The sequence below is a fragment of the Nicotiana tabacum genome, chromosome 15, assembly GCF_000715075.1.
Source record: "Nicotiana tabacum cultivar K326 chromosome 15, ASM71507v2, whole genome shotgun sequence".
NCBI classification, from domain to species: domain Eukaryota; kingdom Viridiplantae; phylum Streptophyta; class Magnoliopsida; order Solanales; family Solanaceae; genus Nicotiana; species Nicotiana tabacum.
Genome location: NC_134094.1, coordinates 51,215,072 through 51,359,250, shown reverse-complemented (window position 1 = coordinate 51,359,250; position 144,179 = coordinate 51,215,072).

Here is a 144,179-nt window from a genome sequence, read left to right as displayed (position 1 = left end):
AAGCTACTAGGGCATTGGTCAGCCCAAAAGACATCACCAGAAACTCATAGTGACCATAGCGGGTCCTGAAAGTCATTTTCGAATATCTGATGCCCGGATCTTCAATTGATGGTACCCTAATCTCAAATCAATCTTCGAGAATACCCTAGCAGCCTGAAGCTGGTCAAACAAATCATCAATACGCGGTAGTGGGTACTTGTTCTTGACAGTAACCTTGTTCAGCTGCCTGTAGTCAATCCACATCCTTATAGAACCATCTTTCTTCTTTACAAATAGTACCGGTGCACCCCAAGGTGACACACCAGGCCCGATGAAACCCTTATCACGCAACTCATGTAATTGTTCCTTCAACTCTACTAGTGCCATGCGATATGGTAGAATAGAGATGGGTTGAGTGCTCGACACCAAATCAATACCAAAATCAATATCTCTGTCATGTGGCATGCCCGGCAGGTTTGCAGGGAACACATCTAGAAACTCCCTCACTACTAGAACTGAATCAACAGTAGGAGTATCAACACTAACATCCCTCACTAAGGCCAAATATGCCAAACACCTCTTCTTAACCATTTGGTTTGGCCTTCATATATGAAATCACTCTACTAGGTGTGTGACCAAGAGAACCTCTCCACTCCAACCTAGGTAACCCCGGCTTCACCAACATCATGATCATAGCGTGACAATAGAGAATAGCATGGTACGGAGATAGCCAATCCATACCAAAAATCACCTCGAAATCAATCATACCGAGCAATAAGAGATCAACCCTAGTCTCATAACCCCCAAAAGTAACCACACATGACCAATATACACGATCACCACAATAGAATCACCCACCGGTATAGATACATGAACAAGCATATCTAAAGAAGCACGAGGCATATCAAAATAACGAGCAAAATAGGATGACATATAAGAGTAAGTGGAACCAGGGTCAAATAACACCGAAGCATCCATGTGGCACACTGAAACAATACCTGTGATCATGGCGTAAGAGGCAATTGCCTCTGGCCTGGGAGGAAATGCATAGCAACCTGCATGGACCACGACGGGGCACAACTAAAACCACCTGAACCACGAGACCTCTTGGCCTCCCGCTCCTCACGCTCAAGCATGCGAACATGCTCCAACCGCCTAGCAATCTCAATGACCTGGTCAACCCTAGCATCTGTCTTTTCCTCTCGAGCCAAACTGTAACATAGACCATAAATGAGGCCATCAATGAACCTTATGATATTCTCCTTCTCAGTGGTAACCAACAATACTTCATGATGTGTCAAATCTACGAATCTCATCTCGTACTGGGTCACAGTCATACCCTCATGGCATAACTGCTCAAACTCCCTACACAACTGCTCTCTGCGAGTCTGTGGGACAAACTTCTTTAAGAAGTTAACCGAGAACCAATGTCATGAAAGTGGTGCTGCGCCAACTGGCCTGCCTGACTCATAGGCCTGCCACCATCTGTAGGCTACCTCTGTCAGCTGAAAAGTAGTAAAGGAAATTCCACTGGTATTCACAATGCACGTTGTGCGAAGAACCAGTGACACCGATCTAGAACACCCTGTGCATCCTCTGACTCTCCCCCACTGAACTTGGGAGGATCAAGACTCTTAAATCACTCCAAAGTCTTCTGCTCCTTATTAGTAATAGGGGACCAACCTCCGCCCGAGCAACAACAATTGGATGAACTGGTAACATTCCTGGTGTCTGATAACCCTGAGCTAGCAGCTCTAGTGTACGGCCGACGGGAGTCTGAGCTCCTCCCCCATCCTGTGAGGTGGTTGTTGCAACTAGTATCGTACCTGCCTGAGCCAAGCTTGTGCACACGCTCAAGATCAAAGCCAAGGCCTCTTGAAGACTGGATATAATAATAGGTACCGCTAGTGTCTTAGTTGGTCTCACCGGCTCAATAGTATCCGGAAGCTGCTCCTTCACTGGAGTGACTAGTGGCCCCACAGGTGCTACTCTAGCTGTAGTATGAGCCCGACCTCGGCCTCAGCCTCTCGAGGCCTGACTGGTGGTACTGGTGCCTGCCCGCCCGATCCGGCTAAACGTGTCCTCACCATCTATGAGAAAATAAAAGAGTAAAGGTTCAAATTCCAGAAATTAATAAATCCGCACAACAAGAATGTAAGAAAGTGAAGCTTTCCTAACAGTTAGGTAGCCTCTCAAAGATAAGTATAGACGTTTCCGTACCGATCCTCAAGATACTACTAAACTTGCTCATGACCCATAGAACCTATGAACCTAAGGCTCTGATACCAACTTGTCACGACCCTAACCTACCAACCGATCATGATGGCGCCTAACACACTTGCTAGGCAAGCCAAACATAATAATAACGAATCATAATAACTGAAATGACGAAAATAATACACGTTTAAAGCCATCAATATAACATAGTCGCGTCGATACATAATAATTCCCCCAGAACTGGTAAATACATAGTTATGAGCTCCAAACGGAAATACAAGACCAAAATACTAAATAACAATATTGTCTTAATGAAAGACAACAATACAAAATGAAAAGAGACGCCAAGACTACAGTCGAGATGCAGCTCTACCTCGTTTCTCGGATGATAATCTCAGCAACAAGCCTCAGCTACTAGTGGCTTAGTCCAACACCTGGATCTGCACAATTAAGTGTAGAGTGTAGTATGAGTACAACCAACCTCATATACTCAGCAAGTATCATAACTAACCTCTGCGAGGAAATAGAAGCAAAAATTATAAATGATACTCGCTAATCACCTGTAAAGTTTATAAATTCAACAAGTAGAGAATAATAATATGATCAAGTCATGAATCACAAAAAGAACCACCTTGGTGCACATAATTACTTAACGTACTCTGCTCAGTCAACAATCCAGCATATAAAGAAGATATGCAAATAAATCAGGTAAACAACCAAGGAAATTGCAGGTAAAGATAAAATGCAATAACCAAATTTAACACTGGCCAGCTTTTCCTCAAAATTTCCATAACCGTACCAAACCACTAATCAATTTTCCTCAAACCACATGTACACCATCAAGAAGAAACATGAGAGGGTGACCCTACGGGGATGGATCCATATCCACGCACTACACGGCATAGTCACGTGCTAATAATCATAATCTGTCAGGCGTGGTTACAGGCTCAATACCAAAATCTGTCGTGCGAGGTCATAGGATCAATATCATGATTCACTCGGTGTGGTCATAGGCTTAATATCACAATTTGTCCGGCATGGTCACATGTTCAATATCACAATCCGCACGTCGTGGACATGTGCTACCAGCTCAATCTATATCACACAGAAAGCAGATATACGGAATACATGTCTGATCAATGAACACCAAATTTCATACTCCTGGACAGGTATAAGTGACATGCTAAGGTATATGCATGTGCAAAATGTGCTATCATAGCTCAAATCAGGCAAATACATCACGAAAGTAGCAATTATCAGGTTTAATCTTGAACCTCTTTGTAACCTCAAGCATGGCTCAAATAGCTCACAATGGGGTATAGATATAAGAAGCATCATAGCATGAAGCTTAGCAACCAATTCAAGGCATATCATAGTATAAGCACTACCCCGAGCATGAATAAATACCCAGGTGCATGCACATGGTCCCAACCCCACACATGTGTGCCACCTATAGCATGTAACTATCACAAATAATTCAGGCAACTAGTGCCTCACCCAAGTTTAGGTAAGATACTTACCTCAAGCAAGATAAATCAGCACTCTAGGAAACCCTTCCCACGTGAATCAACCTCCGGACGGCTCGAATTTAGCTAAAATAATTTAATATCATAAAAAATCCATAAGAAACAATTCCAAATGATAAAGCTAAGATCTTGAATCAATTACATAAATTCAATCCAAAAAGTCAACCCCGGGCCCGCACCCTAGAACCTGACAAAACTCACAAATTTTGAATAATAAAAAGCCCTCCAAATATCGCCACCAACCAAGCTCTACAACTCCAAATAATGAAAAAAATGACCAAACCCTCGAAATATAATAGACTACCCAGCGATTCCGCATTTGCGGTCCAAAATATGGCACCTGCGATATTGCATCTGCAGAAAATCAATCGTAGATAAGAGAATGATTTATTCCCTGACCACCGCATCTACGGTTCACCTACCACTTCTGCGGAACCGCTACTACGATCACTGCCTCGCATCTATGATCAAGCTCCGCACCTGCAAACTCCCCTCCCCTCCAGCCCAGTCCTCTTCTTCATAACACCAGCCACTCTTGCGGCTTCGCATCTGCGACCACAAATCCGCAGATGCAAAAACACTAGACTCAGCAACCTTCAGATGTGCCAACATAACTCAAAATGGCCTAAAATCAATCTGAAACTTACTCGAGGCGCCTGAGACCCCGTCCAATCATACCAACCAATCCCAAAATATAATACGTACCTACTCGAGGCCTCAAATCACTCAAAACAACATCAAAACCATGAATCGCACCTCAATTCAAGCCTAAGAAACTAAGAAACTTTTAACTTCCAATCATGCTGAACCATATCAAATCAACTCGGAATGACTTCAAATTTTTCATGCAAGTCTCAAATGACATAACGGGTCTATTCCAACTCCCGAAACCACAATCCAAATACAATATCATTAAAGTCAACCCTCGGCCAAACCTATCCACCTTCCAAACCTTCGACTTTCCAACTTTTGATAATTCAAGCCAAAACAACCTAGGAAACTCCAAATCCAAATCCAGACATATGTCTAAGTCCAAAATCATCATACAAAACTAATCAAACCATCAAAATACCATTCTGTAGTCGTCTACATAAAAGTTAAATTCCGATTAACTCTTTCAACTTATGCTTCCAATCAAGGGACTAAGTGTCCCGAATCAATCCAAAACCTCCCCGAAACCAAACCAACCATCCTGACAAGTTAGGTAACCACAAATACACACATGTAAATAATCAAATAGGGTAAACATGGCTAAAATACTCAAAACGATCGGCCGAGTTGTTATATTACATAAGTAAACCATCCATGTCTTTCTTGTTCCACTAGCTTGAAGATAATTTGAGAATGTCCCTTTTAGTATTATTTATTTCTTTATATCAAAGACCAGAAGCTAGAAATATCTTTTTTATCATAGAGAGGTATGAAAGTAATAGCCTTATGTTAAGCCCCCCCGACTTACTGTACTTTATGCTACACCTACTGTGATAGGAGCGGTTCAAATTTGCTAGTGCTTTAAGTAGATATAGTTTACGAGGTATAAGAAATATGATAGTTTTATCAAATTCACTAATTTGTCTATGGGCAGCTAGCATTGCTGAAATGGTGTCCTAGATTCCAACTAAACAAAAATTACTTAGGATGCCTGCTAATATCTAAATTTATTATCACCGCAAAATCCGAGTTTTTTCATTCGATTTGTGCCCTTATTTTGAATTATCGCTTATGTGGTCTTTCAATGCTACATATAGTGTTCAACTTCCATTTTACATGATATAGTATACCTTTAATTTAACATATTTTAGGGCGGAGTTACTGAACCGACGGTCTACCAGAAATAGTCTCTCTACCTTCTTAAAGATATGGGTAAGATCAGCGTATACAATATCCTCCCCAGACTCCACTTGTGGGATTAAACTAGGTGTGTTGTTGTTATTGTTGTTATTGTAGGGTGGAGCGATTCCCTTCTAATACCCCTCCCCTCCGCATTGTGCTTTTCGTGTGCTTGTGTATGACAATTGCAAGAGTAATCATAATGCTTTAGACTAACTTTACTAGATTCTAACCACCCGACCAGTCATTTTGAGAATTAGCATTTTGTTCAGTAGTTTGAGGTCTTGATCGTATTCATATAATGTATTACAACTTGCATGTATGGTTGATCTCGATGTTCAAGAGGTTCGGAATAGATTTGGAAGAGAGATTTCATTTTTGGAGGCTTAAAGTTGAAGAGTTGGCCAAGGTTTGACTTGTGTATTTAACCTCAGATCAAAATTTTGATGGTTCCGTTAGATCTGGATGGTGATTCTGGACGTGGGCATATGCCCGAATTCGTATTTCAATGTTTCTAGAAAGTTTTGGCTCTATTTGGCGAAAGTTAAAAATTTAAAGGCTTGGAGATTTGATAGGTTTGAACTATAGTTTCTTTTATGGTATTGATGTCCGTTTGGGATTTCAAACCTTGTAATAGGTTCGTAAGGTGATTTATGACTTGCATGCAAAATTTGGGATCATTCCGAGTTGTTTAGATGTGTTTAGCGTAAGTTTGGAATTTAAAAATTTGAAATAGTTCATTATGCTTGAATTGAGATGCGATTCATGATTTTGATGTTATTTTGTGGGATTTGAGGCCTCGATTAGGTCCATATTATATTGTGAGACTTGTTGGTATGATCGTACGGGGTCCCGGGGACATTGGGTGTGATTTGGGGTGGTTTCAGACCATTTCTATGATGTTTAAAACTGTTGGTTTCTGATGCCTCAGGTGTTCTTCGTGATCGCGAAGGTGTAGCACTGATCGCGTAGTGTATGTTAGGAGTTGGGTCTTCGTGCACCACGTTCGAGACATGGAATCATATTCGCGATGTGTCAGTGCTAGAAGGTCTTCACGTTCGCATGGATGTGGTGTGTTTGCATAGGGTCTGAGTTGAGCAGTAGGTAATTTTGTCTCTGTGTTCGCGTTATTTGTCCGCATTCGCATTGCTATAGCTAATTGTCTTCCGCGATCGTGATATTGTCTTCCGCGATCGTGATAGGTCAGGTGCGATCGTGTAGTTGGTTTTGAGGGCGGCTATGCTTCAGTGCTTCAAGATCGCGATGCTGGTCCCGCAATCTCGAAGGATTTACTTGGAGCAATGGTATGGGTTTCTATTTTCATACTTCGAACCATTTTATCATATTTTAAGACTGGAGCTCGGATTGAGGCGATTACCCCCCACTTGGATTGGATAAGTATTATTTACTCTGATTGATTATTATACATGATTTCATCTTTGATTTTGGCATTTGATTGATGAATCCTTACTCTTCTCGCGGTAATCCTTCGGTACCAAGGATAACGAAATTCCTCACTCGCGAGGGTGACACTTAGTGTAACTGGCACATACAGTCCCTTAAGCTTAACTTTTCTCACCTTGCTTGCTTTAGGGAAGCGTCTTCCCGAATGACCTTTAAATGGTATTCATCTGTCCTCCATTCTATTATCGCCGGGACGCAATCTCTAAAATTCTCATGATGCCGATTATTACTCAGTCCCTAGTTCATGTTTAGTGTATCTTGTTCACCAGCCCATACTGATTTCTATTATTCTCGGGTCTAACGTTTCCTTTTGGTAATCAAGTTAGAGTCACAAACTTATTTCTCGAAATGAGGATATGACTTTATGGCCTATACTCTTTTGTTGTCTCAAGGCATGTCACCTCTCATCTTTTCCTTCACTTGACTATAGACTCTGTAATACTGTCATCTTTTTGATCTACCGTTGTCATCCATGTATCACATCTTACTCATAATGCTTCATTAACTCTCTACTTATTTCCCTGCTAACATCTCTGTCTATCACTTTATTCTGAAAACTCGAACAAAGCATTCTTTTGCTTTTTAGCTCCCCTTGCTCCATCTACTAGCTCTTCGGGTTGCCTAACATTCTTTCTCTACTAGGGATGAGATCTACACTAAGGTAATATTTATCCCTTCAAGGCTTCCAGTGTCTATCTTTGTAGTACTCATATCTAGTTGTACTATTTTAGAGTGCACCCTCTGGGTGTCTTACAAGGAGTTCTATTAGCAGATTTGCAATATCCTTCTGAAATGTCAGCTAACGCTAACAATCCATTCACTATTTTGGGTTACCCTAACCCCAGTTAGATCCTGATATCCTGCCTTCTCTTATACTACTTCTGTTAGTCCCCATAGGGCATAAATGAGATGGGTGTGGCCAATTGTACGTACCTCTGTTATTGTTGAAGGTAACTGAAAATGCTTATATTTCTCTGCCTTAAGGCTCTTTATCAAGAGGCTTACACGTATTAGTACACACATGATCTGCTGAAGACCTCACATTTACTCATCATAAGCATCATGAAAAATCGATTTCCTCTAACTTAACTCTTCCATAGCTATATCTCTTACCATCTTTCTGGATGTATGCATCGTCGTATTATGAATACGATAGAGTTTAGGAAATTGAGTTATTACAACTGAGCTCTACCACACGATCTAGAATAAGAAGAAAGAGTGACAGTCCTAAATTCCCTGTAACCTCTTGCTTATAAGTGTGGTGCATAACACACCCATAAATAAGACTCTACTAGACACGACTTGTAGACTCTCTAGGATAGAACTGCTCTGATACCACTTTTGTCACGACCCAAACCGATGGGACGCGACGGGCACCCGGTAACTTACTCAACCGAGTACCAACGTTACATATCATTCTTATCGTACTGTCATTGGCAAATGGGCCAAACGGGCCGTCATGGGTTAACCAGAATAAACATAAGGGAATACTCAATATAATATGACCCAATCTGATATAAAAACTTATACATGTGACATAGGGCCTATAAGACCAAAATTACACTGAACATAGGCCGATAAGGCCATACAATCTTTCATGTATACGACATATGTCTACAAGCCTCTAAGGATATATAAATGTCATAAAGGTCAGGACAGAGCCCCGCCATACCAGTCAACACATGTCCTAATCATACTGACCAATAGCAACTCCGGAGCAAATGGAGCGCAACAACATCTTCCGCTGAGCTGATAGCCTACTTGGAGGACTCTCGACCTGTTTATCGTGACCTGCAGGCATGAAATGCAACGTCCCCAGGCAAAAGGGACGTCAGTACAAATAATGTACCAAGTATTTAAGGAATGAAAATCAGTAAATAATAGACATGAGAAAAACATGGAGTAAAAGACTCGACATGTATGTCTGAATAACTCTGTGAATCATTAATATTTATAATGTCATGTATATGCGTAGAAATATCATACCATGCTTAGGTATATGCGTTCATAACATCATCAAGCCTCTGAGGGCATCCCATCATATCATCTCGGTCACTGTGGGCAAATCATCAACGTATACCAGCTGATCAGGTGGTGGTGCGTATATAACGTCGTAACCTTTTTTCATATCCCATATACATATAATATACGCGTATATAATGCCATTTGGTCATGGGTCAATGTACATGTATAAATGAATGAAATGCATAAGAAGTACGTTCGTAAGGTCTTCCGGTATGTCATAAAATCAATATGAATTCGATAAACTTTATCAACTACGTATTTTTCTGAGACCCATGAACAGAAGATGTAATAATAATTCACAAGGGGAATCAAGAACGTAGGCATCTCTAATACTTCTATGAATAGAGTCATTTATGAAATTTGTGCATTTGCTCGTTTCGTTTGTATCGTACGGATCATGGCAAAAGAAAGAAGGGATAGCCTTAACATACATAAACCGATTCTCTTGAAAATCCTTCTAACCCACGTCTTTTGTGAAGAACACGTAATGGCGGATTGAATTAGGGAAATATCCGTATGATATTCTTGAGAAAGATTATACCGTATTCCCTTAGAATCGCAAAATCCCGTTGCTATTACCTTATGAAATCTCGTATGAATTTTTGTAGCAATTCTGTATGATCACTTTGTGAATTTGATCACCACCTTGTAAGATACTTACTGAAGCAATCACGTTGAGAGTCTTTATGGCCTTTTGTGAATTCCATATCTTTGTGAATAATCCAAATCTTGAATTTGAGAAATTATTCGTCAATCACTGCTTTAAAGATTGCCACCTTGCAAAGTTATTCAAGAGTCACTTAATGGCTTATGTATGTGGCTGCCACATTGGGGAAATTTCCCACCCAATAGTTATCCACTTAATTAGGAATTATCTCAAATTACTTAAAATACTACTCACTTTTAACATACTTTGTACAACTTACTATCATGGTCATGTGGTACCTTGTTTGGTACTAGTCCTTAAATACTGGGTATTATAGTTCGAACCGTATTTTATCCCAAATTATCAAACTTCGACGAAACTTGTTTTCTTCGATTCACTTACCCTCTCACCTTCGCGAATTTACTTATCACTTGTTTGAAATAGCATAATACTTATAATACCAAAATAATCTTATTTCCTAACTTACGTCGATTAACTTACGATGAAGCTTTAACGTACGAAAATACAGAATTTAACATCTCATTTCCGAGCTTACATTAATTTACTTATGGCATACTTCCACGTACGAAAACATAGGGTGTAGCAATTTATTCATGCTCGGAGTAGTGCTTAGGCTATGATATACTTTGAATTGGTTTCTAAGCTTCATGTTGTGATATTGCTTACATGTGTACCCGGTTGTGAGCTATTTGAGCTAAGTTTGAGGTTATAAAGAGGTTAATCTCCTTATTGAACCTGATAATTGTACTTTTGTGATGTATTTGCCTGATTTGAACTATGATTACACACTTTTCATATGCATACACCTTAGCATGTCACTTATACCAGTCTAGGAGTATGAAATTTGATGTTCTTTGATCATGTACATGTATTCTTGTATATTTTCTTTTTGTGCAATATGGATTGGACATGTGGCATATGACCACGCCATGTGGATTGTGATATTGAGCATATGACCATGCCGAGCAGATTGTGATATTAAGCACGTGACCACGCCAGACGAATTATGATATTGTGTCCGTGACCACGCCGCACAGATCGTGATATTGAGCATGTGACCACACTAGGCTGATTATCATATTGAGCCTGTAACCACACCGGGCGGATCGTGATATTGAGCCTGTGACCACGTCGTACAGATTATAATATTGAGCCTGTGATCACGCCAGGCGGATTGTGATATTAAGCCTATGACCACGCAAGGCGAATTATGATTATTAGTACGTGACTACGCCGTGCAGTGTGTGGATATGGATACATCCCCCTAGGGTCACCCTCTTACGTTTATTCTTGATGGTTTACACGCGGTTTTCAGAAAACTGATAAGTGGTTTGGTAAGGTTATGGAAATACTGAGGAAAAGCTGGCCTGTGTTTGTTTTGTTATTGCATTTCATCTTTACCTGTCATTTCCTTGGTTGTTTACCTGATTTATTTGCATATCTTCTTTATATGCTAGATTGTTGGCTTAGCAAATCACGTTAAGTTATTAAGTGCACCAAGGTGGTTCTTTCAATGATTCATGGCTTGATCATATTATTGTTCTGTACTTGTTGGATTCATGAACTGTACAGGTGATTAGCGAGTATTATTTATAATTCTTGCTTCTATTACCTCACCGAGGTTAGTTAAGATACTTGCTGAGTACATAGGGCCCGGTATACTCATACTCCTCTCTAAACTTAATTGTGCAGATCCAAGTGTTGGACTGAGCCACCAGTAGCTGTGGCTTGTTGCTGAGATTGTTATTTGAGAGATGAGGTAGAGCTGCATCTTCACCGCAGCCTTGGCATTTCTTTTCATTTTGTACTATTGTCTTTCATTTAGTCATTATTTTTATTTGGTATTTTGGACTTGTATTTTCGCTTAGAGCTCATGACTCTGTATTTACCAGTTCTAAGGGATTTTTTATGTATCAATCCTATTATGTTATGTTGATGGCTTTAGACTTGTATTAATTTCATCATTTCTGTTATTATGATTCGTTATTGTTATGTTCGGCTTGCCTAGCAAGTACATTAGGCAGCATCACAACCGGTTGGTGGTTTTGGATTGTGACATGTAACCAATAAAAAATGTAGAATATGTGCGGGATGCGATGCTTAATAGTTCACTATTGGCGGAAGCGGGTCTCGGGGATTCATTCTGACTGAAACAAGTGGCAGGTCTTTATGATCATTTGAATCTCTTTTCATCACTTTTTTTTCATAGGCTTAGATTGCATTCTAACCAGCTTTCTAACTTTAGGGGATCGCGAATTAGTCTTTTGATCTTCCTTGAGCCTACTCTTGTCTTTCAAATCAGTTCCTCAGTCCGGAACCTAATCCAGATGCCTTAGCCTCCTTTCAAAGAGCTCTATCACAATTGACTTTAAAGCAACTACATGGGATTGACTACTACCTAAGGACTCCTCTTTGATATCATCTAAAGAGTCAATGTTGATGGGCCTATCCTTTTTTCGAGTTCCCCAATCTTCTTTCTTCCCCTTACCTAAGACAGAAGGAGAAAGCAGCTCGTCAGTGTCACGACCCCAATTTCCCTCCGTAGGATGTCATTATGCTACCTAGTCCTACGACTAGGTAATCCTAATAGTTAATAACAACTTGACAGAAATAATTAACAAAATACTAGAATAAGGTTGAATAACTGATATAAACTCCTGAAATAGAATCTCAACAAATACTTTCCCAAAACTGGTGGAACTGAGTCATAAGATCTACAGAGTAAAACTAGAGTAACTACTACATCACTGTCTGAAAGAGAATACAACAGTAAATAAGAATAAGGGAAGGTGATTCCGAGTCCTACGAATGCTGAGTAGGCATACCTTGAAGTCTCTCTAAAGCAGCTAACATATGGTCACTATCGACACGCACGAACAGACGTACCTGGATCTACACAAAAATGTCTATAAGCATAGTATGAATACACCACAACGGTACCCAGTAAGTATCAATCCTAACCTCGGTAGAGTAGTGACGAGGCTAGGTCAAGACACCTACTAGGATAGAATAAACAATATGAAAACGTAATAAGGATAAATAATGTAAAGCAGAGAAATAACTGATACGGAATAAGGAAATAACATAAAATAATTTCGAAAATTTCACATGGAAATAACATGAAAGAAGCAACTAAAAAGATCCACAATGATCATATACGGACAACAACTACTAGAACAAGGAAGAACAAAATAACAAGAAATGTTCCCACCAAACTCTTTGCAACATGAGATAAACAACAAGAATCACAATGAGGTACCGCCTCGTGTACAATAAGAATTACCACCGAGGTACCGCCTCGTGTACAATATCAAGAATCACAACCGAGGTACTGTCTTGTATTCACAATTCACAATTTCAATCACAATCTTCTTTATACCGCCATGTGAGCCTTACATTTGAAATAGGTTTTGAAAACAGTTTTCTCGAAATAGCTACATGCACTTTAGCCCAAATTTTGACGCCGCGTGGCTTCACGTAGTTCCCCTACAAGCAACACGCACATAAGTCCCACCTTATTTCACCTCATGCCCATTAACCACAAGCCTTATACCGCCGCATACACTTTAATATCACATCACAATAACAACTTGCATCACAAGTGCCCATACATCACAACTTGCCAACAATCAACAATATCAATGTCTCCACAACAATAGCCCATGGATCCACCACAACGGGTACAAGAATATAAACAACAACAATGAATGTAAAATACTCAAAAAGGAAGATGTTTCAATAATAACAATTTCGCCTCATCGTGATAACGACTTTCACAACTTCAACACCAATAACTCAACAATAAGAGACAATGTATAACCACAATGTTAAATAAGAATAACTCACAACGAAAGAGATAACGTGTAATAATGACTTCAAATAATGGAAATCAACAAGGGAAGGGATAACATGAACAATAACTCCAAATAATGATAATCAACAATGAGACAGATAATATGAACAATAACTTCAAATAATAATAATCAACAATGAGAGAGATAAACATGTAACATTAATAGAGGCAACAAGTTCAACTAGCATGAGAGCAATTTATCAATTAGAATGTGGAACAAGTATTAACAAAATCATTTAAGGCATGTAAGGATAGACTAACACAAGTAAGGATAGATTGGCTATGAGATTTTAGAACATGATACTACAATTTAATTAAAGCATGGAAAGAGTCTAATAGCCTAAACCAGTCAATTATAACATACAACCCGTGTACCCACTCGTCACCTTGCGTATACGGCTTTCACATAGTACAAATGAATCAATCAATACCAATCCTAAGGAGTAGTTTCCCCCACATAAAGTTAGGCAAGACATTTACCTCAACTAGGCCAATTCAACACTCGAAACTAGCTTTTCCCTTAAGATTCGCCTTCTCACGGCTCAACTCTAAACCAAAATCTACTAATATCATCAAACAATGCTGGGAAAATCAATTACAATAGATAAAGCTAAGATATTTACACTTTTTTCCAAAAGTCAACTCGGGGACCGCCCGATCAAAACCCGGGTCCAATCGTAGATTCCGACTACCCATGACCCCACGAGTTCATATATGTGATTAGTTTCAAAATCGAGTCAAATTCGACTCTCAAAACTCAATTTCTTATTTTTCAAAAACTTGACAACGTTTCATAAATTTTCACTTTGATTCACATGATTTTGATGTTAAAATCTAAGATATGTTGATGGAACATTATTAGAAATAGATTAGAACCGATTACCTAAAGTTTGTAGGTGAAAATCCCCTCTCCAAATTGCCTCCTACCGAGTCTAGGGTTCAAAAATGAGAGAATGAGAGATGAAATCCCGACTTTCAGCCCTTATGTTCAGCCGCAGTTATCGCAACTGTGATATGGGTTTGCAATTGCGAACCCTCCGAAACTCATCCGAGCCCTCGGAGCTCCAAACAAAACATCCACACAAGTCTAAAAATATCATACGAACTCGCTCGCGCAATAAAAATATAAAAATAACAACTAAAACTACTAATCGAACCCTAAAACACATGAATATCAAAGTTAAGTTCAAGAATTTTTAAAGTTACAACTAAACGTGCGAATCCTATCAAATCAACTCCAAATGACACCAAATTTTGCAGACAATTTTTAAATACCATAACGGACATATTTCAAGTCTCAAAACCAAATTCTAAACTCGATAGCTAAAAGTCAACCTACTGTTAGACTTTTCAACTTTAAATTTTCAAAGTCCGAAATCACGATACGAAGCTATCGGGGCCATAAAACTACAGTTCTGGGGTCGTTTTCACAAAAGTTAAAGTTTGGTCAACATTTATAATTCAACTTCTAAGTCAAGAATCAAAGGGTCCAAATCAACCCGATAGCTTCCCGGAACGAAAATAAACAACCCCACAAGTTATAAAGTCATAAACACGCATGTGTGAAGCTTAAAAATGGGTAATGGGTCGCAATTACATAAAAAGACTGATCGGGTCATTGCAGTCATGGAGTGATTGACCAAGCACAACAAAGTCTGTTAGACCAAGGTATTTAATTTTCCAAATATATTATTATTGTATACTCTTTCATATATATATATATATATATATATATATATATATATATATATATATATATATATATATAGCACAACCTAATTTTTATTTTTATTTTAAAAAAATAAATAGAAATACCTTACTAACCTAAATAGTAAGAACTTTCCTCTTGATAGTGGTTAGTCGTCCTTCGATGTAAGTCTCTTTGTGGATAATAATAGTTATTCAAATGACGAAGAGTCGCCCAGCCAAACCCCCAAAATGCTCCCCCTAATGCAGTGGAGGCAGTCATTCCAGAACCGGATATGGATTCTATAAGGGGTGTCATACTTTGGACTGCTTCTTTTAAAAAAAACTATCTGAACGCACCCATGATTTGCTGCTCCCCCTCAATCAATAGGTCAAATACAGAAATATAGTACTAGTGACATCTCTAATCTTTGAGAAAATCGGGGTCATTTCCACATAACAACATCAACCAAAGACCGGAGCATCATAGCAGACACTGGAGAGAAATCCCTAGTAACTTCATCACTCAAAAATGAATTGGCGAACTCAAAAACATGCTTTATAAATATAGATACAAATTCATCAGTTAAACCTCGAACAAAATTTGAGTTTACACAATGCTACGGGTCTGCACATACTTATAATTCTAAAGTTGACCAAAAATGCAATCCTGAGTTGTTTAAAATCTTAATTGCCAAAAATGGAAGATGCAAACTAAGATCTAAAAAGTGCAAGCTTAAAACAGCTTATATATATATATAAAATACAAATTCATAAAAAAAACCTTTTAACAAAATCTGAGTTTACACAGTGCAACAGATCGTCACATACTTATAATTAGTTGACCTTGGGATAACATTTTACACTCAACCAGTAATCTACTTAGATTTTAATAGAGGTAAATCAACAATTATTGGAAATGTATTACAACTAGAGTTAGTTAGTTTGTTACATTGCTTACAATGGGTTCCTCTCTTAGCTAATCTCCAGTCAATTCTGACATGGTATTAGAGCGGCGTTCGTGAGGACCAGAGCAAATGATCTGAGTAATTCTCGCTGGAATATTTGATTTTGAGAATCGGAGAAATCGATGAGTGCAGAATCTGAATTGACTCAATTTGTGAAATACAATGGCAGGAAATGAGGTAACGATGCTCGATCACAACCATCCACTATTTCTCCAAGCCAGAGATGCACCAGATTTAGTTCTAATTCCAATTAAACTCACCAGACCTACGAATTATGCTCTATGGAGCAGAGCTATGAAGTTAGCCCTATGAGATAAATGAAAACTAGGGTTTGTGGACGGAAATTGTGTGAAGAGTATATATAGAGGAGAATTAGCTAAACAACGGGAAAAATGTAACGCTATTGTGCTTTCATGGATAGGAAGTACAGTGTCGAGCGAATTGATGCCTAGCATAGTATTTGTATCGGATGCGAAGAAAGTATGGAAAGATTTCCAAGAGAGGTTCGATCGATCGAATCTAACGAGAATCTACCATTTGTGGATAGAGATTGCAATGATGAGGCAGAGTACAGACTGAGTCACCACTTACTTCTCGAAAATGAAAGACTTTTGGGATGAGCTGGATATATTAGCCCCACTGTCCAACTGTGACTGTGAGGAGGCAAGACCTTCCATTGAACACTTAAAGTCTCAACGGTTGCTGTAATTTTTGATGGGATTAAATGAAAGTTATAGCAACATTAGGAGCAATATACTATCAAGGAGACCAGTTGTTACAGTGAATGAGGCGTATGCTATTGTTACACAAGAGAAAACCCAAAAAACTTTGGGTGTAGTTTACATGAACAAGGAGCCCTTAAATCGACTGGCAGGAAAGGCACAAATGGTTAGACATAAAACTCCGGGACTGGTGTGTGAACATTGTGGATATAAAGGGCATCTAAAGGAAAACTGCTATATAATTATTGGATATCCAGCGGATTTTAAAAGCAAGAAAAAGTTGGGGCAACAAGGTGGTGTGTGGCAAAATAACAACAATTTCAAGCAAGGACAGTTCAGAGGAGAAAGTCAGAACAACAATGGGTTCAGATCCTACGCCAACAATACAACAGAATGGGATTGCTGAATAAATCCCCACAAGATGGATGCAGTAGCAACATGGCAGGTACTGTTTCATTACTATCCAATACATATACTTGTGAATGGATAGTAGATTCAGGTGCCTCACACTATATTACACCTTGTATAGAGTTGTTACAAGAACTTAGGCATATAGATAAGCTACAGAATAGTAAAGTGCAAGTGCCAACTGGAGGAAGATCATACATAGCTAATACAGGGAGCATAGAGATACTAGGGAAATACAGTATCACCAATGTGTTACATGTGCCAGACTTTAAATTTAATTTGTTATCCGTCTCGAAATTAACAAGGAAACTTTCATGTTTAGTCGTATTCTTCCCTAGCTTCTGTGTGTTTCAGGTACTACAGTGGGAAAGTAATAGGGATTGATAGAGAGAACAATGGACTTTACATCCTAAGGAGGTGACTAGAATCACCACTAGGAGAAACAGTAACTAAGAATGAAGACATGGCAACATTGTGGCACTTGAGATTGGGACACCCTTCAATAGGAGCAATGAAGCACATCCCTTTGCTGAAGAACAAAGTGACTGACAGGATACAAGAGGAGTGTATGGTCTGTCCTATGGCTAAGCAGAGCAGATTAAAATTCCTTACTGGTGAGCATAAATCTAGTTGTGCTTTCAAGTTAGTCCATGTAGATGTTTGGGGACCCTATAAGAGGGCCACTTATGACATAAAATAATATTTTATTATTATTGTAGATGACTACAGTAGATTTACCTGGTTATGTTTGATAAAATTAAAATGTGAAGTTGTAGTTGTATTGAAAGGAAACACAAGCATATATTAGAAGTGGCCAGGTCTCTAAAGATACAAAGCTCAGTTCTAGTTACTTTTTGGGGAGAGTGTGTCAAGACTGCAGTATATCTCATCAATAGATTGCCTACTACAGTTCTGGATGGGAAGATACCTTATGAGCTGCTATATGGGGAAGCACCCAAACTAGACCATCTAAGGGTGTTTGGTTGGCTGAGCCATGCTAGTAATTTGCCCGGGAGTGACAAATTAGCTCCAAGAGCAAGGAGAGCAGTGTTGCTAGGGTATTATGATACTCAGAAGGGCTACAAATTATTTGACCTTGACACAAAGACATTTTTCATGAGTAGAGATATCAGCTTTTGAGAAACAATTTTTCTTTCAAAACTGGAAAAGCAAATAATGATGATCTGCTATTTGTTCCCATAACATATGCCATAGGGAAAGTCTTGCAATCTGAATTGCCAGATGCCACAAAGCTCCCAACAGAAGCAAATAATCCTGACCTTGATGATGTAGAACCTGAACTTGTAGCTCCTATAAATCCCACAAAAGTTGCTAAAACTAGTGATGATACACTGGATACATAAAAAATGCACCAGGACAAGGGTTGCTACTGAAGAAAGATCCACAAGCCCAATTGACAGTGTTTTGTGATTCAGACTGTGCAGCATGTCCAAATACTCGAAGGTCAGTGATAGGGTACGTGGTAAAGCTGGGAGACTCCTTGATTTCTTGGAAAATAAAGAAGCAGCAGACAGTAAGAAAAAGCTCAGCAGAAGCTGAATACAGAAGCATGGGAGCAGCAATCTCAGAGGTAATCTGGCTAAAAATATTGTTAGCAGAGTTAGGATGCTAGTTTCCAAACCTATACAGCTCTTTCTTGAAAACAAAGCAGCAATTTAGATTGCCTCTAACCCAATCTACCATGAAAGAATCAAGCATATCGAGATAGATAGCCACTTCATCAGAAAAAAATTAAAGAAATTCTTATACAAGCCCAACATGTGAGCACCAAAGATCAGCTGGTAGACATACTGACAAAAGGCTTAGGAACTGTGCAACACCAGTGCTTATTATCCAAGCTTGGAGTATTCAATGTATTTCATCCTCCGGCTTGAGGAGGAGTCTTGAAAATATATTACAACTAGAGTTAGTTAGTTAGTTACAAGTGGAGTCAGAATACAATGCAAGGACACGTGACTAGTAGGTGTCTAGCTGAGAAGCACTACTTCGTATAAAAGGAAGGTCTTCTTCATTGTTTGCATAATAGAAACATTATACAAAAATCCTCTCTAGAATATTCTACTGTTATATTGACTTCAATGGGTTCCTCTCTTAGTTAATCTCCGGCCAATTTTGACAACAATTCAGAGAGAAAATAGTGACTATCACACTGGATGAAAAAAGAGGTGAGTTTTGAGAGTAGCCCAGATCGATCGACATCCAAAAACAAGGAACAAACCCTAAAGGAAATGGATCTATCCAAAGGTGCACATAGAGTTCTCAGAATTTCTGGAACGTAATGAGCCCAACTCTGAGAATCTGGAAAACATCTTTGTACAACACTTTGGTATGAGATTTTGAACAATATGAAAACCAAAACCTTTTGCTTTCAATTAGAAATGTACAAGCACATTTATTACCAAAACAATCATAGAAGTAAAATCATATTCTCTTTTGCTTAGCATATGAAACATGCAACTAACTACGTTTTTTCCAATGATTATAATTTATTGCCAAGTTTCCGCGGATTTTCATTCTCGACACCAATTTCATATTATGATGCATTAATCTTTAGCCATTTGTCCATACATTGGGTATGAAAAAAATGTGAGCAAGGCAATTTCATTATTGTCCTCGTATTTGGCTAGGTAAATACAACATATCTGCATTATTTTAAAAAAAGATTATAGTTCAAAAGATGATTATAAAAAATATTGTTGACGATTATTAAAAGAAAAGAAAGGACTAAGCCACTACAAGACTCCATGCGAAGAGCATATACTTGGCGAGGTTTCTCCTTGATTACCACATTACATAGGTAATGGGCAAATAATATACCTATTTATGCAAGGTTTTACTAAAAGAACTACTCAAATGTCATCTGTTTAATCACCAAATTTACACACAACACATGTTAGCTTTGACCGGTATCAACTACTGAAAAGCTATTGAGTATTCCAACTTTTCAAATCAACTTTGTGTAATGCTCTAATTTGTCATATGTATATAAACATTAATACTCAAATTTATTAGATACATAGCCCTATTTTGTATTGCCAAAATATTTCAAAGAAAACCATTTCTAAAAGAATTTACAGGGATAAATAAGAGAAATATGATACTGGGAAGGATAGGGGTTAGGGCATAGAAGTTCTAGGTGACAATCAGTACTAGGAAAGAATGTAGTATAATTTTTATATGTTCATAGGAGGGGAAGGGAAGTAGAATTTGACTAATGCAATAAAGTGAGTCGTTGCTATCATTTTGTGCAAAATGTATGCCTAAACATTTTACATAATTCAGATAAGCAAACACCAGGTCAAAAGGAAAATGAAATTCAGAAAAATATTGTACGTCTAACATCTCCTTAATAGAGCGATACGTGAAATCGGAGACAGATGAAAAGCGAGACAGGTGGGAATCCAGACCGGGGGCAGCAGTCTCGGTTGGCACCGGGTAGCCCCCGAAGGGAATGTTGATCATAAAGACAAATGGATGTTTGCCATCCGATAGCATTCAATGAAGAATATTCTGCACTATTAAATACATTGTCTGTTATAGAGAATATGGCATTCATAGCCTGTCGTCACACATTCCTCAATGGCCTCAATAATTGTCATTTAAGAGGGGCTTGATCCTAGGATCTTGTTCCCTAGGTGCAACTATAAATAGTGAGTTCAACAGCCAATAGAGAGAGGAATTTCCTGACAAACGTATGCTATATACTATTCAAAAGCTCAATACCATTTCATTTCTTGCTTATTAATATTGCTATTACTGCCTTCGGAAGCTCCGCTCCCGGAATCAGGCTATTCACTGTCTTATCTATACAATGCCTGCCTCAACTCCATCATGACTTGATCATTAATAAAACATGGCTCCCGAGGCCGATGAGATCTGACCCCATTTAGAGGGATCCTAATCTATGGTTCAAGTACCATGGGACCAACGACCACCAGACTGGGGACTGCCGACATCTACGCGAGGAGGTATCAACATTGCTGAAAAATGGCCATCTCAGAGAATTCTAAAATGACCGGGCTAAGAACAGCTACGGTCGCAACTGGGATAACGCAGAACTCTCGAAAGTAGGAGAAGATCCTCCTTATTTGACGATCAATATGATTTTCCATGGGAACGCGATTAATGGTGTAACCTTTTTAGCAGCAAAAAAGACGAAGTTATTGATGACCCATAGCAAGAGACTCCGGGAAGTCGCGGAGGATGACATCACTTTCACGGAGGAGGATGCAGATGGACTCCTACTATCGCACAACGATGATCTGGTAATTTCCCTTAATATTTTAGATTTTAAAATTAAACGTGTTTTTTTGGACCCAGGGAGTTCAGCCAATATTATCTAATGGAGATTACTGGAACAAGCCAAGCTAATCGGAAGCATTATTTTGACCATAAAGCTCCTCGCCGGGTTCAATTTAGCAAGCGTGACAACCTGAGGGGATATTCTCTTGCCCACAAATGCCGAGGGGGTAATGAAGATGACCCTTTTTGAAGTAGTAGACGTCGATATGGGCTACAATATTATTCTTGGAAGACCATGGCTACATGAGATGAAGGTTGTGCCGTCAACATACCATCAACTTCTGAAGTTCCCAACTCCGGAGGGAATTTAACAAATAAGAGGATATCAGCCAGCAGCAAGGGAGATGAACGCGATCTCAGTTTCCAGTAGCAAAGGGAAGGAGCATGCAGCATAACAATTACATGAACCGACGTCTACTCCCGAGCTGAACAAAGTCAACAAGGGGGAGGAATCATCGGAATCCTATCAGGTACCAAGATATTTCCAGGTACCAAAAGAAACAGAGGCAACCAAATCCACAACGGAAGAACTCGAGCAAGTCACATTGTTTGAGAAATTCTTGGAGAGGAAGATCCACTTGGGGACAGGACTAAACCCTGAGCTCAGGTTAGGATTTATAGAATTTTTTAAATTTAACATTGACTATTTTGCGTTGTCGCATATGGATATGACATGTATTCTGCCATAGGTGGCCGTGCACAACTTAAGCCTGGATCCTAACATCCCTTCGGTAAGGCAGAAGAAACGCCCTATTGCCGAGGTCAGAAATAAATTCGTCAAAGAAGAGGTAACTCGTTTGCTTGATATCGATTCATACAGGAGGTAAAGTATCCTGACTGGCTAGCTAACGTAGTAGTAGTTCCAAAACAAATTGATAAATTTCGTATGCGCGTAAACTATAAGGATCTAAATAAGGCATGCCCAAAAGACTCGTTCTCATTGCCAAACATTGATCAAAGGATTGATGCGACGACCGAGCATGAGTTGATGAGTTTCCTCGACACATATTGCTATAATGCGATGCCTTTCAGGCTTAAGAATGCTAGAGCCACTTATCAGAGGCTTGTGAATAAAATGTTAGAGAAATAAATAGGTAAAACCATGGAAGTTTACATAGATGATATGCTGGTTAAGTCTTTGAACGCATGTGATCATTTTAAATACCTGCAAGAAAACTTTACATCCTAAGGAAGCACAACATGAAGCTTAACCCCGAAAAGTGTGCATTCGGAGTCAGCTCTAGAAAATTCTTAGGGTTCCTGGTGTCGCAAAGGGGGATCGAAGTCATTCCCAATAAAATTAAAGCCATCAAGGACATCCACGACTAGCTATCAAACGTGAAAGAGGTTCAAAGGTTAATGGGAAGACTAACCGCTTTAAGCAAATTCATTTCCAGTCTTCGGAAAAATGTCATCACTTTTTTTCATTCTTGAAAAAGAAGAACAACTTTGAATGGACTTCAAAATGCCAACAGGCGCTGAATGATTTGAAAAGGTACTTATCGAGCCCTCTATTATTATCAAAACCGGAGGAAGGCGAGAAGTTGCTGATTTACTTAGCGGTCTCACAGGTAGCAATAAGTGTCATTTTAGTCCGTGAAGACAAAGGTACACAATCTCCTATCTATTATGTTGGTAAAATTTTAACGGGAACAGAAACTCGCTTCCCGCATCTAGAAACATTGACCTTAGCTCTCGTAGTCGCTGCTTGAAAGCTTAGGCCTGATTTTCAATGCCTCCCGATAGCCGTGGTGACAACCTTTCCCCTGCGGAATATCCTTTACAAACCTGAACTTTCAGGCTGACTGGCCAAATGGGCAGTCAAAATGAGTGAATTTGACATAGAGTATAAACCTAGGACTGCGATCTCGTCATAATTTTTGGCCGACTTTGTGGCCGATTTCAGTCCGAGATTGCTACCTTTGGCCACCAAAGAAGCGGTAATGGTGTCAGAATCGACATCGGGAGTCTGGACCTTGTTCACGGACGGAGCTTCCAACATGAAAGGGTCCGGGCTCGGGGTATAAAAAATCACGCCTTCAGGAGAAACCTTGAGGCAGGCCATAAGAACGGTTCCCTTAACTAAGAATGAAGCAGAGTATGAGGCCTTGATTACAGGACTCGAGCTGGCTCGGGGACTAGTCTCTGATGTGTGTGATCAGAAGCACACCTTTTGTAGCCAAACTAAACTATGGCCTTACTGAACTTCTCAAACCACGCCCTCGGGGATTGCTTCAATCCATACAGGGCTTTCTTCAATCTGCATACTTTATGTGACTCCCCTTTCATTCCATATCCGGGTGCTATCTCTATATACACCTCCTCGTGCGAGTCCCCATGCAAGAAGGCATTTTTCACATCTAACTGATACAATGGCCATGATCTCTGTGTAGCCAAGGAAGTCGAGTTTCATGCCATCATGTCTTTCTGCCCAGCAGCGCTGGAAACCGCTTTCATGCGTCTTGGTTGTTGGTATTTCGAATTAATTCTTATTTCTATTTATTTTTTATTGAATTTTATTTTACAGAATAAACCTAAACTAAAACTAAACTGAACTAAATGAAGCGAAGTTTACTGAAATAGTGTACTTGTACTATTACTATAAAGAAAAGAAGAGTTACTTACGGAATCTCAAATCTCTCTCGACGCAAGAGGCACTTTTTGTCTAAAGCCTACTTCCTCTCTATAGGCAATTCCTTTTTTGTGGTTTGTGCTGTAATAAGAAGGATCTTGGCGATTTCATAACCATAAAGAAAGACCTCTCTTTCGGGATCAGTCCCGAATGGAAGAATGAGTGATCTGTTCCCCTGCGGATCATGGCCTTACCACTCGGTCCCCGATGGCCAGCGGGGGATTCGGTATAGCAGCTGCTTTCTCCGGCAAAGCTGGAGCTCGGGTATTGATATATTCCATCAAGAGAAAGGAGGCTTACCCGTAAGCATAAGTAAGATCTATTCATAGTTGGTGTCTTTGATTGGGATTTCGATTGAAAAGATGTTAGGCCGGTCCGTCCCCATTAACCGCTCGGGCATCGACCCAGGAAGAATCAATTTTAGACTTATTGGTAATCCATGGGCCATCCTGGACTTGAACCAGAGACCTCGCCCGTGAAGTAAATCATCGCACCTACGGTCCAACCAATTGGGAGAGAATCAATAGATTCCTTTTCGGGAGCGATTCATCCTTCCCGAACGCAAGAAATCAAATGTGATTCTCAACTAGTCATAAATCAGGTCTACGGGATCTTCGACGCCAAAGAGGAATGCATGTAACAATATGTAGTGAAAGTTCAGACTCTGCTCGCACGGTTTAGGAAATGGTCAATCACCCACATCCCAAGGGAAGAAAACGCGGAAGCGTACGCACTAGCCAATCTGGGCTCATCTACGAAAATAAAGGGAGCAGACTCCGGTATGCTCATGCAGCTTGTGCAATCGGTATTTGATGTGGACGACTATTATAAAGTAAACGTGACCAATTTGGTCTAGGACTAGAGGAATGAGATCATTGACTATCTCGAGCACGGAAAACTACCCGAAGATCCCAAGGCACCCCAGGCACTGCACGCTAAAGTAGCCCAATACTGCTTCAGGGGAGGTCAATTGTATAGAAAATCTTTCCAAGGCCCGTTGACCCGATGTTTAGGAGCCTCCAAAGATAATTACATCATGAGATAAGTTCACGAAAGGATCTGTGGAAATCATTCGGGTGTGGGCTCCTAGGTATTAAAGTTAATTAGGGAAGGATACTACTGGCCCCAAATGGAACAAGATGCTAAGTAATATGTCGAGAAATGCAATAAGTGTCAACGCCATGCGTTGTTGGCACACCACCTAGAAGAACTATTGCACTTACTTTTGTCTCCTTGGCCATTCATGAAATGGGGGATGTACATAGTCGGTGCATTGCCACCGGCCCCCGGTAAGGTAAGATTTCTAAGTGGGTTGAAGCAGGTCCTTACCAAAATATCGGAGAGCGCGAAGTGGTCAATTTCCTATGGGAGAATATAATTTGTAGGTACGGGATACCAAAAGAGATAGCCTGCGACAACGGGCCACAATTTATAGGTGCAAAGGTTACATAATCCCTTGAAGACTTGAAAATCAAAAGAATCACATCATCACCTTACCACCCGAGCGCAAACATTCAAGAAGAATCAACCAACAAGGTGATTATTCAAAATCTCAAAAAGAGATTGGAAGCAGCCAAAGGTAAATGGCCTGAAGAGTTACCAGGAGTGCTGTGGGCATACCGAACGACGGCCAAGTCAAGCACGGGAGAGACACCTTTCTATCTCGTGTAAGGAGCAGAAGCCTTGATCCCGGTGAAAGTGGGAGAACGTACCATGAGATACTTTCGGGCGGAGGAAGAAGCAAACAACGAAGCATTATTAGTCAGATTGGATCTACTCGACGAACGTATGGACTTGGAACATATAAGGATGGTGGCATAGAAGCAAAGAATGGAAATATACTATAATCAAAGGTCCAATCTATGTTATTTCAAAGTAGGAAACTTGGTTTTAAGGAAAGTAACTCAAAACACCTAGGAGCTCAGCGCAGAAAAGCTGTGTCCAACGTGGGAAGGCCACTATCGGGTTTCAGCTGTCACCGAGAAAGGATAATACGAACTGGAAAATCAAAACCGGGTAAAATTGCCAAGCAATTGGAACGTGGCACACCTCAATAGGTACTATTGCTTATGGTGACCGCTTATACTGAAAGTGTGTGCTGCACTCTTTTTCCTTTCGTCCAGGTTTTGTCTCAATTGAGTTTTTCTGGGAAGATTTTTAACGAGCCAGCAACGAAAAGCATACTACGAAGGAAGCATCATCAGCTGAAATAAGACCTTCAAATGACAAGGTACGGAAGCAATGAGCCACTACGTGACGGTTAGATAGTCTTTTGCTCGATAGCAAAGTTCCTACCGGGAAATAAAGTTTGCTATCGGGCCAATGATTACCCGACCGTTCATGAGTGCAAGTCACTGGGGCGTGGTTAGGTAATCTTTGGCTTTATAGCAATGTTCCTAACAGGAAGTGAAGCTTTCTATCGAACCAAAGATTATCCAACCATTCACTAGTGGAATCTTCAAAGGAGCAAGACTTCCAGTATTTAAATTCGCATTCTTCGCATTCGAACACTGGGGAGGGGAATGATATGAGAATACGACAACATGAGTGCTACATAAATTGGGACTACTAAATCCGTGAAAAAAGTTGTATTATCGGGACCGGGGACTGCGCGGCCAACCCCGTAGAAATAAGTTGTACAAATTAGCTACAAGTAATAGCAATTTCTTTTTAGCGCAACGAATACTTATGTAATTTTGAAAATGGAAGGAATAAAGTAAAGTTCTTATATTTTTATCTTGTTTCTTGACCGAACGATGAATTAATTTTATCATTTGAAAGTTAAACAAGTACTTCAAATGCTAGTGCCGGAATGAACATGAGACGCCCTCTTCAAGAGCACCGTAAACATAAGAGGGCCCTCTCTTATGAAACCCTCACATTAAAGGGTTTGTTCCGGAAGAATTCATGCCTGAAATCCAAATACAATCGGGGAATAAACACACTCAAAGCCTTTACATAACTCGACGCAAAGATAAAAATTTGTGCAATACATAAATTAAAAAGCACTTTAATATAACAAACTTGCCAAGTGGCACAAGTACAAAAGTATGAAATGAAAAACAAAAAGGAAAGAAAGCAAAAAGCTAAACTAGTACATCCCTAGAACCCGAGGGAAGAGAATCATCCGCGCCCCGAGGAGAAGTAGGTGGATTTGCCGCCGGCTCGAGATCTTGACCTTCTTCATCATCCCCTTCAAGTTCTTCCTCAGTTCTCGAGAACTCGGAACCAAAACTAGAAGAGTCAGGGATATCAGGTTGGACCTAGAGACCCCTTCGGACAGTTGACTCCAGCTCACGGGCCTTGGCATTCTCAACATCAAAGTCAATGACGCCCGCTTTGGCCTCTTCCAAGTTTTTTCTCCTCATGTTATACATGGAATATATTTTTTCAACAATGAGGGAAGCCGCTCGGCATTGGAGTTCTTTCTTAAGCTGGTCAACCTTGGTCGAACGGTTATTACGCTCGGATATAGCGGCCTGAAGGCTAACATCAAGGTCATGGATAGTGGAGTTATAAGCTTTATTGTGCTCCATGACCTTCCTATACTTCTCTTCCATTCGGGCATGCTTCTCCTTAACAGTAGCAGCCTCTTCAACTTTGGAGTTCAAGGCTACCTCCAAATTATTTAATCTTTCAGTAGAGGCAGCCTCGCGATCAGCAGTAGCAAGAACATCATTTTGGACCTCAGACCACTTTGCATTGGCCTCTTGAAATTGTACCCTTAACAGGACGGCCTCTTGGCTAAGGGTCACTACTTCTTGCTCGCTCTATTGCAACCGAGCCTTTAACTCAACGGCCTCGACATCTTGTGCTTCTAGTGCTGGGAGTCAAGCTGCAATTTGCTCCCGCTCGGCCAACAGTTGATCCCGCTCAGATGTGAGTTTATATTTATCAAGGATCAACCTCTGAAGGCCCTCAGAAGCAAGGAAGTTAGCTTGCAAAGAAAAAGTTCAAATCAAAAATCCTATCATAGCGAAGGTAGGATAAATAGTAGAGGGAATAAATATCGTACCGATGTTGCATTGTGCATGTCATTGTTTACCATACACTCGCCCAAGAGAGAATGTATTTTATTCCTATCTTTCTCTGAAGCTAGAGGCTTTAGATAATTGGCAAGTTCCACTGAACGGGATAGTAGATGGCATTCGGTAGAGACCGAGATGGAGACGCTCTTCCTCCTTTGAGGATCTGCGGATGGGGGCAAATAGTTATGCCCAAAATTCCCATGGACTAGGGACTGGGGAGGAGGGACATCCTCCTCTTGGGTGTCTGCGGCCAGCGGAGATGATGTAGCAGTTGCTAATGGCGAAGGCATGGTTGGTGAAGAAGGCGATGAAGCTGATGGCATTGTGGGTTGAGAAGCAACTGCGGTAAAAGCAGTGCTAGTTATTGGTTGCTCAACGAAGATGGAAGGGGCCTGGTACCCAGCCTCGCAGTACCGGGAGCAACGACTGGGACTCGAAAGCGAGAGTTGGCATCTTCCACTATATCACACTCCCCCAAAGCGCCTGGACGTCATCCTCGGTTGGTGTACCTAGCTCAACAGATTGAGCATTTTGTTGAGCTGATGAAGGTCGTGAGCGCTGGCTCGGGCATGGCGCTTTTCACCTTTTTATTTTACTTTCGACCGTAGAGGAACGTCGCCTTTTTTCTTGCTTGTTCTCCGGCTGAGGACTCTGAGAGGAAGAACTTGCACCGGAAGCAGGCCCGACGACACCTGTTCGGGCAAAGGCCTCCTGCAGCAACCTTGCCGCATCTGCGGGATCAGCAAAAACATCCTCCTCGGGGATGATAATAGAGCCCTATGGAAGACCTTAATTCAACAAAAAGAAAAGTTAGCCAGTTTTCTTATATGCGAGATGAAAACAAAATAAGTTCGAGAATTAACTTACCATGATTTTTGGCCTTCCACCCGTATTTAAGGGCTAGTTCTTTCCACCAGCAGGTCTCATGCATTGTGATGTCCAAAATCTTCTGGACCCACTGGTCCAAGCCTTCAACCCTTGGTGGTATCCACCGAGTTGCTGAAATAATGAAAAGAGAAGGATCAGTAATAGAATGGAAGAACCTTTAACCAGAAAAAAGACGGATGTTGAACTTACGTGTACAATTCTATGACTCAGGAAAAGATGGAGTTGTGGCCGGGATGATTCCCTGGTAGCAATTACTATGAACCGCTTCATCCATCCATGGTCATTGTCATCATCCATGCTAGTGAGCAAAGCATGGTGACCACGTTTGCTGAAGTTTCTCATTCCCCCACGGAAAATCTTGGGGGAATAAAGGTTCATCAGTCGTGCCAGGGAGAGCTCTTCCCCTGTCTTCTGGCATAGCCGCCAAAAACATGCTACCGTCCGCTACACAAAAGGGCTCACCTGTGCCAAGCAGACTTGATAGCAGAAGAAAAACTCCAAGATTATGGAGTCACATCCCCCGCTCAATGACAATGGGCCCAAAGTGAAGGGATACATGTAAACATATGTAAAACCCTTCTTGGAGAAAGTTACTCGCTCCGCTAAATCGGGAGTAATGATGTTCAAATCATGGAATCCACAGTCTTCCTTCACAACATGAATGCTAGAAGGACATATGGAAGAAGGGAACACACCAACAGCCCATGTGCGGGAGTTAGCAGAAGGAAATTACTCCTTAAAATCCTTGGTTGTACTGAGCTTTCTAGGGATAATGGAGCTCACCATAGGAGGTGCAGCATCATCCGTGCTTTCCTTGTTCTTTGAAGAGCTGGAGTTTTTGGAAGAGGAGGCCATAGTTAGCAGAAGAAAGTTGAAAGCAAGAGTGAGTTGAGTAAGAAAAGTTGAGAGAGTTCGAATAATTGTGAAGTGTAAAATAAGAAGGTTGAAGCATATAAGTAAAGGAATAGGCAGCTAAAAGCGTGTCCATGATTACCTCGAGAATCGGCGAAAGTATTGCTCAATTGTGGTACGCCTTGTGTTCGAGGCATTAAATGCGGAGAGACGTGCATCTAATCAAGCATCAGAAACCTTTCAGAGGGAGTCAGAGAATTTCCCAAGGTATCTTCACCAACTTCCTGATGACACAAGGATGAGCCACTAGAAAGCAGGGGGACGATCTGCATAGGGTAAAATTTATTCATATTAAATACTCGCATTATAGAGCGACATGTGGAACCAGATACAGATGAAAAGCGAGACATGTGATAATCAAGACCGGGGATAGCAGTCTCGGTTGGCACCGGGTAGCCCCAGAAGGGAATGTTGCTCATAAAGACAAATGAATGCTGGCCATCCGATAGCATTCAATAAAGTATATTCTGCAATATTAAATACATTATCCGTTATAGAGAATATGGCATTCATAGCCTGTCGTTACACATTCTTCAATGGCCTCAATAATTGTCATTTAAGAGGGGCTTGATCCTAGGACCTTGTTCCCTAGGTGCAACTATAAATAGTGAGTTCAATAGTCATTAGAGAGAGGAATTTCCTGACAAACTTATGCTATATACTATTCAAAAGCTCAATAACATTTTATTTCTTGCTTATTAATATTGCTATTACTGCCTTCGAAAGCCCCGCTCCCGGAATCAGGCTATTCACTGTCTTATCTCGATTTCAACGCTAGTCTTGCATTTCTATTTAATTTATTTATCATTTTGGGATCAAATCGAATCGCTTGTCTATAAACCACATTACAAATTCAACTGTACCATTTTATGGGTAAATAAGTACAACAGGAAATTTAATTTTTATTATTTTACATTACCTTTTTTTCCTGCTTGCCATGGCTAACTGTTAAACTGCAATATCAGATAATTTTTTCTCCCTACACTTTTCTTTCGCACTCTTGATAGTTCCCATAAGCGCAAGAACAACAATATTAATAGTTTAATCAATTCTTCAATACTCCCTCTGTTTCAAATTAGATGACACACTTTTCGTATAAGTCTGTTCCAAAATGAATGACACATTTCTACAATTAGAAATAATTCAACTTTAAACTTTTTATTTTACCCATTTTACCCTTAATGAGAAGCTTTTATAATCACACAAATGTCATGGCCCCATAAATGTCACGATCCAAAATTCTCACCTTCGGGACCGTGATGGCACCTAACATTTCACTTGCTAGGCAAGACAACGTTAGAATAATATTAGCTATTTTAAAACAATTTTAAATTAATTAATAACAAAGAAACAAATACGGAAGTAAAGTCTGAAATATAGTGAATAATCCATAATAGTAGCAATGTCTAAATACCATCCCAGAACTTGAGTCATAAGTGCACGAGCTTCTAGAATAATACAAATAAAGGTCTGAATAAAATTCAAGTTGTTTGAAATATAATACACATCTGAGAAAATATAGAAAGGGACTTAAGAACTGTGAACGATGTGCAGTTATACCTCAAATCTCCACTAGTAGCTATATCTGGGCAAATCTATGGTACGCCACTGGGACCAACTCCAAAATCTGCAGAAGAAGTGCAGAGTGCAGTATCAGTATAACCGACCCCATGTACTGTTAAGTATCAAGCCTAACCTCGACAAAGTAGTGATGAGGCTATGACAAGACACATACATAAACAACTTGTACAAGTATATACAAATACAAAGTAATAATAATACAATAAATAACAATTTATAGATTGGGCGGGAACATGCGAAGGGGAAGGATATAATAATTTCATAAGGAGAAGTGTCACTTAGCAGCCAATTAATGTATCAACAATAAAATGAGCAATTGATAATATGAAAATGGCACGGCACCACCCTTTGTACTTTTACTCTCATTTGATACAGCATCACTCTTCGTGCTTTTACACTCACAAATGACACGACAACAACCTTCATGCTTTTATACTCACAAATGGCATGACAACATCCTTCGTACTTTTACACTCACAATTGGCACAACAACACCCTTCGTGCATTTACACTCTTCCTTACCATAAAAATAATAATAATAATTCAGAAGAGTATTTAAATGTGGGGGTATACACTTATCAATCAATTCAATACCAAAATACCGACTTTACCTTCCAAAATATTCAACAATAATTAAATGGATAATAATTTCACGAATAATGATAATAATGAATAATAAACTTAGGAAGGAATATCTTAATTAAATAAATAATTATTCACAATAAACAAATTCCACCCGCATGCTTTGACTCAACCACAATGCATAAGTACTCGTCATCTCACATATACGTTGTTCCCGCACATTAAATCTGTAGCAAATAGACAAATAAGTCCTACTCCATCAAGTCAAGGTTAACCACGACACTTACCTCGTTTTGCAACCAAATTCAAGTTTTCAATATACCCTTGCCTCGCGAATTAGTATCTGAAATCCTCAAATCTAGTCATAAACAATTCAGTATATTCAATACAAATCGTAGGAATTAATTCCATATGAATTTACTAATTTTTCGGATTAAAATACGAAATTCATTTTAAAAATTGACAGTGGGGCCCACGTCTCAAATCTCGGAAATATTTACGAATTTCGAACACCCATTCCGAGAAGAGTCCAACCATACAAAATTATCAAATTCCGATGTCGAATGGACCTTCAAATCTTAAATTTTCGTTTTTGAAAAATTTTACAAAAATTTCAATTTCTCCCATCTAAATCCGAAATAAATGATGAATATAGACTTAGATTTATGAAATATAATTTTTATATATTAAAGAACACTGACCAAGTTCGAAATCGTGTAAAACGCCTTTGAAATCGCCCCTAAACCGAGCTCTAATTGAGGGTTTGTGATAAAATGGGAAAATATCCCTTTTTAGGTTGTGTTTTAATTAACTGGGCGACACTGTTCATCACGTTCGCGTGAACACTGTCGCGTTCGCGAAGACCTGCGCCTGAGTGGATTCCGCGTTTGCGAAGGATTGCACGCATTCGCGATGATCTATCCCCCCTGGCCATCACATTTGCGAGACTTGTCTCGCGTTCGCGTAGAACAACCCACTAATCCCCAGCCCCCTTCCAATAACTCTACGCGTTCGCATGTTGCCGGTCGCGTTCCCAAAGAGCAGATCCCCAGTGCTCTGCGTTCGTGACCCTGGCCTCACGTTTGCGTAGGAAAAACAATCCCCCAGCCTAGCTCACACTTTGCGTTCGCGTGAGAGCCTTCATGAACGCGAAGAAGGAAACCAGAAGCCTGAAGTCGCAGAAAACCAGATTTTCTAAGTTCAATGCCTATCCGAAACTCACCCGAGCCCTCGAGGCTCCAAACCAAACATGCAACCAAGTCCTAAAACATCATACGAACTTGCTCGCGTGATCAAATCGCCAAAAGAACACCTAGAACTACGAATCGGACACCAAATCAAAGGAAATTTTTAAGAAAACTTTAAAACTTCTACTTTGACAACCGAACGTCCGAATCACGTCAATTCAACTCCGTTTCTCACCAAATTTGACAGACAAGTCATAAATATTATAGTGGGCCTATATCCGGGCTCCGGAATCAAAATATGGACCCGAGGTCAATAAATCCAATATCAGCAATTTCTTAAAAATCATTAAGCTTTTAATGTTTCATCAAAATTCCATATCTCGAGCTAGGGACCTCAGAATTCGATTTCGGGCATACGCCCAAGTCCCAAATCACGATACGTACCTACCAAAATTGTCAAAATACTGATCCGGGTCTGTTTGCTAAAAATATTGACCAAAGTCAACTTAATTAAATTTTAAGACTCTATTTCACATTTTAATTCATTTTTCACATAAAAGCTTTTCGCAAAATTTATACGGACCGCGCATGCAAGTCGAGGAATGATGAATAGTGATTTTCGAGGTCTTAGAACATAGAATTAATTATTAAATTTAAAGATGACCTTTTGGGTCATCACATTCTCTACCTCCAAAACAAACATTCGTCCTCGAACGGAGTTAGAAAAAGTACCTGAGCTAGTGAAAAGGTTTGGATATTTACTCCGCATGTCTGACTCGGACTCCAGGTAGATGCTTCTACCGGATGAGCTCTCCATTGCACTCGAACTGAAGGGTAACTCTTAGACCTCAACCGTCGGACCTGCCGGGCTAGAATAGCTACTGGCTCCTCCTCATAAGTCAAATCCTTGTCCAATTGGACTGAGCTAAAATCTAGCACATGGGACGGATCACCATGATATTTCCGGAGCATAGACACATGGAATACCAGATGAACTCCTGATAAACTAGGTGGTAGTACAAGCTTGTAGGCTACTTCACCTACCCTTTCAAGAATTTCAAAGGGTCCAATACACCTAGGGCTCAACTTGCCCTTCTTTCCGAACCTCATTACACCTTTCATAGGTGAAACCTGGAGCAATATTCTTCCTCCAACCATGAATGCAACATAACGAACTTTACGGTCAGCATAACTCTTTTGCCTAGAGTGAGCTGTGCGAAGTCGATCCTGAATAACCTTGACCTTATCCAAGGCATCATGTACCAAATCGGTACCCAATAACCGAGCCTCTCCCAGTTCAAACCAGCAAACTGGCAAACGACATCACCTTCCGTATAATGCCTCAAATGGAGCCATCTGAATGCTCGACTGGTAGCTGTTATTATAAGCAAACTCTGCAAGTGGCAAGAATTGATCCTAAGAACCTCCAAAGTCTATAACACAGGCGCGAAGCATATCTTCCAATATCTGAATAGTGCGCTCTGACTGTCCATCTGTCTGTGGATGAAATGCTATACTCAACTTAACCTGTGTGCCTAGCTCACGTTGTACAGCCCTCCAAAAGTGTGAGGTAAAATGCATACCTCGATCTGAAAGAATAGACACGGGCACACCGTGAAGGCGGACAATCTCGCGAATGTAAATTTTAGCTAACCGCTCTGAAGAATAGGTAACTGCCACTGGAATGAAATGTGCTAACTTGGTCAACCTATCCACAATGACCCAAACTGTGTCAAATTTTCTCTGAGTTCGTGGAAGCCCAACAACAAAACCCATATGCTCCCACTTCCACTCAGGAATTTCTCAGGAATTTCTAACTTCTGAAGCAAACCACCAGGTCTTTGATGCATTTAACTTGCTGACAATTTAGACACCGAGCTACAAATGCAACTATATCCTTCTTCATTCTCCTCCACCAGTAATGTTGCCGCAAATCTTTATACATTTTAGCGACACCTGGATAAATAGAATACCTGGAACTGTGGGCCTCTTACAGAATTAATTCACGAAGCCTATCCACATTAGGCACACAAATACGACCCTACATTCGTAGAACTCCATCTTCCCCCACAACAACCTGCTTGGCATCACCGTGCCACACCGTGTCATTAAGGACAAGTAAATGAGGATCATCATACTGTCGCTCTCTGATGCGCTCATATAAAGAAGACCGAGCGACTGTGCAAGCTAGAACCCGACTATGTTCCGAAACATCTAACCTCACGAACTAATTAGTCAAAGTCTGAACATCTGCAGCTATTGGTCTCTCGCCAACCGAAATATACGTAAGACTGCCCATACTCACAACCTTTCTACTCAAAGCATCAGCCACCACATTGGCCTTTCCGGGGTGATACAAAATAGTGATATCATAATCTTTCAACTGTTCCAACCATCTTTTCTGCCTCAAATTGAGATCTTTTTGCCTGAACAGATACTGCAGGCTACGATAATTGGTAAATACCTCACACGAGACACCGTAAAGGTAATGTCTCCAAATCTTCAAAGCATGGACAATGGCTACCAATTCTAAGTCATGAACAGGATAATTCTTCTCATGAACTTTCAACTGCCGCGATGCATATGCAATCACCTAGCCATCTTGTATCAATACTGCACCAAGCCCAACGTGAGATGCATCACAATACACCGTATAAGATCTTGAACCTGTGGGTAATACCAACACTGGCGCCGTAGTCAAAGCAGTCTTGAGCTTCTAAAAACTCAACTCACACTCGTTAGACCATCCGAATGGAACACCTTTCTGGGTCAGTCTGGTCAATGGGCTTGCTATAGATGAAAACTCCTCCACGAGTCGACGATAATAACCTGCCAAAACCAGGAAACTCCATATCTCTGTAACTGAAGTAGGTCTAGGCCAATTCTGAACAGCCTCAATCTTCTTAGGATCCACTTTTATACCTTCTTCCAATACAACATGCCCCACAAAGGCAACTGAGTCCAACCAAAATTCACATTTTGAAAATTTGGCATATAACTGATTATTCTTCAAAGTCTGAAGCATACTCCGAAGATGCTGCTCATGCTCCTCTCGACTGCTGGAGTAAATCAAGATATCATCAATGAATACAACTACAAAAGAATCCAAATAGGGTTTGAACACCCTATTCATCAAATCAATAAATGCTGCTGGGGCATTTGTCAACCCATATGACATCACTAAGAATTTGTAATGCCCATATCGAGTCCGAAAAGCTGTCTTAGGGACATCAGATGCCCTAATCTTCAACTTATGGTAACCAGACCTCAAATCGATCTTCGAAAATACCTTGACACCTTGAAGTTGATCAAATAAGTCATCAATTCATGGCAATGGATATTTGTTTTTGATAGTGGCCTTGTTCAACTGCTGATAATCTATACACATCCGCATAGAGCCATCTTTCTTCTTTACAAATAGTATTGGTGCACCCCAAGGCGAGACACTGGGTCTAATGAATCCCTGATCAAGCAAGTCTTGTAACTGCTCCTTCAATTGTTTCAACTGCGGCGGGGCCATATGGTATGGTGGAATAGAAATGGGCTGAGTGCCCGGACTCAAATCAATACAGAAGTCAATATCTCTGTTGGGTGGCATCCCTGACAAATCTGCAGGAAATACTTTTGGAAATTCACGAACAACTGGTACTGAGTCCATAGAAGGAACATCCGCATTGGGATCACGAATATAAGCCAAATAGGCTAGACACCCTTTCTCGACCATACGCCGAGCCTTCATATAAGAAATAACCCTGCTAGTAAAATGACCAAGAGTTCCTTTTCACTCTAATCGAGGTAACCTCGGCATGGCTAGGGTCACCGTCTTGGCATGATAATCCAATATAGCATGATAAGGTGACAACCAATCTATACCCATGATGACATCAAAATCTACCATATCAAGAAGTAGAAGATCCACACTAGTCTCAAGACTCCCAATAGTAACCACACACGAATGATAGACATGATCTACCACGATAGAATCTCCCACCAAAGTGGACACACACACATGAGCACTCAGAGAATCACAAGGAATCACCAGATATGAAGCAAAGTAAGAGGACACATAGGAATAAGTAGATCCTGGATCAAATAGAACTAAAGCATCTCTATGGCGAACTGGAACAATACCTGTAATCACAACATCGCATGACTCGGCATAAAATCGGGGCTGGGCCCCATCACCTTGAACTGCGTCCCTGGGACGGCCTCTAACTGGCTGGCCTCCACCTCTAATGGCCTGACCTCCTCCTCTAACGGTCTGACCTCTACCTCTAGCTTCCTGACCCCTACCTCTAGCTGGGTGAGCAGGCGGTGAAACAACCGGTGCTGGAACCATAGCACGAGAACCCTGCTGCTGCATGCTGCCCTAAGACATGGGGCAGAATCTAGCAATGTGCCTTTGATCACCATAAGTATAACAGGACCTCGGCTGCTGTGACTGCTTACCCGAACGTGCCGAATAACCGCTGTAGTGACTCCGGAGTGGTGGTGCACTGATAGGAGCTGAATGTGTACTAAATGCTGGCTGCCCAGAGTAAGGCATAATAGGACCGTGACTCCCCGAAGCACCGGAAAATTCCTGAAGTGCTAAATGAAACGATCTGGGAGGATGACCCCTACCAAAATTACCCTTGCCTCCAGAGAAGGCACCACTGAAACCACCGAACTAACGAGGCCTCTTATCAGACCTCTGCCCTCTCTCCTATGCAAGAACCATCTCGATCCTCCTCGTGACATTAGCAGCTGCCTGAAAGGAAATCCCACTTCTGGCTTCCTTGGCCATCTGAAGCCCGATAGGGTGAGTGAGTCCCTCAATAAACCTCCTTACTCTCTCTCCCTTAGTAGGTAGTAAAAGGAGAGCATGATGGCCTAAATCCACAAAACGGGATTCATAATGAGTAACAGTCATACTACCCTGCTGTAGACGCTCAAATTGCCTGTGGTAATCCTCTCTCAATATGATAGGGAGAAACTTCTCTAGAAATAGCCGTGAGAACTGTTCCCAAGTCAGTGTAGGTGACCCAGCTGGTCTGGTCAACGTAAAATCTCTCCACCACGTCTTAGCGAAACCGTCATCTGGAATACAGCAAAGTCGACCCCATTGGTCTCAACTATACCCATGTTCCGCAGCACCTCAGGGCAGCGGTCAAGATAATCTTATGGGTACTCAGAAGGTGTATCATTGAAGTGAACTGGAAAGAGCTTAGTAAACTTATCCAGTCTCAATAAGGCCTCAGAAGGCATGGCGGGCCTATCACCGGCCTGTGCCGCAACAACTGGCTGAATTACCCCAACTGGCGGGGCTGCTGGAGCCTGATTCTGAGGAGCCATCTGCTCCGGAGCAGGGGTAGTGGGAATTTGTGATCCTCCCCCAGCCTGTGAGGCGGCTGGTGCCACTAGAAATGTACCAATCTGGGCCACGCCCTCCATAAGACTCACCAAACGGACTAGAGCGTTCTGAAGCACTAGAGTAGCTATGAATCCTTCCGGGACCTAAACTGGTCCAACTAGTACAGTCTGAACTGGAACCTCCTCCTGAAGATCCACCTGAGGTTCTACAACAGGTGTTGCTGCTCGAGTTCTAGATTGAGCTCTACCTCTGCCTCTGCCTCGGCCTCTAGCACGACCTCGGCCTCGACCTCTACCCCTGGCCATAGTTGCCACCGGGGGCTCTGGTCCCTGTCCATCGGTAGATATATTTCGTGTTCTCACCATCTGCGAGAGAATAAAAATAGAATTGTTCAATTATCGATGATAGAATAAGATCGCATGACAGGATAAAAAAGAAGTGATATTGTTCCTAAACTTCATAGCCTCTGAAAGATAAGTACAAACGACTCCGTACCGATCCTTCAGACTCTACTATGTTTGCTCGTGACTCCTGAGACCTATGTAATCTAGTGCTCTAATACCAACTAACACGACCCAAAATTCTCACCTTCTGGATCGTGATGGCGCCTAACATTTCACTTGCTAGGCAAGCTAATGTTAGAATAATATTAGCCATTTTAAAATAATTTTAAATTAATTGATAAGAAAGAAACAAATGCGGAAGTAAAGTCTGAAATATAGTGAATAATCCATAATAATAGCAATGTCTAAATACCATCCCAGAAGTAGAGTCACAAGTGCACAAGCTTCTAGAATAATACAAATAAATGTCTGAATAAAATTCAAGCTGTTTGAAATATAATACACAGCTGAGACAATATAGAAGGGGACTTCAGAACTGCGAACGCTGTGCAGTTATACCTCAAGTCTCCACTGGTAGCTGTATCCGGGCAAATCTACGGTACGCTGCTTGGACCAACTCCGAAATCTGCACAAGAAGTGCAGAGTGCAGTATCAGTACAACTGACCCCATATACTGGTAAGTATCGAGCCTAACCTCGACGAAGTAGTGACGAGGCTATGACAAGACACGTACATGAACAACCTGTACAAGTATATACAAATACGAAGTAACAATAATACAATAAATAATAATTTATAGATTGGGCGGGAACATGCGAAGGGGAAGGATATAATAATTTCAGCAGGAGAAATGTCACTTAGCATCCAATTAATGTATCAACAATAAAATGAGCAATTGATAATATGAAAATGGTACGGCACCACCCTTCGTTCTTTTACTCTCATTTGACACGGCATCACCCTTTGTGCTTTTACACTCACAAATGACACGGCAACACCCTTCGTGTTTTTACACTCACAATTGGCACGGCAACACCCTTCGTGCATTTACACTCTTCCTTACTACGAAAATAATAATAATAATTCGAAAGAATATTTAAATGCGGGGATATACACTTATCAATCAATCCAATACCAAAATACCGACTTCACCTTCCAAAATATTCAACAATAATTAAATGGATAATAATTTCACGAATAATGATCAAATAATCAATAATAAACTTAAGCAGGAATATCTTAATTAAATAGATAATTATTCACAATAAACAAATTCCACCCACATGCTTTGACTCAACCACAACGCATAAGTATTCGTCACCTCACATATACGTTGTTCCTACACATTAAATCATGTAGCAAATAGACAAATAAGTCATACTCCCTCAAGTCAAGGTTAACCACGACACTTACCTCACTTTGCAACCAAATTCAAGTTTCCAATACAGCCTTGCCTCGCGAATTAGTATCTGAAATCCTCAAATCTAGTCATAAATAATTTAATATATTCAATACAAATAGTAGGAATTAATTCCTTATGAATTTACTAATTTTCCGGATTAAAATTTGAAATTTATTTTAAAAATTAACAGTGGGGCCCACGTCTCAAATCTCGAAAAAATTTACGAATTCCGAATACCCATTCCGAGACAAGTCCAACCATATAAAAATTATCAAATTCCGATGTCGAATGAACCTTCAAATCTTAAATTTTTATTTTTGAAAAGTTTTACAAAAAGTCTAATTTCTCCCATCTAAATCTGAAATAAATGATGAATATAGACTTAGATTTATGAAATATAATCGCTATATGTTAAAGAACACTTACCAAGTTTGAAATCGTGAAAAACTCCTTTGAAATTGCCCCTAAACCGAGTTCTAATTGAGGGTTTGTGATAAAATGGAAAAACTCTCGTTTTAGGTTCTGTTTTAATTAACTGAGCGACAGTGTTCATCGCGTTCGCGAAAAGCTGCGCTTGAGTGGCTTCCGCGTTCGCGAAGGATTGCACGTGTTCGCGATGATCTATCCCCCCTGGCCATCATGTTCGCGAGACTTGTCTCGCGTTCGCGAAGAATAACCCACTGATCCCCATCCTCCTTCCAATAACTCTACGTGTTCGCGTGTTGCCGGTCACGTTCGCGAAGAGCAGATCCCCAGTGCTCCGCGTTCGCGACCCTGGCCTCGCGTTCGCGTGAGCCTTCGCAAACGCGAAGAAGGAAACCAAAAGCCTGAAGTTGCAGAAAACTAGATTTTCTAAGTTCAAATCATCCTGTAGCCTATCCGTAACTCACCCGATTTTTGACAGACAAGTCATAAATATTATAGTAGGACTGTACCGGGCTCCGAAATCAAAATACAGACCCGGTATCAATAAGACCAAGCATTAGTCAATTCTGAAAAATCATTACACTTTCAAACTTTTAATTTTTTATCAAAATTTCATATCTCGAGTTAGGGACCTTGGAATTCGATTCTGGACATACGCCCAAGTCCCAAATCATGATACAGACCTACCGGAACTGTCAAAATACTGATCTGGGTCCGTTTGCTAAAAATATTGACCAAAGTCAACTTAATTAAATTTTAAGGCTCTATTTCACAGTTTAATCCATTTTTCACATAAAAGCTTTCCGAAAAATTATACGGACTCTGCACGCAAATCGAGGAATAATGAATAGTGCTTTGCGAGGTCTTAGAACACATAATTAATTATTAAATTTAAAGATAACCTTTTGGGTCATCGCAATAATGCTTTTACCCCTTATGCTTTTAAGACCACAAATTTCAAAAGCCTTCTTTTTTTTTCTTAAATTTCGTGTCGAGTCAAACTACCTCATCTAAATTAAAACGGAGGGAGCAATATTTTTTCCCCTACATTACCTTGTTCTAAGAACGTAAAGGAAATAATTAGTCACTTCTTCAACAATGTTATTTCCTACATTACCTTTTTTTAAGCACGTAAAAGAGAACTACAAACCAATAAAAAAAAATTGAAAACCATTCAGGGACTGGAATAGCTCAAAATACGTCATGCACAGAAAATTATATAGTTTGGTACAATTGTGGGATAGACAAAGATATCCTATGAGCTGCAATATCCTATGGAATTAGCTATCCAACTTTCTATATGAGATAGCTAGTACCATCATTTTGGTATAAACTTATACCGATATTAGTTAATATCCATAATCAAATATGGATAAATACAATCCCAAATTCTATCCGGAGATTATTATCCTTATCTCGGTAACCAAACAACCCCTAAGGTCTTCAATGGAATAAAGTTTACATTATGACTCATAGTTGTGTGAGGCTTTGTTACATAGACACCCTATTTCTTTCTCTCCCATCTTCCAATTAGCGGACTATGCTAACGCCAAAATCCATCCACTTGATTTTCTTCTTTCCCAAACTATATTCTTCCTCCCTTTTCATTTATTTTTCTCCATTAGTGCTCCTTGGTATATAAGAAAAAAATAGAGGTTCTCATGTTTTTAAATTTTCTTCTTAGATATTTATTTCAAGTGTCTATGTTTTTAATCCTATTGGTGAATGGGAACATGCTGGACAAAATTGTTGCCTTATGGATTTATTTGTGGGGTCGGAATTCGTTGACCTAAAGTGTGTCTCAATTGAATCTGATAAATGGTAATATATTTTTAGGGTGTCTGTATTTGTTTGTTGATAGAGTTCATGGAAATTGCGAAAACTTAAATTATTTGAATGTTTTGAAGGTTGGTGGTGCTCTATCCCGTCAGCTGTACTTTTTGCGTGTACTCGTGAATCATTGAAGATTCGTGGTGCACTTAGTTATTTTTCTATAACTATGGTGTTTGGACTATTTTGCGCGCGCATTTCGATTAATTTCATAGGATACTTGCTACCATCTATCAGCACAGGTATCGGTTCTATCTGTTGAAATGTGAAAATAATAAACTTATTTTCCATTTGTTTACATTAGTTCATTTACTAGAATATTAATTCAGTACATGTATTAGAGTATGAATGCACTGATGTACTTTAGAAGATACAATGTCTAGTAGTGTCATCTGTGTACCTTGAAAGATGTGAGGTGTGGACTTATTTATTATGTTTACATGTAGTTTAGGCTAGATACATGAAAGATTTCTCCTATAAATAGTCATGTATTCCTAGCCATTTGGAGCAAGTCAAGTTAAATAAAAATTATCATTTTCCTCCACTTACTTCTTTGTGAGTTTTGAGTGTTCTTTCGTGTTGTCTTGCTCTCCTAAATTTTCCTAACATTGTGATATCAGTGCCTGTATGTTTGAGATAAAACCAAACTTGGAGAGAAAATCACAAATAGTAATGGAACTCCATTTCAAGTTCATATACTCACAAAAGAGAACTATGGAAATTGGTGTATCCGGATGAAGGCTTTGTTTGGTGACTATGATATTTGGGAACCAGTGGAAGTCGGAGGTGATGGAGCAGAAGATGATGTTGCCTTTAAAAAGAAAGATCAAAAGGCTCTCACTCTCATCCATCAAGGTTTGGATGACAAGATGTTTGAGAAGGTTGCAAATTCAACTACCTCAAAACACGCATGGGAGATTCTTCAAACTTCCTTTAAAGGTTTGGATAAAGTGAAATGAGTTCATCTCCACACCTTAAGAGGAGAGTTTGAATCATTGCATATGAAGGAATCCGAATTCGTTTCGGATAATATTTCAAGAGTTTGGCTATTGTCAATCAAATGAAGAGATATGGTGAAGACTTGAGTGATGATAGGGTCGTTGCAAAATTACTACGATCTCTTGATTCAAATATTAATTATATTGCTGTAGCTATTGAAGAGTCCAAATATTTGGATATCATGACCATGAAGAAATCACGGGTTCTTTGCAAGAACATGAAGAAAAATTGAAGAAACCGAAAGAAGAATCGGTTGAACAAGCGTTGCAAGCAAAACTTTCTTTCAAGGAGAAAGATGAAAGGCGTGGCTCGAAACAAAGAGGTCGTGGACGTGGACGTGGACAAGGTCATGGTGAAAAAGAAAGAGGTGGTAGCCAACCACCAAATAAAAAAAATAGGAACTAAGACTCTAATCAACGAAGGGGTCGTGGAAGAGGTAGAGGATGGAGGAAAAATCAAGGAAGGTATGATAAGTCTAATATTGAATGTTATACTTTTCATAAATTTGGTCATTTTTTATGGAAATGTAAAAGTAATGTGGAGAAAAAAATTAATTTTGTGGAGAGCAAAAATGAAGATGGAGATGGCATCTTAGTTCTCGCTTGCAAAGGAGAAGAAAGTATAGAGAGAAATCAATGGTACCTTGACTCCAGTGCAAGTAGCCATATTTGTGAAAAGACGAATTTATTTGTAGAGTTTGAAGAATTTAATAGTGGCAACATCACTTTTGGAGACTCTTCGCGGGTTAAAATCAAAGAAAAATGTACGATTTTAATTCGCTTGAAAGATGGTAGTCACCAATTAATTTCTAATGTTTTGTATGTACCGGAGATGAAAAGTAATATTTTAAGTTTCTGATAGCTTTTGGAGAAAAATTATGATATTTATTTGAAAGATAAAAAGGTTTTCATGAGAGATGAAAATGGGAGATTGTTAGCCAAAGTTCCTATGGCTAATAATAAAATATTTGTTTTGAACCTTCAATATGATGTGCCAAGGTGTTTGATTCCATGTGCCAAAGATTCATATTGGCTTTTGGCATATGAGATTCGGCCATGTGAATTTGATAGTCTAAGGTTGATGAAGAAAGAAAGTATGGTGAATGGATTGCCAACTGTTGATCATCCGAGCTTACTTTGCGAAGGACGTCTCTTTGGAAACCAAGCAAGAAAAAGCTTTTCTAAAGAGTATTTGACTAGAGCCCCATGCCCATTGGAGTTGATTCACATGGATGTGTTCTGACCAATCAAGCTATCTTCACTTGGTAAAAGTAATTATTTTTTACTTTTCATTGATGATTTTTCTAGAAAAACTTGGTGTATTTTTTGAAAGTGAAATTGGAAGTGTTTGATACTTTCAAAAAATTCAAGAGTATGATGAAGAAACAAAGTGGCTATCAAGTTAAGTCATTGCAGTATGATAATGGTGGAGAATTCACTTCAAATAAATTCAAGGATTTTTGTGAAAATAGTGATATTTGTCACTTTTTGACTGTTCCAAGATCACCACAATAAAATGGCATCGTGGAAAAAAAGAACCGGCCTATTCTCAACATGGCATGGAGTATGATGAAGAGCAAAAATATGCCAAGGAGTTTTGGGCTGAAGCAGTTACGTGTGCAGTGTATTTGTCAAATTGGTGTCACACCAATAGTATTCATGACAAAACACCTCAAGAGGCTTGAAGTGCTTTCAGGCCAAAAGTTGCTCATTTGCGAGTTTTTGGGAGCATTGCTTATGCACATGTGCAGGATGAGAAGAGGTCCAAGCTTGATAATAAAAAGTGAGAGGTATGTTTTTATTGGCTATAATCAAAGTTCTAAAGGTTATAAATTATATAAACCAAGAAATGTCAAGGTCACCATAAGCAGAAATGTTGAGTTTGATGAAGATGATGCTTGTGAATGGAAAACTAAAGAGCAAGATTACTCTTTTAGTTCTTTCTTTGTTGAAGATGATGATGAAGAAGTTGCGGAGCAGCCCATCACACCATCTTCAACACCTCCAGCACAAGTTCAAAAAAAAGATGAGTCAAGTTCAAGTTCTTCAAGTGAAATGCCTTAGAAAACTAAAAGTCTTCATGAGTTGTATGAAAATATGGAAGTGGTAAGAAAATATTTATATGTTTTGGCTCACTTTTTTTTGTTGGTGGATAGTGAGCCTTTAACTTATGAAGTTGATGCTCAAAATACCAAATGGAGAAATGTCTTGGATGAAGAAATCAAGGCAATCAAGAAAAATAATACTTGAGAATTATCCATACTTTCAAAAGGCAAAAGCACCATTGGTGTCAAATGGGTGTACAAGTTGAAAAAAAATTCTAAGGGTAAGGTTGAAAGGTACAAAGCAATATTGGTTTCCAAGGGATACAAGTAAAAGAATTTGGTATTTCATGAAAAGAGCAAGCATATTGATATTAGGTATCACTTTATTAGAGATTGTATATCTAATAAAGTTGTGGAGCTTGAGAAAATAAAGTCACAAGATAAAATTGCGGATATTTTCACTAAGCCGTTGAAGATTGAGCTTTTTCAAAAGCTAAGGAAGATCTTGGAGTGATGAAACAAGTTTAAGGGGGATGTTGAAATGTGAAAATATTAAACTTGTTTTCCATTTGTTTACATTAGTTCATGAACTAGAATATTAATTTAGTACATATATTAGAGTATGAACACATTGATGTACTTTGGAAGATACAATGTCTAGTAGTGTCATCCATGTACCTTGAAAGATGTGAGGTGTGAACTTAGTTATTATATTTATATCTAGTGTAGGCTAGATACATGAAAGATTTCTCATATAAGTAGCCATGTAATCCTAGCCATTTGGAGCAAGTCAAGTTGAATAGAAATCATCCTTTCCTCCACTTTCTTCTTTGTGAGTTTTGAGTGTTTTTTTGTGTTGTCTTGCTCTTCCAAATTTTTCTAACACTATCCACCAAGACTTGGACAGATAGGAAAAAATTACCTAGGGTTTTGGCCTCCTCCCACTAGGCTACATATTTTCTTTTTGGATCGCCATATTTCTGTTCCATTGTATTCTTGTCTACAGTAAGCTTTTTAGAAAATTTTCAAGGAACTTCCAGTGAAAGTATAGAAGAGTTATCTAATTAGCAATGCCCAAGATTAAAATTTAAATTTATTAGAAAAGTTGATGACATTGCTTGAGAAAAGAAGATAAAAGATCATTAAAAGTGCCAGAAGTAGAAAAAACTTCAGAAAAAGAAGAATAAATAGTGGGATAAGGGGAAAGAGAATTATGGTTGATGAAATCGGTGGAGAAGGGAAACAAAAGAGAATTGGAAGGGGAGAGAGAAAGAAATAGGGTTAGATATGACTTTTGCTTTTTCTTCTTAAGTGCGGACATGTTGGACCAATAAACCCCATTTATCAAGCATAGGAATGTCGTACGTGTGTGTGTTGTGTATGTTGTATACATGTATGCATATGTACATACACATGTTTGCATATGCGTGTGAGAAAGAGATACAATCAGAACATAATGGGCTTAAAAAAAAGTTACATACTGAGTTTTGACGTTGTAACGATTTGATCGGTCATTTTGAGCATTTGTATTCAGTTGGGTAGTTTAATATCATGAGTCTTCATATGGTGAATTATGACTTACGTGTATCACCGATTTTGGTTTTTGAGTGGTTCAGGATTAATTTGGAAGAAAGATTCTCAATTTGAAAGATTTAAGTTGAAAGAGTTAACCAAGTTTGACATTTGTATATTTTACCTCGGATCAGAGTTTTGATGGTTCCGATACGTCCGGATGGTGATTTAAGACTTGGGCGTTTGCCCGAATTTACATTTGGATGTTACTAGAAAGTTTTGACACTATTTGGCAAAAGTTGACAATTTGAAGGTTTAGAAAGTTTATGGGTTTGACCGGGAGTTGACTTCAATATTATCAGGTACAAATTGTGGTTCCGGGAGTTGGAATAGGTTGTATGCCATTTGGAAATTGTATACAAAATTTGGGTTCATTCCGGATTGGCTAGGTTTGAATCAGACGCTTGCTTCGAAGTTTGCAGTTTATGAACTTAAGAGATTGATCTTGATCGACGACTCGTAGTTTTGATATTATTATGTGTGGTTTCAGGCCTCGAGTAGGTTCGTGTTGTGTTTTGGGACTTATTGATATATTCAGACGGGGTTACAAGTGGCCCATGTGTGTTTTGTATTGATTTTGGACCATTGCGGATCATGTTGGCATTACTGAGATTTGGAGTACTAGTGAGATCGCACCTGCGGAGGCACAGGTGCGTAGCCGGAGAAGCAGCACAATGGCGCAGAAGAATAAGTAGTGTCTTGGGAGCAGAGTCTGCAAATGCGGAGATTGGCCATAGAAGCAGAAGCGCAGAAGAGCTAGAAGGTCCGCATGTGCGAGGTTGGCGGAGGCTGGAAGTGTGCGAGGATACGATGGGTTTTCCATATCTGCGAGTGCGCAGATGTGAGGTGATGTCTGCAGATGCGATAAGTCTGGGCTTTAGTGGTTCTCGTAGATGCGATATTCTTCCCGCAGAAACGGAGGTCGTAGATGCGACTAAGTGACCACATATGCAGAAGTGCTAGGCAGAAGCATATATTGGAGGGTTTGTTCATTTTATCCCATTTTATGTTGGGCAGCTCGGATTTAGGCGATTTTGGAGAGAATTTTTACCATATGGATTGGGGGTAAGTACTTTTGACTTGGTTGATTATATTCCGTAATTTCATATTCGATTTTGGCATTTGATTGATGATTTTAAAAGAGAAATTGAGGGTTTTTGTCTAAACTTTCCTACAATAAATTATTGAGTTTTGAACATCGATTTGGAGTTGGATTCGAGTGAAATTAGTATGATTGGACTCATATTTGCATGGGTTGTCTGAATTTGTGAGTTTTGTCGGGTTTCGAGGTGCGGACCCGGATTGACCTTTTGGTTGAATTTGAATATTTGATTAAAGATTCGACCTTTATCGTTTGGGTTTGTTTCCTTAGGCACTATTTGATGATTTTGAATTGCTTTTGGCTAGTTTCGAGTTGTTAGGAGGTCGATTCGAGCAGGATGTCATTTCTAGAGTATTGTTTGGCTTGCTCGGTATTAGATTTGGCTTGCTTGAGGTAAGTATCTTACCTAAACTTGGTTGAGGCAATAGTTGCCTGAGTTATTTATGATAGCTACGCGCTATGGATGTACACATGTGTGGGGTTTGATCCCTTGTGCGAGCATCGAGGTATTTATCCATGCTCGGGGTAGTGCTTAGGCTATGGCATGTCTTGAATTGATTGTTGAGCTTTACGCTCTGATGTTTCTCATATTGAAACTTTGTTGTGAACTAATTGATACATATTTGAGGTTACATAGAGGCTAATTCCCTGAATGAATATGATAATTGCTATTTTCATGATAAAATTATCGATTTGAGCTATGCTAGCACACTTTGTACATGCATACACTTTAGCATGTCATTTATACCAGTCCAGGAGCATGAAATCTGATACTCGTTGATCATATACATGTATTCTGGTATATTTGCTTATGCGTGATATGATTTGGACTGGATGCCTGTGACTACGTCGGGCGAATTGTATTATTATGCATGTGACCATGTCAGATGGATTGTGTTGTCATGCCTGTGACCACGCCGGGCGGATTGTGTAGTTATGACTGTGATCATGCCGGGCGGATTGTATTATTATGCATGTGACTGCGCCGAACAAATTGTATTATTATGCCCATGACCAAACCGAGTAGATTATGATATTGAGCCTATGATCACGCCGTCTTATAGCATGTTGAATTGGTCATGCATGAATGTGGATACAGATCCATCCCCTAGGGTCACCCTCTCATGTGCCTTCTTGATGGTGTACGCGCGGATTGTGAGAAACTGACAGATTTCAGGTTGACATGAGCTTTGGGAGAGCTGGTTACTGGATTTGGTTTGGTTACTAAGATTCTGATATGGGCCTGAGACCCGTGATGTGATTTATATTTGGATCGGGTGAGCGCCGGAAGGGATTAATATTTGATTATTTCATTCCTTCTTTTCTTGCAAGATTCTTTGGCTGTTTACCTGATTTATTTGCATATCTTCCCTATATGCTGGATTGTTGATTGAGAAAAATACGTTAAGAAATTATGTGCACCAAGTTGGTCTTATATGCTATTTCATAATTTGTTCATATTATTGTTCTGTACTTGTTGGAAATTATGATTTGTATAGGTGATTAACGAGTATTATTCATAATTCTTACTTCTATTACCTTACCGAGGTTAGTTATGATACTTATTGAGCACATGGGGTCCGTTGTACTCATACTATACTTTTGCACCTTGCGTGCTGATCTTGGAGCTGATGTTGCTGTGTATGGCGAGAGCTGGCATTAGCGATGTACTTATTTTTTTGTTATAGCTACTGCTTGTCCTTGGTAGCTTAAGATCTGAATTCTCTATATGTACATTTCAAACAGATGTTGTATTTATTTTATACCAGTTTTGTAAATCTAAGTCTTAGTGGCTTATGACTTGTACTACCAGTCCTTGAAAAATTGTATAAAATTCAGTTATTTTACTTCTTGACTCTTATCATTATTATTAGATTGTGTTGGTTGTTATTTGACTTACCTAGCAGACACCACTGATAGTACTGAGGAACTCCTAACATCTCTTTGGATGGTTGTTACCTATTGGTATTGTCTTGTTATTTACTTATTTTAACTAATTATTTTTTTTGATTACTACTTCAAATTTATTTTACGTATTACTAAATATGTTATTATGTCACAACCAAAGGCTCGTTTTATGAAATTACCAATTTAGTATGGTGGGATCGTTCCCATTATGCCCGTTTATTTGGGTAACAACCATCCAAACCTGTCACGACTCAAAATCCAACTAGTCGTGATGGCACCTAACCCAACCCGCTAGGTAAGCCAATTAACAACTATCCAATTTAATGAGATTTATTAAGAGAAGAAATGATATTACAACTGCTTTTATACAAAGAATTTTCTAATGACTGGTAGTACAAATCATGAGCTTCTAAGATTTAGAATTTACAAAACTGGTATGAAATAAATACATCATCTGTTTGAAATATACATGAACAGATCTGAATATTAAAGCTACCAAGATCAAGAGGAAGCTAGGACCGGAACGCAGGTACGTCTTCAAATCCGGCTCCCGCCATACACAACAACATCAACATCCATCATCTGCACGCAAGGTGCAGAAGTGTAGTATGAGTACAACCGACCCCATGTATTCAATAAGTAACAAACCTAACCTTAGGTTGAAAGTAGTGATGAGATGGGACAAGGGTCAGAGTCCAACTCTAATAACCAGCAACATTTCATAACAATATAATAAAGATGGTACAAGAAATAACTCAGCTCGTTCACAGTTACAGAAAATCGGCATGCTTTTCAAGTATAACAGTAAATCACAAATCTTTCACCGAAAACACCAAAATATGAGTAAGTTTGAAAACTGTGATTTTTCCCAAAAACTTTCAACAACAGTTAAGAAGTCTCATTATCAGATGGCATGAGGAAACTACATCTCTATGCCTACATGTCAATGTGCATGTGAATTTCATAAATGTCACAAAACCGTGTAACATGACGGAATGCATCTCTATGCCTTTGTGCCAAGTATACATGTCAATGCAATGCATCACAGTGATGAACTCATGTACTCACACTTTCAGTGTACTCAATCTCACTGTCTCGTATTCTCACTCACTATGCTCAATACCGAACACACTCAGCCACTCAGTACTGTACAGGGCAGATCCAGCCCAGGGCAAATCCAGCCCAAACTTAAATAAATCCAGGGCAGATCCATCCCAAACATAAATAAATCTAGGGTAGATCCAGCCCAAATACAAATGAATCCAGGGCAGATCCAACCCAAAAATCAATAGCAACCGCGCCCACTGTGGATGTGCAGACTTCGGAGGAGCCGATCCAGCCCAAGCGCTATAATAAGCCAAATCCTGGCTTGCATCAATAAAGTCTGTTGTGGCGTGCAGTCCGATCCCATAAATATCACTCACAACAGGACCTCGGCCTCACTTAGTCATCAATCTCTCCAGTCTCTCGGGCTCACAATACTAATGCTAAGCAGCCCAAATCAATGATATGCGTTGTGACAATATACAATAATAGAGACTGAGATATGATATATAATGATAAATAACAAAGGACGACCACTGTGGGTCCCAATAGTACCAGCATATAGCCTAAACATATTTTCTAGCATAAATCACAGCTCAAGTGCCCTAACACATAGAGTAAAGCACAAGTATTCAGATAAGATAGCTACACAGTTCCATGGAATCGACTAAATCACCATTTTTACGGTGCACGGCCACAAGCCCATCACCTAGCATGCGCGTCACCTCAACATAAATCACATAATACGAAATTCGGGGTTTCATACCCTCAACACCTAGTTTAGAAGTATTACTTACCTCGAACAAGCCAAATCCAATACCGAGCAAGCCAAACGATACTCCAAAATGCCATCTCGCGCGTGAGATCGAATCCAAACTATCCAAAAGAAACTCAAACAAATCAAATAAAGCCTAAGAAAAATATTTCAATTTATAAAGGCCGAATCTTTACTCAAAAGCCCAAAGTCAACCAAAAAGTCAAACTCAGGCCCGCTCCTCGGAACCCGACAAAACGTATAAAATCCGATAACCTATTCAATTACAAGTCTAAACATACTAGTTTCACTCAAATTCGACTCCAAGTCGATGTTAAAAACTCAAAAATTCACTATATGAAACTTAAGACAAAACCCCCCAATTTTCTCTTTAAAATTCAAAAACCAATTACCAAAAACGTAGATAGATTCACGAAATATAATCAAAATCGAGTATAGAACACTTACCCCAATTCTTGTGTTGAAATTTGCCTCCAAAATTGCTCAAATTCGAGCTCCCCAACTCAAAATGTGAATAAAATAGCCAAGCCCTCGATATATAGCTTATGTCTATGCATCTTCGCTTTTGCGAACAAATTAGTCGCTTTTGCGGTGTCGCTTCTGCGACAATACATCCGCTTCTGCAGAACCCGGTGAAAACTTGACCCTTGCACCTGCAGACAATATATCTGCTTCTACGACATTGCCGGTGCGGGCCATCATCCGCTCTTGCGCTCCATCCCATCGCACCTGCGCATCCGCTCATGCGCCTAAATCTCCGCTTCTGCGATATTCCTCACCCAGCTTATTCTCGCTTCTGCGATGTACAGCCCGCATCTACGAAGTCACATCTGCGACCAAGACTCCGCAGATGCGGCTACACCAGTACCAGCAAATCTTTAACAATTCAACAAGAGGAAAAATAAGCAGAACCACGTCCGTAACTCACCCGAGCCACTCGGGACCCCATCCAAATATACTAACAAGTCCCGTAACATAATACAGACTTACTCGAGGCATCAAATCACACATCACGACATCGAAACAAGAATCATACCTCAATTCGAATTAAATAAACTTTGAACTTCCAACTTCTAAAACTCGCGCCGAAACATATCAAATCAACCCGGAATGAACTCAAATTTTGCACACAAGTCCCAAATGACATAACGAAGCTATTCCAATTCTCGGAACCACAATCCAAAAATGATATCATGATAGTCAACTCCGGATTAAACTTATGAACTTTCCAAACCTTCAAATTTCCAACTTTCGCCAATTAGCGCCGAATCCTTCTAGAAATATTCAAATGCAAATCCGGGCATCCTCCCAAGTCCAAAATTACCATCCAGACCTAACGGAACCATCAAAACTCTGTTCCGGTGTCAAATTCACAAAAGTCAAACTTGGTCAACTCTTTCAACTTAAAGCTTCAATCATGAAATTCATTCTTCCAAATCGATTTTGATTAACCTGAAAACCAAATCTGACAATTCACACAAGTCATAATACATCATACGGAGCTACTTATGCCCTCAAACTACCGAGCAAAGTGTAAATGCTCAAAACTACCGGTCGGGTCGTTACAAAACCAGTTGTAAGTGGACATGCATAAGTTATGGGTGGAAAATGGAAAATGTTTTCCAGCTAGAGACAATATAATGGCAAGGAATGATCAACAATGTCATATTTTATTATCTGAATCCATCCAGCTATAGACAATGTAATGGCGATGAATAGTCAATATTTTTATATATTATATTACATCTATATCGATGCATGTAAGTATGTTTCTTCTAATTTAACTTACTACCAGAGAAGTTTCAGTTTATTCAAATTGTAAAAAAATAAATATAAAAAAAATGAGAAAAACTAGTTTCAACTTTCAAATGGACTTGCATTCTGTCATTCGATGTTTTGGCTCCTGAATAGACTCAATATAACAGCCAACATACCATATCTTCCATTGAAATGGAGCATTCCTTCTCTGTTCATGCTGTTATACAACCACCTTTATCCCCTCCTGTTTACCCTCAAAATCGGATAACAATTAAATTTATAAGTGATTTTAAGGATACCTGATTTAATTTGATACTAAACGACAAATCAGATTGCAATTGAAATAAGTAATGGAAAAGTGAATGCAAACCGCTTAAGTTGAACAGTCTTAGCCTTTGAAAGTTAGCCACCCTCGAGCCAAAATGCTTTTATTGGTAACAGAATAACAAGCGAGTAATAAGAACTTGAAGAGAATAGTAATATATTGCTTTTGGATGCATGTTACAATGTCCTTTGTAAGTAATCAGACTCCCTTTTATATAGCAGGGGAGTCCTACCTTTGATACAATTCTATAAAAGGTAAAAATCTCCTGGTTTGCTGAATTGCAAGTCCTTTACTGACACGTGCCGAGATTCCCGCCGGAATATCTGATCGGCTATGGATATTTTGGTATTCCGTTATTTCGGTCTTCTATTGTTTCATACCGGCAATATTTCCTCATGCTTATTCGGGGTCAGGGGAGATTCCGAGATCACGGGCTCAATGTTCCTGAGGACGGATATTCTAACTTCGTGTTCTGGTTTGATGAGATTCGGGGTCGATCTTCAACCCTTCGCGTTCTGCACCCGATCTGTTGCATAATGATCGAGCTCGATTTCGACCGTATACAGATAGTCCCCTCATTTTTCAGAGAGTAAACGACGAGAAATGATATGAGCTTCCGATATCTCCCCTTGGTACTCCGCGTCAAAAACGACAAAATGAACGAAATATCTCGTCACTCACGTCTTCATGGCATTAAATGTTTGTCAGTCGCTGGTCGGCCACTTATGATTTTGAACCGTCATTTGGAAACTATAAATACCCCCTTATTCATTCATTCAAACTTTTACATCCAAATCTTCTCCACTCATGTTTCTTAGAAATTTCAACACTTCCCAGTATTAAATTTCTGGTTATTCTGAAATCCATTCACAAGAACTTTGGCTTTGTTTTATCCCCAACCATCAAACTTGATCTTTAAACTTCTTCTCTTTCCTTCATCTATCAAAGAAATGGCGAAGACTTCAAAATCCGTTCCCCAAAAAGAAACTCCCTCTGCTCCGCGACCTGCTGTAGAGGAAAACGTTTTATCTGCTGCTACTAAGGAACCGACACCGGAACCTCCCCTAAAAATATTCGTTCCTATGGGGTTCCCAACCGGTGCTGATTTCAAGGTCGAGAAAACCTCCTCGGTACCGGGTCGGTGTGAATCAGTCTCAAGATATATATGCTCAATCACCGATAGTTTCCTTTCCAAGGTCAAGGAGGATTGCAACTGGGTTAATAAGCATGTGGTGGTCCCTATGCCCGAGGAAGCAATTACTACCCACGTGGAGGGTTTTTTAAGTGTTTACACTTATCCCTTTATGCCGGGCCCCTTGGATCCAGTCATCGTTGCTTTCTGTAAGAGGTACGAGGTGACCCTCGGTCAAATTCATCCTTCTTTCTGGAGGATAGTAATTCTCCTCCGCTTCTTCGTAAGCAAAATCAAAGGGTGCCCCTTCACCATCGACCATCTCATGCATTTGTATAGTCCCCGACTCTATCGATGGGGATTAATCAAACTTGCTCGTCGGGCTAGTAAGGCCCCGTTCTCGAGCATCGACGAGGACCGAGGCTGGTTAGGCCGATTCTTCCGAGTGAAGACCTCGGATTTAATCCCGGCCGAGTAAATGCCCATTTCCTGAGAAATGGAACATGACACGTAAGTATAACCTTACTTTCAAATTTTTGTTTATCGATTTTCATTTTCCTCCCTTCTCGTTGATGTTTTGTGGTGGTGCAGCTATTGCTCGTATGCCGGATATAGTTCCTCGATTCAAGGAGTAGGTCGAGGGCATCGTGTCCCAGAAACCATATTCCGAGCGTGCATGGCACGAACTTTCGAGAGGCCGGTGGGAGGCCCGTTCTCACGGTGAGATTCTGTTCTCGTGCGAACAACACTTAGGTTTCCTCCGTGTTGCTGAGCCCTTACTCGTTTTCCTTTTATTTGTAGGTCTTCCCAAGGATGTTGCAATGAGGCCCCCATCTGGTGGCGAGGATTGCTCCTCCGAGTCCCTTAGTTCAAGACAGAGTGAGGAAAAGAAGAGAAAAAAGGTTTTGAGTTCTCCGAATTCGGAGAAGAAAAAACTGAAAAGAATGTTTGTACGCAAATCCAAGGAAAGCACAAGTGCCCGGGAGATCCCATCGGACTCACTAAGTCAGCTGAGGGACGAGTCCGAAGAAGAAGAAGAAGCTTCCAAAATGGTGGCCCGCGTGCGAAGCGATACCGAACTGCCTAAAACTAGGGTGGCTGATGGAGAGGCAGTGGCCTAGGCCTCTGAACCAGAGAGGGGTGAGGTCGTTTTGCCCCAAGGTGGGGAGGTCGACAAAGAGACCATGACCGGTGCTTCTCGGGTAGAGGATAACGTCCCGAAGGATGCACTTGGGGTGATAGACCTCTCTAAGTCGCCCTCATTTACCGACTCCATGATCAACGAGGCCCAGGTGCTGAAAGGACGCCTAAATGAGGGGCCCCAAGGGGTGGAAAACTCTTTTAACAACTTGTTTGATGGCTTAGATTCTACCGTCTCGGAGGACGTCATCGGGTTGGGTGACTTATTGGTACCAAAGAAGAGACCGTCTTTGGGAGCCAGGCCTTCTTCAAGTCCGAAATTAGAAAGTCGGTTCCCAGCTCCTATGACGTCCAAATCCACTACTAAAAGGTAAATGGACACGGTCGCATGTAATATAATTTACCCAACTATGAGTTGGGGTCGAATCCTACAGAGAACAATATGTAGGCGATTAGGCGTGTAAGAGAATTATCACTTATTATGCTAAGCCAAACACTTAGAAATGTTTTGAGAAAATATTTATAACTAATTGCGAAAATGTAAATTAACCTAGAAAGCAAATAAAATGATCAATGGCTACAAGCATGGACGCATAAGGAATTACACTCAAGTAACGATCCAATGTATTTCATGATTTTACAAATATGAGTGAGTTTATGTTAATTAGCCCCATGTAATAATTCTATATTAGCTTCTTTCGAAGACTAATAAGACCTCCTAATTGAATTATACCTAAAATAATTAAGAGATTGAGCACACCCAATTATGGCTACAAGTAGTTCAAACCTATCCCTAGGTAGAATCTATAAAATGAGGGTTAAAGCCTCAAGTTCTTGTTAATTAATCTTTCCCGACCCCAAATTATCTTTCCCAAAATTAATTCGAAGTTAATGGGCGAGTCCTAGGGTTAGCTAATCCCTTTGGAAACATTAAAGAACAAGAATAATTAAAGAAATAATAACTCACTTCATAATAAATAAAAATCATTCAATACATAAGCACAACAAGATATTTAATCCACACTTTAAATATGAATATTCCCATAAACAAGATTCAAGTGTTGAAAAACAAATACTACACACATAAATATACAATACAAAGCAAGGAAATGAAGAAATGAACATAAATGGGTAAGAAATTCTCAACCAAAAGCTTCAAATCTTCAAGACCCAAGTGTGTGTGCAAGAACCCTAGCTCCAAAACTTGTCCTCTCTAGTCAAGAGACTGAAAAATAAGCCAAAGATGTGTTTCCAGTAAGCTAGGTTGTGTATTTGTGCGTTTGGAATGGAGAAAATATGAATTGCCAAAATTACCCAGAGCTGAAGACTGTTGATTGCACCTGCAGAATAAATCATCGCAGGTGCAACTCCGAAAAAGCGGACTGCCAGTCGCAGATGCGAAGCTTGTGTGGAGTTTCCTTTTGCGCAGATGCAGACAATACCGTCGCAGAAGCGACTCCGCAGGTGCGAATTAATGACCGCAAATATGTTCCCAGTGCATGGTGACTCCTTTCCTCAGATGCGGCCTTTCCCTTCGCAGATGCGATGTCGCATAAGCGAGCAGTGTTCCGCAGATGCGGAATCACTGAAGGATTTTGCACTTTTTTTACTCTTTTTGCTCAATTCTGCATCAATTGAGTTTAACTCTCTTCATGGCATCATTTACCTGAAAATCTAATAATACACACCATAAACAATCTCATATTACAATTAACGAATACAAAATCTAATGAAAAGAGACTAAAATAAATGGTAAAATCACCACTCATCAACACCCCCAACTTAAAGCTTTTGCTTGTCCTCAAGCAAATCAAAACCAACAATTCAATGAGGTTCTCCCATTCAAAGCACAAGTAGCATTGCTGTCATTCATAAATCGCATTCTCCAATTAAGCACCATACTTATGAATTTTGTTGGTACTAATAATTAGGTCCAAGCATGTGAATCTCAACCCAATAACTCCCTCATTTAGAAACAACTTCAAGAAATGCAAATGAGTTTTAAAATAATCAAGTGACAACAAAAAGCCTCAAGAAGTGACAAAAAAGCACTAGTTTACTACATATGCTCAATTTACTCAATTCGGGATATATCAATGTCACCAATCCATCCTAATCCATGTGCCCTCATAAGAAAGAAAGTCCCGAAATCACCATATTTTCAATAACAACACAAGGGACAAATGCACAAAGACACTCACTCTCAATAAAGAATTTCAAGTGTTACAAAATATCATGCCATAAGCTTGCCCTTATTTTAATTCGCCGCCCATTCAAGAACATTCGGTTGGAGATCCCATAAGGACTTTTTAAGCTTGTAATATAGGTTTAGGAAAGGGTAGGATAAGCATTTGGGACACAAGTGACTACACCCTCCTTGAACACTACTCACATTTATCTTTCTTTTTGCACTTTGCTTCTTTTTAAACCACATAGCCCTTATTGACATCTAGTTACCAACATAGAACCACCTTAAAGTACCTCTCTAATTTTCTCAAGACTCCATTTATTTTTTTAGATATAACTGTTTTCTTTTGGAGCTTGAGTATCTTCATATAAACAACTTTGAGGTATATGTTTCTACACACAATGTACAACCTTACCAATTTCCAAATTGACACCAACACCCCCAACTTAGGGTTTTAGCCTCATTCTCAACATTCAAGGAGGGACGAGTTCAAAAGAGGGAATTATTTTACAAAAGGGTAAAGGATTTAAATGAGGTAGCCAAAGAAAAGGTTAAAGGCTAAAATAGGGTAAACTAGTGATAATATTTATGCAATGGTAGGCTTGAAAGGCTAAAGAGGCCTTTTCAAAGATCACAAAGAATGCCTAAGGTCATCCTTCTAACAAAACATAATTAACATTAGCATTGAAAGACCAACCGGGTAAGTTCTAGATGATAGAAGTAAACATAAGAATTATTTTTAACAAAAACTAACACACATGGCACATGAACTAATCAAGACGGATCAACTTTATTTCTTAATAAGAGCATTTAGAGCAATATCATGCCAACTAGTGGGCAAAGAGTCACGGAAAGAGCCAAAAAGTTATTACAAAAATTATTCTTCCCCATGCAACTTACTAAAACCAAAATTTGGAGAGGTATTCTTAATTCACACTTCACATACAAGAGACTAATTTTATTAGTACCAAATAATTTAAAAGTCTCCACATAAAAAAATAAGACTAATTTCCTTAAGAAAGTCGTCACACCATCCATCATAGGGGAAAGTCACTCGGTTCAACAGAAAAATGTTCCTCGGGAAAGAACCGTAGCATAAAGAAAACCCAAGGAAATACTACTAAAGAGATAAAAATAATATAAACTAAAACTGCTAAAGAAGATAAAATAAACACTAAATAAATAAAAATAAAATAACTAAAAACTACTAAAGAAAATAAATAAAGAAAGAAAAATAAAATAGAATAACAAAGCGCGACTAATCTGCAATTATATCATTAATCACAAATTACGCTCGGCAAGAGCACATGATAAGCAATAATAAAACAAGTCCGGTAAGGGCACACATTATTCATACAAAAGCATAAGCCCGCAAAGGCAAAAGTTAAACATCAGTGTACAAATAAAGTATACTCTCTAAAGCCACCCCTAACTAAAAACACTACAGTGTCCTCACTGCACAATATCAAAATAAAATAAGAGTAGTTTGAGGGTCTCCCTAAGATCTGCATTAGACTAGCAGACTACCAGAGAAAGGCTAATCACTGCTGTGAAGAACTCTCCGCCTCATCATCATCGGTATCATCAGCATCATCACCAGCAGCATTCGACATGAAGGAATACTCTTCGCTATCATCGTCGTCCTCAACTGGTATCTTCCTGTTCGGCTTCCCCCATTTGAAGATGGCCTTGATGCCTCTCCACATCTTTATCATAAACTTGCCCTTCTTCTTATTTCTCACTTTCTCCTTTTGGAAGTCCGATTGAAGATCTACATGTGCCTTGGCCATGCTGCCATAGGCTGCCTCGAGTCTGCTAACAGAAGCTGCCAACTTCTCATGAGACTCTGCTTGCTTCTTCTGGTTATCCAGGTACGTCTTCATTTCCTCCCTGGTAAAGTACTTTGGACTAGGCTGGGAGTGTGATGGGGCACTAGGGAGCTGTGACACTAAGTCACGGATGGAGACAAGCTGTGAGTTCAACATCCCAAATGGTCCCTCAAGCAGGGCTGTCTGTGAAAAAGACTGTGGTCTGGCAGAAGTGGTGACCTTCCTCTTCTTACTCTTTACTGTACTACCCTTACCCGTTACTTTCAACGGATGAAAGGGTTTGTCGGGTGGTAGCCAACGATCGGTGCTACGCACCTCTATAGCTGCCCGCCTGCACAACTCTGTAATTAGTGAAGGAAACATCAATCTTGGGCTATCGTCTAGCCAATACTCTCTTAACTCCTACAAGATATAGTGGCCGCCATTCACATGAATACCGTCCAGTATGCATGTAGTGATCAAGGCTCTGGTATATGAGACATCTGAAATATTTTCAAAGGGTGATACTCTGTTGCAGATGATGTAGAGCCACATTTTGGCTTTAGCTGTGAAGTCGATAGACTTCAAACCCTTCCTCTTCTTTGCCCGTTTTTCTCTCTTATCTGCTGGATAGAGTTAGGAAACTAGCCAATCTCCGTTTGAGCAATGATCTTTTTCTTGCACCGGCTCAAGTGAACGGTCAGGCAGCCCTAGAATGTCATTGATTTGTTCCATTCCAAACCTCACTATTTTGCCTCTGATGGTGAGTTGTGGGTCATTGAAATTTGTACGCTTTAGGTTTGCATAAAACTCACGAACCCACTCCTCATTGGCCTTACATGGAGTAGGAATGAAGCACGACCAGCTGGAGGTTTGTAGACGGCCATAGAATTCTGGAAGCAGCTCGGCCAATTTATCCTCGGCGATCCCATTTTCAAGCACGTTTTTTTTTTGTGAGAAGGTTGTCATAATACCAGTGATGACAATCAGCAGACATGAAACGTTCATTGTCAAATTGTTCCACAACTTCTTCCTCAATTTCATGATTAAATGCCATGTTTTCGTTCAAGTTCGGGTCCATTTTTGAAGTATAATGTACCTACAAATCAAAACCAAGTTAGTCAGGAATTATAATCATGTTAAGAAATTCAAAACAATTCAATTAGGCCAAAGAATCAAGTCGAATGGGCCTCAGAAGCTCCAATTGCAAAGCTACTGGAATTTGCCAAGTCTACCTAGTTTCCGCACATACTGAAACACCATCGCAGGTGCGGTCTCGCTTCTGTGGCACTTCTTACGCATCTGCGGACTTGCCCAGCTGACCAGAAATTGCACCTGCGGAAGTTTCAATGCAGGTGCGAGGCCGCATCTGCGCACTTCTCGCGCATCTGCGGTGTTCATCAGAGGGTTCAAAAGCCCAGAAATTTTCGACTCGTTTCACTTCTAAGCCTGATTTTAGCACATAATTTATACTCAAGAATTCTAAATTAGTGCACTACATAAACCTACGACTTTATTAAACCTGATTTTATGCACACTCTCAACTAATTTCCTCACCCTAATATCAAGCCTAATCAAGAATGGGAAAAATGGGACTGGGGAATGACTCTGAAGAAGAAGAAAAAAAATTGAAAAGAAAAGCAGCTGAGAAAGAGGTTGTTGATGAGAGTACCTGATTAGCTTATGTGCGATCAGTAGAAATAGAGAGCAATGAAGAATTTTTGTAGCAGTTATGTAAGAGAGGGAGGAGTTTGATTTTGGGAAAAAAATTAGAGTATTACCTGATAAAATGAGGGCTTGGTTCATTAAACCTGCCCGATTTACGCACCTGCGGTAAAATAAGCGCTTTTGTGAAGTCGCTTCTGCGGTTATTTTATCGCACATGCACAAGTTGAGCATCTGCGCCTGATTATTCTGCTTCTATGGAAGCACACCTGCGTGCCTTTGTCCGCAGGTGCGGTTGCACCAGAGTTCAGCTTGCCAGTTCTGGGCAGCCACTGTTTTGGCTTGTTCCCACACCTCAAACTCCTTAATTCAACTCCAAAAAATCAGAAACTTTGCAGATTAGTCAACAATAACATATTAAGCTATTCTATAAAAGAAAATTTCAAAAATCACTAAAATATTTGAAAATAGTGGGTTGCCTCCCACCAAGCGCCGCATTTAACGTCGTGGCACGACGCGAATCAACTTTACCACTTTTCTCTCCATTTGGAAGATATAAATTGGGCACCTAACTTAGAATCAAGTTTGTGACCACGAGTAGTGGGTGATAAGTGGATGATCAAGCCACACATTAATTTCTTCATTTTGCATTTCTTGGTTTTTTGTGAGGAATGTCATTTTGCCTTCTTGAATATGCAAATTGCAAAATGTATGGCTCTTGTTTTTCTTTTTTGCACTTCTATATGGATTCACATGGCTCAATTCCCATATCACCATGCAATTCCAAAGTTGAAACATGCTTGGAATGCGACCTCAAGCCTTCAAATTGCAATTCTTCCCGGATTTTGACTTCCTCTTTTTTCCCCGAACTAGAGTCAACTTTAACCATATTTTCAATTACACCGGTTGACTCTAGTTCCATATTTTTCTTGGCATCACTAACAAGCATGGAGTCGATTGGCGGGCGTTCAATTCTTGATCCCTCAAAATAAAGCTCACTTTCTTCCACTAAGTCGGACTCTTGTTGACCTCTTTCCACACTCTCAAGTTTGTGGGCATAGTGAGCCTCAACCAATATTTTAATTTGATCTTCCAAAGTGTGGATATTCTCATCATTTTGAGTCAAGACTTGCTTCAAGTCCTCGAGTGCAAATTTGTGCTTCTCTTCATTTTCAAGAATGGCCTCCAACATGAGCATCATCCTCTCATTTTTAGCATTAGAGAGTTCTTCTTGGTTTTGATCAAGTGCCAAGGAAGGATTTATGGCTTTCACATCTAAGGAAGGATCTTGGCTATCATTCACTTCCGAGACTTTTTGGACCTCTAACGCATCAAGCATTTCTTCCATTTGTGAGTTCAACCTTTCAAGCGCCAAGTCATTTTGGAGACTATTTTCCAAAAGCTCCTCCAAGGCATTTTTCTCTTTGTTTCCTCCTTCAAGTAGACATTCTAACATGAGCTTGAACTCTCCATTTTGACCATGCTCAATTTCATCCACTTCCATATCCCTATAATTTTCATCACAAAAAGTAGACTCGTCATAATGGGGGATTGGGGAAGGGAAGGGCAAATAAGCACAATAATCCCAATGACCTTTTTGACGACCACACTTATCACAAATACTCCACTCATGAGTTTGAGATTGTGCACACAATCCGTCCCTGGGAGAATTTAAACAATTTTGCCACGAGTGTGGTCCTCCACAATAAGGACAAGGGTCATCAAAGTATGAACAACTAATATCCGACAAATTTTCATTACATAATGTCATTTTTGCAAAACTATGAAAATAAACAAGAAACAAACAAGAAGATAAACAAAGATAAGAAAATAATTACAAAAATATTCACAAGTTTGGACCAAAGCACGTACGCTTATTTCTTAAACAACCTAAATATGCCAAAGTGTTCCCCGGCAACGGCGCAAATTTTGATGACGTCCAAATCCACTACTAAAAAGTAAATGGATACTGTCGCATGCAATATAATTTACCCAACTATGAGTCGGGGTCGAATCCCACAGAGAATAATATGTAGGCGATTAGGAATGTAAGAGAATTATCACTTATTATGCTAAGCCAAACACTTAGAAATATTTCGAGAAAATATTTATAACTAATTGCGAAAATATAAACTAACCTAGAAAGCAAATGAAATGATTAATGGCTACAAGCATGGATGCATAGGGAATTACACTCAAGTAACGATCCAAAGTATTTTACGATTTTACAAATATGAGCGAGTTTATGTTAATTAGTCTTGGATAATAATTCTATATTAGCTTCTTCCGAAGACCAACAAGACTTCCTAATTGAATTATTCTTAAATAATTAAGAGATTAAGCACACCCAGTTCTTGTTAATTAATCTTTTCCAACCCCAAATTATCTTTCCCAGAATTAATTCGAAGTTAATGGGCGAGTCCTAGGGTTAGCTAATCCCTTTGGAAACATTAGAGAACAAGAATAATTAAAGAAATAATAACTCACTTCATAACAAATAAAAATCGTTCAACACATAAGCACAACAAGATATTTAATCCACACTTTAAATATGAATATTCCCATAAACAAGATTCAAGTATTGGAAAAAAATATACTACACACTTAAATATACAATACAAAGCAAGAAAATGAAGAAATGAACATAAATGGGTAAGAAATTCTCAACCAAAAGCTTCAAATCTTCAAGACCCAAGTATGTGTTCAAGAACCCTAGCTCCAAAACTTGTCCTCTCTAGTCAAGAGACCGAAAAATAAGCCAAAGATATGCCAATGATGTGTTTCCAGTAAGCTAGGTCGTGTAATTATGGGTTTGGAACGGAGAAAATATGAATTGCCAAAATTACCCAGAGCTGAAGACTGTTGATCGCACCTGCGGAATAAATCATCGCAGGTGCGACTCCGCAAAAGCAGACTGCCAGTCGCAGATGCAAAGCTTGTGTGGAGTTTCCATTTGCGCAGATACGGACAATACCGTCGGAAAAGCGACTCCGCAGGCGCAAATTAATGACCACAGATGCGGTCCCAGTGCATGGTGACTGCTTTCCGCAGATGTGGCCTTTTCCTTCGCAGATGCGATGTCGCATAAGCAAGTAGTGTTCCGCAGATGCGGAATCACTGAAGGATTTTGCACCTTTTTTACTCTTTTTGCTCAATTCCACTTCAATTGAGTTCAACTCTCTTCATGGCATCATTTACCTGAAAATCTAATAATACACACCATAAACAACCTCATATTATAATTAACGGACACAAAAGCTAAAGAAAAGAGACTAAAATAAATGGTAAAATCGCCACTCATCAAGCTCCGAGCACAAATCCTGACCGGAAGCGGTCAATTATTATGTCTATTCCAGAGGATTCCCGGGTCCTCTCTGCCCCCGTGGGGGTTGCCAGCTATCTTCAGTGCCTGGTGACCGAAGAGGATCAAGCCAAGATGGAGAGGTGGAAGTACCTTGCCTGTTCAACAAAGCACAACATGCGTTAAATCGGGTAACTTTGAATGCCTCTTGTCGACCTTTATTATGTACTTTAAATTAAGTAGCAAACAATTGTATCTCTTTTGTTTGTGTTTGCAGGCCTTGGTGCTTCATAACGAGACTTTTATCTGATATCGAGAAGAGTTAAACCAACATGAGGCCAAGACCTGAGGGCTCACTGAGAAGAGGGATGCTTACAAACTTCTCAGTGAGAAACTCTAGGCTGAGCTAGAGGCGGCCCAAAAGGAACATGCCGACATGGTCGAGCAGGTAAGAAGAGTATTTGAAGTTAGTGACGATGAGTCAGACACAGTGGCTAACGATCCAAACCCGCAGGTTCAAAATAAACTTGATTAGATCGAGCAGCTTCAGGTGGAGGTGGATGCGGTGAAGGCCGAGGCCGAAGAATGGAAAAGAAACATGGACCACTTGGCTTCGGAAAAGGAGGCTGCCCGGCATAATTGACTTCGGCTGAGGTTCAGCTTTGGACTGCAAAGGAAAAGGCCTTGGTGCAGGACAAAAAGGTCGAGGGGCTCCAGTCTCAGCTGAGTTCGGTTGTCTCCGATCAAGAAAATCTGGCCAAGGAGCTTGAGGCGGCCAAGTCAGAGGTCATCGTGATCAAAGCTAAAGTTGATGAAAGGGTGGCCCGGCACAAGACCGATGCCGAGGCGTCTCAGGTCTTTGTAAGAAATATGGTTGATCATATGAAGTGGCAATCCCGAAGAGAGGCCTTCGAGGAAATTCACGCTCGGGGTTTAGATCAACCAAGAGAGGCCCCCGAGGCCCAAGGTGCTCGAAGCCATGGCTAGGAAGCTGGCTTATCCTGAGGAGGAAGATTTCGAGGAGTCTGAAGATTCGGGTGAGTCCGAGGGTGGTGGAGACCCCGAAGGTGATGATGCGGCCCCTAACGAAGATCGCTGATGATTGGGATGTTCAAGCTTTCACTCAGGAACTCAATGTTCGAAGCTCGGTGGCTTCATAGCAGCTGAAGTAGAACCTGATAGAATACCAGGCCGTTACCTGGGCCGACATGCATAACTGGTATCAATCGAAAATCAGAGTCGAAGATGATCAACTTGGGGCCCCTTCGGGGTCTGTTTATCATGTCAGAACTCTCAACAGAATCAAGAGAGACATCGATCGTGAACCGAGACCAACAGGGATCGGTATCAACTATATAATGGAGATCGGAGAAGCAGCGTGTCTGGGCAGAACCCTATGAGAAACGAAAGGAGAAATGATCGAGGTCAGAACAACTGGGGACTCATGACCAAAAATAGCTTCGACAGGTCCATCAGGCCTAGAGCAGCGCCGAGGCTATCAGAATACATCTTTAATGTCGATGTTGCCGCCATTGTATCAGCTATCTGGCGCATCAAAGATACCAAGTGGCCTCGACCTCTACAATCCGATCCAACCCAAAGGGATCCTAACCAGATGTGCAAATATCATGGCACTCACGGACACATAACAGAAGATTGTCGACAACTGAGAGAGGAAGTGGCCCAACTATTTAATAATGGGCATCTCCGAGAGTTCTTGAGCGACCGAGCCAAAAATCATTTCAAGAATAGGGATTCTAACAAGCAGATAGACCACGAAGAGCCTCAACACATCATTAACATGATCATCGGTGGGGTTGATATCCCATAGGGGCCGATGTTGAAACGCACCAAAGTGTCCATTACTAGGGAGAAAAGAACACGAGACTACATATCGAGAGGAAATTTATCTTTCAATGATGAAGATGCAGAAGGGATTGTACAGCCCCACAATGATGCACTGGTAATATCTGTATTTGTAAATAAAATTCGAGTTAAACGTGTGTTAATTGATCCGGACAGCTCGGCCAACATCATTCGATCGAGGGTCATAGAGAAGCTCGGTCTACAAGACCAAATCATAACTGCAGTCCGAGTTCTAAACAGATTCAACATGGCATGTGAAACCACTTAGGGCGATCTAATGTTACCAGTAAACACCGCCGGGACCATCCAGGAAACAAAATTGTACGTGATCGAAGGAGACATGAGGTACAACGCTCTATTGGGGAGGCCATAGATCCACACCATGAGGGTGGTGACCTCGACACTGCACCACGCACTGAAATTCCCAACACCTAGCGGAGTCAAAATAGTCTACAGCGAACAACCGACTGCCAAGGAAATGTTCGCAGTCGAGGAGGTGATACCGGCCTACACAATATCGAAGGATCTGAACAAGATGGTAAAAAACGGGGCCAAATAGCAATCATTGATACCATCCTCGGCAGATTCGGGCAGACAAAGGGAAAGCGAGGATGATGATTACGGGGTCCCCAGATCTTTTATATACCCCGATGATTTTGATGCCACTAAATCGACGGTCGAGGAGCTGGAACACGTCATATTGAGAGAACGCTTGCCTGATCGAAAGGTATACCTGGGCACGGGGTTAAGCTCCGAGCTCAGGAAAAGACTCATTCAATTTCTTATAACTAACAAAGATTGTTTCGCTTGGTCCCACCTTGATATGCTAGGGATCCCACCAGAGATAACCACTCACAAATTGAGCCTGGACCCGAAGTTCCATCCGGTCAAACAAAAGAGGAGACCCCAGTCCGAGGTCAAACATACTTTCATCAAGTACGAGGTATCTAAACTCTTTAGAATAGGGTCCATTCGGGAGGTTAAATACCCGGATTGGTTAGTAAATGTGGTTGTAGTCCCTAAGAAAGGGAACAAACTAAGAATGTGTGTAGACTATAAGGATTTAAATAAAGCATGCCCCAAGGATTCTTTTCCTTTGCCCAACATCGATCGAATGATCGATGCCACGGCCGACCACGAGATCCTCAATTTTCTCGATGCCTACTCCGGGTATAACCAAATACGGATGGACCCGGGTGATTAGGAAAAAATCTCCTTCATCACAACATACGGCACATACTACTATAACGTGATGCCATTCGATTTAAAGAATGCTGCTGCCACTTACCAACGCCTAGTAAATAGGATGTTCGAGGAACAAATAGGAAAATTGATGGAGGTTTACATTGACGACATGTTGGTTAAGTCCCTGCGAGTAGAGGACCATTTAAAACATTTTCAGGAAACCTTTAACATATTGAAGAAATATAATATGAAGCTGAACCCGGAGAAATACGCGTTTGGAGTTGGATCAGGTAAATTCCTCGGGTTCATGGTATCCAACCGAGGAATCGAGATCAACCCCGACAAAATCATAGCCATCGAAGACATCACGGTTGTGGATAATGTGAAAGCCGTGCAAAGGTTAACCGGGTGCATAGCCGCCCTGGGGCGATTCATTTCAAGGTCATCTGATAAGAGCCACCGATTCTTCGCACTATTGAAAAAGAAGAATAACTTCTCATGGACCCCAGAATGCCAACGAGCTTTAGAGGAACTCAAACGGTACTTATCGATCCCGTTGCTACTTCACACACCGAAGGAAGACGAACAATTGTACTTGTACTTGGCGGTTTCGGAGATAGCGGTAAGTGGAGTCCTAGTCCGGGAAGAGCAAGGTATGCAGTTTTCAATTTACTATATTAGCAGGACCCTAGGTGAGGCCGAAATTAGGTACCCTCACCTAGAAAAAAAGGCGCTCGCTTTGCTAAGCGCCTCTAGGAAGCTAAAACCATACTTCCAGTGTCACCCCATATGTGTTGTAACTACTTACCCGTTGAGGAACGTTATGAATAAACCCGATCTCTCGGGCCAGTTGGCCAAATAGGCCGTGGAAATAAGCATGTACGATATTGAATACCGACCACGAACAACCATTAAGTCTCAAATCTTGGCAGACTTCGTGGCCGACTTTACGCCGGCCTTAATACCCGAGGTCGAAAGAGAGTTATTAATTGACTCAGGGACTTCCTCGGGTATCTAGACCCTCTTTACGGATAGCGCCTCAAACGCAAAAGGGTCCGAACTTGGCATCATATTGAAGCTACCAACAGGCAATATAATTAGACAATCTATTAAAACTATGAAATTGACTAACAATGAGGACGAATATGAGGCCATGATTGCAGGCCTTGAACTAGCCAAAATCTTGGGGGTTGAAGTAATCGAAGCCAAGTGTGATTCCCTTCTTGTGGTAAATCAAGTTAATGGAGCATTCGAGGTCAGAGAAAAACGAATGCAAAGATACTTAGACAAGTTATAGGTAACATTACATCGGTTCAAAGAATGGACTTTGCAACACGTACCTCGGGATCAAAACAGTGAGGCCGATGCTCTCGCTAACTTAGGGTCATCGATCGAGGATAACGAGTTCAATTCGGGGGCAGTTGTGCAGCTTATGAAATTGGTGGTAGAGCAAGGCCATGCCGAGATCAACTCGACGAGCCTAACTTGGGACTGGAGGAATAAGTATGTAGAATATTTTAGGACCGGAAAACTGCACTCGGATCCAAAAGAATGGAGGGCCCTGCGTACAAAGGCAACCCGATTTAGCCTGTCTAAAGATAGAATCCTATTCAGAAGAGCATTCGATGGCCCACTCTCAATATGTCTAGGTCCGGGGGATACCGAGTACGTTTTGAGGGAAATCCAAGAAAGTACTTTTGGGAATCATTCAGGCGCCGAATCTCTGGTTCAAAAAATAATTAGAGTCGGTTATTACTAGATAGACATGGAAAAAGACGCAAAGGAGTTTGTTCGAAAATGTGATGGATACCAAAGACACGCTCCGAAGATTCATCAACCCGGGGAGCTGGTGCATTCGGTTTTATCACCATGGTCGTTCATGAAGTGGGGAATGGACATCGTCGGCCCCCATCCATGGGCACCCGGTAAGGCTCAATTTATATTGTTTATGACTGACTATTTTTCTAAATGGGTGATATCCCAAGCGTACGAGAAGATCAGGGAGAAGGAGTTCATTGATTTCATTTGGGATCACATCATATTCCGATTCGAAATGCCGGCCGAGATTGTATGCGATAATGGAAAACAATTCATCGGTAGCAAATAAACCAAATTCCTTGAAGACCACAAGATCGAAAAGATCCTATCGACACCCTATCATCCTAGTGGGAATGGAAAAGATGAATCTACTAACAAAGACATACTCCAAAACTTTAAAAATAGGTTAGCTGACGCCAAAGAAAAATGGAAGGAAATACTACCCGAAGTCCTATGGGCATACCGTATGACCTCGAAGTCCACTACCGGGACCACCCAATTTTCTTTGGTTTATGGAACCGAAGCTCTGATACCAGTCGAAGTCAGAGAACCAAGTATCAAATTCTGATATGCGACAAAGAAATCAAACGACGAGGCCATGAGTACGAGCCTAGAGCTATTAGATGAAAGGCGCGGAGCCGCCCTTGTCCGCTTGGCCGCCCAGAAACAGACGGATCGAAAGGTATTAAAATTGGAGGGCCAACCTTCAACACTTCAATACAGGGGACTTGGTACTAAGGAAGGTCACACTGAGAACTCGAAACCTAAACGAAGGAAAATTGGGACGAACTGGGAAGGAACCTATCAAATTATAAAGATCACCGGAAAGGGATCCTATAAACTCGGAACAATGAACGGCGAGCAACTGCCGAACAACTGGAATATAACTCACTTGAAGTGATATTACTACTAAGGTATGGTCCCGTTCTTTCTTTTATTTACATTTTAAGCTAACGCTTGCAGGTAACCAACAAGGGACGATACAAGATTTTAGGTTTGAAAGCACGCGTTGCACTCTTTTTTCCTTGAACTGATTTTGTCCCAAATGGGTTTTCCGGTAAGGTTTTTAACGAGGCAACAAGTAAATCATGCTAACTTAGAATTGAAGACCAGCCATGAACCGATGATGATGATCACAACAGCATGCGAGGCCTCTCTTCGATCAGCCCTAAACGCTGAGGGGCATTACCCTCGGATATCAACTTTAGCAAGAAAAGAGACTCAATCGATAGGTTTTATTATAAGGGCCAAACGGTCAAATGAACCGTGCCCACATAGACTGCTCGAACCATGGTACCAAGCATGTATACATGTATAACTATTATGCACAAGAATGAAAAGAAGGCTCTTCCTTGCGCACAAACATCTTGTCCTTTAAAATGTTTCTTGCATTTCTCAAAGAATTTCCTACATACGATCCCCTAAATGTATCGAGCCCAAGGGTCACCTTAATTCGAGTTCAAACAATCACTCCCACTCGGGGACTGTCATCCAAAAACAAACTCGGACGGTCCGAGCTATCAAACCTCGGGGGCATAAGACCTATTAAGCAATGCCCAAATTTCAAAGGCCATGGCCACCCCCACTTGGGGACTGTTAACTTAGGTAAGCCCGGATAGCTCAGGATAGCAAGCCCAGTGGGCGACACCCCGAACTAAAAAGGTTACGGCCATATTAACGCGGCTCGGAGACATCCAAGACTCGCAACAAATATGAGGCCTTCAAAAAATTCCATAATTGGTTCTAAAGGCTACCCTCGGCAAACTATAATCTAAAATACTTTGGGAAAATATTTTCGGTAATAACGAATCCCCACGATGCCTTAAAACAAAATAATGTTAAAGGCAAGGTTTTTTCGAACCCTCGAACATAACCTAACTATTTCATGCTAAGGCATTTCGATCTTTACGAACACAAACAAAAAAAAACAAAGGGAAAATTCAAAAGTTGTGAAAGGGAAAAAGCCTAATATATATACATATCAAAAATTCTTTTTAAGGTCCAAATAGCCCCGATACAAATTTTTACAAAGGTCGAACGGCCTCAACAAAAAATAGAAGACAAAAACATCTAAAAAAATCCTAAGTGACCTAGTCAGTGGTAGATCCATTTGTTCCATTTGAAAACGGGACACGAACTCTCTGAGCAACTCATTATCCTTCTGTTTTACTTTGAAAAGGTTCGATTTCCTGGTCTCGACCTTGATGTCACAGCGTGTGCTTTCACGAAAGAATCTGCAAGCATAGAAAATGAGTTAATAGAATTAGGAGGTGAGTTGTGATACCAAATCATAGCTCCCTTTGACAGGGTCTCCCCAAATCTTTTTAGCAGAACAGACTCAATCTCATCGTCCTCTAAGTTGTTCCCTTTGATGGCACATGTATAAGAGGTTACATGCTCGTTTGGGTTGGTCATTACGTTATACTTAGGTAATTCGGGCATACGAAATTTCTTGGGGATCGGCTTCGGAGCCGCGCTCGAAGGAAAAGGTTTTTGCACGAACTTCCTGAATTCCAGGCCTTTCAATATCGGAGGTGCTCTTGGGATTTGGTCTACCCTGAAATGGTAGGTTTCCACCTTTTTGTCATTAGTTTCGATTTTCTTTTCCCCTGACTCTATCCGTTTTGTCAGCTCCTTGAGCATTTTTATGATCTCGGGGTTAGCCCCCGATTCATGTTCATTTGACCTTTCTATGACTGGTTCATCCCTACGGGTGACTTCCCGGGGAGGATCAGGCTCAACCCTGCTCGGTGTACAACTTTGGTTCTGCAACTGAGTTATCGCTGCTTGTTGAGCCTGCAACATTTCGAAGATCACCCGTAGATTGATCTCGTCCCCTTCAATATTTTGTGTGTTTTGAGTTGCCGATCGGGCTCCACCACGGATGTTACCTTCGGGGTCAACAGGCAAGTTTGCGTTGATAGAACATAAACTACTGACAAAATTTAAGCATAAGATAACGATAAGGAAGCCAATAATGAGAATCGCAAATAGCCAAATACGGGCAAAACTGGTAAGACAAGGAAGAATAAAAGCAACAAAAAAGGCTCAACCAATAACTCTTTTTCAACATGAAATGCACAACAAGAATCATAACCGAGGTACCGCCTCGTATACAACAAGAATCAGAATCGAGGTACTGTCTCGTATTCACATTTCTCAATTTCAATCACAATCTTTCCTTATATCACCGTGGAAGCCTTACATTTCGTTTTAAAAAATTATTTTTCCGAAATAGCTACCCGCGTTTTAGCCCACCTTATCACGCTGCGTGACTTCAAGTGGCTCCCCTACTAGAAACACGCATATCAAGCCCAGCTTATGTTACCACATGCGTATCAATCCCAAGCCTTATACCACCGCATGCGTATCAATATCACAACATAATCACAACGCGCACCACAAGTGCTCATATGCCACAACGTTCCAGAATGATCAACAATATCAATGTTTTCACAACAAATGACCTATGGCTCAATCACAATGTGTACAAGAATCTCAACAATAACAAAATAAAAGTGAATAGTTCAAGAAGAATGATATCTCAACAATTAACAACTTCGACTTAATGTGATAACGACTTTCTCAACTTCAACACCAATAACACAACAATAAGATATTTCACAAAAATAACAACTTCAATTACAAGTAATTCAACAATTTAAAGATGTAACAAAACACAAGGAAGACAATAACTTCAACTAAAGTATATAAGAGCAAATTATTAAGTAAAAGGTGAAACAAGTGTTAACAATGTCAAATAAAGCATGTAAGGGTAGATTAGCACATGAAAGGGTGGATTAATAATGAAAGATATAACATGTTAAGACAATTCATTTTAAAAAAACATGATAAGAGTCTAAATAGCCTAAACCGGTCAAATACCAAATATAGACCGTGTACTAACTCATCACCTTGCGTACACAGCTTTCACATAACACAATTAGCACAAACACACCAATCTCTAAGGGTAGTTTCCCTCACACAAAGTTAGGCAAGATACTTACCTCAACTAGGCCAACTCAACCCTCGGAAATAACTTTTCCCCTAAAATTCACCTCCTCACTGCTCAAATCTGACCAAAATTGACTCAATATCATCAAACAATGCAAGGGAAAATAATTACAATAGATAAAGTTATTATCTTTACACATTTCTCAAAAAGTCAACAAAAGTCAACCCAGGGCTTGCCCGGTCAAAACTCGGGTCCAAGGGTAGATTTCGACTATCCAAAACCCCACGAGTCCATATTTGTGATTAGCTTCAAAATCCGAGTGTAAATCGACTCTCAAAACTCAATTTCTCATTTTTCAAAAACTTGAAGAAAATTTTCTAATTTTTCCTCTTTGATTCACATAAATTTGATGTTAAGTCTAAGATATAATCATGAAATATAGTTAAAAATTGATTAGAATCACTTACCTAATGTTTGCAGATGAAAATCCCTCTCTAAATCGCCTCCTACCGAGCGTAGGGTTATAAAATATGATAGAATGATAAGAAATCCCGACTTTTTAACCTTTTGTTCAATTGCAGATTTTGCTATTACGACACTAGGGTTCGCAATTGAAAACGCTCGCAATTGCGAAGAATTCCTCGCAAATGCGGCAACTGCCCAGCCTACAGGAACTTCGCAAATGCCACAAATGGGTTCGCAAATGCGAACCCTGTCCCTTCGCAAATTCGACAATTTAGTCGCAAATGCAAACTACATAGCTTAGGCCTAATCTTCGCAAATGCGAACAAGGTGTCACAATTACGACAGCTAAAACCCCGCAACTATATTTGCAAATGCGAGGCTGGTGCTCGCAATTGCGACGTCAGAGCACCAGCACACCAGATTTTTTGTGATCAGTCCAAAACATTCTGAAACATGTCCGAAACTCATCCGAGCCCTCGGGGCTCCAAACTAAATATCCACACAAGTCTAAAAATATCATACGAACTCGCTCGCGTGATCAAAATACAAAAATAATATCTAGAACTATGAATCAAACAATAAAACGCATGAATTTCAAAGTAAAGTTCAAGAACTAGTAGAATTGTAACTAAGCGTCTGAATCCAATCAAGTCAACTCCAAACGATACCAAATTTTATAAACTAGTTCTAAATAGCATAACAGGCCTATTTCAAGTCCTAAAAATAAAATACAATCCCGATAGCCAAAATTCAACCTATGGTCAAACTTCTAAACGTCAAATTGCCAAATTTCGGCAAAACAACACAAAATCGACCCACAGACTTCTGAATTCGATTCCGGGCATACGCTCAAGTCCAAAATCACGATACAAAGCTATAGGAGCCATCAAAATACCGTTTCGCGGTCGTTTTTTATGAAAGCCAACCATTGGCTAACATAAAAAACTTAGGCTTCTAAGCCATGAATCAAATGGTCCATATCAACCCGAAATCTTGTCGGAACGAAGCTAATAAACCATGTAAGTCATAAAAATATAAGAACACATGTGTGAAGCATCAAAAGGTGTAACATAGCGCAATTACACTAAATGACCGGTCGGGTCGTCACAACATGCTTGCATCCAAGTTATTAAGGTGGCGCACATGTGCACCTATCACCATCCACGTAGGCATGGCCTTCCACATGGGCATAAGGGGAATAGGCTTCCACTTCATCCACGTAGCCTATGTAGTCTCCATGCTCCTCCAAGACCTCCACCCTCAACATATTGCATGCCTTCAACACATTGCATGCCTTCAAGGGCCTTCCACCAATGTCTTTCAATTCTTCCAAGATATCCCCATGCTTGGTGAAGATGTGCAAATCCCTTAGTTCCCTGGCTTGAGATCTTGTGAATGATCTAGATGCCATTGGTGTTCTTTGGGGTGTATCATCTTAAAAAGAGCATACTGTTGTAGAAGAGAGTTCAATATAGAGTGCACAAGGAAAGTTTTAGACATTTTAACCTCAAGAGTTTTTAATTGAGCCGCTAAGTCTCGCATTTTCATGATGTGCTCACTCACACCTCTCACACTAGTGAGCTTCATTGATGAGAATTTCATTGTTAAGGTACTAGCAAGTGTTGTATCTGAAGTCTCAAATTGTTCATCAATAGCCTTCAGTAATGCCTTGACATTGGTATACTGTTAGACAGAACCACAAATACCAGCAGCAATTTTAGTCTTAATGAACATGGTATTCAAGCGGTTAAACCGCTCCCATTGTTCATGAAGAGCAATTTCAGCTAGAGTCTTGGTTTCAGTAATATGTAGTTCGTCTTTTTTAATAGCATAATCAATGTCCATGTACCTTAAATGAAGAAGAATTTTCTCCTTCCAAATCTTATAATTCTCACCTTTAAGTTCGGGAATATCATATATATCAGAAAAAGTCGAGGATTGCATAACTGCAAAAAATATACATAGTTAACATAAATTTGAGACAAATAAATATATATCATGATTCACCAATTGAAACCGTGTAAAAAATGAATCTAGTGACATAACAATTGCCTGTAGGATAAATTTTTAATTCAAGTAGATTGATTACTTACGATAGAATTATCAATTTTATTACTGTAATGATATTCTATCCATTGATAAAACTATCAAATTCTAATCCATAATCCCCGTAGGTAATTATGAATAAAGTATTTGATATTTTATCCTAATTAATTACGTAAAATATAATAAAGGTTCTTAAGTCATTATATTGTGCATAATTAATCACAAGCTTATTGTCAAAATTTTCTTATGTGATCCTTGACTAAAAATGTTGTGGCTAATCTCTAATCAAATAAATTTTAGATCACTTAGACATTAATCTCAATACTTTAAAAATAATTTAATGTCTACAATTTTTATATGTGATCCTAAACATAATATATAATTTTACTTAATCAAGGTTGTTGTGGCTAAATTTTATTAAATAAAACCATATGGATCACAAGACATTAAATCTAAAGTTCATTTAAAATTTATTGCAAAATCTATTATGCAATAATTATGTTTCATGTTCAAAAGTAATTTCCTGTATTTGTATGAAAAAGCAACAAGGAATATATACACAACAAGGCATATGAATGTTCAGTAATTTAAAATTTCTTAATTCTAGTAGCACAAATGGAAAATTGATGCACCATTGACAATACTATAAAATTTTCAAAAATTAAAAATTTAGTATTTAAGAAACAATCGAGGGTCTGTTATAAATAAAGATTATAAAAGAAATAAACTGAAGACAAGTATAGAGGGAAATTGATATTTTATTCAACTTCAAATTCATGTACATAATAAACTAAAAACTCCTCTATTTATAGAAGAAAGGAAGCAGCTGCGAGGCTTTTCAGAAAGCAGCTGTAAGGCTTTTCTTTAGCTGCTTGTAAGCTGTCTGCATGAGCTGCTTGCAACCTGCCTGTTTAATAAGAAGCTGTTGCAAATCATTTCATTGAACTGCTTGCAACCTGCCTGCATCAGATGCTTGTAGATAAACTTCAACAGAGTACTAAATGGATAATCTTCTTCAGAAAGATTATCTATAGCGGAGTAATAAATGAACATCCACAATATAATTATTTTCATAACACTCCCCCTTGGATGTTCATTAAAAGATAATATGCCTCCTTAAAACCTTACTAGGAAAAAACCCTGTGGGGAAAAATCCTAGTGAAGGAAAAAGAGTAGACATATTTAGTAATACGCATTGCTAGCTGCCTCATTAAAAACCTTATAAGGAAAACCCTGTGGGAAAAAACCTTAGTAAGGAAAAAAGAGTACATCGCGTATTTTACTCCCCCTAATGAAAACCTTGTTTCAAATATTTAAGTTTACGCATTCCAATCTTGTATACCATCTTCTCAAAAATTGAAGTTGGTAAAGATTTAGTGAATAAATCTGCTGGATTGTCATTTGAACGGATTTGTTGCACATCAATGTCACCGTTTTTCGGAAGATCGTGTGTATAGAATAATTTTGGTGAAATGTGCTTCATTCTATCTCCTTTTATAAATCCTCCCTTCAATTGGGCTATGCATGCAGCATTGTCTTCGTATAAAATTGTGGGTCTTTTATCACATTCCAACCCATATTTTTCTCGAATAAAATGAATCATTGATCTCAACCATATGCATTCTCTACTTGCTTCATGAATAACTATTATCACAGCATGATTTGAAGAAGTAGCAGCAATAGATTGCTTTGTGAAGCGCCATGATATGATAATACCTCCACATGTAAACACATACCCGATTTGAGATCGAACTTTATGGGGATCGGATAAATAACTTGCATTTGCATAACCAACAAGATCTGCACTACCTTTGTTGGCATAAAACAAACTCATATCAAGAGTTCCCTTTAAATATCGCAATATATGCTTAATCCCATTCCAATGTCTCCGTGTAAAAGAAGAGATATATCTTGCTAGTAAATTAACATAAAATGCTATGTTAGACCTTGTAGCATTGACAAGATACATAAGTGCATCAATTGCACTGAGATAGAGTATTTTAGGACCAAGGAGTTCCTCATCCTCTTTTGGAGGTCAGAACAGATCCTTATTCACTTCAAGTGATCAAACATCCAATTGGTGTACTTAATGGGTGCGCTTTGTCCATGTAAAAGCATTTTTAAGACCTTTTCTGTATAGACAGATTGATGGATAAAGATCTCGTCTGCTAAATATTCAATTTACAGACTAAGACAAAGTTTTTTCCTTTGGAGCTCTTCTGGAGTTCCTATGATATTTATGCCGTTAACATAAACAACAAGTATAACAAGCTATGATGTTGTGTTCTTTGTAAAAAATGCATGGACAAATGCCTTCATTTACATAACCTTCATTCATCAATTCAGTGAGGCGATTATATCACATGCGTCCAGATTGATTTAAACCGTACAAAGATCTTTGTACTCTGATTGAATGCATTTCACGATGCTTTGAACTATATGCTTCAGGCATTTTAAATCCTTCAGGGATCTTCATATAGACTTAATCAAATGAGTCATATAGGTTATGCCTTGCATTTAGATGGCATGACATCTTCAGGTGTCTGGACTACAGGTCCGATCCTCACAATCTTTTACAATATTATGCACTATATTGTATCAAATATATCGTCGACGATTATTTTATATCGGTTCGTAAGTGACATAACTTGTTGAGATCTCATCACTTTCTTTATTTTTAGGTACCTGAACTTCATCCGGAGTTTCATGAAATGTTATGTCGTGGGCTCTTCCAGAGCTTATTTCCTCCTTATTATGATCATTTTGATCATTTGCTCCTATTCTTTTCAAGGATTGTTACCTTTGGAACCGATTGGTCTATCACGCTTCATGCGTACAGTAAACTCTATCCTTCAGGGACTTAATTTTAATAGGAGCATTTGTAGCTGAAATATGATATTTAATTTTGGATCAGCAAATGCTTCTGGCATTTGACTTGAATTATCTTCTAAGCGAGGATCATATTAATGATAATTCGATTCATATAGCATATTTTTTAGCTGTTTTATTCCATCCCCCAAATATTAGAAAAACTAACTCATATCCTCAATCTTTTTTAGAAAACCTATCTTTGTGCATTGTGGTAGAAAAATTAATCATATACCACACATCAAAAGTTATTAGATAGTAAAAATATTTGGTTTCTGATCCTAAACCAATTATGAGGGGAGGACTTATCATATTTTGTTGGTCTGATGCATAGAAGTGCTACTGTATGCAATTTAGAAAATCTTAGACCAACACATGAGGCTTTGTTCTCATAAGCAATAATTTAGCCATTAATAGGAGGTATTCAATGCTAAACTAGCTTGGATATAAACCAGCATCATCAAGATTAACTATCTTGATTTCATAATCTGAAAACTATGTTCTTAATTGAGAAAGATAATTTCAAATGCCAAACTACAGGTTGATAATAAACGTACATGTAACCATCTTATATATGCATTTATAAGTGGTTCACATGATAGGTGAATGGGCCCATATTCACCTTTTATATATTCCAGAATTCGGGAATTTTAGTCCCAACTTTAGTTGGTATAATCAAGTTATTATGAGAACAAGCAACACAAGAGAATTCTTAAAGAATCTTCTAGTTCTTCAGTATATGCTTATCTGAATTCTCAAATAGCTCATTTAAAGATGGCAAATGAAAACTTCAAGTTTATCATAGCATGTGCTATCTCTAAGTAAACTTCTCGTTTACTATGGCATAATCTTTTGCATCAGTAAACTTCTAATTTACTGTGGCTACTTTTGTATCTGTAAATTTTTGATTTACTGTAGCTACTTTTGCCTCAGTAAAACTTCTGATTTACTATGACTGCTTTTGCATTAGTAAACTTCTGGTTGACTGTGATATATGATATAGTACAACTTGAAGAATAAGGCGGGTAACTTCTCACATACATATTATTTTACCCCATATGATTGTAGAAACATGGAGATTTTCAGTCTTCCAATCATTTGTGGTCTCAATATAATAGCCATTTGTATCAGTAAACTTCGGGTTTACTACAACATATGTTTTGACCATAATCATATAATATGAATGACATATTTGTATATAAGCTCTTCGAGAGCCTTTCTTTATTATCCACAATCTAATATTTACCAGACACTACTGGTGTCATGTGTCTTCTAGACAACAATTAGCTCTTCAGGAGTTGTTGATACATTTTGTACTATCAAATATTGCTCAGACACTTCTGGTATCATGAGAGAAAATCATAATCAAATGAACAATATAAAACTAATTTTAAATTTGTAAATGACGAAAATTAAGAATTTTAATATTTCTACCACTAACTTTGTGACAAATATCTCCTTCAAGGAAATATCATTAACATCTGAATATTTTGTATCAATACGGCAATCACATAATCATTGCATCTTTTAAGGAAAGATACACGAGTTGTTATTTCCTTCGGGGAACTCAATAACTAACCATAATATATTAATGTGGTTGTAGTAGAAAATATTTTACAAGAATGCTTTTGCCTTAGAATGATACTTAATAAAATTATCCAAGATGTTTTACGTACAACAGGTACGTGCGACAATGATCTTTATGCCACAAAAATAATATTTATATCATTTGTTATTCTAGCTCTTCCGGAGGTGAGTTGTGGTATTTCTTCATTCACTACAGGGAATAGAAATGTGCTTCAAAAATAACTTTGAATAGCTCATTATTTTATTTACGCACAGAAAGACACAATTTCATAATATTTTCCTGCTTCGGGAGAAAATTTCAATTGTGTTACTTCTTTAGGAGCAAATTAAAATATAAAAAATTGAGTATATATTCTCTCAATCATATTACCTCTTCTGGAGGTGAATTGTAATATATTTACATCAAGAGCACGTTCATATTTACGACTTTATTAATATTATCACATTCACTTCAGGGAATGGATTAATATTTATCAAAAATTCTCATCCTTCAGGAAATCGAATATAATTGTCTGAACGCGCATTAATCACATCAATTGTGATGCTTCAACCTCTTTTAAAATATTTACTACTTCAGGAGCAAATCGAGGCGTGCATATAATATAGAGAATATTTCTCTAGCTTATCTTTAATTGTAACCACAGAAAGCCTAAATTATTACTTCTGGTGGTCATAGGCATATACCACTTCTGGTGGTTAACAAAATTTAGTTACAATGAGATATACGAAACATAATCACTTCTGGTGGTTGTATATTTCTTGCAAACTCTGCTGGAGTTTAAGTGGATCTAACAATAGTATCCACTTTGTAATCCATTATTAAGATAATTAGGATGACAATAAGCACAAAATAACTATTGTATACATGTACGTAGACCGCAATTGTTTGCCATATAAAAACTGGTGTGTCTCGCTACCATATAACAACTTAAGTAAAATCAATTATTTTTTTCAATTTCACGAGACCACATCCAAGTAAAACGGCATCGGCATCATTAGTTGGCTAGAAAGACAGTAATTAACATATATGATAAACATATATTTATTCAAGCTCAAAAGACATAAAGAACATAATTTAATAGTAGTACTTATCTTAAGAATACCAGTAGGATTGCATCTCAGGTGTTCAGAGAAATGGAATTTATAACAAAGACTCACCAATTACGACACGAGAGAAGAAGCACTCCACATTTATTTGCCGAGTTGCCTACAGTCAATTGGTGATTTTCATTCTGATAAAAATACTTTCAGACTGATGACAAGATTAGAAACTCGTGCTGATAACGTGTTATAAAATAAAGATTATAAAAGAAATAAACTGAAGACAAGTATAGAGGGAAATTGATATTTTATTCAAATTCAAATTCATGTACATAATGAAATGAAAACTCCTCTATTTATAGAAGAAAGGAAGCAGCTGCGAGGCTTTTCAGGAAGCAGCTGCAAGGCTTTTCTTTAGCTGCTTGTAAGCTGTCTGCATGAGCTGCTTGCAACCTGCCTGTTTAATAAGAAGCTGCTGCAAATCATTTCATTGAGCTGCTTGCAACCTGCCTGCATCAGCTGCTTGTAGATAAACTTCAACAGAGTACTAAATGGATAATCTTCTTCAGGAAGATTATCTATAGCGAAGTAATAAATGAACATCCACAATATAATTATTTTCATAACAGGGTCTGCTATATCCATGTATTATCAAAAATAATTTTAAAATGTTGCCCGTTATACTATTTGATCACCTCAATCCCTATCCATATACTATTATCTACAAATGTTCCTCATTTGAACGGCCCTCCACGTGTCATCACAGGAACAAAATAACACGTTCCTTTTTCTTTATCCGATTCATCTAAAATAACCCACTACCCAGTTCAAACCAACCCAATAACTTAATAGAAATCCTAAACAAACACCCTCAATTCCATTTCTCTAAACCTCGGCCGTATCATTCTTTACTTCCACCATCAAAAAAGGCTGGTTAGGGTTTTAGTTTACAAGGTAAGAACTTTTATCGATAAAATCTTTATTTTACTCTTAAATACTTCTTAAATTGTATAATCGTTCTTTTAGGATTTCAAGTAAGCTTTTTTATTATTCTCAGATGCTAGGGTTTTGGTTACTGGTTCAAATTGAGAAATATATATATTTATTTGTGTTTTTTGTTGGTTGTCGAGATGTTTTAGTGTTGTATCTTGTTTGCATGTGCAGTTTTATGTAGTTTTGGGTCTTAAAACTGAAAAGAGGTTTTGTCGTGCTATTGTATGAAAAGAGGTTTTGTCGTGCTATTGTATTATATTTCTCACTTTTCTTTTTCCGTTTGTATTTTCATGTATGGAAGTGTGGCTCCTTTTTAATTTATACTTATTTAGTTGTGATCATAGTGGTCCCTTTTCATTTGTATAACTATTTTTTAAAACATTTTTTTAGCTTTTAATTCTGTTTGTCTTTACATGTTTTCTTATTGTTTAGTATTCAAAAGTGTAGTCCTTTTCTAGTTCTTTATTCTGAAGTAGTTGTGACTTTAGTTTTTGTTTTATTTCTTCTTTATTAATGTGGTCCCTTGAAGCCCCTAGTGCAGCTGCTTTAAGATATTTTTCTAATGCGGTCCCTTTAATTGTTTGTAGGGTATAAGATGGTTAAAGTTGACCTGCTTTTCAATCATGGTGGCCAATGGATTACAAAACCACATATCCAATATTTCAAGAAATGGGTTCACAACTGGAAAGTGTATGATCCCGACCTTTTATCATTTATTGACTTAGTGAATGAGTACATTATAGTGTAAAAGTTTATAGGTGTTCAACAAATTATTGCAAGTGGCCCATCTGGAAAATTTTATGAAATAGAGGGGATGATGGCATTAGGAAATTATTGGAACTTGTTTCTGAGGAGTACCATATTATTAACATTTATGCTACTGAAGATCCTAATATTCTCCGACATACAGAATCATCTTTCATAGCATGTAATGGAGTGGGTACTGATTGTAGTGAGAGTGATAGTGACTTTGAAAATGCATCTGAGTGTCCGGTGTATGACTCTGAAGAGTTAGAGTCCAGGCAACTTAAAAGAAAATGAATATTTCAGATTGTTTTCATGAGTACAAAGAGTTATTTAAGGGTATGTCCTTCAAAGACATGCCTAAAGCAAGGAAGCGTATAAAACTATATGCTTTGGCCAACAAGGTTAAATTAAACAAATTGATGAACTAATTGAGAGAACAAGAAGATTCTGTGATGCAATGGAGTGGCCAGTTATGTCCGAAATCCCTCAAATTGTACACTGAATATTTTGAAGATAACTCACGCTTTTAAGGTTGATAGCAATGGGGATAATGAATATGAGATATCAGAAAAGGGAGACAAACACATTGTCAATATGGTCATGAAGAAGTGTACTTTCAGGGTATGTTACCTCACTGAAATTCCATGTCCACATTCAATTTGAGCCTTGATGACAGCAAAGGTTGACCCACTATCTGAAATGCATTGGTTTCATAGCAAGGAGGCATTCATTCTCACCTACAAACATAAGTTGCAGCTTGTAAAGGGTGAAAAATTCTAGAAAATTGACCCTTCTCAAGCAATGAACCTCCAGAATTAGTCAATCAAGTTGGAAGGTCTAAGGTTAAGAGAGATAGATAGAAAGTTGAGGCACTTAAGAGGCAGGGAGAATGGAGTGTTTATAGAAAAGGTAAGAGTGATGCATTGTGGCAATTGTGGAGAGCCAAATCACAATGCTAGGGGTTGTGTCAAGGTAACTTTAAACACATAAATTTTATATACTTTTTTAAAGCTTTTACTAGCTTATTATTGTATGTTACAGAAAAAAAGGGAAAGGTGGTTTCTAAAGGAAAATAGAAGCAGCCTGTGAGGGGCTTACTTGATGAAGATGATGATGGTCCAGTTGAGGAAGCCATTAATTTATCAGCACCCATACAGTCACAAAGCAGTTAAAGCATCAATTGTAGTAGATTCATGCCTACTCCAACATTGAACATGTTTTGTATTGGAAGTCAAGTCCCAGACTTTGAGTACCCCTGCTTTGGTGATGAATCAAACCCTTCTTTAAGGCCTAAGGTCATCTCAGAAGAATTGACCAGACTCCAAGCTAGGCAGCTGATATTTATTCCAACTAAGAGAAGACAATTTATCTTCAGAGGTGACCATGCAGGAGTGTCTATGCCAACAAATCTTCCTATCACGACCCAATTCCCGCCGGAGACGCGACGACGCCTAACACTACTTTCTAGGCAATCCAACAGTCACACAATAACAACGAATTTGATAAAACAAGGTTTAATAAACTCAACAACGGAAATGTCACGAAATAACTAAGGAAGCAACAACAATACTGCTACTACTACCCCAATGATATGGTGTCAACGAGTACATGAACACTATTGAATATCAAAATACAAAGCCAATTCCTCAATACAATCGTCTGGACAATAGAACATTAACAAAGGAAATAAATGAAAGAGAACTTCAAGGTCTGCGGACTGATATAGCAGCTACCTCGTAGTCTCTCAAGTATTGGTACCAACACAGCTCTAGCAATCACCACGTCCGGATGCACCTGGATCGGCACACGAAGTGCAGAGTGTAGTATGAGTGCAACCGACCCCATGTACTCAATAAGTAAGATACCTAACCTTGGGCTGAAATCAGTGACGAGATCAGATGAAATAGTCAGAGTCCATTACCAGTAACAACACAGGATATAATGATGGCACTAACAGTAAATAACTTAAAGGAATTATCATATTCAGCTCGTTCACATAACAGGAATTTAGACATGCTTCCAAGTATAACAGTTAAAGCCCAACACAGATAAAAATATTTTATTTACCAGCTAGCATGAGAAAAATACATCTCTATGTCTACATGTCAAATATGCATGTCAAGTTAATGATTTCACGGTGATATCCTCAGGTACTCTCACTCTCAGCACACTCAAGGTGCCTGACTCAATAACTCAATGCCCACTTCATCACAGACACAATCACTCAGTACTGTACGAGTGTCTGGCATCAATGCCCCTCACCAAAGCACGTGTATACCTCACTGTACCTGCGCTCACTAGTGGCATGTCAGACTTCTGAGAGACGGATCTTGCCCAAGCGCTAATCAAAAGCCAATATGGCCTGTTGCGGTGTGCAACCTGATCCTAATAACAATAAAGCCAATATGGCCTATTGCGGCATATAACCCGATCCAAATAACACTCTCAACACAGCTCTAACGCCTACCTCAATCACCAACATCTCAAGTCTCAAGGGCTCACAAATCTCATTTCACTCAGCCCAAACATTATCACATTTGGAAATAACAACAACATGATGTAATAATGAATAAAGTACAGAGACTGAGATATGATATGCAAATGAAGAATCATGACTGAGTGTATAACTACAACTAAGATAGATAGCTCAAAACAACAGAAATAGACACATTATGTCTCAATTAATTAATCACATAGCCTAAACATGATTTCTAACATGAACCATAGCTCAGATAGTTAAACAAGTAGAGAAAACACGGATATAACAAGGCGTGATAGCAAAACAAGTCCGATAATAGTCTAAAGTCCACTCGAATCATGAATACTCCGGTGCACGCCCACACGCCCGTCACCTAGCATGTGCATCACCCCAACACATCACAAATAACATAGTTCCTAGGGATAATTACCCTCAAATCCAAGTTTAGATATGTTAGGTACCTCAAAATACGCATATCAATACTCCAAAATTCCTTCCCACGCGAATCGGCCTCCGAACGACTCGAATCTAGTCACAAACAACGTAATATCATTAAACAATGCCGTAGGAAACAACTCCAAATAATAAAACTTCGAACTTTATAAAAAATAAAATGTCAACCCCGAGCCTGCACCCCCGAATCCGGTCAAACTCATAAATTTTGAACACCCATTCAATTATGAGATCAACTATACCAATTTCATCCATTTCCGACCTCAAATCGACCTTCAAATCCTCAATCTTTACTTTCGTAAAGTTTTTACTAAAATCCCCCATTTCTTCACTTTAATTCACCAAGTAAATGCTAAAAACAAAGATGGAATCATGAAAAAAGAACAAATCTAAGCCAAAAACACTTACCCCGATCCAAATCGTGAAACTTTTCTCCAAAATCTGTTACACCCCATGTTTTCGTACGTGAAAGTAAAATTGATGAAAGCTCGAAAATGAGATGTTACATCCCGCATTTTCGTACGTTAAAGTTTCATCGTAAGTTAATTGATGTAAGTTCGGGAATGAGATTATTTTGGGATTATAAATATTATGCTATTTTAAAACAAGTGATAAGTAAATTCGTGAAGGTGAGAGGGTAAGCAAATAGAAGAAAATGAATTTCGTCGAAATTTGTCATTCTGAGATAAAATACAGTCCAAGCTACAGTACCCCGTATTTATGGACTAGTGCCATACAAGGTACCACATGACTATGATAGTAAGGTGTATGAGGTGTGTTGAAAGTGAGTAATATTTTAAGTAATTTGAGATAATTCTTAATTATATGGGTAATTGATTAATTATTAGTTAATGGAAGATTAACTAGTTAATGAAGAGATTGGTGGATAATTAATTAAGATTATGGATAAGCTTAAGAGCCTCCTAACGTGGCAGCAAAGGCCATTAGGAAGGTGTGACTCTTAAATCCATAATAAGGTGGCATTAAGAGAGTTCTTTTTATGGCTTAGTCATCTAATAAATGGGTCCCACACACACTAAGAGCTTTCCTACATTAGTAAGATAATTTATTTCTTAATACCTAAAGATCAAGAATCAAAGAATTGAGTCACTTGTGTAAAGACAGTGGGCTGGTCGATTTAACCATGCATCTTAAGGTCCTTCAGAAAGCAAATATTTCCCATACCAAACATGGATGACGTTGTTTGTTGATTCCGTGCCAATGGGATAAATTCTGCTGTCCACATTTCATTAAAAAGTTATTGGGGAGAATGTATGACAATGCTATAGCAGCGTGAATTGCAAATTCTAAGAGAGCACGGTACAATCTTTCTCAAGAATATCATACAGATTTTCCCTACTTCGATCCGCCGTTACATATTTTTTTGCAAAAGACGTGTGTTAGAGGGATTGTCAAGAGAATCGGCTTAGATATGTTAAGGCTATCCTTTTGTTTTTGGCATGATCCATACGATACAAATGAAATGAGCAAAAGCACAACTTTCATAAATGACTCTATTCGTAGAAGTACTAGGGGTGTCTATATTATTGATTCACTATGTGAATTATTATTATATCTTCTGTTCATGGGTCTCAGAAAAATACGTATTTGATAAAGTTTATCCAAAAGGCATATTGATCTTATGACATTCTGAGAAATCTTATTAATGTATTTCTTATGCATTTAATTCATTTATATATGTACATTGACCCATGACTAGATGGCATTATATAGGCGTATATTATATGTATATGGGATATGGGAAAAGGTTCATGGCGTTATATACGTACCACCACCTGATCAGCTGGTATACGTTGATGATTTGCCCACAGTGGCCGAGATGATATGATGGGATACCCTCAGAGGCTTGATGATGTTATGAACGCATATACCTATGCATGGTATGACATTTATATGAATATGTATGGCATTATAAATATGAAAAGATTCACAGAGCTATTCAGACTTACATGTTGAGTCTTTTACTCTATGTTTCTCTATGTCTTTTATTTACTGATTTTCATTCCTTACATACTTGGTACATTATTTGTACTGAACTCCCTTTTGCCTGGGGACGCTGCGTTTCATGCCTGTAGGTCCCGATAGATAGGTTGAGAGTCCTCCAAGTAGGTTATCAGCTCAGCGGAAGGTGTTGGTGCGCTCCATTTGCTCCGGAGTTGCTTATTTGGTCAGTATGATTTGGTCATATATTGATTAGTTTGGCGGGGCCCTGTCCCGACCTTTATGGTGTTTATCTACTCTTAGAGGCTTGTAGACATATGTCATGTACGTGAAAGATTGTATAGCCTTGTCGGCCTATGTTAAGTGTATGAGTGATCATTTTGGTCTTATGGGACCGTATGTCATATGTATAAGTTTGTATTACATGTTGGATCATCCAATGTTGAGTGTTTCCTAATGTTTTATTCTACTTATCTCACGACAACCTCTCAGGCTCATTTATCTATGATAGTTTGATACGAAAGATACGTTACGTTGGTACTTGGTTCAGTAAGGTATCGAGTGCCCGTCGCGGCCCATCGGTTTGGGTCGTGACAAAAGTGGTATCAGAGCAGTTCTGTCCTAGGGAGTCTACAAGCCGTGTCTAGTAGAGTCTTGTTTATGGGTGTGTTGTGCACCACACTTATAAGCAGGAGGCTACATGGCATTTAGGTCTGTCACTCTTTCTTCTTACTCTAGATCGTGTGGTAGAGTACATTTATAAGAATTCAAACTCTTAAAATCTATCTTATTCATAATGCAACGATGCCTACATCCAGAAAGACGGTTGGTAAGAGATATAGCTGTGGAAGAGTTGAGTCAGAGGAACTCGATTTTGCATCATGCTTATGATGAGTAAATGTAAGGTCTTCAGCAGATCATGCATGTACTAAAATGTGTAAGCTTCTTGATAAGGAGCCCTAAGGCATGAATATATATCCACCCATATGGTGAAAAGCAATAAGAGAATCAGAAGGTAGATACAAGTTTCAACAATATAAAAGAAGCAAGATGAAGAAGGGTACGAGGTACCCAGTTAATGAAGATCATCAGTATTTACCATTCAAGAAGAGAGGTATAAGCATTTTGAGTTACCTTCAATAGTAGCAGAGGTATATACAATTAGCCACACCCATCTCAATTATGCCCTATGGGAGTTAACAGATATAGTTTAAGAGAAGGATGAGATATCGGGATCAAGCTGGGGTTAGAGTAACCCAAAATTGTGGATGGATTATTAGCATTAGTTGACATTTTCGAAGGATATTGTAAATGTGCTAATAGATCTCCTTGTGAGACACCCGGATGGTGCACTCTAAAATATTACAGCTAGATATGGGTACTACAAAGATAGGCACTGGAAGCCTGGAAGGGATAAATATTATCTTAGTGTGGCTGCTATCCCTAGTAGAGAGAGAATGTTAGGCAACCCGAAGAGCCAGTAGATGGAGCAAAGTGAGGCAAAAGCAAAAGAATGTCTTGTTGAAGTTTTCAGAATAAAGTATATTAGCAGGGAAATAAGAAGAGAGATAATAAAGCATTATGAGTAAGATGTGATACATGGATGACAACGGTAGATCAAAAAAAAATGACAGTATTACAGAGTCTATAGTCAAGTGAAGGAAAAGTCGAGAGGTGTCAGGCCTTGAGACAACAAAAGAGTATAGGCCATAAAGTCATATCCTCATTTCGAGAAATAAATTCGTGACTCTAACGTGATTACCAGAAGGAAAAGTTAGACCCCTAGAGTAATAGAAATCAGTATGTGCTAGTGAACAAGATATACTGAACATGAATTAGGGATCGGAAGATTTGATAATAGTCGACATCATGAGAATTTTAGAGATCGCGTTCCAGCAATAATAGAATAGACAACAGAAGAATAACCTTTAAAGCTCATTCAGGAAGACGCTTCCCTAAAGTAAGCACGGTGAGCAGAGTTAAGCTTAAGGGACTAAGTGTGCCAGTTACACTAAGTGTCACCCTTGTGAGTATGGAATTTTGTTATCCTTGGTACAGAAGGATTACCACAAGACGAGTAAGGGTCATCGATGATGTGAAAAGACGCCAAATATGGAGAGGTAAAACATCTATAGGTAGATCATCGTAGCTCTAAATCTGAGTACTCCCCGAAAGGGGGGAATATGAAGTGATGTGACATTAAGTCAGAGTTAATTGATTCTAGTAACAATGGAATGGTGAAGGAAGAATGCGATAAAAATGAGAAAAGGGATGAGATTGCACTTATTCAATTCCTAAAGATATGCTATGATTTCAGAACATTATGCAAACACGACGTCAAGGAGAGGAAGTAAGGGTTCCTGCCCGAGATGTTATTGATAGATAAGGAGCCAGTGCGAGACGTAAGTTAAGACAAAGGAAATAACCCAAGAAAGATTACGCGAGATATTGCTATGATAATGGGCTAAAGAATAGTTAGCAGTTGATTCAGGAAGAGCCTACTTATGGCTAGACAAGAGGATACAGACAAATCAACAGATCGTGCAAGATAAATATAGTGAATTCAGCCTCGCAGTTGTGATGACCCAGTCGGTCGTCTTGAGAGTTATAGCCCCGAACCCCTATTTAACTACTTCCCCCGTATCTCTTTCTGCTATTATGACTTGTCGGGAGGTTTCATTTTGGTTTTTGGAAGTGTTTGGGATACTTAGTCCCTAAATGGAGGTTTAAGCCTTATGATTGGCACCATAGTCAGAACTGTGTGAAGACGACTTCGGAATGGAGTTCCGTCAATTCCATTAGCTCAGTTAGGTGATTTTGCACTTAGGGGCGTGTCCGAATTGTGTTTTGGAGGTCCGTAGCTTATTTAGGCTTGAATTGGCGAAAGTCAAATTTTTAGAGTTTTGGACCGGTAGTGGAAATTTTGATATCGGGGTCAGAATCCAATTTCGAAAGTTAGATTAGGTCCGTAATGTTGAATATGATTTGTGTGCAAAATTTGGGGTCAATCAGACGTGGTTTGGTTGGTTTCGGCGTCGGTTGTCGAATTTTGAAGTTTCAAGTTCTTTAAGTTTGAATTAGAAGGCGATTCTTGATTTTTGCATTATTTGATGTGGTTTGAGGGCTCGACTAAGTTCGGTTGGAGTTTTAGGATTGGTTGGTATGTTTGGTTAAGGTCCCGGGGGCCTCAGGTGAGTTTCGAATGCCCCACGGATCAATTATTGGACTTAGAAGGTTGCTGAAGTTTTCTGGTGTCTGAGTTCTGGTTTCCTTATACGCGATCGCGTGGGGTGATCCACTATCGCGTAGGCTTAGCTGGGCAGAGGATGGAATTGTTCTTCGCGTTCGCGGACATGGGCATGCGAACACGTAGTGATGTGAGGTGGTTCTTTATGAACGCAGAGACAAGGTCGCGTTCGCGTAGGGTTAAGTGGACTAAAGTTGGGCCACGCGCTTTGCTCATCGCAAACGCGTGAGGATGTTCGCGATCGCGTGAGTATGGGAGCCAGAGCATCGCGTTCACATGGTGGTTTATGTGATCGCGTAGAGTTAATTTTTGGGGCAGCAAAGTTGTTCTTCACGATCGCGAGGCTATTTCTGCGATCGCGATTAAGGAATCACTAGGCAGTATTAAAGTTCAAAAATGAGGGTTTTGAATTCATATCACAAAATTTAATTGGGATCTCGGTAGAAGACAAAATTTCAAGAGATTTTTAGAGGAAGTCATTGGGTAATGATTCCTAACTCCTTTATGATTATATCCCACTGATCTATCATTAGTTTTATCATATAATTTCGGATTTGGGGTGAAAATCTGGGAAAAATTGAGAAATTGTTTTAGGCCGAATTTTGGGGTTTTGATCGAGATTTTGGTATCGAATTTGAGTAATTTTGGTACGAGTGAACTCGTGAGTGAATGGGTGATTGCATGTTGTGACTTTTATCCGATTCCGAGATGTGGGCCCGGGGAGGCTTTTTGAGCGATTTTTTTCAATTTCTTGCGTTAGCTTTGATTTCATTAGCTAGATTAGTTTCTTGTAGTTATATTTATGATATGTAATTGATTTTGGCTAGATTTGGGCCACTCGGAGCCGGATATTCGTGGGAAAGGCATTGTGACTGATTGATTGAGCTTGGTTCGAGGTAAGTGGCTGGCCTAACCTTGTGTGGGGGAAACTCCCCTTAAGATTTGGTACTGTTTGATATGTGAGCACCGTGTACATAAGGTGACGAGTACGTACACGGGCTATTTGTTGTAAAACTCCATTTTTCACTAAGTCATAACTTGTTTTCTCCTTATTTGAAACACACTAGCATATGTAATTATCCTGTTTAGACTAGAATAGCATGCCTACTTGTTTAACTGCCTATTTGAACTCTGTGCAGCATGTTTAGTGAAATTACCTACTATCCTTGACTTGAACTTAGTCTAAACTGCAGGATTTCTTGTTGTAACTATTATTTCGATTAGTTGCGCTGCATCTTTACTTTGGGACTACGGAACGGTATTCCGGGAGATCCCCTATTGTTATCACTGTGTTCTGAGCTGTTGTCTTTCATTGATTCTATTCCTGTTAGATTTTCGTATTTAATTTTACTGCGATATTTCATTCTGTCTTATTTCATTATATTTATACTAGTAGGGCCCTGACCTGATCTCGTCATTACTCGACCGAGGTTAGGCTTGGAACTTACTGGGTACCGTTGTGGTGTACTCACGCCCTTTCCTGCACATGTTTTTCGTGTGCAGATCCAGGTTCATCTTACCAGCCTCATCACTAGTTGCAGTCACTACTGCTTATTGGAGACTTCAAGGTACATCTGCTCGCGCCCGCAGATCCTCGGAGTCCCCCTTATCCCCATATGTTCATTTTTTCTTATTTCTATAGAAATGATGTATAGAACGGTTAAGACTTCTTAGTAGCTTGTGACTTACTGTATTCCGGGTTTTGGGAAATTGTTTGTACATTCTCAGAGGTGTTAATTGTATATGCCGAGTGGCATTCAATTGCTTATTAGATATTTGTTACTGTTAGTAGTTAATGTTCATGCTTTAGTTTCACTTCCGCAAAAGTGTTAGGCTTACCTAGTCGTAGAGACTAGGTGCCGTCATGACGGTTCACGGAGGGAGAAATTGGGTCATGACAAGTTGGTATTAGAGCTCTAGGTTCATAGGAGTCGTGAGTCACAAGCCGGTTTATTAGAGTCTCGCGGATCGGTACGGAGACGTCTGTACTTATCTTCGGGGGGCTATGGAACTATTAATAACAAACATACTTCTTTGATTCCTTGTCGTGCGAGTTATTGGCATCAAATTCTAAAACTTCTCTATTCTATTCTTTCCCGCAGATGATGAGTACCCGTACCGGAGGATCTGACGACCAGGCACCCGCGCCCCCTGCTAGAGCCGCCAAAGGCCGGGTCCGGAGTAGAGTACAACCATGCGGTGCAGCCAGAGCACCCCCGCGAGCTGCGACAGAGGAGCCCCTAGCAGTACCAGCTGGAGGGCAGGCACCAGAGGTTCCTATTGCTGCACCAGCCCTCCTGGAGACTCTATTCCAGTTCATGAGCATGTTCAGCACCTTAGCTCAGGCTGGACTGATTTTGTTAGCTCTCGCCACATCTCAGACCGGAGGAGGGGTACAGACTCACGCAACCCACACTCCTGAGAATAGGGTCCAGATTGATCAAGCCCCAGAGTTCATTCCTATGCCGCCGGTAGCCCCGGTTCAGCATGAGACTAGGACAACTGCTTCTGAGATGGAGCAGCTCAGACTTGAGAGGTACCAGAAGTACCACCCACCTACCTTTAGAGGATTGGCTACAGATGATGCTTAGGGTTTTCTGGAGGAGTGTCATCGTATTTTCTGTACTATGGGCGTAGCGGAGATGAGTGGGGTTTCTTTTACCACTTTCCATCTTAGAGGAGCAGCCTATCAGTAGTGGCGTGCTTATGAGTTGAGTAGTTCGGATGAGGCAACTTCACTTACATGGACTCAGTTCTCGGACATATTTTTGAGAGAGTATGTCCTTCAGAGCCTTAGAGACTCATGGCGTGCGGAGTTTTAGTAGCTGCGCCAGGGTGATATATTTGTGTCAGAGTATGCAGTCCGCTTCAGTGATTTGTCCCGTCATGCACCGGCCTTGGTTGCCACAGTTCGAGAGAGGGTTCGACGATTTATTGAGGGACTCCACCCCAGTATCAGGATATTCCTTACCAGTAGGTTGTGAGAATTGCTAGGAGATTGGAGGGCATGCTTGCCCGGGATCGAGAGGAGAGAGAGGCCAAGAGGTCTCGAGAGACTAGTTCTTATTCTGGAGCTCGTGCCCTAGCAGCCCTCCATGGTAGGGGTTATGTGGGTCGCCCTGTTCATTCAGCTCTTACATCCGCCAGTGGTGTTCCAGCCCCTTCTAGGCCCTAGGAGCCTTATTATGCACTGCCGATATCTAATGTGCCTCCTTCTCGGGGTGCTTTTAGCGGCCAGTCCAGTAGACCTGGCCCGAGTCAATCACAGCAGCCACGTCCTCCGAGGGGTTGTTTTGAGTGTGGACCGCATGTATCGGTCATGTTTGATTGCTCTTAGTGGTTTTGAGACCAGAGTCGACTTATTATTACTCAGCATGGTAGATTTTGATGTTATCTTGGGCATGGATTGGTTGTCTCCCCATTATGCTATTCTTGATTGTCACGCTAAATCGTGACGCTGGCTATGCCAGGCTTACAACAATTAAAGTGTAGAGATACCTTAGAGTATACTCCCAACCGAGTTATTTCATTTCTTAAAGCTCAACAAATGGTTGATATGAGGTGTTACGCGTATCTAACTTATGTGAGAGATGTCAGTATTGATACCTCTACAGTTGAGTCAGTTCCAATAGTGAGGGACTATCTAGATATGTTCCCAGCTGATCTTCCGGGCATGCCGCCCGATAGAGATATTGATTTCGGCATTGATTTGTTGCCGAGCACTCAGACCATCTCTATTCCTCCATACCGTATGGCTCCTCCTGAGTTGAAGGAGTTGAAGGAGTAGTTGCAGAAGTTGCTTGATAAGGACTTCATTCGGTCCAGTGTGTCACCTTGGGGTGCTCCTATCTTGTTTGTGAAGAAAAAGGATGGTTCTATGCGTATGTGTATTGATTATCGCTAGTTGAACAAAGTCACAGTGAAGAACAGGTATCCTTTGCCTCGTATTGATGACCTATTTGATCGGTTATTAGGTGCCAAAGTGTTTTCCAAGATTGACTTGCGTTCATGCTATCACCAGTTGAAGATTCGGGAGCCAGATATCCCGAAGACTGCTTTCAGGACCAGATATAGTCACTGTGCATTTCTTGTTATGTCTTTTGGGCTGACCAATGCCCCAGCAGCTTTTATGCACTTGATGCACAGTGTGTTCCGGCCATATATTGATTCTTTCATCATCGTATTCATTGATGACATTCTAGTGTATTCCCGGACTCGGGAGGATCATGAGCAGCACCTGAGGACAGTGCTTCAGACTTTGAGAGAAAAGAAGTTGTATGCAATGTTCTCAAAATGTGAGTTCTGGTTAGACTCCGTGGCATTTTTGGGTCATATTATGTCGAGTGAGGGGATCAAGGTGGATCCGAAGAAGGTGGAAGCAGTGTAGAGTTGGCCCAGATCGTCCCCAGCTACAGAGATCCGGAGTTTTCTTGGGTTGACGGGGTATTACTGTCGATTTGTTGAGGGATTTTCATCTATTGCAGCGCCTATGACCAGGCTGACCCAGAAGGGTGCTCCGTTCAGATGGACAGAGGAGTGTGAGGAGAGCTTTCAGAAGCTCAAGACAGCTTTGACTATAGCCCCGGTATTGGTATTACCTTCAGGTTCGGGGTCTTATACAGTTTATTGTGATGCATCGCGAGTTGGCCTTGGCGCGATGTTGATGCAGGACCGTAGGGTGATTCCCTACGTGTCCAGACAGCTGAAGGTGCACAAAACGAACTATCCTGTCCACGACCTTGAGCTAGCAGCTATTGTTCATGCCTTAAAGATTTGGAGGCACTATTTGTACAGCGTTCCTTATGAGATCTACACTGATCACTAGAGTTTGCAGCATCTGTTCAAGCAGAAGGATCTTAATTTGCGTTAGAGGAGGTGGTTAGAGCTGCTTAAGGATTATGACATCACCATTTTGTACCACCCGGGGAAGGCTAATGTGGTGGCCGATGGTTTGAGTCGCCGGGCAGAGAGTTTGGGGAGTTTAGCTTATCTACGAGCAGCAGAGAGGCCCATGGCGTTGGATGTTCAGGCCTTAGCTAGCCAGTTTGTGAGATTGGATATTTCTGAGCTGAGTCGAGTATTGGCTTGTGTGGTATCTTTCCCTTTGTGATCATATCAGTGAGCGTCAGTATGATGACCCTCATCTACTTGTCCTTAAGGACACAGTCCAACACGGTGATGCTAAGGAGGTCACTATTGGGGAGGATGGTGCATTGAGGATGCAGGGCATGTTATGTGTGCCCAATGTGGACAGTTTGTGTGATTTGATTCTCCAGGAGGCTCACAGCTCACAGTACTCCATTCATTCGGGTGTCGCAAAGATGTATCAGGACCTGAGGCAGCATTATTGGTGGAGGAGGATGTAGAAGGACATAGTAAAGTATGTGGCTAGATGTCTAAATTGCCAGCAGGTCATTATCGACCGGGTGGGTTGCTTCAGAAGATAGAGATTCCAGAGTAGAATTGGGAGTGGATCACTATAAACTTCGTTGTTGGACTCCCACGAACTCAGCAAAAGTTTGATGCAGTTTGGGTGATGGGGGACAGGCTGACCAAGTCACCTCATTTCATTCCTGTGATGACTACCTAATCTTCCGAGCAGTTGGCTCGAGTTTATATCCGAGAGATTGTCAGACTTCATGGCGTGCCAGTATCTATCACCTCTGACCGGGGCTATCGGTTCTGGAGAGCCGTACAGCAGGAGTTGGGTACTCGGGTGGAGTTGAGCACAACCTTTCACCCTCAGATGGATGGGCAGTCCGAGCGCACTATTCAGATTCATGAGGATATGCTCCGTGCGTGTGTGATGGAGTTTGGAGGTTCTTGGGATCAGTTCTTGCCTCTTGCGTAGTTTGCCTACAACAACAGTTATCAGTCCAGCATTCAAATGGCACCGTTTGAGGCTCTGTATGGTAGGCGGTGTCGGTCCCCAGTGGGTTGGTTCGAGCCGGCGAGGCCAGATTATTGGGTACAGACTTGGTTCAGAATGCCTTGGAGAAGGTGAAGGTGATTCAGGACAGACTTCATACGGCTCAGTCCAGACAGAAAAGCTATGCGGACCGGAAGGTTCGCGATGTTGCATTCATGGTTGGAGAGCGGGTCCTGCTTCGGGTTTCACCTATGAAGGGCGTTATGAGGTTCGGAAAGAGGGGCAAGCTGAGCCCAAGGTTTATTGGCCCCTTTGAGGTGTTGCGGCGAGTTGGGGAGGTTGCTTATGAGCTTGCCTTACCTCCCAGCCTAGTAGGAGTTCATCTGGTATTTCATGTTTCGATGCTCCGGAGGTATCACGGCGATCCGTCTCATGTGTTGGATTTCAGCTCAGTCCAGTTGGACAAGGATCTATCCTACGTTGAGGAGCCAATGGCTATTTTAGACAAGCAGGTTTGGAAGCTGAGGTCAAAGAACATTGCATCAGTAAAGGTTCAGTGGTGGGGCCAGCCGGTCAAGGAGGCGACTTAGGAGACCGAGCAGGATATGCGCAGCCGTTATCCTTATCTTTTCATAGCTTCAGGTATGTCTCTATACTCATTCGAGGATGAACGATTGTTTTAAGAAGGGGAGGATGTGACGACCCGGCCGGTCGTCTTGAGGGTTATAGCCCCGATCCCCTATTTAACTGCTTCCCCCGTATCGTTTTCTGCTATTGTGACTTGCCGGGAGGTTTCATTTTGGTTTTTGGAAGTGTTCGGGATACTTAGTCCCTAAATGAACGTTTAAGCCTTAGGATTGGCACTGTTGTCGGAACTATGTGAAGACGACTCCAGAATAGAGTTCCGTCCATTCCATTAGCTCCGGTAGGTGATTTTGGACTTAGGGGCATGTCCGTATTGTATTTTGGAGGTCCGTAGCTTATTTAGGCTTGAATTGGCGAAAGTTAAATTTTTGAAGTTTTGGACCGATAGTGGAAATTTTGATATCGGGGTCGGAATCCGATTCCGGAAGTTGGAGTAGGTCCGTAATGTTGAATATGACTTGTGTGCAAAATTTTGGGTCAATTAGGCATGATTTGGTTGGTTTCGGCATCGATTGTTGAATTTTGAAATTTCAAGTTCTTTAAGTTTGAATTGGAGGGTGATTCTTAATATTTGCATTGTTTGATGTGGTTTGAGGGCTCGACTAAGTTCGTATGGTATTTTAGGATTGGTTGGTATGTTTGGTTGAGGTCCCGGGGTCTCGGGTGAGTTTCGGACGCCCAATGGATAGATTTTTGGACTTAGGAGGTTGCTGAAGGTTTTTGGTGTCTGAGTTCTGGTTTCCTTATACGCGATCGCATGGGGTGATCCGCGATCCTGTAGGCTTAGCTAGGTAGAGGATGGAATTGTTCTTCACGTTCGTGGACATGGGCATGAGAATGCGTAGTGATGTGAGGTGGTGCTTCGCGAAAGTAGAGACAAGCACGCGTTCGCGTATGGTTAAGTGGACCAAAGTTGGGCCACACGCTTTGCTCATCGCGAACGCGTGAGGACGTTCGCGATCGTGTGAGTATGGGAGCCAGAGCAACGCATTCGCATGGTGGTTTACGCGATCGCGTAGATTTTATTTTTGGGGCAGCAAAGTTGTTCTTCACGATCGCGAGGCTATTTCCGCGATCGCGATTAAGGAATCATTAGGCAATATTAAAGTTCAAAAACGAGGGTTTTGAGTTTATATCACAAAATTGAATTGGGAGCTCGGTAGAAGATGAAATTTCGAGAGATTTTGAGAGGAAGTCATTGGGTAATGATTCCTAACTCCTTTATGGTTATATCCCACTAACCTATCATTAATTTTATCATTTAATTTCGGATTTGGGGTGAAAATTTGGAAAAAGTTGAGAAACGTTCTTAGGCCGAATTTTGGGGTTTTGATCGAGATTTTGGTATTGGATTTGAGTAATTTTGGTACGAGTGAACTCGTGAGTGAATGGATGATTGTATGTTGCGACTTTTACCCGATTCTGAGACGTGGGCCCAGGGAGGCTTTTTGAGCGATGTTTTTCGATTCCTTGCGTTAGCTTTGATTTCATTAGCTAGATTAGTTTCTTGTAGTTCTATTTATGCTATGTAATTGATTTTGGCTAGATTTGGGCCACTCGGAGTCGGATATTCGTGGGAAAGGTATTGTAACTTATTGGTTGAGCTTGGTTCGAGTTAAGTGGCTTGCCTAACCTTGCGTGGGGGAAACTCCCCTTAAGATTTGGTACTGTTTGATATGTGAGCGCCGTGTGCGTGAGGTGACGAGTATGTACACGGGCTATTTGTTGTAAAACTTAGTTTTTCGCTAAGTAATAACTTGTTTTCTCCTTATTTGAAACACACTAGCATATGTAACTATCCTGTTTAGACTGGAATAGCATGCCTACTTGTTTAACTGCCTATTTGAACTCCGTGCAGCATGTTTAGTGAAATTACCTGCTATCCTTGACTTGAACTTAGTCTAAGCTATAAGATTTCTTGCTGTAACTATTTTTTCGATTAGTTGCGCTGCATATTTACTTTGGGACTACGGAACGGTATTCCGGAAGATCCCCCTGCTCAGCATATTTTTTTTGGGAATACGGAACGGTATTCCGGGAGATCCCTCAATATATTTATTTTGGGACTACGGAACAATATTCTGGGAGATCCCCTTACATATTGACTTTAGGACTACAGAACGGTATTCTGGGAGATCCCCTGTTGTTATCACTGTGTTCTGAGCTATTGTCTTTCATTGATTCTATTCCTGTTAGATTTTCGTATTTATTTTTATTGCGATATTTCATTTTGTCTTATTTCATTATATTTATACTAGTAGGGCCCTGACCTGATCTCGTCACTACTCAACCGAGGTTAGTCTTGGCACTTACTGGGTACCGTTGTGGTGTACTCACGCTCTTTCCTGCACATATTTTTCGTGTGCAGATCCAGGTTCATCTTACTAGCCTCATCACTAGTTGCAGTCGCTGCTGCTTATTGGAGACTTCAAGGTACATCTGCTCGCGCCCGCAGATCCTCGGCGTCCCCCTCTATTCCCATATGTTCATTTTTCCTTATTTCTATAGAAATGATGTATAGAACGGTTAAGACTTCTTAGTAGCTTGTGACTTACTGTATTCCGGGTTTTGTGAAATTGTTTGTACATTCTCAGAGGTGTTAATTGTATATGCCGAGTCGCATTCAGTTGCTTATTAGATATTTGTTACTGTTAGTAGTTAATATAATGCTTTAGTTTCACTTCCGCAAAAGTGTTAGGCTTACCTAGTCGTAGAGATTAGGTGCCGTCATGACGGTTCACAGAGGGAGAAATTGGGCCGTGACAGCAGTTATGACATTGTAATACTTGAGAAATATTCATATAGGAGTTAGGGTAGTTAAAGGTACCGTTTGAGTGTTACGGAAATAAAAGAGAGTGCCACTGGGAAGATAGTCAAAATATCAGTTCAGAAGCAACCCTACAAGTACAAGGGCGTGGAGGTAAGTAACTACGGATAATTATAGGCGAGGAAGGACATCAAAAAAATTCCGTCGAGTATACGATGTAATAAGCTCGCAGCTTTACAAGAGTGAAGGGGTCTTCCCTAAGTACTACAACAAAAGACTAGCTGAGAAAATAAGGAAGAAGGTTTCAACCTAAGCATAGTAATTTGATAAAAAAATGGTCATGTAAAAATAGTCTCACTACAACATTGTATGCACTCCATAAGAAAGTGGCACCTACCGTGGCTAAAGAACGGGAAGAAGAAAAAAATCAAAAGGTGATATTCAAGATCATATGGTTTGTATGGAATTCCAATATGTGTGGGCACTAAGATAAGCTAAGTATGAACGCAACAAGGGGGCAGAAAGACCAGGAAAAGTAAATGCTTACATTTAAAGAAAGCTGAGAAGGAACGAAAGGAATTATTCGATCAATGATCCAAAGTTAGTTACGTTATGAACGCACTTAAAATTTCTGAGTATTATCCATGCAGCATATATGTTGACGATCAAACAGTCGTAGAAGACTCCGGTATAAGTTAAAACAAAAGAATTGAGTCCAGGTCATAGACAAAGGATTGAATTGTTAAAAGATTGTATCATGGATATTCCATAGCGTCCATGAAAGTCTAAAGTAATGACTAATACCATGAGCCGCAGATCGGAAGATAGCTTAAGCCTACATAAAGGTTGGTTAGAGGGAAGAGGAAACTAAAGAGTTACATCAACTAAGTTAATCAGGAGTCTGATTATTGGACCCAGAAAATTATAGAGATCATGATTGAAAACATTGTAGAATCACTCTTAGTATCAGAAGTACAAAGTACAACAACCATATTCTATGAAGAGTACCAGCCTCACAAGAAGTCAGTATGTGGATGTGAATTATACGTATGTGGAAGGAAGGTCATGAAAGAGATAGAAGATGTGATGCGAGATTTTAAGGTAAGTAAGGTAAAGGTGAACAACGTATGAGATACTCAGGTGCAGAAGGTTGTGAATAGTCCATACTTCGGATAGATGGCTAGAAGCGCGACGATTCAGTATCCAGGAATAATAGCAGCGTCGTCAGTGGCATGTCTTCCATCTTATGGTTTCTAGGTATCGAGAAGTCTAATTAAGAGAGTAAAGAAGAGTTAGAGATGGTGTGATGTCTCGCTTGATGTTCCAAGATGACATAAGAAAATCTATGATGCAAGCAAGTTGAAGGAAGATTGAGAATAGTATAAATAGATATGTGTAGGTCGCAAGCTAAAGTATGGTAAAGCGATAAGGTTTTAGGAAGACAAGAGTAAGGATAAGAAAGGGTGAGTGAGAAGGTGATGAGAATGGATAAATGCTCGGGATTAAGCCCATAAAAACAAGAGAGCTAATGGTTTTTCTAAGTTATAGAAAACTTAGTATAGCCTGCATTAACTCAAAGGAGTCTAAGACTAATAGCATTTAGAAGAAATGTAATGCTGCCCTGGTAGTAGAATGAGGGTGTAATTGTGATAGATAAAGGATGACGTTTGGGTCTTGGATTAAGTAATGATTTGAAGAAAAAAAAAAGAAAAAATGAGATATAACAATATTCGTAAGTTCAGCAAAGTACCGAGCGAAGAACTTCAGTATACCTATAGGTTCCGAGAGGGACAACTTGTCATAGTTATGCATATGTTCACAAAGTAAGGCCTAGAGATTGGATAAAAACTGGAGGGAAGAGTCGCATAGGCGCACATACAAGGACAAAGTCGTACAGACTGCATGATAGAAGGTAGCAATAGTTACGAAATTGGAAGAATTCCGACCACAAGTCGTGGTGTGAGAAAGAGGCCTAAAGGGGGGAAAGCCATGGCCTTTGGATTTATTCACAGAACGGTTGCCTAGGTGGAAAGGAGAGTACTAAAGTATTCGCAAGAGCTATAGGTTATGATAATGATAGGTGCATCAGTCAACATTCGAGGACAAATGTTCCAAATAGGGGAATGATGTTACACCCCATGTTTTCGTACGTGAAAATACGCCATAAGTAAATTGATGAAAGCTCGTAAATGAGATGTTACATCCCGCATTTTCATACGTTAAATTTTCGTCGTAAGTTAATCGACGTATGTTCGGAAATGAGATTATTTTGGGATTATAAGTATTATGCTATTTCAAAACAAGTGATAAGTAAATTCATAAAGGTGAGAGGGTAAGCAAATCGAAGAAAATGTATTTCGTCGAAGTTTGTCATTTTGAGATAAAATACGGTCCAAGCTACAGTACCCCCGTAGTTATGGACTAGTGTCATACAAGGTACCACATGACTATGATAGTAAAGTATATGAGGTGTGTTAAAAGTGAGTAGTATTTTAAGTAATGTGAGATAATTTTTAATTATGTGGGTAATTGGTTAATTATTGGTTAATGGGAGATTAGCTAGTTAATCAAGAGATTGGTGGATAATTAATTAAGATTATGGATAAGCTTAAGAGCCTCCTAACGTGGCAGCAAACGCCATTAGGAAAGTGTGACTCTTAAATCCATAATAAGGTGGCATTAAGAGAGTTCTTTTTGTGGCTTAGTCATCTAATTAATGGGTCCCACACCCACTAAGAGCTTTCCTACATTAGTAAGATACTTTATTTCTTAATACCTAAAGATCAAGAATCAAAGAATTGAGTCACTTGTGTAAAGAGAGTGGGCTGGTCGATTTAACCATGCATTTTAAGGTCCTTCAGAAAGAAAATATTTCCCATACCAAATATCGATGACGTTGTTTGTTGATTCCGTGCCAATGGGATAAATTCTGCTGTCCACATTTCATTAAAAAGTTGTTGGGGAGAATGTATGACAATGCTATAGCAGCGTGAATTGCAAATTCTAAGAGAGCACGATACAATCTTTCTCAAGAATATCATACGGATTTTTCCCTACTTCGATCCGCCGTTATATGTTTTTCGCAAAAGACATGTGTTAGAGGGATTGTCAAGAGAATCGGCTCAAGTATGTTAAGGCTATCCTTTTTTTTTGGCATGATCCATACGATACAAACGAAACGAGCAAAAACACAGCTTTCATAAATGACTCTATTCATAGAAGTACTAGGGGTGTCCATATTCTTGATTCCCCATGTGAATTATTATTATACCTTCTGTTCATGGGTCTCAGAAAAATACATATTTGATAAAGTTTATCCGAAAGGCATATTGATCTTATGACATTCTGAGAAATCTTATTGATGTATTTCTTATACATTTTATTCATTTATACATGTACATTGACCCATGACCAGATGGTGTTATATACGCGTATATTATATGTATATGGGATACGGGAAAAGGTTATGGCGTTATATACGCACCACCACCTGATCAGCTGGTATACGTTGATGATTTACCCACAGTGGCCGAGATGATATGATCGGATGCCCTCAGAGGCTTGATTATGTTATGAACGCATATACCTATGCATGTTATGACATTTATACGCATATGTATGACATTATAAATATGAAATGATTCACAGAGCTATTCAGACTTACATGTTGAGTCTTTTACTCCATGTTTCTCTATGTCTTTTATTTACTAATTTTCATTCCTTACATACTCGGTACATTTATTGTACTGACGTCCCTTTTGCTTGGAGATGCTGCGTTTCATGCCCACAGGTCTCGATAGACAGGTTGAGAGTCCTCCAAGTAGGTTATCAGCTCAGTGGAAGGTGTTGGTGCGCTCCATTTGCTCCGGAGTTGCTTATTTGGTTAGTATGATTTCGTCATGTATTGATTAGTATGACGGGGCCCTGTCCCGACCTTTATGATGTTAATCTACTCTTAGAGGCTTGTAGACATATGTCATGTACGTGAAAGATTGTATGGCCTTGTCGGCCTATGTTCAGTGAACGAGTGATCATTTTGGTCTTATGGGACCGTATGTCATATGTATAAGTTTGTATTACATGTTGGATCATCCAATGTTGAGTGTTTTCGCATGTTTTATTCTACTTATCTCACGACAGCCTCTCCGGCTCATTTATCTTTGATAGTATGATACAAAATATACGTTACGTTGGTACTAGGTTGAGTAATGTATCGGGTGCCCGTTGCGGCCCATCGGTTTGGGTTGTGATAAAATTGCCCAAAACCGAGCTCTCTAACTCAAAATATGATAAAATAACCAAATCTTCGAAATAGAGATGTTAAATAGTCTGCGCAGGTGTATTCATCGCGATCGTGGGACCTATGTCGCGATCGCGAAGCACAATTAATCGCTTCCCATGAAATAGCCTACTCGAATGCGAGACCCAGGTCACGTACGCAATGTACACCAATCTTTTCTCTTCGTGAACGCGGGCGTCCATACGCGATCGCGAAGGCTTACCGCCTGACATCCCAGCCAAACTCCCCATTCAATGTGAAAGAGACAATCGTTGCATGATCGCACTGACCACTGACATCCAAAGCTTCGTGAATGTTATTACTACTTCACGAACATGAAGAACAATGTCACGCCCCGAACCTAGGAGCGAGACAAGCACCCCGTGCCTCACCTAACCTGGCGTACCAAATTGCGACTAAGGGACTCTGAACACATAATGTCATACTTTGGCCATGGGGCCACCTTGCAAGACAATTTGCGAAGCAAAATATAAAACTGAATGGAAACTAGCACTAACTAAATATCAATATAAAGCTAGGCCGACAAGGCCGTCATAGCTACTACAGCTGACAAACCACCAATTTATACAAACCCAACATACTGCACTAACCAACAGGATATGCCTACAAGCCTCTACTGATAGATGTACTGTGATCGGAACAGGGCCCCGACCTACCCATAACATATATACAGATATACATAAGATGTACACAAAACTCTAGTCCTGGCAACTCCGAAAGACGTGGAGCTTACCGATCAGGCGGAACTCGGAAAACACCTACTGAGGAGGTCTACCCGTCTGTCTGTCTGAACCTGCACGCATGAAATGCAGCGCCCCCAAAAAGGGACGTCAGTACGAAATAATGTACCGAGTATGTAAGGCAATAAAATAACTGAAATCTGAAACTGAACTGATAATATGATAACTGAAATTAACTGGGAGTCAAAGATGATCTGGAGATATACTTACCTGCTGATACTGACTCAACTCCTTCAATATAGTAAGTAAAATAATTGTACGGCCTTATAAGGCTCGGTATATATATAACTGCTCTGCCATAGTAGGCTCGCTCATAGGCGCTCGGCCATACTAGGCTATGTATCTCGGCCATGCTGGGCTCGCTCATAGGCGCTCGGCCACAGTAGGCTCGGTATATAACTTTCCATCTGATCAGAGGTTGCCCAATAGGGGCCTGCCCATCGATTATAGCTCGATGGTAATGAAAATACTGTAATACTGTATATATAGGCTTGCTGCTCTCTTGACTGAAAGAAGACAATACTAAAATTGAATATAGAGTCTCGATAAGGAATAATATTGTAACTTATGAGACTAGAATAGTGTGAATAAATTCATGAATATGAACTTCTCTTTTTGTCTCATTACTAACACATGTAGCTACGAGATCATGCCAAAATGAAGGAAGGCTTAGCCTTAACATACCTTATCACAATCTTTTCAATCACCAAGTTGAACTCACCTCTTCGCACCTTAATCTACAAGAATGATAATAATACTATCGTTAAGTTACGAAAGGTACAACTATCGCACAACGAACGACAAACCTATTTTGTATTAAAACGGGCAGCATCTCCCCTATAATATGCCCTTCCTCCAACTTCAAGATAACACCAACAATACAAGGAAAGAACAATAACAACATATATACATCATTTTCCAGCCCTATATACACCATCAAATACTACAAAACAGCCCAACACACCCCAATCTCTTCGTACACAAAACGACCACCGTAGTAGTGTCAAACGACCCGAAAATGTTATGATGAACGACCAGCCAACCACCCTACATTTATATGGTGTTTATAAACCCCCTTCCTCCTCCAAAACTCCACAAAATAGTAATAAAACACGCAGCCCAACAGCAACACAAAACAGTCCACAAAACAGTCCGCTACAAGTGAATAACTCGAACTCACGGCTTCCGATCACCATCCCGTGAGTTCTTACAAGTATAGAACGACTTACCATGAATTTACAGAAGAAAAAATGGATGAAAGAGAGCAGTAAACTCACCTTATTTGTTGGATAACTCAGCTCCTATCTTGGTTCTTCAAACTCTAAGTTTTACCTCCAATTGGAACTTGAAAGGGAGAGAAAATCAATTAGGGTTTGGGGGAAATTTTTGGGAGGATTCTTTGCAGAGCTTATGTCTGGTTATTATGCTCTATTTTAAGTCTAATATATGAAGAAAATAGGCCCTTAAAAGGCCTCTTTGGACGACCCGAAATGGCCCATTTTTGGGCTTTCATTTAAGCAAGTAGGTGACACACCTACTTGTCACCTAGCAGCTTGCGCAGTATCGCAAAAATGCACATATCTCTCTACTCCGATGTCGTATTGACAAATGGTTTAATGCGTTGGAAAATAGACTCATAGATCTTTAATTTGATGGGTGGAACACCCCATAACTCTAAGTATAGTGGGAGAAAATTGCAGTTACATTTGACCCAAAGTTTCAGTAAAACTTATGAGTGTAACTTGTGATGACTTTCATCGACTTTTGTTCCACAACTCGCTTGACATTAAAACATAACACACGGATGTCATACAAATAATATAAATCATAACATAATCTCCTTATCATGTTAATCACCCTAGTCTCACCCCAAAGGTACATGTTATAACATTCCCAACTTGTCGACTTTCGACGAAACATTGTTTTATTCAATTGCTTTAGCTTCTGAACTGTCCAACCCTCTTTGTACTTGTTGTTCATGATCTTCAATATTTGTAACCTCATAGGTAACATGATTAACTTACTTTATATACTTTTAAATATTATCTCATTTTTTTGTCCTACATTAGTTTGCTTACGACGCATTTTTACATACGAAAATATAGGGTGTAACATCACTCCCCCTTGGGAACATTCGTCCTCGAATGTTTACTCTTGGAGACTTTGGAAACTTTTTCCAGAGTATCCTTCGTACACTAGGTTAAAACCAACCTGCACGTAGCCAGAAACATACTATGCATGCCACACATGGCCAATCTTTATAAATAGCAGCAATTTGCCTCTGACATAATCCTGTCTCGTAGCCCTGCTACATCTGGAACACACAAACGACCCTTGTATCTGAGAACCCCATCTCCCTTGAGCTCTAACAATGGCTTCTTCTGCTGCGGAACTCGCTCTCTCAACTCGACCAACTCTGGGTCCTCGTACTCCCTTTCCTTGACTTCAGCTATGAGGGATGATTTTGCAGTGTTTTGGATTACAACTCCACCATCCTCAGAATCTACTAACCGAACCCCCAACGAAGCCAATTGATGAATCTCTCTAGTTAATTGTCTTTTCTTGGGCTCTACATGTGCTAAGCTACCCATAGATCGGCGACTTAAGGCATCTGCTACAACATTAGCTTTCCCTGGATGGTAGAGAATGTTAACATCATAATCTTTCAATAACTCAAGCCATCGCCTCTGTCGCAAATTCAACTCTTTCTGCTTGAAAATATATTGTAGGCTTTTATGATCAGTAAATATATCAACATGAACACCATATAAATAATGCCGCCATATCTTAAGTGCATGGACAACCGCAGCTAACTCGAGGTCGTGGGTCGGATAATTTCTCTCGTGCTTCCTCAACTGCCTTGAAGCATATGCAATTACCTTCCCATGTTGCATCAGGACACATCCTAACCCGACACCTGATGCATCACAATACACGGCATAACCCTCTAGACCCTCTGGAAGTGTTAGAACTGGAGCTGAGGTCAACTTGTTCTTAAGCTCTTGGAAACTCCGCTCACAAGCCTCTGTCCATTGAAACTTAGTTTCTTTCTGTGTCAACTTCGTCAATGGTGCCGAAAGGGAAGAAAAACCATCTACGAACCTCCGATAGTATCCTGCTAAGCCTAGAAAGCTACGAACCTCTGTCGGAGTGGTAGGTCTAGGCCAAGATTTCACGGCCTCAATCTTCTGAGTGTCCACCTTTATCCCTTCATCTGATACAATATGCCCCAAGAATGCTACAGACTTCAACCAGAACTCACATTTAGAAAACTTAGCATACAACTTACGATCACGGAGGGTTTGGAGTACCGCTCGCAGGTGGTCCGCATGCTCATCCTCTGAACGGGAATAAACCAGAATATCATCAATAAATACTATCACGAACAGATCTAAAAATGGCCGGAATAGGCTATTCATCAAGTCCATAAATACAGCGGGTGCATTAGTCAACCCGAAGGACATGACAAGGAACTCGAAGTGGCCATATCGGGTCCTGAAGGCTGTCTTCGGAATATCTTTTTCCCGAACTCTGACCTGGTGGTACCCCGACCTCAAATCAATCTTGGAAAAGCATCTAGCTCCCTGCAACTGATCAAACAAGTCATCGATCCTTGGAAGTGGATACTTATTCTTAATAGTTACCTTGTTCAACTGCCTATAATCGATACACATCCTCAGCGAGCCGTCTTTCTTCCGCACAAATAGTACCGGTGCACCCCAAGGTGAGGTACTGGGCCTAATGTAACCTTTCTCCAGCAAATCTTTTAACTGCTCCTTCAACTCCTTCAATTCGGTAGGTGCCATTCTATACGGAGGGACGGATATTGGTTGAGTTCCTGGAAGCAAATCGATGCTAAAATCAATCTCTCGCTCTGGAGGAATACCTGGAAGCTCATCTGGAAACACATATGCATACTCTTTGACTATGGGAATAGACTGAAGTGTAGGTATCTCAGCATCTGCATCTCTAACTCGCACAATATGATAAATGCACCCTTTTGCGATCATTTTCCTCGCCTTCAGATAGGAAATAAACCTACCTCTGGGTGTTGGTGTATTACCTACCCATTCAAGGACTGGCTCACCCGGAAAATGAAATTTGGCTACCTTTGCTCGGCAATCAACTGTGGCATAGCAAGCTGCCAACCAGTCCATGCCCATGATAGCATCAAAGTCCATCATCTCTAGCTCAACTAGGTCAGCTGAGGTCTGACGACTACAAATTGTCACCGTACAACCTCGGTAAACCCGTCTAGCAATAATCGATTCTCCGACCGGTGTAGATACCGCAAAAGGATCACTTAGTATTTCAGGCACTATACCAAACTTCCTCGCGACAAATGGGGTAATATACGATAAAGTAGATCCTGGGTCTATCAAAGCATAAGCATCGTGAGAGAAAATGGTTAATATACCTGTCACAACGTCTGGTGAAGACTCCTGGTCCTGTCGACCCGCTAAAGCATAGATACGGTTCTGATTACCAGTTGAACTGGAACCTCTACCTCTGCCTCGACCTCTACCAGCCGAAGACTGAGACTCATGCCTTGAAGGATGCACGGACATAGACGATCCTGTTGCTGAACTCGCTGGTTGTGCCATTCCCCCAGAATCTCTATTTGGGCAATCTCGCATCATATGCCCCGGACGCCCACATGTATAACAAGCATCAGAACCTGCTCGGCATTGACCCAAGTGTCCTCTACCACAGATGTCACACCACGGAGGAAATGACCATGTCTGCGCAGAACCTCGTTGTCGCTGCAAACCCGACGCCCGTGAGCTCTCACCTGGTCCTGACTGAGTATAGCGGTCATACCCGTAACCCTGTAACTGAGGTGGCGGAGGCCTAGGTGGCCGTCCGAAGTACTGGGTCCTATAACTATCCTGAGATTGCTCCTGAGACCTGGGAAATCTCATCCTCTTACGTTGCCCTTGCTCAACCCTCTCTGTACCCTGCTGCCGACGCCTACCCCTTTCTATATTCTGGGCGAATGCCTGAATCCGGGAGATATCCATACTATCCTGCAATGCAGCGGTGGCACATGCCTCGGTTAACTCTGGGGCTAACCCTGCTATAAACCTGTGAATCCTGTCCCGCATAGTAGAAACTATGGATGGTGCATATCTGGCCAATGAGTCAAAACGGAGACTATACTCTCGAACACTCATATTACCCTGCTTGAGGGCTAGAAACTGATCGACTCGAGCCTGTCGGATCTCCCGCGGTAAGTACTGGTCAAGGAAAGCATCTGAAAAATTCTCCCAAATAGTTGGAGGTGTATCACGTCCCCTGGACCTCTCCCATCCCTCATACCAAAGGATGGCTATATCTCGGAGTCGAAAAGCTGCTAGCTCAACTGCCTCTTTCTCCGTGGCATGCATAACACGAAAGATCCTGTGAAGCTGATCTATGAAATCCTGCGGGTCCTCCCTCTGATCTATCCCCGTGAACTCTGGGGGACTCAAAGCAATAAACTCTCGGACCCTTGAACTCCCAGACCCCTCAGAAGTTCCTGCACTAGCTGATGCCCTAGCATGTTGCTGGGTAGCTACCAACTGTGTCAACAAATGCACCGCACTCCTTAAGTCCTGATCTGATGGAAGTGGAGGGGGAACTGGATGTGCGGTTTCCCTAGGAATCTCCGTAGTTGGTGGAGGAGCCGGTAATGGCTGAGTAGGGGTCTCCCCTTGAGCCTCAGACTGGGCCCCATCTACTGGGGGTACCCTGTTGGTCCCCTCACCTACTACTGTATCTCTCCTCTGGCTAGCCGTAGTCTTCCTAGTCACCGTCATCTGTGCATGCAAACACCAACACATAAGTTTAATTCAAATTTCCTATAACTCAGTTCTATAGCACGATTTAGATTTCAAAGAAGTGTAACCAACTCCTAAATGCCCTGTAGTTCCTTGCTTATATAATGTGGTGCACAACACATCTATAAACAAGACCCTACTAGACACGGCTTGTAGACTCCCTAGGACAGAACTGCTCTGATACCAAGTTTGTCACGCCCCGAACCTAGGAGCGAGACAAGCACCCCGTGCCTCACCTAACCTGGCGTACCAAATTGCGACTAAGGGACTCTGAACACATAATGTCATACTTTGGCCATGGGGCCACCTTGCAAGACAATTTGCGAAGCAAAATATAAAACTGAATGGAAACTAGCACTAACTAAATATCAATATAAAGCTAGGCCGACAAGGCCGTCATAGCTACTACAGCTGACAAACCACCAATTTATACAAACCCAACATACTGCACTAACCAACAGGATATGCCTACAAGCCTCTACTGATAGATGTACTGTGATCGGAACAGGGCCCCGACCTACCCATAACATATATACAGATATACATAATATGTACACAAAACTCTAGTCCTGGCAACTCCGAAAGAACGTGGAGCTTACCGATCAGGCGGAACTCGGAAAACACCTACTGAGGAGGTCTACCCGTCTGTCTGTCTGAACCTGCACGCATGAAATGCAGCGCCCCCAAAAAGGGACGTCAGTACGAAATAATGTACCGAGTATGTAAGGCAATAAAATAACTGAAATCTGAAACTGAACTGATAATATGATAACTGAAATTAACTGGGAGTCAAAGATGATCTGGAGATATACTTACCTGCTGATACTGACTCAACTCCTTCAATATAGTAAGTAAAATAATTGTACGGCCTTATAAGGCTCGGTATATATATAACTGCTCTGCCATAGTAGGCTCGCTCATAGGCGCTCGGCCATACTAGGCTATGTATCTCGGCCATGCTGGGCTCGCTCATAGGCGCTCGGCCACAGTAGGCTCGGTATATAACTTTCCATCTGATCAGAGGTTGCCCAATAGGGGCCTGCCCATCGATTATAGCTCGATGGTAATGAAAATACTGTAATACTGTATATATAGGCTTGCTGCTCTCTTGACTGAAAGAAGACAATACTAAAATTGAATATAGAGTCTCGATAAGGAATAATATTGTAACTTATGAGACTAGAATAGTGTGAATAAATTCATGAATATGAACTTCTCTTTTTGTCTCATTACTAACACATGTAGCTACGAGATCATGCCAAAATGAAGGAAGGCTTAGCCTTAACATACCTTATCACAATCTTTTCAATCACCAAGTTGAACTCACCTCTTCGCACCTTAATCTACAAGAATGATAATAATACTATCGTTAAGTTACGAAAGGTACAACTATCGCACAACGAACGACAAACCTATTTTGTATTAAAACGGGCAGCATCTCCCCTATAATATGCCCTTCCTCCAACTTCAAGATAACACCAACAATACAAGTAAAGAACAATAACAACATATATACATCATTTTCCAGCCCTATATACACCATCAAATACTACAAAACAGCCCAACACACCCCAATCTCTTCGTACACAAAACGACCACCGTAGTAGTGTCAAACGACCCGAAAATGTTATGACGAACGACCAGCCAACCACCCAACATTTATATGGTGTTTATAAACCCCCTTCCTCCTCCAAAACTCCACAAAATAGTAATAAAACACGCAGCCCAACAGCAACACAAAACAGTCCACAAAACAGTCCGCTACAAGTGAATAACTCGAACTCACGGCTTCTGATCACCATCCCGTGAGTTCTTACAAGTATAGAACGACTTACCATGAATTTACAGAAGAAAAAATGGATGAAAGAGAGCAGTAAACTCACCTTATTTTTTGGATAACTCAGCTCCTATCTTGGTTCTTCAAACTCTAAGTTTTACCTCCAATTGGAACTTGAAAGGGAGAGAAAATCAATTAGGGTTTGGGGGAAATGTTTGGGAGGATTCTTTGCAGAGCTTATGTCTGGTTATTATGCTCTATTTTAAGTCTAATATATGAAGAAAATAGGCCCTTAAAAGGCCTCTTTGGACGACCCGAAATGGCCCATTTTTGGGCTTTCATTTAAGCAAGTAGGTGACACACCTACTTGTCACCTAGCAGCTTGCGCAGTATCGCAAAAATCCACATATCTCTCTACTCCGATGTCGTATTGACAAATGGTTTAATGCGTTGGAAAATAGACTCATAGATCTTTAATTTGATGGGTGGAACACCCCATAACTCTAAGTATAGTGGGAGAAAATTGCAGTTACATTTGACCAAAAGTTTCAGTAAAACTTATGAGTGTAACTTGTGATGACTTTCATCGACTTTTGTTCCACAACTCGCTTGACATTAAAACATAACACACGGATGTCATACAACTAATATAAATCATAACATAATCTCCTTATCATGTTAATCACCCTAGTCTCACCCCAAAGGTACATGTTATAACATTCCCAACTTGTCGACTTTCGACGAAACATTGTTTTATTCAATTGCTTTAGCTTCTGAACTGTCCAACCCTCTTTGTACTTGTTGTTCATGATCTTCAATATTTGTAACCTCATAGGTAACATGATTAACTTACTTTATATACTTTTAAATATTATCTCATTTTTTTTGTCCTACATTAGTTTGCTTACGACGCATTTTTACATACGAAAATATAGGGTGTAACAAACAATCACCCCTGCCAACAAATTACTCTCCGTGAACACGACCTCTTCTACGCGATCGCGAAGAAGGAAACTAGAACTGAGAATCAGCAGTTCCAAAACATTGAGAAATGGTTCAAAACCTATCCGAAACACATCCGAGGCCCCCGGGACCCCGTCCAATCACCCTAAACAATCCCAAAACATAACACAGACTTAATCGAGGCCTCAAATCACACAAAATAACATCAAAACCACGAATCGCTCCCCAATTCAACCCTAATGAACTTTAAACTTCCAAAACTCATGTCGAACCATATCAAATCAACTCCGAATGACCTCAAATTTTGCATGCAAGTTCCTAATGACACAACAGACATACCAACTCTCGAAACCAAAATCAAATCCGATATCAACAAAGTTAACTCTCAATCAAACCTCTCAATCTTCAAAAACTTCAACCATCCAACTTTCGCCAAAAGTAGCAAATCAGCCTATGGACCTCCAAATCCAAATTCAGACACACGACTAAGTCCAAAATCACCATATGAAGCTATTGAAATCATCAAAATACCATTCCAGAGTCACCTGCATAAAAGTAAAACTCCATGCAACTCTTACAAACTAGGCTTTCAACCTTGGGACTAAGGGTCTTAATTCACTCCGAAACTTTCCCAAAATGAATCCAACCATCCCGACAAGTTACATAACTACCAATAAATATATAAAAGGCAATAAATAGGGTAACGAGTCTATAATACAAAAAATGAACGGCCGACCGGGTCGTTATATTCTCCCCTTCTTAAACAATTCGTCCTCGAACGGGTCTAGAATCATACCCGGAGTCTAAAAAAGGTGAGGATATTTGCTCCGCATCTCCTCCTTGGTATCTCATGTAGCCTCCTCGACTGGCTTACCTCTTCATTGCGCCTTTTACCGTGCATTATGCGATCGCATAACTGGTTTGCAGACCCCAGACCTGTCGCAGACCTGACCCAATCAGCCCAGTTTTGAAGGATGAATTTGCGGTTTATTATGTGGACTGCATACCTGTTTTGTGGCCCACTCTGCGACTGCAAAGTTGAGTTCGGAGGGTCCATTTTCTATTTTTTTAAACCCGACCCCATTCTGATTAAAAGCTTATGGTGCTCGTTTTGAAGGAAAAAATCTGATGTTTTAGAGGGAAAAGAGTATCTTTGGGGGGGGGGGGAGATCTATCAATTATACTCATCCATTCTTGCCCCAATCTTCAAGAATCAATAAAGCCACTCACTAGGCCATCATCTATCCGGGTAAGTCCTTCTCCTAAGCTTTCATGCAAGATGTTATGGGTCTAAGTAGGTTTTGGAGTTGGAGATAGGCCATGCATGTGCCAATAGGGGGTTGTATGTGGGGTTGTTGAACTATTTTGGGTAGTTTCTTGATGAAATTGGTTTAGGGAGGAAGGGATTACCATTGTAGAGCCTTGCATTCGATTTTGCATAGTAGAACGAAATTCCCAAGAGACTTATATCATGAGAATCCTTCTATCTATTATTCAATTTTCCCTATCTTCATATAGATTGAAATTGCTAGAAGTATTGGGACGTCGTAGTAATCTAAGGAAAGCTTAAGCAAGGTATGTTGGCTAAACTCTCTTTCTAGAATCGGAATCCATGAGTTCCTCGTAAGTTCCAAATGTGGTTTGATCAATCTCTTTTCCTACGGTTTCAAATTACTTCCGATGATAGATTTTCCTTAAAGCTTATGTACTCAAGTCATGTTCAAATTTCCCTTACCATATTATGCTCCCCTTAGTGGGAAAATGTTCAAATATGGTTGTTTTAACTAATGCATATGATTTGAATCCATGTTTCAATCGTAAATCACCATGCTCTCCTTTGTAAGTATTTCCAATGTGTTTTGAGTTCTTACATACTCATGAGTTGAGGCTCTGTATTGTCATTTGGGAAACATATTCCAAGAATTAAAAGGTGTATTACTCGTTTATGATTTTAACTTGTGCTTCAATTGCCAGTCATTTTGCTCCACTCTTTGGAAAGATATCCGTTGTGTCTAAAGCCTTCATTACTAATGAACTTAAAGACATGATTTGGAAAATATTCTATATGTTGATGTTTATAATAATGATCCTTGAATTTAATGAAATTGAAGTGTGAAATATTAAATACGACCATCGTACCATGAATAAAGAACTCTATGTATGGTCAAGTGAGTCAATGAAATATGATGTTGTGAGTGGCCAAAAGTGCTAATGAAGCTATATATGGTATGAAAAGGTTATGCGGTGTATACATTTATATTTTTATTTCATTGTATACAAAAAAAAATATATTTTTGGGAGTATCATTAGCGAGCCGAGGAAGGGTGGGTTGTAACGGCCCACACCCAAAACTACACGTGCCGATGTAGGAGTTGATTGAGATTATTCTCCTTAAATGGGATGCAATTGATGTGTTGCGATTATTCCCCTTAATTGGGATGAGATTGTTGCTGGCCTTGGATTGGATGTCGACTCACACGACATATATGTGGAGATGACCTTGCCGATCAGGTGGTGATTGGATGCCATGTCACACGCTTGGTGTTTCCTCCTTCTTATTATCATATTTTATTTGTATCACCATGTCTACCACATTGGTTCGAGGAGAGATAGATCAACCGATAGAGTTTGTGATTGGACTCCATGCCTCGTGTATGGTGTGATGATTGGAGGCTAATGATCTCCCAACCAAAAATGTTAATTTCTTATTTTGAAAATTGTTATGTTTTAACTTGGCATTTGAATATCTATAAGGGCCCGCAAAATTTTATCCAGGACCCGGGGTTCCGTGGTGTCGAGATAGGCTAATGTGTTTAAGGGTCAGGTTACATGGCACTCCAAATTCTATTATCTCAGACCGAGGGGCACAGTTCACAACAAAATTTTTGAAGAAATTTCAGAAAGGTTTGGGTAATCAGGTGAATCTTAGTACAACCTTCCATCCATAGACCGACGGGCATACAGAGTGGACTATTCAGACGCTCGAGGATATGTTACGTGTCTGTGTTCTTGACTTCAAGGGTAGCTGTGATGATCATTCTCCGCTCATAGAATTTGCCTACAACAACAGTTACCATTCCAGCATTCAGATAGCACCGATTGAGGCTCTATATGGTAGGAGATGTAGATCTCCCATTAGGTGGTTTGAAGTTGGGGAAGCAGAATTGATAGGCCCAGACCTCGTCAGGCTATAGAAAAGGTTAAGATCATTAAGAAATGGTTGAGAACTGCTCAGAGTTGTCAGAAGTCCTATTCGGATGTGTTTCACAGGGATTTGGAGTTCAAAGAGGATGATTGGGGTATTCTTGAAGGTTTTCCCGATGAAGGGTACAATGCGGTTGGGGAAGAAGGGGAAATTGAGTCCCAAGTATGTCGGGCCGTACAGAATCATTTAGAGGGTTGGTCAGGTGGCTTACAGGCTTGAGCTACCTCTAGAGATATCTTTAGTGCACCCGGTGTTTTATGTATCCATGTTGAAGAAGGTGGTTGGAGACTCGTCGCTCATTATCCCGGTCGAGTCTATTGAGGTTAATGAAGAATTGACTTATAAGGAGATTCTGATTGCCATTCTTGATAGGTAAGTCCAAAAGCTGAGGAATAAAGAGATTGCCTCCGTGAAATTGTTATGGCAAAATCAGCATGTGGAAGAGGCCACCTGGGAGGCCGAGGAAGAGATGAAGAAGAAATACTCTCATTTGTTTGAATAACTATGTGCTTGTGTTCTATGAAAATGTTAAGAGCTTACTTTCTATAAATTATGTTCCACTTGTACATTTTATGTTAAGGGTGCTTCTTTCTAGTAATATAATACTTATGAGGTCATGGTTGGTGTTATTTTCATGCTATGTTACGTTGTTAGATTATATATATGTTGTTAGGATTGGTTTCTGGGGATTCTCTGACAGGTGGATAGGTCCAATTACAGGGGAAGCTTTGCCAAAACCTTTGGAAATTTTGGGAGTTAGCCAAAATTTGGGGGATTGAGATGTTTGAAAGAAGAGATGAGTTATGTTGGGTGCTTTTAGGCGGACTCTACTCCTCAATCGAGGACGAATGATCCTAAGCGGGGGAGGATGTAAGGCCCACGTAAAATTTTACCCAGGACCCGAGGTTTCATGGTGCCGAGGTAGGCTAATGTGTTTGAGGGTTGTAGATAATCTTTGTACGGACTTCTGGGTTGAATAGTGTGTTAGGGAGTTGGAAGAATAATTTTTGCAGAACATGGAAATTTTGCGGTCTACTATGCGACTGCAGAACCACTTTGCAGACCGCAGATCTGCTGCAGAGTACAACAGAAACAAAGCCAATTTTGGAGGTTATTTTTCGGTCCATTATGCGACCGCATGCTTATTTCATGGGCCGCACATCCGTCGCCGATTCAGCATGAACAATTCCAGAGGGGGATATTTGCGGTGCGTTATGTGATCTCATAACTGGTCTGCGGACCGCAGACCTAACCCGAACAACCCAGTTTTTGGGACCATTTCTGCGGTCCATTTTGTGGGCCACATACCTGATCTGCGGTGCACTTTGCGACCGCATAGCTAAGTTCGGATGATCCATTTTCTAATTTTATAACCCAACCCCATTTCTTATAAAATGCCTTTTGGGTTATTTTGGCTGGTTTAACCGGCTATTTTGGAGAGAGGGGAGTGCTTTAGAGAGAGAGAGGAGGAATCCCCAAGTGCTTTGATCATCAATTCTTTCCCCAACCTTGAAGATTCAAGGGAATCACTCTCTACTATCCGGGTAAGACCTTGTCCTAAAACCTTCATGCAATTGTTATAGGTTTAAGTAAGTTGTGCAGTAGGAGATAGGCCATGCATGTGCCAATAGGAGGTAGTATGTGGGGCTGTTCAACTATTTTGGGTAGATTCTTGTTTAAATTGGTTGAGGGAGGAAGTGATTACCATTGTAGAGACTTGTAGTCAATTTTACATAATAGGTGTTTGACAAAATTCCCAAGAGAATTATATCATGAGAATCCTTCTAATTATGATTCGATTTTTATCATTTTCCTATAGATTGAAATTGCTAGGAGTGTTTGGACGTTGTAGTAACCTAAGTAAAGCTCAAGCGAGGTATGTTGGCTAAACTTCTCTTGTAGAGTCAAATTTCATGATGTTCTCGTAAGATTCAAGTATGATTAGCTCAAGTTCCTAATTCCCATGTTCCTAGCCATTCTGAGTATATTCAACTATTCCAAAGAAGTATTGTGTCAAAAATTATATGCTAAAATGTGTTTCATTTGCTCCTCTTATATTATTCTCTCCTTCGGGAATGTATTCAAGTATGGATTATGTGTCATAATGCTATAACTTCAATTCATCGTTCAAATGCAAGATTTATTATGCTTTATTCTTGGAAGGAAAACTCAATGTATTTGAGATTTCTATTGCTCATATACATGTTTAAAGTCTTGGTTACAAATGCCCTCATTGTTGATAATCTATAATGATGCTTGAAAGTGAAAGAAGCGAGTGTGAAATATAAAACGTGGCCATCGTGCCAAGAATGAAAATTACACCTGTGGCCCATGGAGCCAATGCAATGAAAGATGTGTGAAAGATTATGAAATGATTTGTAACTTCATTATATAATAAATGTTTTGGGAGTCTCATTTAGTCACTGAGGAAGGGTAGTTGAAACGACCAAACCCCGAAACTACACGTGCCGGTGTAGGAGTGATTGAGGGATAAATCCCCATGATTTATGTGTTGAGATTATTCCCCTAATGGGGATACGATTGATGTGTGATATTATTCCCCTTAATTGGGATGAGATGATTGCTAGAAGAATGTGATGTCGATCCATACGGCATTGTGGTGAGATGGCTTAGCCAATCGGGCCGAGATCGGACGCCATGTTGCGCACATGGTAGTGTTGTGATTGGATGTATTTGGGTGAGACGGCTTAGCCGATCGAGCCGAGATCAGACTCCGTGCTAAAAATACGGTGTTATATTGGTTCTAAGGATATCCCAACTAAAATATATTGATATTCAGTTGAAAAATTATCTTTTCTCTTAAACAGATGCTTTAATATTGTTTGAGGCTCTCATTGATGCTATGTTTCTTCCTCCTTGTACTGTTACTCGATTCAATGAGAGGGTGCTTAGTCTTACATACTAAGTACAATTCCGTATGTACTAGTATCTTTAGTAGATGCAGGGGCACTACATCTTTAGTGCACGCAGGTGGTTTCACAGAAGGCGGCATCGATCAGTGATAGAGGTACACCCTCTTCTCAACTGACTTGGTGAGACCCACTTCATATCAGGGTCTTATATCTTTTGCTCCTTATGTATAGTGTTTTGAGGTATAGCCGAGTTGCCAGCACCATCATGTTACTCTTTTGTTTCCTGTTAGAGGCTCCATAGACATAGTGTGGGTTGTATCTATTTTGGGAAAGTTAAACTAAAAATGTTGTAATGGTATCATCTTGTTCCTACTTCTAAACTATTAATGTGTAACATATATTTTTGGAAATTGTAAATGAAGTAACTAATGGTAATGAAATTGGCGTTGTTCACGTGAACTTCTCATTGTCAAATCAACGGAATACATCTTCACTTTATTCATGGGAAAGGTGGGTAGAAGGTATCAAGTAGGCTTGCTTGACTAGGATATCTCGGTTGAGCGCCGGTTGCACCCCCTAAGGTCGAGGCGTGACAATATCATTGGTTGTTCCTTGCAGTTTTCATGATTTTTACCTTTTTATATTAGCATTCTATTTCATGAGAGGTTATTTAGCTTAGGATAATAGTACTATTCCATATGTACTCACGTCCCTTTTGCCGGGGGTGCTGTATCTTTAATGGATGCAAGTGGTTCGTCAGCAGGCAGCTTTGATGTAATGACTCGGCCAGTCATTTAAGTATTATAGCCTCATTTCCCCATTTATTGCCTATTCTCTGTTTGTTTATTGTTATGTAACTTGTCGGGGTGGTTGCGGGAATGTTTTGGAATGAATTGGGACACTTCGTCCCACGGGAGGAAGTCAAAGTTGAAAGACTTGACTGAATATTGACTATTATGTAAATGACTCCTGAGTGGAGATTTGATATTTCTGATAGCTCCGTATTGTTATTTTGGACTTAGGAGTATGTCCGGATATTGATTTGGAGGTCCGTAGGTGATTTTGGCTTGAATTCGCGAAAGTTGGAAAAGTTGAAGTTTGGAGAGTTGAGAAGTTTGACCGAGAGCTGACTTTGTAGTTATCGGGCTCAGATTTTGGTTCCAAAAGTTGGAATAGGTCCATTGTGTCATTTATGACTTGTGTGCTAAATTTGAGGTCAATCGGAGTTGGTTTGGTATGTTTCGACATTAGTTTCGGAAGTTATACGTCCATAAGTTCATTAGGCTTGAATCGATGTGCGAGTCGTGGTTTTAGTGTTGTTTGATATGATTTGAGGCTTTGAGCGAGTTCATATGATATTTTAGGACTTGCTGGTATATTTTGTTGAGGTACCGGGGGCCTCGGGTGTGATTCGGATCATGTTCGGCCCATTTTGGATCTTTGAAGAACTGCTGATTTTCTGTTGCTGGTTTCCTTATACGTGATCGCGAAGAGTTGTTTGGCGACTGGTGGAAGATTGTTCTATGCGATCACGAGAAGAGGTCTACGATCGCGGAGCTTTGGAATTTAATGAATCGCGAACGCGTATGTTGGGTTGCGTCTGCGAAGATGAAAGGAGGAGGCTAGGAGTCCACACGATTTGTTCATGCGATCGCGTGAAGGGTTCCGCGATCGCGTAGCTTGAGGAGTCTAGGAATTGCGTTCGCACGTGGAGTTCCGCGCTAGCATAGAGTTAATTTGGTAGCCTGTGAATTTGTGTTTCACGATCGCGAAGCATTTCCCGCGATCGCGAAGAAGAGCACCTGGACAGAATATAAGATTCCAAAATGAGGGTTAGAGTTATATTTCATAATTGGACTTTGGGAGCTCGGATTGAGGCGATTCTTGGAGGGATTTTCAAGGAAATGATTGGGGTAAGTGATTCTAACTCGGATTTGTTTAATATACACGAATCTATCATTGTTTTTATCATTTAATTAGTGTTTTGGGTTAGAAAAATTTGAGAAAATTGTAGAAACTTCATAGACTTAAATTTGAGGATTTGAAGGTCGAGTTGTGATCAGAATTGAGTAAATTTTGGTATGATTGGACTTGTGGTTGAATGGGTGTTTGGATTTTGTTAATTTTGTCGGATTCCGAGATGTGGACTCAAGGTTGACATTTTGACTTTGGTTAAAGATCTTAGCTTTATTATTTGGAATTAATTCCTATAGCTTTTGTTGATAGTATTACGTTATTTTTGGCTAGATTCGAGCATTCGGGATGTCCATACGCATGGGAAGGGCTTTCTAGCGGAGTGATATGATTGGTTTGAGGTAGGTATCTCATTTAAACTTGGTTGAGGCACTAGTTGCCTGAATTGTTATGATTGCTACGTGCTATTGGGTGCGCACATGTATGGCAATGAACCTATGTGCGGGCACCGGGATTATTTATTCATCTTCGGGTTGTGCTCGAGCTCTTATAAGCCTAGAATTTGACTGTTAAACCTTAAGCTATGATGCTTTGCACATTTGTGACATTGTTGTGAATTATTTGAGCCATGATTGAGGCTACGTAGGGTCTTAATCCCTAAATGAACTGATGAATGTTATTATTTGATAAACTTTGCCGGTATAAGCTATGATAGTACACTTGTACATGCCTACACTTTAGCATGTCATTTATACCAATCCAGGAGCATGAGATTTGATATTCACTTGTTTCATACATGTATACTTGTTTAATTGCTCATGTACGATATGTTTAGACTGGAGGCCTGTGACCATGCCGGGTGGATTGTGTTGTTATGCCTGTGACCACACCGGGCAGATTGTGTTGTTATACCTATGACCACGTCGGGCGGATTGTGTTGATATGCCTGTGACCACGCCGGGCGGATTGTGTTGATATACCTGTGACCATGCCAGGTGGATTGTATTGTTATGCCTGTGACCACGTCGGACGAGTTATGATATTGAGCCTTTGATCACGCCGGGCCGGCAGTGCATTGAATTGGCCGTGCTTGCGTGCGGATACGGATCTATCCCCCTAGGGTCACCCTCTCAGGTTTCTCTCTTGATGGTGTGCATGCGATTATTGAGAATACTGATCAGTGGTTTGGAACCGATATTGAAAGTTGAGGGAATCTGGCCAGTGTTTTGTTGGATTTTGCATTTCATCTTTACTTGCAATTTCTTTGATCAATTATCTGATTTAGCTGCATATAACCTCTATATGCCATGATATTTTATGAGCTGAGAAATTGAGAAACTGTACGCATACACACACGGATGTTTTCTCACTAAACTTGATGAGTTGATTTCGATATTATTCTGTACCAAAATTTAAGATGAAACTACACCGGTGATAGCTAGTATCATTAATAATTTGTGTTCCATTTTCCTTGCCGTGTTTATTTACAATACTTATTGAGTATATTGGGTTGGTTGTACTCATACTACACTCTGCACTTTGTGTGCAGATCCAAGTACTTCTGGGCACGGCAATTGTTAGCTTTGGAGCTTCATCTATTCAAAGACTATTGAGGTAGCTGCCTTGGCGTCCGCAGATATTGACTCTCCTTTTTAGTTTATTAGTACTGTTCAATCTTTCTAGACAGTGTCTTAGCAGTCAGACTATGTTGTCATTTAGATGCTAATGTACTCAGTGACACCCGAATAATTTCGGGGATTTTGTATTCAGTTGCAGTATTTTCTTATCAGTTATCATAAGATTTTCACTATTAAGCTTATTTCGTTATGTTTTAAATTTAAAAGATGCATGATTATTTGTGATTGTTGGCTTGCCTAGTATTGTGATAGGCACCATCACGATATGTGAGATTTTGGGTCGTGACATTTGATCCTCGTTAGCAGTTACCCTCTACTCAGCAAACTTGGTGAGCCCTATTCTACTTCGGGGCCTTATGACATTTGATTTTGCACATTGTGTTTTGAGGTATAGCCGGGGCCTTGTCGCCGACACTTCCATACTACGCTTATGTTATACTTAGAGGCTCCGTAGACATGATGTGGGTGATGTTCGATGTTGGCTAATGAACTAGAAGTGTTGGTATTTGTCAAACATGTTTTCCCTCATAACTATGAACTTGTAATATTTTGAAAATTGTAGATAAAGCTCCTTTGAGTAATGGGAAAAGAATGGGGAACACTTTACTTTTATCATGTCTATTTTTTGTGACCGATTCTTAAATTGTTCATGGGTAAGGTTGGGTAGAAGGCATCAACTAGGCTTGCTTAACTGGTACTTCTCGGTCGTGTGCCGATCGCACTCCCCAAGGTCGGGGCGTGACAAGCTTGGTATCAGAGCCTAAGATTTTAAAGTGTCCTCGGATATCTCGGAGCCGTGTCTAGTAGAGTCTTTCTTATCGGTGTATTGCCGACCACATCTATAATTAGGAGGCTACTTGGACATTTAGGAATGTCACCCTTCTTTGATATTCTAAATCGTGCGATAGAGCTCAAGATAGGAAGCTAATTTACCCATCATGTCTCATTTTCTAGATGAGTAGAGCTCGAGTTCAAAGCTGTGAGGATGGAGTGACCCCGTTATTGAATCTGGGGGAGATTGCACAAGAGTTCGTTGGGAGAATTGGTCGAGTTGTGGAGGGATTGGAAGAAATAGGTTCTACGAGAAATGCCATTGTTCCCCATTAATGTCACCCCACCACCGAATCATGTGGCGCGAGCACCTAGGAAACAAATAAGGGTTGTTTGTACCGAAAAGTCAGAATGTTCGATTTGTAGGAAGCGCCACCTGGGGACGTGTTGGATGACTCTTGAAATATGTTATGGTTGTGGAAAGAGGGGGCACAAGAAGAACAAATGCCCTAGATTGTTCCTCCCATCATGGGGGCCTGGAGGAAGGATAAGGGGGATGCTTATGATGTATGCAAAAGGGTAAATATCAGGTCAGTTGGGCGAGCCAGCTTAGCAGACCTCATCCTCGTTGCGAGAAATGTAGGAGATGTCATTCGGGGGTATGCCACTAGTGCACCAATGCATGTTATGGGTGTTGAGTCGAGGGGCATCGGTTAAGGCACTGCCCCGGCAATCTAAAGTCACCAAGTAAGTCACTACTTACTACATCATTATGAACACCACATAATTTCCTTTTTCGTATATGTACATCTATATTGAAGAGCCAACATAAATATGGTCTTAACACGACACTGAATCATAAAACATTGCATGTACCTACTTTTTGAACGAGACACATTATTCGTGAAGCCTCTTTACCACAATTCTCTTATATACAACCTCTTGAGGAATTGAGTTTTATAATAATTTCCTTGAATTGAGTTATAACCCTAGGTTAGTACTTCCCACTTGCTTCCCTAAATTCTAAACAAAGGACTATACCTTATAGATTTCTTATAGAACCTTCTGATTCAAATAGATAACATCTGCTCACTTGTGCATGCACCATCATAATATTTACTTACAGGGTATCGAATCTAATATAAAGTAGCCTAGTGTTGAGATCCTTCTTGAGCCACTCTCTCTCCTGTGCAATCACTTTACTCCCTTTATGAACATTATCATGAAACCTTTTCACTGTCTAGTAACATAAGAGCATATCTCAGCACCTATCATGTTTGTAAATATCAATTGAAAAGGTCAGTGGTCCGCATAAGGTTTATCTAAAATTTGAGATCCTCACAAATTCATCATAGGAAGATCTTTTGTTTGCCCATCTCAGTGTAACTTTCAGTCCACCTAGATCATTCCTCAGTAAGCAACTCACCTCGTTCCTAGTATTGTAGCTGCCCATGACGTGTCCTAGTATTGCAGACTGAGAGTTATTATAGCAAAAATATGTCTTGCTCGTAACAAGTGTTCATTCTCTCTTTACACCCCTGCAACGTATTCTGACTGTGTTCCTTAGTTAGTAAATTCAGTGCGCTAGTCTCATGACACTTGTTGGGATAAACATGAGAGAGCGCATCATTCCATGCGCCGCTTCAACACTCCCTTTCACGTATGATTCTTAAGGGGCTCTCCATCAATTCCAAATGCGCTTTTGGGGTTATCGTAGCATCACGTTTGTTTCTCATGTTTTTCCCATCCTTCATTAGCATCTGGGTACTTTCCATGTCACATACCCGTGGCGAACCAATTATGAACATTCGCAAACCTTCCATGTTTACTCTATAGTGCCTCCCTAGGTTCCGTTATCTTTAACACTTGGCTTCTAGAATCATTTACTATGCCTTTTTCATGTGCCGAGAATTTACTTTCCCTAGCATTCCATATCCTTGGGTGGACGAGGGTTTATCTTTCGTATTTCCCTCCGGAGCATCGCCTTAACCATTAGAACCTCTCTAACCAATGCACGATTTCATCTCAATATTAGAATGTCCTAACTACATGGTCTCACTCTTGTGTGGTTGAACTTAAGTAGCCTTACCGCAACCTTTCCTTCCCTACTTGTGGTGGATGTTCTAGATCTTGACTCATGTTTTGAACGTCTCAACTTGAGGGACAAGTCTATCGTATCTCTACTCCTCTCGTATAGGGTCAACTATCGGGAAGGGTTAAGTTGCCGGAGTAATAACCTCACAAATGCTCAACCACTTTTTCAACCTTGTGGGCTTTGGGCGTAGATTCCTTTTGTCAAATACTGTTAACATCGTAATGCAACTTCATGTATTTTTGAAACCTCTATCACATTCATGGTGCAATAACCTTCTCATTTTGAGTTAAACGTATTTTCCCTACACTCAAGGAGGCAACTGGTGTCACGTACTTGGCTATTTTTCCTTAAGGCTTACTATTGCCGAACAAGGCACATATGGAATAAAACGATTGCTACTACCCCTCTCATAACTCATCGTCTTCCATGAATAACTGATACTAACGTATTCATCCTTCAGATCATGCATCCCATATATCACATGTCTAAAACGACTAAGTTCTTTTATATCCCAGGATCATGTACATGGTTCCCACATTATCAATGTGTACTAGTTAATTGTAGGTCTCTTCTATCGGATCAATGATGCCATCACAATGATTAACCATGTCAGCGCTATTGGTAGTAACCTTCATAACTCTAGGATATAACCTCCTAAAATGCCCCTGCTCAACACATTGGCAGATTCTTGAACAATTCCATCTCAATCTTGAACCCCACCATTCCTATTTGCATTGACAAATTGCCAGGGTTATAGGTTCAAGCATGCCAAAGAAGAAGTGTCATTCCATGATCAAACACACTGCTCAGGAAACTCTATGATCATATTCATTCTAGCACCTCATAGAATAATTATTGAGGATCATCAAAGTCCAATTCGGATGTTCGACACAGGGATTTGGGAGTTGAAGAAAGTAAACGGGTTATTCTCAAGATTTTCACCATGAAGACATTATGTGAATTGTTGACAAAGATAAAGTAGGAGCAGTGCACCTTGGGCCTTATGGAGCCTTGAAGGAAATATGCCAAACTCTGAGTATGGTGTCCCCTATCATTTTCCTCCATGCACCTGGTGCTTCATGTGCCTACGTCAAAGAAGGTATTTTGAGATCCCTTGCCTATCTTCCCGGTGGAGGCTATTGAAGGTGAAGTTATTGGATAATTGGCTTATGAGAGGTACCTAATTGTCATCCTTGTTAGACAAGTTCGAAAGTTGAGATTGCCTCCGTCAAAGTGCTATGGCGAAGTCTATGAGTCGAGGAGGTCACCTCGAAGGCCAAGGGTATTGTGGAAAGAAAATATTCTCACTTGTTTGTATAGCCAAATGGTTGTGTTTCCGAAAGTACTTTCTATGTGTTATGATTTAAATATGTACAGTTCTTGTCAAGATACCACTTTTGATAATGTCTTGCCTGTAATGTTGAGATTTGTGTTACTGATATACATTGTGATACTTTATTGAGTTGTGGATGTGTTGTTAGGAGTGGTTTTGGTGATTCTCTGACAGGTGGATAGGCCCAATTACAGGGAAAACTCTGTCAAAATTTTGAAATTTTTTGGAAGTTAGTCGAAATTTTGGGACTTGAGATGCGTGGAAGAAGAGATAAGTTATGTTGGGTGTTTTGGACGGACTCTACTCCTCATTCGAGGACGAATGATCCTAAGTGGGGAAGGATGTAAGGCCCCATACAATTTTGCCTAGAACCATGGGTTTCATGGTGCTGAGGTGGGCTAATGTGTTTGAAGGTAGTAGATAATCTTCGCGGCGAGCTTGCACAGACTTTTTGGGTTATGCAATGCATTGGGGAGTTGGAAGAATGATTTTTTTTGCAGAACATGGCCTTTCTGTGGTTCATTATGCAGCCGCATAACTACTCCGCGAACCGCAGATTTGTCACAGAGTACAACAGGAAGAAAACAAATTTTGGAGGTTGTTTTGCGGTTAACTATGCGACCGCATAATCATTTCACGGGCCACACATCTATCACAGATTCAACATGAAAAATTCCGGAGTGAGACTTTTGCCGTGCATTATGCGATCGCATAACTGGTTTGCAGACCCCAGACCTGTCGCAGACCTGACCCAATCAGCCCAGTTTTGAAGGATGAATTTGCGGTTTATTATGTGGACCGCATACCTGTTTTGTGGCCCACTCTGCGACTGCAAAGTTGAGTTCGGAGGGTCCATTTTCTATTTTTTTAAACCCGACCCCATTCTGATTAAAAGCTTATGGTGCTCGTTTTGAAGGCAAAATTATGATGTTTTAGAAAGAAGAGAGTATATTAGAGAGAGAGAGGGGAAGATGTATCAATTCTACTCATCCATTCTTGCCCCAATCTTCAAGAATAAAGGAATCCACTCACTAGGCCATCATCTATCGTCCTTCTCCTAAGCTTTCATGCAAGATGTTATGGGTCTAAGTAGGTTGTGGAGTTGGAGATAGGCCATGCATGTGCCAATATGGGGTTGTTGAACTATTTCGTGTAATTTCTTTATGAAATTGGTTGAGGGAGAAAGGGATTACCATTGTAGAGACTTGCATTCGTTTTTGCGTAGTAGGTGTTTGACGAAATTCCCAAGAGACTTATATCATGAGAATCCTTATAATTAGTATTCGATTTTCCCTATCTTCCTATATATTGAAATTGCTAGAAGTATTGGGACGTTGTAGTAATCTAAGGAAAGCTCAAGCAAGGTATGTTGGCTAAACTCTCTTTCTAGAATCGGAATCCATGAGTTCCTCGTAAGTTCCAAATGTGGTTTGATGAATCTCTTTTCCTATGGTTTCAAATTACATCCAATGATAGATTTGCCTAAAAGCCTATGTACTCAAGTAATGGTCAAACTTCCCTTACCATATTATGCTCCCCTTAGTGGGAAAATATTCAAATATGGTTGTTTTAACTAATGCATATGATTTGAATCCATTTTTTAATTGTAAATCACCATGGTCTCCTTTGAAAGTATTTCCAATGTGCTTTGCTTTGTTAAATAATCATGAGTTGAAACTGTGTATTGCCCTTTGTGAAAAGTATTCCAAGAATTAAATGGTATATTACTCGTTTATGATTTTAACTTGTGCTTCGATTACCAGTCATTTTGCTCCATTCTTTGGAAACAAATCTATTGTGTTTAAAACCTTCATTACTATTGAACTTAAAGACTTGATTTATGGAATATTCTATATGTTGATGTTTATGATAATGATCCATGAAAGTAATGAAATGGAAGTGGTAAATATGAAATACGACCATCGTGCCATGAATAAAGAACTCTATGTATGGCCAAGAGAGACAATAAAATAATGATGTTATGGGTGGTTAAAAGTGCTAATGAATCTATGTATGGTATAAAAGGTAAAGAGCTGAATACATTTTGATTTTGATTTCATTGTATAGAAAAAAAATATGTTTTTGGGAGTATCATTAGCGAGCCGAGGAAGGGTGGGTTGTAACGGCCCACACCTGAAAGTACACGTGCCAGTATAGGAGTTGATTGAGATTATTCCCCTTAATTGGGATGAGATTGATGTGTTGTGATTATTCCCCTTAATTGGGATGAGATTGTTGCTGGCCTTGGATTGGATGTCGACTCACATGGCATATATGGGGAGACGACCTAGCCGATCGGGTGGTGATCGGATGCCATGTCACGCGCATGGTGATTCCTCCTTCTTATTATCATATTTTATTCGCATCACCATTTCAATCCGCATTGATTCGTGGAGAGATGGCTCATCCGATTTTGTTTGTGATCGGACTCCATGCCTCGTGTACGGTGTGATGATCAGAGGCTAATGATCTCCCAACCAAAAATATTAATTTCTTATTTTGAAAATTGTTATGTTTTAACTTGGAATTTGAATATCATTGGTTGTTCCTTGCCGTTTTCATGATTTCCCCTTTTTATATTGACATTCTATTTCATGAGAGCATATTTAGCTTTAATTACTATTACTCTTCCATATGTATTAACATCCCTTTGCCGGGGGCGCTGCATCTTTAATAGATGCAGGTGGTTCATCAGCGGGCAGCTTTGATACTCATTAGCATTTACCCTCTACTCAGTAGACTTGGTGAGCCCTATTCTACTTCGGGGCCTTATGACATTTGATTTTGCACATTGTGTTTTGTGGTATAGCCGGGGCCTTGTCGCCAGCACTTATATACTACTCTTCTGTTATACTTAGAGGCTCCGTAAACATGTTGTGGGTTGTGTTCGATGTTGTGTAATGAACTAGAAGTGTTGGTATTTGTCAAACATGTTTTCCCTCCTTAAAGTAATGGGAAAAGAATGGCGAACACTTTACTTTTCTCAGTCTATTTCCTGTGACCGATTCTTAAATTTTCCATGGGTAAGGTTGGGTAGAAGGCATCAACTAGGCTTGCTTGACTGGGACGTCTCGGTCGAACGCTAGTCGCGCTCCCCAAGGTCGGGGCGTGGCATCAAATTCCCGTCTAGTTACACCCTGCTGAAATTCAAGATATACGACTGATCACCATAATACTTTCCAGAGCATAGATACATGAAACACTAGGTGAATGACCGATAGACTGGGTGGCAAGGCAAGTATGTAGGCCACCTCTCCAACTCTCTCAATAACCTCAAAAAGGCTAATATACCTAGGACTCAACTTCATGGGCAATACTCTGAGCAGAACCTTCTCACCCACCATATATGTAACATCATAAACATTTAGGTCAGCATAACTCTTATACTTGAACTGTGTTGTACGAATCTACTCCTGAATCATCTTCACCATCTCTATGGAATCTCAGACCAAATCAGTGCCAAACAGTTTAGCCTCCATAGGCTCAAACCAACCAGTCAGAGAACAACATCTCCTCCCATATAAGGACTCCTAATGAGCCATTTGGATACTCGATTACAAGTTATTATTGTAGGCGAACTCCGCTAATGGAAGAAACAAATCCCATGATGCTCTAAAATCGATAACACAGGCACGTAACATGTCCTCCAATATCTGAATAGTACACTTGGACTACTTGTCCTTTTGGGGATGAAATGTTGTACTCAGCTCTACCCGTGTGCCCAACTCTTACTGCATCACTCTCCAAATCTACAATATGAACTGAGTGCCTCAATCCGAAATGATAGACACAGACACTCCATGATGCCGAACAATCTCACGAATGTAAATCTGAGCCAACCACTCTGAAGAATAGGAAGTCATCACTAGAATGAAGTTTATGGACTTAGTCAACCAGTCTATACTAACCCAGTGATAGATAATGGTAATATCATAGTCTTTTATTAGCTCTAAAAACCTCGGTTGCCTCAAGTTCAGATCCTTTTTCTTGAATAAGTGCTGTAGACTTCTGTGATTTGCATTTGTCGGTGTTCTAGGACACGGTGCTGGGAGGTGGTTCCAACAAGGTAGCTATTGGAGATGATGATGTATTGCGACTTTAGTGTCGGATATGTGTTCCTAATGTTGGTGGTTCGAGAGGGTTGATTCTTGAGGAGGTTCACAGTTTGAGGTATTCCATTCATCTAGGTATTACGAAGATGTATCGTGACTTGAAGCAGCTCTACTGGTAGCGGACGATGAAGAAGGACATGGTTGGGCATGTTTCACGGTTATTGAATTTCCAGCAGGTGAAGTATGAACATCAGAAACCAGGTGTTCTGATTCAAAGATTAGTGATATCAGAGTAGAATTGGGAGTACATTACTATAGACATTAGGGTGGCTTTGCCATAGACATTGAAGACGTTTGATGCCATTTGGGTCATTGTTGATACATTGACTAAATCCATGCTTTTATTCCGGTGATGACTTCTTACACTTCAGAGAAGTTTGCTCAGATCTACATTAGGGAGTTTGTCCGCTTGCATGGTGTGCTTGTTTATATCATCTCAGATTGGGGTACTCAGTTCACTTTGCACTTTTGGAGAGCTGTTCAGCATGAGTTGGGTAGACAGGTAGAGCTTGGCACAGGTTTTCACCCACAAAAGAATGGGCAGTCCAAACAAACTATTCATATCCTTAAGGATATGTTGAGAGCTTGTGTTATTGATTTTGGAGGTCATAGGGACCGGTTTCTACCATTGGCGAACTTTGCATACAACACTAGCTACCAGCCCAACATTCAGATGGCTCCATATGAGGCTTTGTTTGGCAGGCGGTGCCGTTCTCCTATTAGTTAGTTTGAGGCCGGTGAGGCAGGTTATTAGCTACAAATTTGGTTTGCGATGCTTTGGAGAAGGTAAAGTTGATTCAAGATCGACTTTGTCCAACTCAGTCCAAGCAAAAACATTATTGCTACCATAAGGTTCGTGATGTAGAATTTATGAATGGTGAGTAGGTACATCTATAGATTTCACCCATGAAATGAGTTATGAGGTTTGGGAAGAAGGGAAAGTTGAGTTAGAGGTTTATTGGTCCATTTGAGGTGCTAGAGAGAGTTGAAGAGGTTGCTTATATGCTTTCTTTGCCTCCTAGTCTTTCAAGAGTTCATATGGTATTTCATGTTTCTATGATCAAGAAGTATCGTGAAGAGAAGTCGCATGTTTTGGACTTCAGCATAGTGCAATTAGATGATACTTTGGCTTAAGAAAAAGAGCAAGCGGCTATCTTGGACAGGCAGGTTCATAAGTGGAGGTCAAAGGAGGTCGCATATGTGAAGGTGCTTTGGAGTGGCCAACCAAGCGAAGAGGCTAGTTTGGAGACTGAGTCTAATATGCAGAGTAGATGTCCATACCTTTTCAGTAGCTCAGGTATGTTTCTAAACCCGTTCGAGGACAAACTTTTATTTATAAGGTGGGGAATAAAATGACCTGATCTGTCGTTTTGAGTATTAGAGCCCCATTTCCCTCATTTATGCTTCTAGTATGTGTATTTGATGTTATATGACTTGTAGGGATGGGTGGTTTGGCTTTCATGGGCAACGGGTGTCACGACCCAAAATCCCTCATTGAGGATCGTGATGGCACATAGTCCCTAGGACTAGGTAAGCCTAACACATGCTGAGTTATTAACAGATTTAAACCATTTAACTATCAAATATAACTTGTAAATGACTTAATATATCTGTAATACATATTTACATACAATCCCAAAACCGGTAGTATGGAATCATAACCTCTACTAAGAGTAACCAAGAATATCAAATACATCACTATTTGAGATAAAAGTAAACAGAAATGAAGTAAAGCTCCAGAAGGTGACTTTGAGGCTTGCGAATGCAATGGCATGTATACCATGAAGTCTCCGTAGCGAATCTCCAACAGCTAACTAATGACCAGCACGGTCTGAGGTACTGACCTCGGTGGAGTAGTGATGAGGTTAGAGTCAAGACACCTACTTTATAACAACCTGTGCAAAATATTAATATAAAGCTAATAGAGGAACAAATATCAATGTAAAGCTAAACATAGAAAGAATAACAATATAACACTAGCAATGAAAAGTAGAGACAACAAATAGCAACAAGGAATAAATAGGTGATAGTGCAACAAGTAATTAGAACATAATTAAAGTACCAATGAAACCAATTAAGGAAAACAGAAGACAACCAAATAATCAATAGTTCTATCACAATGTTTACACAAGAATCACCCTGAGGCACCACACCTCATAATCACAGATCACGAGTCCCAAATCACAAATCATACTCATATGGCATCTTGTTCCCACATTATAAATCACAACAACACGGACAACTCACGTGTTGCACGGACAACTCACGTGCCAATACCATTAATTTCTCATATATGCACGGACAACTCATGTAACAATAGTATCAATATCTCATATCTGCACGAACAACTCACGTGCCAATAGTCCAATCCACACACAGAAGGAAGGTATACAAAAATACACGTACATGACCATTAAACATCAATATTTGTACTCCTGGACTGATATAGGTGACATGTTACGGTGTATGCTTGTGCAAGTGTACTATCATAGCTCAAGTAAACAAGTAAGATCAGAGACACCATGTAGCACATTGGAAAGAACACATCAAAACCCGTTGTATGCATGACACACACAAGAAAGTCACCCCATCACATAAATATCAACAATAACAATGCCCCTAGGTCATCACAAATAATCCCTAACATAGCTCGCCTTGTCTCGCCGCGTGCACAACAATAAAGTAAATGTCCGCCCTGTTTCACCACACGCGCATCAATAATTATCCCACCTTGTTTCGCTACATGCGCAAACCCAACATATATAGCCCACTTTGTCTCGTCGCATGTGCAAATATCATTAATAACAATAGCACGGACAACTCACGTGCAAACACCCCGGCAATACTCTCAACAATTCCACATGTGCCAAAAACACAACTACACAACATAGCAACTCGCATCACACGTACCTATATGCCACAACATTGCCATAACAACAATACAAATACCACAACAATACATAAAACACGGCTCAACAACACAGTGTACAACAACAACAACAATTACACGAGAGTACGGAAAGTAAATCAACACATGAGTTACAACAACACAATGAAACAGAATAATAAAATCAACAATGAGAGATAATGAAAGTGACGTCAAATAAGAATAACTCGACAATGAGAGAGATAGCATGTATTAACAACTTCAATTAAATGCATATAAGAAACCTAAGAGTCTAAACCGATCAATTTTCACATATAAGGGCGTGTACACACTCGTCACCTCATGTACACATCTTCCACGTAATTCAAATACTACAATTAAACCAATCCCTACGGGGTAGTTCCCCCACACAAAGTTAGGAAAGATACTTACCTCAACTAGGCCAAATCAACACTCAAAAATAGCTTTTTCTGTAAATTTCACCTCCACTCGGATCAAATCCAGCCAAAACAACTTAATATTATCAAATAGTGCGAGAGAAACCAATTCAAATAAATAAAGTTAGGATCTTTACACAATTCTCCAAAAGTCAAAAAGACTAAACCCCGAGCCCGGCCGGTCAAAACCTGAGTTCAGGGGTAGATCTTGACTATCCATAACCCCATGAGTCCATATTTGTGTTTTGTTTTCAAATCCTACTCCAATCCGACTCTCAAATCTCAAATTTTCGGTTTTTAAAACATAGACAAATGTCCCCAAAATTTCCCTTTAAACCTCAGGATTTAGATATTAAATCTCATATATAATCATGTAATATAATTGAAAATTGATCAAAATGACTTACCCAAAGATTGTATGTGAAAATCCCCTCTACAAATCGTCTCCTACCGAGTCTAGGGTTCAAATATATGAAAATGAGACTAAAATCCCGTCTTCCAGCCCTTTTGTTCCACTGCAGATGTTGCAAATGCGAACCCTCGCAAATGCGGACAATCCATTCCAAATACGGCGCCTGATGAACCCATAAAATGTCACAAATGGGACCCTGACTATGCATTTGCGAAGTCAGGCCCTTCGAAAAGCGATCTTGAGATCGCAAATGCGATATAGCTAGCCCACGCCCCCCCATCGCAAAAGCGAACGAAGTATTTGCAAATGCGAACATGCCAGTTCATAGTAAATCTCGCAAATGCAATCCCCCACCTCGCAAATGAGAAGGCCGCAAATGCGAACAAAATCTCACATTTGGAAGACCTGAAGCACTGGTCCAAAAACCAGCAAAACTGGAACTCTTTCAAACACTCTGAAACGCGTTCGAAACTCACCCGAGCCCTCGGAGGCTCCACACTAAAAATCCACACAAGTCTAAAAATATCGTACGAACTTGCTCACTTGATCAAAACACCAAAATAATATCCGAATCCACGAATCGGACATTAAAACGCATGAAATATACATTGAAACTCAAGAACTTCTAAAAACACAACCACGTGTCTGATTCCTATCAAATCAACTCGGAATGACTCCAAACTTTGCAGACAAGTTCCAAATAAAAAAACGAACCTATTCCAAGTCCCAAAACAAAAATCCGAACTCGATAGCCATAAAGTCAAACCATGGTCAAACTTAAGGAATTTCTAAACCTTCAAATGGCTAACTTTTGGAAAAACAAGCCAAGTCAACCTAGGGACCTCCAAATTCAATTCTGGGTATACGTCCAAGTCCAAAATCATAATACAAATATATCAAAGCCATCAAAATACTATTCCGGGGTCATTTTCACAAAAGTCAAACCTCGGTCAAACATTTCCAATTTAAGCTTCTAAAATGAAAAATATTCTTCCAAATCAATCTCGAGACACTTGAAAATTGAAACCGACAATACACTCAAGTCATTATACACAATATGAAGCCACTCAAGACCTCGAACTGCTGAATAGAACGCTAAAGTCAAAACGGCCGATCGGGTCACTATATTTCCCCCCCATCTTAAACAGACGTTCGTCCTCGAACGTGCCAAGAGTCGTTCCAAAGCCATCAAATCACTATATAAACTCACCATACACATACCCACGAGTAATCCCACATCACCTCAATCCATATAAGCTCGTCAACACAACCTAACTGAAGATTCTTTCTTCAACCGATAACCCTCAACTAGCTATAGCAAATCATGCATATGTCCACAAGGTATAACCACAACATAACACATCACCCACATGCCCATAGCAATAACTCTGACCGCAATAACTGCCTATTACCAAACCCGGTACCAGTAAATAGCCTTATATAGACTAAAACCTTGTTCTAAACCTTCACAACTCTAATAATGATGTAAGAACATGTGAAACTCTTAACTACTCACCCGACCAACAAGACACACCAAACACCACCTGGGCACATTCATCACAATCCAAACCTAACAAGCATAACTCGAATACCACTGAATATGGAATGAGAACACACATGAGTGTATCAAACAAGTCCAATAGGTACAACTCCATATCGTTACCATACTGTGAATCCATCCCATGAGGTAGAAGCAAAACACACGCAATAACCATAACGAATCTCATCCTAACATAACTCCACTGTGGCACGTAGCCCAACCCAAACATACCTATCCACAAAGAACACAAGGTTCTCCTCCTAAACTCGAAATCACAAGTAAGATAACCATCCCGACAACTAAATCCTTCTACTAACTAAATCCCATAAAGCAAAATCACAACACGTAACAGACTTCCCACACCTGTAGAGTGCCCATATCACAAGTTGGGGCCAAACCATTCTGAACTCACATCAAAACGTACTGTATTAACTAACAGAAAGTCCACCCAAGCCTCATGACCCTCAATAGCGACCAAACAAGAATGATAGACATGCACTAGCACAATAGAATCCCCCAACTTGCATGAACACATAAATAGAGTATAGAAATCACGAAACACAACCATATATGAAGCAAGGTAGGATAAAGCTTACCAATATGTGGGATTAGATCGAAATAATGCTAATGCATCTCTATAACCAACCGAAACCATACATGCAATTACATCATCTAGTGCCGCAGAGCCTCAGTCCAACTAGGAAAAATGTAACAAGGGGTTGGGCCTCCCCTATAGGATGCCCTCCAGAAGTCTAGGAAAATCCCTCACAATGTGCCTGGTATCCCCACACTCAAAGAAATTCCTACACTGACGTGGCTGTGGAAGTTGTCCTGAATGGATACTCTAGGACCCATGGATATCTGAAGTACCACGTGAAACCTGAAGTGAAGACTGAACTTGTTGACCCACAAAACCTCTACCACGATGCACCCTACGTCCAAAATAGGGATCAGTAGATCCTCCGAGTCCATGAGGCCGCTTAGCCTCATTGTCCTCCCTCTCTAAACAGCGGATTTGCTCGATCCTCCTAGCGATCTTTACAACTTGTTGAAATGGAGTATCGGTCTCCAACTCCCGTTCCATAGTGAGTCTAAGACCATAAATGAGCCCCTCGATAAATCTGCGTACTCTCTCTCTAACAATAGTAACCAAAATATGTGCATGACAAGATAACTCACTGAACCTCATAGTGTACTTAGACATGGTCATATTACCCTACTGCAACTGCTCAAACTCGATACGCCATGCATCCCCGAGGTTCTATGGAATGAACTCCCTCAAAAATATATCCGAAAATTGAGTCCAAGTGAGTGGAGCTACACCAATTGTCCTACCTTCCTCATAAGCCTACCACCACCTATATGGTGCCCCTGACAGCTGCAATGTAGTAAAGATGGCTCCGCTCACCTCAACAATGCCCATGGTATGGAGAATATAGTGGCACTTGTCAAGAAAAACATGCGCGACCTCAGTAACTCCACCACTGAAAGTAGGAGGGTCATACTTCTCGAACCTCTCAAGCCTCTTCTGCTCCTCCACGGATGCCTCTAGCCTAACCTTAGGCTGAACTGGAATAATGGGCTATGCTAGCATAACACGCAAATCCTGATCAATATGGACATGCTGTTATAGAGTACGAGCGGCGGGAGTTTGAGGTCCTGGCCCCTAGCCTGTGAAGTATTTAATAATATAATACCAAAACCGATAGTACAGAGTCATAAGCTCTACTAAGAGTAACTAAGAATATCAAATACATCACTGTTTGGTATAAAAGAAAACAGAAATGGAGTAAAGCTCCAGAAGGTGACTCTGAGGCCTGCGAACACAATGGCATGCTCCGTAGTGAATCTCCAATAGCTAACTAATGATCGACACGCTCCAAAGTACCAAGATCTGCACAAAAATGTGTAGAAGCGTAGCATGAGTATACCACAGTTGTACCCAGCAAGTATCAAGACTGACCTCGGTGGAGTAGTGATGAGGTTAGAGTCAAGACACCTACTTTATAACAACCTGTGCAAAATATTAATATAAAGCTAATAGAGGAACAAATATCAATGTAAAGCTAAACATAGAAAGAATAACAATATAACACTAGCAATGAAAAGTAGAGACAACAAATAGCAACAAGGAATAAATAGGTGATAGTGCAACAAGTAATTAGAACATAATTAAAGTACCAATGAAACCAATTAAGGGAAATAGAAGACTACCAAATAATCAACCGTTCTATCACAAGGTTTACACAAGAATCACCCCAAGGTACCACACCTCATAATCACAAATTACGAGTCCCAAATCACGAATCATAATCACATGGCATCCTATGCCCACATTATCAATCACAACCTGATAACAACACGATAGGGGATTCAAGAATTACTTAAAAAAAACAAGAAAATCAAGAAACGTGTGGAAGCTAAAAGAAAATAGGAAAACGAAAAAGACATAAATTAAAGATAGATTAAATTCAAGAAGAGTTTCTTCAATTCAAGAAGTCTATTCTTGAAGTTGAATCCTAGCAACAACAATTAGCTAACGAAAAACTAATTGCCTTTGGTAGAGAATTTAAAACAAGAGACGGATTGTGAAACCCAACCCGTTTAGAATAATAAGAACAATAATAAGCCTAAACTTATCACCTTTCTTGAATAGCTAGAAGTGATCTAAGATTTCGAAAAGGATTTAAACTTACCACCTTAAGTTGTTTCTTGCAGGTTGAAGAATAAATCCAAGAGTAGTCGCGCATAAGAGTGCAAGAAAAATCTCATAATTTTTGTTAATATTGTCTATCATAATCTCCCTAAAAACAAATAATACGCCCCTTTATATAGAGAGGGAGTCACGAAATTCTACCACAAAAGCAAAGAAAGAAAGTCCTAACTACTTTGGACAAAAAGTTCAACTACCTTAGGATAGGATTTTGAAAGTCCAAAACCAATCTTGAAAATCTTAGAAATTTTGGAAAAGAAAGAAAGTTGTAACTACTTTGGACAAAAAGTCCAACTACCTTAGGATAGGATCTTGAAAGTCCAAAACCAATCTTGGATAGAATCTTGAAAATCTTGAAAATCTTGAAGCACATTTGTAAGCAACTTGGCACCAACTTGCACTCAACTTATAGCCCGACTATTGTACCCTTCTTTGACATCAAGTAAGTCCTTTTTATTTTATAAAAGCGTGACTTCATGTAGGACTTATTGGGCTGCAAGTTTGGACACATTTTAGGTGCCAAAATGGTCCAAAAGTGGACTGATTAGGACCTTCTTCAAATGATATCTTCTTGGGATCCAATAGTCCTATTCTTGGACATAAATTTGGGCCATAAAAAATTATAACACCTAGCCAATTCACATCCTTTATCCTTGATCTCTTCCTCCTAATTAACAACTTCTTTATTTACACTTGAAGTATAATGAGCTTGTTTTGCAACTCTTTAGCTTGACATCTTCTTAAAGGCCCTCTTTGAGATTCCAAAGCTTCATTCTTGTCCTTGAATATTGTGGAGCTTCCTAGGATGCACTAGTACATGGCATCCACTAATCTGAAAAAATTGTAGGAACAAAACAAGATAGTGACCATGTGTCAACTTAACCCAATTAAGCCTAATAGGTGTATATACTCCCTTATAAAGCATATAGACATCATCATCACAATAAAATTTATGCTTACTTAGATTTGTCCAATAAAAGCCTCTCTTAAGGTATTCCAAAAATGTGCATGACAAAGAAATTACAAAAGATTGATCACGCATCCATTTAAAACAAGTATCTCTACCACATGTATCAAATAAGATACTTTTATGATATAGCCAAGTATCAATTACAAATCTCATGGATTCTTCTACATATAAGCTATTCAAAGAAGCACATAAATTCTCAAGATGGTTAGAAGAACCCATAATTACCAAAATAAAAGTTTCAATACATTCAAGCTCGTGATGATAATTTTCCCCAATAATATTTCTAACATCAACGGATTTTAAACATTTGCTCAAACTATCATAGAAAGAGTCATAGATAAGCTCATGAAAGAGTATTTGATCACTAACTTCACAATAATCATGTATAGCCTCTTTACTAGTAGCAAACACTTTTACAGGCTCACAATCAACATGACGAGAAGAATGACTTCCCATCACACAACAAAGATTATATTCTAGCAATTTATAGCATGAAAACTCATTAGCTACTTGAATAAGAGAAGAAGAAATATTTAACTCATTCGCAAGCCTCTTCTCATAAATTTCATTCCTCTTTCCACAAAGTTGGAATACATAATCATATGTGTCATACTCAATTTTAAAAGGAAGCAAATTACTCTTGCACCTGAACTTAGATATTACAGTTAATGACTTGATATGCATCAAAATATCATCATTCACATAAATAATAAAGTCACCAATATAAAAAATAAGAGTATAGTTCATTTTCTCCAAAAATAACTTAGGTGTTCTAGAAAGCCCAAGAAATCGAATAAACCAATTATACATACAATACTTGGACTTATTTACCAATGAAAAATCATCACCTTGTATTCTTTTATGCAATGGATCCAACTTAGCAATGTCTTTAGAGAACTCCATGTCATAAAACTGTAAATATGGATCAAAATAGTCAAAAGGTTCAACAACAAAGAAATTAACCAAGATTTTATCTTCCACCATCTAACAAGAATAGATTTTGCCAAATTCATGTTGGAATGCAATTGAATCCTTTGCCACCATCTCTTGCACCTCACCTCCCCTTTCAAAAGGTATTTTAACACGTGGCTTTACAAAATCACAAGAACTAAAACAAGAAAGAGTTAATGGGTTAGGAAGTAAAGAAACTTTTTTCCTGCTTACACTCTCTTTGGCTTTTATCGCAAGACTAACTTTATCATCACCCTTAGCCTCTTTTCTCTTACTAAAGTTTTTTTCTTTTTCTTCACTCAAACCCTCTTGATTTTCTCTCTCTACCTCATAGACTTTTATTTTCTTATTGCCTTCTCTCTTTTCTTTTTTCTCAAGATCACTCTTTACCTTACTTGACATCCCACTCATTTCACTCAAGACAACCTCTCCTTTTTCCTCTCTTGGAATGTCAACATGCACTACCTTATTCCTCTCATTCTTTTCCCTCTCATATTTTTCCATATTCTCTTTAACAATCTTTTCATCTTCACAAATTTATGAGGGAGTCAAAGGCCCAAGAATGAGTTTCTTCCCATTAACCTCAAAAGAGTATCTATTTTTTCCATAGTATATGAGGCACTTCTTTAGACATACCATGGCCTTCTCAACAAGATATGAAAACTATTCATGGGAATGACCAAATCACATCCTCATACCTTCCAATAGAGAATTGCAATAACACTCTTTTATCTACCTTTACTCCTTTCAACATGTAGGATTCTATATGTTCAACACAAGGCAAGTTCAATTTCGCAACCATATAAGTGCTAATTAAGTTATAGCCAAATTCTTTGTCAATTCTAAGGGCATAAGTCGCAGACATCACTTTAGCTCTTGTTTGAAAAATAACTTTACCATTGTCTTCCTTCCATTCGGTATACTGTAAGTTCGACTTTTCATTGAATCATATCTCTCCTCCTTCCACTGTAACTACCTATTTGAGACATCTTGACATAGATTAAAGGAAATATGTATCTCTCAAATTTTTCTTTTTCCCTATAATACTCTCACCTCTCTTTCCCTTTTCACTCAAAGCAACTCTTGATCGTTAATCTTTAGATTTATCAATAAACCTTATTTGTCAATACCTTAGTGATTAGA